Here is a 144,179-nt window from a genome sequence, read left to right on the forward strand (position 1 = left end):
TCTGAGTTCCTGGGTTCAACACTCCCTGGAACTGACACCTTACTGTAGGTAACAGAAACATGCAGAGAGCAGAATGAATAAAGTCTCAGAATGTAAAAACAGCATCTTAGGTTTGCCACCTGACTGCAGTGTTTCCTACTGATGAACTTAGTGTGTTCTCTCAACTCTGAAGCTCAGTTTTCTTGTTTTTAAGTGGGGGAAGAAGAACTTGCCCTACAGGATTTTTTTTTTGCAGCCTGAGATTATCATCTCAACATCATCATTATCTTCATCAGACACTTGGCTTAAGAACTGTCAATTAATTGATGCTGGTGACATGCTGATACATTCCTGGTGTTTTCTGGGGTCTCTGATGACACCTGAATTTTGAGCTTCAGAATGGAACATCTTGTCATCTTTTGCTGAGTCATTCTCTATGCACTGTCTCCAAGGGGCAGTTCTTTGGCTATTGATTTGAAATCATATTGTGAGTCAGGAGGCAGATTTAATAATACAATATTACATTTTAAGTTTCGAACTTCTTATAATGATTTTTTTCCTACAAAAATTCAAGTTCAAGGAAATACCTTTATTTTCTGTATATGTGCCTTAAGATTAATTTAATATTTCACAGGCACAAAGATTTTAGATCTTAAAGTAAAACACTAGTAAACACAATACTGCAATGTTGAGTACTAAGAATGTCAGCCTATCTTTTGATAGACATACTAAAAAGAAGGGCAGTTCTGAGCCAGTTGTGGTAGCAAATAGTTGTAATCTCAGCACATGAGAAGCTGCAGTCAGGAGATTTCACTAGTGTATAGCCAGTTTAGGTCATATAGTGAGGTACCATCATAAAAAGGAAGAAAGAAAAGAAGACAGACAGATGTATAGAAAGAAAGAAAGGAATGGGAGAAGGAAGGGAGGGAGGGAGGAATGTAGGGAAGAGGAAAGAGAAGAAAGAAGCCTAGTGTTTTTCCATGCATCAGGAATCACCAGTGTTTAGCCATGTTTGCTTCTGACTATCAGTGGAACATCATCAATTATAAGAAGTGAAGAACAGTTTTCATTTTAAAACCTCAAGCACTATACATAATACCTTACTTTAGGGCCTTTATTTTCATGGAAACTCAGAGTCTGTGCAGCTAGGAAGCTGCTTAATTAAGGTCTAATTGCCAGTCAAAGTACCTTTGGAAAAGACAGTTGCTACTAACTCTGCAGACAGCAACACTGAGGAAAGTTTTGGGAGCCATTGGGTATGGGAGATAGCAGTGTCTTCCTGGATCTGCTTCAGTGCCCTTTTGTGTTTAGTGGTTCATCGTGATACAGTAAAGCAGGAATTCAAGATTTTCAAATTCTTATCTTTTGTATGGTTGGGAACATTCTAGAATGTTGTGAAAATGTGTCTGACTATACTGCTCTTGGAAGGCTCCTGCTTATCTCCCTGGGAAATGTCAGCTGGATTTCTCTGGGTTCTGTCACTGTCCAGCTGGGCACTGTGGAATGTCCAGCACTGCAGTTTGAGGAGTCCTGCTCTTAATCCCACAAGGCAGAAGCACTGTGGAGAATAAGAAATCAGCCGGAGGAGCTTTTCATGTGGCCCTGGGAAGCTGGCAATATTTAGAACTGAAAGAAAGCCAAAGGAATCCTTCCCTGTTGCTTCTCATCTGTAGATAAGTCAGGCCTGAGAACCTTGCTGAGGTCAGACAGTGGTGGGGGGTGGTTAGGCAAGGATGAATTGTCGATTCCCATCTACAAGCCTTCTTTAGGGAAAAGGAGACAGGAAATGCTCACAAGAAAGTTAATACTTGCATTTCTCAGAATGAACCAAAGTTAAATGCCATTTGTATTAGTCAGCTTTACATCACTGTGACAAAGCATCCAGGATAAACAACTAATGAGGAAGGGACAGTCTATTTTCACTCATGGTTCCAGCCTGAGGCTGGTTGGACTCCTGCGTTTGGTGAGTTGTGGCATGAAGATCATAGTGTGGGCACACAGCAGAGGAGGTTGCTAACTTTGTGGCAGCTGAGAAACAGAGACATGTGTAGGGAGAGAGACGGTATTCCAACACCCACTTTCAGGACGTATGCCCAGCTACCTAACTTCCCCTTGTTAGGCTCCACCTCTGAAATGTTACACTATTTCCCAATTATATTACAGGCTTCAGCACAGGAGCTTTCGGGAGACATTCCCGGTACAAATTTCAGTATATCATTTCCCCTTGAACCTGTGGTGATACAAACCACAGCATGACCCTTCTCACACCAGACGTTGGCAGTCTCAATGTGTATGACAATGCCAACCTTCTGCATTTAGCCCTGCTCTGGTGCCCTGTGACAAGCTTTCTCCCAATAGTGTTGATTCCACAAGTGAAAACAAAATCTGTCTCTAGCACCCAGCACAAAACACAGGCAGATACGGAAATTGAACACTTCAAAAAAGTTATTGCAGATTTTGAAAATCAAATTTTACTTTTCATGTGATTTTAAAAAGTGGGTCAATATATTTGTGATGGTTTATCATTGTTCTGGGGGTCTGGGGAAGCACGCCTGTTTAGTAAGCCCCAGATGTTGTTTTGTTTCTTCAAACTGGTAGTAGGATGAATGCAGTAGGTGTTGCCATTTTCTTCCTTATTGGCTGTCACTTCAGCCTCTGAACCGTTAGAAAGCTAAACCAGGTGTTTCTGCATAGAAGGATGGCTCTGACTATCAGGATCAGGGACTACTATGCATTGGTATCATTTCTTTTCTTTCATTTCCCCCTAAATCTTGCCTTGGAGAAATAACTTTGTACTGCTTTTCACAGAATACCCAACCTGTGGTAGCTGGGGAGGCAAGTCAGATTTTGTTAATTGTTTTGTGGTACTGGGAATGGACCTCAGGGCCTTGTCAATGTTCTACACTTGCCTTGTCACGAAACTGCATTGATGACCCATAGATGCCCAGTAAGCTTCACAGAAAGGGCAAAGATTAAGATCAAGTCCAAGAAATGACCAAAGCCTCAGGAAAGAAAGGTTGCCTGATGCCTCTAAGAAGTCTGTAAGGTAAAGAAGTATTATGATGACGCAAGTGGGTTTGGACACAAGCATAAGATCTCATATTAAGAAGGCAAGTTGTGTGATAGAGAAACATGTGATACTCAAATTAAGAGGGTCCCTTCTTACTTCCGAGGCTCTGAGTTCTAGCCTGACAGCCACAGGAACTGTAGGCACATCATGATCCTCGGAGGGTTCTGAGGGTCAGTGACGTTCATGGTGGAACAAAAGTGCTGGGTAGTAGAGGGCCTGGGGTCCAGATCAGGAAAAGGGATGAGACGGAGGACTTGGTGAAGACCTCAGGTGTCAGACTTGAAAGACCAGATGGATGGTAGGATTGTCTTTGTGGCTGGTACGTTCAGTTGAAAGGCATATTAAGGTAAAGAGCCCTTTGTCTTCTTGAGGTGCTAGCAGGATTCCAGGGGCCTGTGAGGTAACCTCAGACCTCCAGTCCTGAGATAGGTGAGCTCCAGGTAGTCTGGCTGAGAGGTAGACATCAGCAAGAGGAGTCCCTGTGAGGTGTGCGTGCCTTCTTGGGGGCTTCCCTCTGAAACATGAGCTACTTATTGATGATTCGGACTAGAAAGCTATTGTGTTAGCTTGGAGCCTATGTGGAAACAATGAGCACTGTCTGCTTCGTCCCAGGAAAATGGACATACTGGTAGAATCAACTTCAAGGTGTACTGGGAAAAGAGCATGCAAAGTGCTTAGCTGAGACATGTTCTTATCTACTAAGTATGTCCAATTTGTGAGAGCTGCTATCAAGGTTACAATTGTGTATACATGGGAAGGTTCCTTCTGTAGGCCCATTTTGAACCTTCCTTTGAATGGATGTCCTGTGATTAGAGTCCAACTGTCAACCTTGGAAACACATTTGGGTGTGAATGAAGCATGTACTTTTGTTGCATGTGTATTGTGTATGAGTGTGTGGCAAAGAAGGACAAACACCTCTATCTAGTCCCACTTCCTCGTCCCATGCCCTAGTCTCTCTGCCCCATGCCCTCCACTACCCAGTACTTTTGTTCCACCATGCATGTCACTGACCCTAGAAACTGCTGAGCATCACAATATGCCTACAGTTCCTGTGACCTTCAGGATAGAACTCAGAACCTCTGCAATGATAGGCAACCCTCCTCATTTGGGTGCCACATGTTGTGCTGGCAAAGCATACACTTTCTTACCCTGAGATCCCATGTTTCTGTCATGTTTATAGGGCTGTTGCTTTCTCTCCCTTTTCCTCCCGGATTCTAGGAAAGATATTGACACTTTACCACGGGTCCACAAAATAACTGGAAGTCATCTGAGCTATTAGACAAGTCCTTTCTTGACTGTTCTAGAAACATACTTAGCTCTGAGCTGCCAGCACTCATGGCTCCTGGTTCATTAGTGAATATGGGTATTCACTTGGAAGACCCATTTCTCCATTCTTCCCTCACTCAGAGTTGGCATGCCTACCAGATGTGTGGTTCAGAAAGAAATCTTTTTTTCCCCTCTGGAAACAGCCTGACATATGGCACACATTTACACAAAGAATTCACGGAGGAAGCATGAGAAGGAAAGTCTTTCTGGCATTGCCTTTTAATATTTTTGCATATGGTATGTGCAAGTATCCTACTTCTATTCAGATAGCAGAAGGTGATTTTGAATTTTCAATGGCCCCTTTTAATAGTTACAGTTGTAATAAAATGTGTACTCTATACATTGATTAGAAAAAGGGATGTGTTTTGGTACACCTGCAAAGAGAAGAAGAGAAGGGGCAAATAAACTCTGATCAACAAGCCAAACCTTTTCCATTCCCACCCCCAGGGAAATGACTCTATACTGTGACGTCCAAGGCCATTCCCACACATTTTCAGTATCCATTCTTCTTGCAAGTTTCAACTTCTCAATAGATGATCCACAACTTATCCTGGAAATTCTGCAAAAGAAAGGCAAGTGTGGGAGTGAACTTTCAGTGTACTTTGGGGGCTTTTTATGACTGAAATGTACATGAGGTACCATTTAGTGCCAATTCAATTTGATTCTTTCAAACTCCAGAATTCATTAAAAAGTCTAAGAATAACATGGAATGGATGCCTCTGACAAACACCTATGGGCACCAATGCAGTTGAAGCCAGGAAGGGGCTTCCCAGGAATGACAGCTCTGTTGCACTGGAGCCGTCTAGCTGAAGGGCGTGCTTTTGGCATGTCTGCTTCTCTTTTGTATGGAGTCTTCAGGAAAGTGTTTCGACTGCTTCCCTTTCTGGGGAACAGACGCAGTGTACTAGGACTTGTGTTCTAGTGTTTTTATATGAGGAACAAGGACACAGTGTAGATTGTAAGCTCATAAAATAAGAAAGTACTGAGCAGAGCCAGATTGTGGAGATGGGTGTGTAACTGCGCTAACCCCAAGGGAACATTCCAGGATCCGACAGCAATTCCATAGCTGGGGTCCTCCAGGTTGTGAAAGGTTTTGTCCACCATGAATCTTCTCTATGGCCTGAAGGCATGGTGCATAAGTGGGAAAGTGTACCACCAGCTGCAGAGCTATTCCCAGAGGCACCCAAGCAGGTGGTTTGAATTCTACTGACAGGTGTTATCTACTTCCTGTGTCAAGGGCACAGGCTCTTTCCCTCCTGAACACATTCTGGCACCAAAATATTTCTTTTTAAGGAAAACTTTCAAAGCCAAGCAGATTTATTTCTGTCACAATCTGGAGTCAAATTCTCTGTGTGATGTTCATTATGGCCTTAATTACACAATATCCAAAGTGCTAGCTCTGCACCACACAATGTGCCGTGGAGTCACTTGGTTTGTTTTGGCTCAACTCTCCTCACTTGCTCAATAATATGAATCTTGGCAAAGAAAAGAGAGCCAGAGTCCAAGTCCATATGACTCGGAGTTTGCACTGCAGGAAGTGTGGTGGGGTGAGGGAGAAGGGAAGGAGTGCAGAGATCTGCCACTGTTCTGCCAAAAGCTATGGCCATTGGTTTAGAGTCTAAACTGGCCGGCTGTTCTTAACCTTCCTCTATGCTGAAACCCTTGAATATAGTTTCTTGTGTCATGGAGATCCCCAACTATAAAATTATTGTTGTTGCTACTTTGTAACTTTAATTGTGCTACTATTACAAATCATCATGTAAATATCTGATATGCAGGATGGTCTTAGGTGATCCCTGTGAAAAGGTCAATTGACCTCTGAAGGTTCACCACCCAAAGGTTGAGAAGTACTGGGTTAGAGAAAGGTTTACTTTGTGTGTCTTGATCAAAAGGGAGGGAGAAAATGATGAGTGGTAAAATATCTACACTGGCTTGCAAAAAGGGCTGAGTTAGAGTTATAGTGAGAGTAACACCAAGCCTAGGCAGCAGCTGGGGCCTGCAGTTGCCCAGGAAGGGAAAGCAGGACATTAGGAGAAAGCACATATTCCAATGTCCTCATCTCTTGTTATTAGCTTTTAGAAGTCTTTGTCACCCATTGAACTCTACCATGTGAGGTGCTGATAGTAATAGAACTTCCAGTGGCTCTCAATAGGCAGAAGGTCACCGACCTGTACTAAGGGTGATACTCTCTGCTGGGAGATACTCTTTTGAAACCACCATTATTTAAGTTCAGTGACAGTAAGACTCAGACAAGGAGGCTGTACAGTAAAGGTTTGGGTAAGAACTGTTTAGAGCTGAGCAATATTTGCTTTAAAATTTTTGATTCATGTTATTACATTGAAAATATTTACATGTTCCAAAATAGATTGAGAAAAAGAAAACAGCTTTCAAAGAACTGAAATAGAATCACAAGTCACTGCAAGGAAAAGTTATACAGAACATTCATTCTATTTTACCTTATTTTTGCACAAAATTCTTTAAAAAGCCCTATAACAGCTAGTTTTATAGACTGCTTCTGATCACAAAGAAATGAGTATAGAGACATTTAACAGTCTTCATTATTTTGAAATAATTGACATTTTCCATACTTCTAAATATATGCAAAGAGGAAACAATGCACCCCAGAATGATAAAGGGATGTGAAGAGTTATAAAACACTTATAAACAAATAACTACAAGTCAAAGCATAAAGTAAATAAAAAATAAGTATTTGTATTCTGATTTAAGGTTTAGAAATAATTTAACATACAAATAGTCTTTGATGGGAATAAAAGTTGAATGGTAAATGAAGCCCTCTCTCTTTGTGTACCTTGTAGTGCTTGTTTCTTCAGGCACACAGCATTAAAAGTTAGGAAAGGAGGCATAGAAAACTAACAGAAAACCACTTCTCTCCTGATGAAAATGTAATATGCATGATTAACACTCAGGGATATTACTTTTGGTCACCTTCATGCGCAGTTCCACAATAGGGCTCACATCTGCTGCTCATGTTTCCCATTTGCATTATATGGCAAGCATTCTCCACCCACTGGACACTGTTCAAAAGCCATGGCAGGAAGCAGAGATGTGGCCCAGAGCTCTGGGTCTGTAATCAAATGCACTGTATGCTCTACCTCTCTCCACCAGTTACATTCCTTTCATTCTCCAACGTCCGTCCATCAAGTACTGAGGGGAGGAAGGCTTTCTCTTGTTGGCAAGATCAACTGTCTTAAGGAGCTTAAAGGCTTGCTGTATATTAACTGCTTCATCAGATTTTGTATGGTGGCATAGCACTCCACCATGTTCAATGTCTCACCAGTTACTTTTTCTTCTAACTACCTCTCTGTTGTTTGCAGTTTGTTACCTACATCTACACAGATGTTCTGGGTGTTCTCACATGGAAAAGGCTGGGGCCACTTGTCTGTAATGCTCCACTGGGCATGAGCTTTGGAAAGTGGCTGTAATCCGGTTCTACAGCTATTTCAATAGCTCTTCTGTCAACAGCCCATCTGTCAGAATACATTTTCCTAGGAAGTCTTTCCTTTGGCCATTCTTAGGTCAGTTCTGTGACTGTGTCATAGACAGCAGTGGGCCTGTGGCTCAGAGCAGACTTCCAGGTGTTTATCTTTTGTTGTAGAGATGAGTTGAATCGCCACCACTTTCAGTGTAGTAGTTTCTAATATGCCAGTAAAGTGTTCACTTTTAGACACTTAAAAGCGCATCTGTTCAGAAAATCCCCAAAGAGGATGCTCTTTGCCTCCGGGATGCCCACTGCTAGCCCTTGCAAACCTTCTACTATGTCTTCAATGCCTTGCTTCATACCCAATGCCCTGCTTGGTTTCCATGCAGCTCTTTTCACTCTGCAATTGCAACTGGAAACAAGCTTAGGTTGCTCTTTGGCGGCTTCACAATTATTAAATGGGAAGTCACTTGAAAGCCAGGAGGTAACCTATCCTGAAGAAAGGCAGCAACAAGCTGTTCACGTGTCCTATATGTGTTGCAAAACATAGCCCCTCCTTACAGAAATAGTGTAACTATGTATACTTTCAAATATGGAAAAACAGTACAGAGGGAGTTACAGAATACACAGAGCATGCAGCACCAAGTTGTAGAACTATCTGGATATTCTACACCAATATAAGCTATATGGTATTCACTAAATACTCGTTAAAGTTCAGGGACATTTTTCCTCAGTGTATCCAGAAAGTGCATGGAGTTCACAGAAACACATACATACTTTTGGTATTGTCCTGGCTTTCCCTCATGAACATAACGCTTAGGACTTCGTAATTCTAGAGCCTGCCTAAGCACTTACTCTCCCTCTTCATGAGGATAGATGAAGTCAGCCAGATGCAGGGGCCAGTGGGTAAGAGAAGGGATAAAGGGGGTAGTTCTGCTCAACCCAGGAGACAAGAAGCAGCTAAAGAGCTGGAATGGAGAGTAGGAAGGCATAGCCTCCTCAGTATGCAGAGCGTCAGGAAGGGTCTCATATGCACTTGTGCTGGGTCACTGAGACCATCGGGAAGGCCTCACATCTCCTGGAACTATTGCTAGTCAAACAATATTGTTGATCAATAACTTCACAAACAGCCTGCTAGCATGAAAGACTCAATCTCACACATATTAAACAAAGAATCAATTTTCCCCACACCCAGGCAATTCAGTTATCCCTTTCTCTAACACACAACATTCCCAGTACAATGACTTAGCATAGAGTTCTATTGATTATGTCAACCAAGTTCCAACCCACTCATTTCTGTGACCATACCCCACATATTTTTTCTTAAGTGTTTAATGGGAAACTACTACTTTTTCTTTGGATTCCATCTTCAGTTTAGAAAAAGAGGGAAGTTATGTTTTGTTTTGTTTCATTTCATTTTTGCTGTTGTTGTTAACTAATATCAGCCTAGTCTCAATTGGAACTGGAAGGGAACATCTAGACTGAACCTTACATTTTACTGCTAATTGTTAAGATAGCAAAAACTGATGCTTAGCACTGCAGCTCTAAACACAAACTAAGCATGCCAAGAAATGCACACTCTAGCATGGCACTGTTTCTGCTGTACAAATTCAGAAACTTGCAAAAAAATATATCAAAAGAAATGGCAGCCACAATTCTCTGTTGCTAAACTGGGCATTATGGTTTGTCACTACTGTAAATGGGATTTTTGTCAGCTAACATGTCTTTTTTAAGTTTATTCATGAAACATTTTGAAAGTGCCTGCTCTGTCTCAGGTTTTACAATGCATTGTGATATTGGTTTTGTGTACTTTGCATGACAATAATACTCTAGCAGTAGGTTTTGGTTTTGGTTTTGTTTGTTTGGAGACAGAGTTTCTCTGTGTAGCCTTGGCTGTTCTGGACTCCCTTTGTATGTCAGACTGGCCTCAAACTCATAGAGATCTGCTTGTCTCTGCCTCCTTGAGTACTGGGATTATAGCCCTGTGCCACCATGCCTGGCTCTAGTAGAAGTTTTTAGTGAAGAGTGAACAACAAGTGCTTTACAATTTTTATGACTACACATGAACAAATAACTAACAAGCTTAAGGGCTCAGGGAGAATCACTGACACAGAGGAATGTTTGCTAGGTTTTCCTTTGTTGTAGAGTCTGACACAAGCTTTTTTAAAGCATTGAGAGGTAGCCCACACATGTCACAACATCTACTAATAACTTCATATATTAAATGTGGGTTGTCTCTCAAATGCGCATATGCTAGAGGCTTGGTCCCAGAGTAACTGTGTGGGTCTATTTTAATAGGTGGGCATAAGAGAAGGTGATAAGGGTATTGAAAAGTTGTCTCTGAAGAGACTGATGAAATGCTCAAAGGATTCAGTTTCAAGGAGAATGGGTTGTTGTAAGGAATAAGCTTGGCAGAACTCAATTCTGGGAAGAGTAGGCTGATATAAGAAATAATCCTGACCCCTTTTCAGCTCTCTGGATTTCACTGCCATTTTGTGGTTACTTCTTCCAAATGTGACAATGCCCTGCATAGACTTTCACAAGAACATACTTCTTGGGCTTTCAGCTTTAAAATTTGTGAGGAAATAAAATTCTTTTCTTTATAACGTACCAAGCCCCAGGCATTTATATTCAACAGAAAACCTATTAATATGAAACCCATTCAATTATTATTACACATGACCTATTATTCTACCTTCTCTCCTCTATATACAGAGATTATAGGATTGTTTGCCTGAAATCCTATGGTGAGTGACTTTATCCAGAGATGAATCATTGGCCGTTCCAAACCTTATCTCCAATTTGTAAATTTATAGGTTTAAAAAATTTTTTTCTTCCAAAAGCTACCTGATTTCTTCTAGACTGCAGTGTAGAGTTGTGCTATAGAGATTATAGACCACTGTTGCATGTGGCTCCTCACATTTATATTAACCACCATTAAGTGGAACCAATACTTCTTATTTTCAGCCACATGGGCCATATTTTCAGGGCTTATATAATATGTGAGTAAGTGCCTCGACTAAAGAACACAGATTCTGCTGGGTGCAGTGGTGCACGCCTTTAATCCCAGCACTTAGGGAGGCAGAGGCAGGCAGATCCCTGTGAGTTTGAGGACAGTTTGGCCTACAAAGAGAGTCCAGGACAGCCAAGGCTACACAGAAAAACCCTGTCTCACTTGTAAAACCAAAAACCAAAACCAAACCAAACAAACAAAAAAAGCACATAGCCTAAATATCCCATAACAGCAAATCGGGCTGTGTGCCTGCGTGTTTAGTCAGCCACTACTTTAGAGTTTGTGCATAAGTTAGTATAACACTCTGCCAGGTGTGTAAGATTCACAGCACAGAGGCCACACATGCCCAGATATCTACGAATGTGGCCAAACACAAAATTGTTGTTGACTTCCCCATCTCAATAACTTGGTGATTCTCTTGTGCGCTTCTTGAATGTAAATTTGGTGAATAACAATGCTGTGTAATAGTATGAATAGTTCGGACATGCCATTTAGTCTACAACACAAGCATCTTTACCTTTTGTTCATACCACATTTTCCCCCTAAAAGAACACAAACTCACTCAGAAGATAGATTCACTCAGAGTGAGGACGCTTTACAGTTCTCCTCTTCATCTCCTCTGGACTAATCCAATGGAGCGGGCATTGAAAACTTATGGCAGAGAGGACAGAAGGAAGCTGTTGCAAAAACCATGTCTCCAGCATGGGCCAGCACTCTGGGCAGTCAGTGACAGCAGATTCAAGTACTCACTACGTGGAAGGATTTCTCTCACATGGAGATCAGCTCTAGCAAAGAACATCTATGGCAGACATGATAGTTGAGAGAGAGATTGCAGGCCTTGAGCAGAAAGGAGAAAAATCCTTCTGTCAGAAAAGACAGTCTCCAGACAGACATTGATGTTTCCTGTTTTCAAAATCACAAAATCAATCTTCTTCCAAATCTTCATTAAGGAGAAAGAGAAATCGTTGCAGTTTACTGAGGAGCAGAACTAAAGAAAGAAAAAATTTTTAGTGAAAGAAAACATTACTATCTTTAAAAAGTTTCTTCATCCCTGTCTGTTGCTACACTCGCCACAATAGTAAAGTTGAAGAATTAGTCTAGGCATCTGCCAGTAGATGAGTTGCTAAAGAAAATGTGGTGCTTACACATAATAGAGTTTTAGTTAACTGCAAAGAATGAGGAAGTTATCCCATTTTCTAGAAAATAGACACAACTAATGATCATCATAGTAAGTGAAGTAAGCTATGCAAGAAAGACAAATATCAAAACTTCTCTCATTCTTGGATCCTACATTTTTTTTTTTTTACAAAAACATAAGGGAGGCAATAATTTAGCAGGAGAAAGGAGGGGAGGGAAAGAGGGATGGGAAGAGAGGAATAAAGGGAAGGATACAGAAGACATATTTGTTAAATTATATGATATACTTTTAAAAAGCTTTACTAAATTTATCACTGTCTACAAAATAAATGTCAATATAAATTTAATAATAAAATACCGATAAAGAGATAATGTAATAATAAACCTTTTATTGTATATGCTAACTGAAAAAACTAATAATGAAAAAGAAAAATATTTAAATTTGTTTGACAACATTTTGCTTCATGTTCAGCTGTCCAAATCTTCCTACTGCTGTGGAAAAGCAGTGGTGTTCTTGGACTCTTTGTCCAAGATATCTATCTTTAGCCAAACCAAGTCAGCTTATTAAGTTACTCTTACTTCTACAATAGGCAAAAATGTTTAAAAGGGGAGATATTCTAAATTTGATATGCAATGCTTTTAAACAAACAAGATTTTAAGATAAATCTTTTAGTTGGTCAAAAAAATTTATGTCTAAAAGGGGAGATATTCTAAATTTGATATGCAATGCTTTTAAACAAACAAGATTTTAAGATAAATCTTTTTGTTGGTCAAAAAAATTTATGTCGGGTGCTAGAGAGATGGATCAGTGTTTAAGAGTCCACAGTTTTTCCGGAAGACCCAAGCCTATTCCTAGCACCCTTATCAGGTGTCTCGGAACTGCCTGTTACTCCAGCTTGGGAAGAACTTAGAACTTCTTGGCCTCTGTGGGCACCTGTACACAGGTACACCTGTGTCTACACATATAAGTGTGAAGTTAAGTCTTTTAAAAAGGAAAGACTTTATTATTAAAAATATTTTCATAGTGATATATAATTTCTTTCAAAAGGGCACAAGCAGTTAATTGTACATAGTTCTGTCATAGTTCCTGAAAAAAAATTCTAGGTTCTAGTATTCATTTATAGAATGTAAAGGAACATTGAAAGGTTTATATCATCTTTTCTTTAATAGAAGAAAACTTAGTTTTGAAACATGCAAGCCCCATTTTGTCAATTTTGGTAGTTCTGTAAAGCTTTCAATAAAGATTTGTTGAATAACTGAATAGTTTGATAGATCATAGTAGAATTAAGTAAAGTAGTGCATAAACTGAAAACCTTCATGTAGGTCCTGGTGCCAGGGGTCTCTCACACAAGAGCCTTGTTATAGCCTTACCCTATGGCTAACCCAGTGCCTCTCAGTATGGTCACAGAGTCATACAGCTGAAGCCATCCCCAAAGAAGCAGCCACTTGAGACAGTTTTGCCAGTGACTGGGACACTATGAACTCTTAAGAGTGCTGTTGTCAAACAGTGGAAGTGACTAAATTTTAGGACCTAGGAAATACTTAGAATCTACTATCTTCCCTGTGTCTTATGCCAACATGGCATGTTCCAGTCTGGGTGTCTCAGAATTAATCAGCATAGAACAAAGCACCTATAAAGGACAAGATGCCTAGGGACAGTGACAGAGTGGTGAAAGGAGAAGGAGATGCCAGGCATATCTTGACCCAGCTGGAGCCCCAGAAACAATAAAACAAAAACAAAACAAAAGCAAATCAAAACAACCCCTTCCCTTCCCTGGCCAGAACTCCTGGGGCCACCTTGGCTGGATGAAGGTGACTTGGAATTAAATCAAGTTGATGGACCATACCCCTCCTGCTTCCACTGGAACTTCTCAAGATTGGTGGTTGTTGGGTGATAGTCAAGAACTCTGAGGAAATCTAAGACCCTAAGTGCCCTCAGAAATCGAGAGGACCCCGACTCTATCTTCCTGGGTGAATTCTCACTTCCAAAGGCACCTCTGAGAGCCATCTCTGCACACAACTGCAGCAGGGACCGGAGAGGTGGGTTGGGGCGGAACCTAGAGATCAATAGCATAGTTAAAAGACCAAAAAGTATTTATCTTTTGAAGAGAGATAGAGAGCAGAAGCATCAGGTTCATTTGCATGGAAGAACTCTGGCTCGCTATTACTAGTGTTTGTTGGTAACTAGGATTACTCATTGGCTTTATTTAATGACCTAAGATGATGAAACACTCACTTATTCTATTTTTTTTTGGCTCTTGTTTTCATCAGTGACATTGGTGACAGAAATCTGCTCATATCACACACAGAGGCTCATGCAGACAGCTCTGGAGGATGCGTGTCATTCTCAGTGGCTCTCCTGGGTAGCAACACAATGGGCTTTCTGAAAACTGGCCAGAGAGTCAGAATGTGCCAGCAACTATGAGGATAAGGCACACTACTGAGCCTGTGCTGAGGCCCGTAGTCCAGGCCAGGAGTAAGGTTTGAGTTCTAAGATAATCTGCAAATCTATGTCTTCCTACCACAGGAGAGAGAAGAAAAAAAAAATCCTTTTCTGAGTTTTACCAGGCACTGTAAATTAATCCATTGGCAAGAGAATTGAAGAGAAATAACATTAAAAGCAGGCCAGGTGAATGAGTTTGAAATGGAAGACAGAAAAGCTTGCAATCATTGCTCAAACAAGTTCTTCCTTCCTTCCTTCCAAGAAGTGAGGTATGGGGTGTGGAATCCATTGTAGCTAATCATAAACAGGTGCATCTTAAACCTGGATGCCAACCTGCTCCAACATGCTGGGCCCTCAGCTCAGGCTGCAGCTAATTACCTGTGTACTCCTATTGGTGCCGGCCACAGTTGCTCTATAGTCTGCATTCCTGTTGAGGCTTGTGAAAGGCCAGGGGTGGCCCTATGGAGCCTGCACGCCTGTCTCTTTTCACCTACCACAGTCCCATTTGACACCTGAAGACACTGAATCTGGATATGGAAGATTGGCACCAAAATTCTATGAAATTTTAGGTTTCAGAGTTCTTACGCAAACCAAGCATAATGATATCATTTTGGCAGACATCCTCAGATCACCTACATGGATGATTTTTGTATGATGACTAGTTTGCATGAATGTGTTGCCTCTTGTTATAGTCCTTACCCTACACTTTATCCTCAGGTATTTGCTGACAACTTATTCCTTGTTTGTAGATCTTTGAGATTGCCAAGGATAGATTCCTGTAACTTATACTTCCTTTTTCATGAATGTCCAATTTCCTACCTTTGTGAAATATTGCTAAACATAAGAAAGAAATGTGTCTATTTCTTTGTAATATGTAATCTTATGTAAACTTATCCAGAAGTGATTATTTTGAGGCCACCTAAAAACTTCTGATGACACCTCTATAAGGTTCTAAATCTAACACTGGTGTATAATATTTTTGTTTTCAAAATTATGGATTTCTATAACTATATAGATTGGGGGGTCCCTCAAAATCTGCACATGCTCCTGTGCCTACTGATAGCTCTTTAATTAAGAGCATGTACTGATTTTGCCCAGGACCTGAGTTCAGTTCCCATAATCCACATTAGGGAACTTATAATCCTTTGAGCCCAGCTCAAGTCTGATGCCTCTAGATATGAACACTCGTACAGCTACACACACACACGCACACACATACACATGCACATGCACACAGACGTTTAAAATAATAAAAATAAATATAAAACAAGCTCACAGCCTTTTAGAATTTAGAATTTAATACTTATTTTTCTCACAAGTATATTCTGGAAATTGAACAAACTCCTCAAAGCCCTTCATCCCTTTTCTTGCCCCTCCACTTCCTGTTAGTCCCTTTTGTTTCCTTAGACATTTTAGCTTCATGTTTCATGTCATGACTTGACCTAGGAATGGATCAAGACAGAATTGGGATAGTAAAGTAATTAGGTGGATCTTGGAAAACCTAGGGGAGGAGATAAATAGCCAAAATACGTTGTACTACATTCTCAAAGAACTAGTGAAAATGTTAAAAAAGGAATATTGATGCAATTTGACTTGCTTTTCTCTAGTGGCTAATAAGATTGCACATTTTCTCATGTTTACTGTTTGTGATGGATATTCTTGCTTGTCAAAATGATTACATCTAGAAAGAACTAAAATTGAAAAAATGTAAGGGCACACATGGGAGGGAATTTTGCTTAATTTGAAGTAGGAATAGCTACTTCTAATTTTGTACTTCACTTTTAGCCCACCTCTAATGTGGGTCATGCTTTCTGCTCAAAGTACATATAAGGACATGAAAGAAGAACATGTTTGCTCTTTTCCTGTTTGATCCCACTTCCTTAGAAAGTCTACTTACTGGCATTATAGTCTACTTTTTCAGGAGTCCATTGAAGAACAGCTGACATATCCAGCCTCATGGACTGAACACCTAGTGAATTATTGGACCTTCCATTCACAATCAGTCATTGTTGGATTAGCAGCCTGTAAGTCATTCTAATGACTTACACACACACACACACACACACACACACACACACACACACACACACATGTTCATATATGTATGAGAATCATTCTATATATTTTGTTACCTGAAAGAACACTGGTATATTTTGGTACCAGAAGTGTAGTTCTAGAGCAATAGAAGGAGTATTGTGATGACTCTTTTAAGAATCAGGAACAGGGTTTTGAATTTGCAAACAACCACAGTTATTGTAGCCTCTCCAGATACTCAAGATTCTTCTGGGAGCTCAGAGAATACTGAAAGCCTATTTTACAATCTAAAGGACATAAATGCATTTAACTATACTGGTTCACCAATTTTGGGCAGCAATGGTTTTGTGATGCTGTATGTAAAACTTTCAAATGTTTCTGAAAACATGAGCATGATGATACTGGTTGGCTACTCCTAAAATTTCTCGGTAAATTGACAAAGAAAAGGAATGAGCTTCATGATAAAATTGGCCAACTTCCAACATATCAGAGTGCAATAAAGGACAACAATGAATTTAGTGATAAATATTGACGGTCTCCAGGTGTCCATAAACAGTCTAAAAGGTTTCTAAGTGCGCCCAGGAAGAGAATCTTCTCTCCAACAGCCACAGAGCTCAAGTTGCAGACAACCAAGCCAAAGCCCTCATTATAAAGTTGCCTGAACTACTCTAAAATTTAAGCTTCAGAGGGTGTTGGAAGTTAAAGTAAGTTCATTAATTTGTAAATAATGGGACTCTGTAACTTGGAATGGATATATGAGGGACGACCCTACGAAAGCTGAGAATTTTAAAGGCCCAGATTCTCAAGGACTTATCTCATCTGAGGAAGCAGTCTCTCCATCCTTAGCCAAAATGTACTCACAGCCTCATCCCCTGAACTATTGACCTTTCACCTTTGACTTAGGAAATTAATCTTCATTGTTTTTTAAACCAGCAGTTACATTCTCTGAAAAAGATGCCAGGCAAGACAATACAAATGTCCCTGAAGGCCCACCTCCAGATATATAACCAGACTTAAGCCTAAACAGACTCTTAGAGTGGGGGTAGAAAGTGCATAAGGAGGTACATTACACCATGAAATAACTAATGAGTTTCCTAATTCATTCAGGCAGTAATCTTGTGAATATTTGGCAGAAAGGATTTTAAGGATGTGGAATAATGGTGGAAGAAACATAAAACTGGATCAGGCTGAGTTTATTGATATGGACCATCTAAGTAGAAATTCTAGTTTTAATATGGAAGCTCATACAGTTTAAAAAAAGAGGTGCCAACATTTTCTTTTAAATGGTTGGTTGAAGCATTTCCCAAAAGATAGCCTAATGAAAATGAATTGGAGATGCCTGAATAACCTTGATTAGGTGTTGATGAAGAGATTTTAAGGATCAAGGAAATTGCAGTGTGAGAGTGGATGTGTGTGTAAAACCCAGTCCTCCACAATGGAAACCCAAAAGATAGGCCCTTCACTAATCCTATAATACACAAAATGGAGATTTGAGGAGCTTTGTGTAGTCCTTGTTTGTGCAACAATACCTTAGCATTGTAAATGCTGATGCTCAGTTGGATGAATTAAATGCTATGGATTTAATTGGGCCCTGAAGAAGCAGAGGCCAGAGGCAGCACTGAGTTACCAAAGGCAAGGTAATCATTGTTAGTGTAATGGACAGCATAGACAAATCAATGTTCATAATGGCTTGATCTATAATGGGCAACACAGAAAAAGTGACTCTCCTGATGACATATATGGACTTTTCATAGTGGCTAATCAATCATGGTGTTTACAGACATGAAAGAGATAGGAAACCTGGTGAAGTTTTTTTGATTTGTAAAAGAAGAAAAATCCTGACATGTAAGGAAGGGTACATTGAATCCTGGCAAAAAAGAATCTTAGCCCATGAACCGATTTCCAGACTTAAGTCAATTGTCAGCCCAGAATTCCTTGAATGAAAGATGGCTGGGCCCCGCTGAGGAAGGACCTTGATAAAATACCTAAAAGTTTGACTGTTAGCCTTTCCCCATCCTTCTCCGGAAGGACCTATAGCCTTTTGCAAGTGTAACCATTCACTGGGAGAAAGAAACTAATCAGACTTTCAGGAGTTTATTGGATACTGATTCTGAGTTGGGGTTGATTCCGAAAGATCCCTAGAAATATTCTGGCAGTCTAGTCAGAGTAGGGGCTTATAGAGATCGGGTGATTAATGGAGTTTTGGCTGAAGTGTGACTCACAGTAGATCCAGTGCATCCTTAAATGTAGTTATTTTCCTAGTTCCAGAATGTATAATTGGCATAGATATACTTAAAGTTGGCAGATTTCTTACATTATTTCCCTGACCTGTGGAGTGAGGGATGTTATGGTTATAAAAACTAAATAGAAGCCTTTATAGCTGTTTCTGCCAAAGAAAATAGTGAATTCAAATCAATATTGCATCTCAGGAGGAATTTCAGAAGTTAGTGCCACCACTAAGGACCTGAAAGATGCAGAGGTCTTCATTCTCACCACATCTCCCTTTAACTTTCCTATCTGGCCATTACAGAAGACAAATGGACTGTGAAGTATGACAGTTTACTACCAAAAACTTAATCAAGTTTTGCAGTTGCTATATTCTGGTACATGGTATGAAAATATTGATCTGGAAAATATTTTTATTGGTACTTGTTCATAATGAGCAGCAGAAGCTATTTTCTTTCAGTTGGCTAGGCCACCAGTATTTCAGTTTTGGCTCAAGGATTTATTAACTCTTCAGTCCTGTGGAATAACATAGTTGGAAGGAATCTTTATCTTCTGTCTCTTCCACAAAATCTCACATTAGTGCACTATATTGATGACATTGTGCTGATTGGACCTGGGCAGCTGGAGGTAGTAACCACTTTGGATTCATTGGTACCATATACATCCATGAGAAGATAGACAATAAATACTGCCAAAATTCAAGGGCCTTTTATCTTGGTGAAATTCTTAGGAGTACAGTGGTGTATGACATTAAAGATATTCCTTCTCTAATGGATAAGATGTTGCACTTAGCTCCACCATCACAAAGAAAGGAAAAAAGCAGAGTTCATTCCCAGCAACCACATGGTGGCTCACAGCCATCTATAATGTGATCTAAGAACCTCTTCTTGCATGCAGGTGTACATGCAGGCAGAGCACTGTATACATAATAAATAAATAAATCTTTAAAAAAAAATAAAAGTCTTGGAAAAATTAGTGATAGAAGGTACATACCTAAAACACAATAAAGACAATATACAGCAAGCCAACTTTAAATTAAATGGAGAAAAACTAAAAGTGGTTTCACTAAAATCATGACAAAACAGTGCTTTCCACTCTCACCAATATAGTACTCTCTTTAATATAGTACTTGACGTCCTAGCCAGAGCAATAAGACAACTAACGGAGATTAAGGGGATACAAATTGGAAAGGAAGACATCAAAGTATTACTATTAATAGATGATTTGGTAATAAACATAAGCAACCCCAAAAATTCTACCAGAGAACTCTACAGCTGATAAACACCTTCAGGATACAACATTAATTTTTAAAAATTTGGTAGTCCTCCTGTATACAAATGACAAAGAGGCTGAGAAAGAAAGTAGGGAAACTACATCTTTCACAATAGCCATGAATAATATAAATTATCTTGGTGTAAATCTAGCCATGCAAGTCAAGGATCTGAATAAGAATTTCACATCCCTGAAGAAAGAAATTGAAGATGCTATCAGAAGATAGAAAGATCTCCCATGATCATGAATCAGTAGGATAAACATAGTAAAAATGGCCATCTTATCAAAAGCAATATACAGATTCAGTGCAATCACCATCAAAGCACTGACTCATTTCTTTTCAGACGTTGAAAGAACAATTCTAAACTTCAAATGGAAAAAAAGCTCAGAACTAAGACAATCCTATACAATAAAAGAACTTCTGGAGGTATCTCCCTCCATCCCTGACTTCAAGCTGTACAACAGAGCAGTAGTAATAAAAAAAAAAACCTACACGGTACTGGCATATATATAGTCTGGCTGATCAATGGAATCGAATTGAAGACTCAGAAATAAACCCACACACCTTTGGACATTTGACTTTTGACAAAGGAGCCAAAACAATACAATGGAAAAAACCCAGCATCTTCAGCAAATGGTGCTGGTTTAACTGGATGTCTTCATGCAGAAACATGCAAATAGACCTGTATTTATCATCCTGCACAAAACTAAAGTCTAAGTGGATTAAAACCCTCAACATAAAACCAGACACACTAAGTCTATTAGAAGAAATAGTGAAGAAGAACCTTGAACTCGTTGACACAGGGAACAACTTCCTCAATAGAACACTAACAACTCAGGCTCTAAGATCAACAATAAATGGGACCTCATGAAACTGAGAAGCTTCTATAAGGCAAAGTACACTGTCAACAGAGCAAAATGAAAGCCTACAGACTGGGAAAAGATCTTCATCAACCTCACATCTGAGAGAGGTCTAATACCCAAATATACAAAGAACTTAGGAAATTAAACACCAACAAACAAAATAATCCAATTGAAAAATAGGCTATAGAGCTAAACAGAATTCTCAATATAGGAATTTCTAATGGCCAAGAAGACTTAAAGAAATGTTCAACATCCTTAGTCAGCAGGGAAATGCAAATCAAAATGACTCTGAGATCTCACCTAAAACCATCAAAAATAGCTAAAATAAAAAACTCAAGTGGTAGCACATGCTGGTGAGGATGTGGAGAAAGGGGAACACTCCTCCATTGCTGGTGGGAGTGTAAACTTATGCAACCACTTTGGAAATAAATCTGGCATTTTTTCAGAAAATTAAGATTAGTGCTCCCTCCAGACCCAGCTACAGCACTCCTGGGCATATACCCAAAACATGCTCTTGTGTACAGCAACAGCACATGTTCAACTATGTTCATAGCAGCTTTATTCATAACAGACAGAATCTGGATACAACCTGGATGTCCCTCAACAGAAGAATGGATAAAGAAATAGTGGTACATTTATACAATGAAATACTACTCAGCTACTAAGAACAAGGAAATCATTAAATTTTCAGGCAAATGGATGAAACTAGACTGCTATTAACAGAGTTATAGAAGCTGAAGAGGACTCCTAGTGGAGAGAGGGGGACATCAGTCCACAGACAGAAACTTCTACCTCAAAATTTACCCTGCCTCCAGGATGTGCAGGGAGAAAGAGCAGAAATTAAAGGAATGCCCAACCAATGCTTGGCCCAACCTGAGACCCACACTATGGGAGAATCACTGACGCTTTCAATGAAGCTCTGCTGTGCTTGCAAACAGGAGCCTAGCATAGCTGTCCTCTGAGAGGCCACACCCAGCAGCATAGACTGGACCTAGGTCCTCTATACAAATGTAGCAGATGGCAGCTTAGCTTCACGTGGGTTCCTCAGTAAGAGTAGTGGGGGCTGTTTCTGACATGGACTTGGTTACTTGCTTTTTTTTTTTCACTTCCTCCTGGTAGGGCTGCACCACCAGGCCACAGGGGAAGAGGACATGCTAGGCCTGATGCAACTTGGTGAGCAAGGTGGGTGGGGTGTAGGTGAGGCTCCCCTTTTCTACAAATAGGCCAGGTGAGATGGGGGAAGAGGGAGGGACTGGGAGGAGAGGGGAAGGGGCTACAATTGGCATGTAAGGTGAATAAATAAATAAAAATTAAAAATTAAAAAAAGAGAAAGAAACACAGCATTCAGTGGGAATATTTTAATGTTGCAGACAGCATACTTCTCACTTAGGTATGCAGCGTGATTCTGGAGCACTTATACCAAGAGACTTGGAATGCTGCTAGCTTTGAGTGAGGCCTGGAACAGGAGAAGGCTTTTCAACTGGGCCAGGCTGCTGTGCAGGTGATACACTTTGGATCATATGATCCAGCAGAACCAATGGTACTTGAAGAGTCAGTGGCATGTATTTTCGCCAAATTGCATTGTCCCTGTTGAAAGCCTTTGTATTTTCATGTAATTTTCGTGATGGCCTTTTTTTTTCTCTTTGAATGACATTAGAGATTTTTATTGGGCTTGCTATGAATCTGTGGACTGTTATCCTAAGAACCATTTTCACAGTGTTGGTTCTTCCTAAGAAGGGAGTGTGAGGTCTCTCCATCTTCTAGCGTCTGTCTTGATTTCTTCAGTGGTTCAGGGTGTCCATTGGAGAGGATGGGAAGATACTCTGTTTACCTCCTTTTCCTGGAATTCTGCTGGACTAGACATTATTCTGTCATTCCACCTGTATTATATTCAGCCACATTTCACATTACCATTGTTTTCTACTTTTGACTGCTTATTTGCTTCTTCAAATTGCTCCCTCATTAGTCACTGGGAAGCTCTTTGTATCACTCCTTTTATACTTATATTCTAGTGCTAAAGGATGCTTCTGGTTCGTGCTTCAGATTGCTTATCACGCGGTTAGCATCATCTATTTCTCCCGAGTGAACTTTTACTGGATAGTGGAATAAAACCTAAACATCAAATGCACGATGCTATTGAATTGTCATAGCTTCTAAGTCACTTCAGTTGTAGAAGGAAATATAAATGTGCACATTAGTCTGCATCTGTACACATATATGGAATGTTCTATGTAAAACTGTTTGCATCTATGCTGCTCTTAGAATAAGAACAAGTGTATATTAATGTCTTCAGCACTACAATACAGAATATTTTGCCTTCTTTTTCTGACTGTTTTCTTCAGCACAGTAATGGGAATTTCCACAGTCTGCCATGCATTAACTCAGGCATTCCATCTCAGCAAACACATACAGGTGTCAAAATTGCCACCCTGCACCCCTATAGGCACAAGAAAACAGATTTATTAATGAGTGTGCTAGTCTGTAGACATACGTTTGTCCTGTGTGTCATCTTTGCTCATGTTAAAGGTCATGTAAGTAAGCACCACTTTTTCCTTGACACCTTTCCCTGAAGTTGTGTTTGACATTTATCGACCTTATTGCTTTTCTTATGTTGTATTGCAAAGCAACTATCCTTGATTGCCTATACCATTTTTAAAATGCACACATGAATGTTTTTCTATGCTAGAAATATCTATAGTTTTGATAATTGATGCAGCTACCAAGCCACCACTATGTACTTCCATAGAAAACTCTCTCCATCTGCATACAGCCTTGCATTTCATCTCTCAGAACACACCAAAAAAAACTGGGAAATACTAATCTTTTTCTTAACTGGATAGAGAGTCCTTTTCAGAATGTCGTGTAAATAACATCACAAAATTAGCATTTTAGACTGCAATAGTCATTCGGCAACCTGTGCTTCTATTTCAAACCCTTTCTTCGGTGGATTGATTGTGTTTAGTACTTTAGTGCTTTTCCATTTTAAATTGTTTATTTATTTATTGATTGATGAATTTCTAGAATTCTTCATACATTTTGAATACCAGATCCATGTTTTGTAAATATTTTCTGGTCTGTGGCTTGTTTTCTTAACAGTATTTCTCATAGTGAAAATGTTTTAATGTGAATGTTAAGTTTGGCTTAGTAGACTTTTTTCTCATGGGCAATATTGCATTAGTTTTGTGTTATATGATATGTTGTGTGTTGTGCATGTGTGTGTTACAGGTATATAAGTGTGTAGGTATGATGCATGCACCCATGCACATGCATGCAGAGATCAGAGCCGAATAGCAGATGTGTTTCTCTATTGATATACAACTTATTACTGTAAAACAAGAACATAGGGAGAGATGGAAACACACAATCTCAGCTAGGCTGGCTGGCCAGTGAGCTCCTGGGATGCATTTGTCTCTGTCCCACGGGCTGAGGTTATAGGGCCCAGCACCCAATGTCTAGGTTTTACATAAGCTCTGGGTATTTGAACTCTGATCCTCATGCTTGCAGAATAAGTTCTTTTTTTTTTTTGAGAGACTTTATTTTATTTTATTTCTTTTTTCCTTTCTTCCTTTTTTTAAAAATTAATTTATTCTTGTTATATCTCAATGGTTATCCCATCCCTTGTATCCTCCCGTTCTTCCCTCCCTCCCATTTTCCCCTTATTCCCCTCCCCTATCACTGTTCCTGAGGGGGCTTTCCTCCCCCTGTATATGCTCATAGGGTATGTCCCCTGGAGGGGGAGACCTGGTGGCACTCAGAGGAAGGATAGCAGGTTACCAAGAAGAGACTAGAATAAGTTCTTTTATCTAGTGAGCCGTCTCCACAGTGTCTGTACTAGATTTTGCTTTTTGAATTTGTGAAGCTCTTTTACCACGTCTATAAGCATTTAGAGCTGTAGTGTTCTCCTGATGAACTGACTGCCTGGGAACTTCCTTTTCTTAAAAAAAAAAAAAAAAAAAAGACTGCTGGTGCTATGGTGCACGCCTATAATCCCAGAACTCGGGGACCAGAGGCAAGTGGATCTCTCTGAGTTCAAGGCCTGCCTGATCTACAAAGCAAGTCCAGTACAGACAAGGCTACACAGAGAAACCCTGTCTCAAAAAGCAACAAAAAAGTTTCTTATACTGTAAATATTTTCATGATGAGTTCTGTTACTTTCATCTTCATCTTCAATGTTTTTACTGGATATAAATAAATTTCTATACTGACAGTTTGTTAGACCTCTAGTCATTGTCATCTTGCTTACATTGCTTCCAGCTCAAACTTGTCTATAAGACTCAACTTGGTTCTCTGTGAAACACTTTTCTCTTGTTAGAATTTCCTTTGTCTACTTTAAAGATTTTTTCTTTTTCATTTTTAAGCAATTTGATATTGATAATCATTTCTATAGTTTTTTCATAAAGAAAAATATATTTACTTGTAGGTGTTTATATTCTTTAGAGTCTGCATGTATGCTTATAGTTTTAACTAAATCTGGAAATCTGTGGTTGATCTATGCACGTTCTCTGTCCATTTCTCTTCTCCCAGAAGAGTATAGATAGCTGTGCTCTACTTCCACAGATCTTGCTGTTGCTCTGCTGGTTCCTTTTAACTCTTTCCTCTTGCTTTGCTTTGGATCATTTCTATTTCTATTTTCAAGCAGGATAATGCTTTAGGTAGCTATCCCTATTCTGTTGTCACTTTTAGCCAGCTTAACATTCATCTTAGTTACTATAGTTCTCAATTCTAAAACTAAACCAGAGTCTATTTTTTATATTTTATCTTACTTTTATATTTTATGTAATTCTGTTTAACATTTTGTTGTTGTTGTTGTTGCTGTTGTTGTTGTTTGAGACAGGGTTTCTAAGTGTAGCCTTTCCTGTCCTAGACTCACTTTCTAGTCCAGGCTGGCTTTGAACTCACAATGATCTGCCTGCATCTGTCCCCCAGAGTTCTGGGATTAAAGGTGTGTGTCAGCACCCCAGGCTTTCATTTAACAGTTTGAACACATGGGGTATAGTCATTAGTAATTTTCCTGTCCTTGTCCACAAATTTAGCATCCTGTCTGGGCTAGTTGTAATTGTTTTCTCCTTCTCCTGTGTTCTAACCCTCCTTCTTATCTGAGCATTTCTGAGCAGATTGCAGGTGTCACAATGCTCATCTTGTGGATTAACAGTTATTTTTAAATTCTACAAATATTTCTGTTTTTTTCCTGGGGTACAGCACAATCACTTGGAAATGGTTTGGCCCCCAGAGTGCTGCTTCATTAGACTGTGCTCAATGCAGAGTTCTTAGTTCCCCTCTGAGAAGGTGAGCCCATGAGGAGAACATGTGTTGCTGCCAGTTGCTGTAAGAGACAAACCTTCTTTCTCATGTTACTTGTCAAGCCATGAGAGTGATTTCGATTTTCTGAGATGTCTATCCTCTTAAATTTTGCCACTGCTAGCTTTCTGAGTCCCTGTCAAATCATGGCTCCCTTCTCTCAACAAGGTTGACCTCTGTCCAGTCCCCTTCCCTGTGCCAAAGCCAGGAACCTTCTCCAGTGCTTGGCAACTCGGGGTATTCCTGGCTTGTTTCTCATTACTTGGGGCTTGTGAGTCTTTGTTGTATGATTTCTGTGTGCTAACCTTGTTCTTTTATGTACTTTTTGTAGAGTATTGGATCCTGGTAGTTGGTCTTGGAGATGATCAGAAGTCTCATGGTCAGTGCTCCAATACTGTCCTTCTTATTTAATCTTTTAATATTGTTTTGAAATAGAAACTGTCATAATCAGTTTGTAGTAGAGAAAACTGATGCAAAGCCAGAATAAGTAGTTTTTCCTGAAATTACAACTAAAAAAATAGATTCTATTCTGCTATTCAGTGACATATAGAGCTTACAACCATTATAACATTTTAGACACTTATAGATTAACTTTTAAATAAATATTTTATAATTTTGCAAAAAAGATCAAGAAATAGTCAAGAAATTTCTACTATTTGCAATTGATACATTAATGGATGGCTTTAGAGCATAATATTATTGGTGCTTTCTCTTGGGTTTTCCGTGAAGAGTGCCTTGTTTAACCATCAAGTTCAACACCTCACCCTTCAGCCATAACATTATGTTTAGGCTAATGAAGGAAGAAACTCCAGTTGAAAAGCATTTTATGCCAGAGATCAAGAGATTATCATACTGAGACATACAGCTTTTGAAAAGAAAACATTTCTTTGTCATATAGTTTTATTTAAAATACAACTGGAACAATGAAAAGAGTTACTCCTAAGAAGAGAGATACAGGAACTTGGAGCTGGGAGGTGAGATCAGAAGGTGAGTTTTAACTCAGCACCAAGGGGAGGAAAGTGTTGGAGATGTGATGACGTACTAGGGCCACTGTAAGGCTCAGTGCTAAGACAAGCATAAAGTACTAAAGCCACTGTGGGGTGATGCGCTGGAGCCACTGCAAGGTGCTGGACAGGGTAGCCATGGGCTGACCTTTAGGAACATTTTGTTTCCATCTGTTTGCTTGTTTTTGTGTTCCTGAGGGGAGAACTCAGGACCTCTTGGATGCTAGTTAAGTGCTCTGTCATGTGAGCTACAGCCCTGCCACTGGCCTTTGTTCTTGTAATCTTGAAATGACCTGCAATTTCAATAATATATGATGTATGGCACATAAGAAGTACCAGCTGTTTTACTTACAGTTCCATTTTTAACTTAATTCTTTAACCAATGCTCATCCTAAAGCAAATGATGACACTTTTGTTCTGGACATGAGGAGATGGGCCAACAAGAGCTGCACTATCTGCTGTAGTGTGCTTGGGCTATGAATTCACAACCAAATTTTGTGTATTCATAATTTTGTGTTGTTACTCAAGTGGCATCATTAATGTAAGTGGAAGCTCAGTATCATTTATGAGGTCTGAGATTCCTGTTATCATTTTAATAGTGTTGATCTCTGACTCTCTGTCCCCTAGACTGTAACCTACAGTCGTCATTGCTTAGGGAAACTAGTTGTTTTGTGGCTTTGAGAGCAGGAAACATTTTAGATAAGACTAGACTATCTTGTCATTCAAGAAATGAAGGATAGCTTGAGAGTGTCCTGGAGTTGTATCAAAAGGATGTAGGAACCAAACTGAAGGTGATAAAGATAGAATAATTTGTGGGTCATTAAAGATAATAATTGTAGTTGTTGGAAAGAATAAATCAGATATTGTTCAAGGATTCTTCCTTGACTCCTGGAGCTGAGATAAGAAGTCCTATTTGAGAATGTATGTATATATGCATGTATGCATGTATGTATGTATGTATTGTATTTTATCAGTTAAAGTTATATTTAGAATTTGCGATGGCATACAAAATTCAAGCAACTCCATTATTTTTTATGTACACTTCTAGATGGCTTTTCTGTGCACACTTAGGAAAAACAGTTTGGTGTGAATCAGTGAGTAAATATCTATTCAGTCATAATTCACCCATTCCTATTATTTCCTCCACATCTTTCTCAGCTTTTCCATTTCTTTCTCTTTTTATCCTTTGCTTAACTTGATCTTGAAACTTTAACTATGCCTGATAGCTGAGTTTTCCCATATGTATCACTGAAAGTATCTCTCTTAGTCAGTTTGTACTCACAGAGAGTTATCTAGTAGTTGCCATAAACTCTTATGGAAATGCCAGAGAAAAGTAGCTACAATTTGTAACATCCCAGAGACTCAAAGTAGGATCATTTGAAGCTGATGGCCCTTTGGGCATCTGTGCAGCACCACAGCAGCTGGGTTCCTTTGAGTGCATATTTCATTTACATCAAAGGCACATTTAAAGACATAGATCTCTTCTGGAATAGATAGTTGTATTTTGATAAGAACATGTGTGATATGTCTGAAACTTCTGGGTTTATGATCTTGACCAGCATAAAGACAATGTCATGAGAATTTCAAAGTGGTTTTCAATAGACAAGTTACTCTGGAACTTTACAGGAAAAAATTAAAATTAGAACAACTCTGTAGTACTCATCACCACTGAACTCAATAAGTGTGTTAGATCATCATTTACTATCAGCAATGGAAAATGAGTCTCCTTAAGCAAATAAATTACTTAAAATTAGCTTTGTCCATTTCATTACCTTCACTTTGCTTTGTTTCTGTGTTACAGTGTCAACTTCTGAGTATTTCTAGGAAAATATAAAAGGTAGAAGTTCAGTGAGCTGGAGGGTAAAACCGAGTAAGATGAGGAGGATGAATCTGAGTTGCTCTTGCACAAAGAAAAAAGAATATGAAATTGAAAAAGCAGGCAACCTATTCAAGACTGACTTGGTTCTTAGAAGTCAGGCTTAGCATCTACATCAAATATACAAATAATAGTACACTTTTAAAATGGATGCTTCCATGCCCTGTTGCATAGCAGTGGGTTAGACTCTTGGAAATGTTTTGAGCTGGCAGACTCAGTTTTGAATAAAATGAAGATGTCCACAATTTAGTGGAGTCTTTTTGGCTAAAGTTGAAGATCTATTTGTTACATCAGACATACAGTGACCCAGCTTTGCCAAGGATAAATCCCTCTCTCATATGTATTCCATACACATATATGCAATAAATATAGCAAAAGAGCTAGCTTCTTTTTAAACTTACTTTTCATTTATATATTCACTTTACATCCCAATAATAGACCCCCTCCTTCCACTCCTCTCAGTCCTTCCCTCCTCCCCTCCTTCCCCTGTCCCTCTCCTTCTCCTCATAAAAGGGGAGCCCTCCTACCAACCCACCCCAGCACATCAAGTCATATCAAATCTGAGCTCATCCTCATCCACTGAGGCCAGGCAAGGCAGCCCCATTAGGATGAAGTGATTGAAAGCAAACAACAAGATGCTGTGGCCTGATAGCAACCCTTAAAAAAAAAGAAAGCAGGCACCAACAGAGTCCATATTATAGACAGCATCTGCTCAACTTACTAGGAGACTCAAATGAAGATCAAACTGCCCGTTGGTTACATATGTGTAGAGGGCTTAGGTCTAGTCCATGCATGCTCTTTGATTGGTACTCCTGTCTTTGTAAGTCTCAGTGGGTCTGTGTTAGTTGACTCTGATGGTCTTCAGCATTCTTGTCCCCTCTGGGTCCTTCTATCCTTCCCTCCTATTCTTCCACAGGACTCCCTAAGCTATGCCCAATGTTTAGCTGTGAGTCTCAGCATCTGAATAAATCAGCTGCTGGGTGGGGGCCTCTTAGAGAATGGTTAAATTAAGCTCCTGTCTGTAAACATAGCAGTCTATCCTTCATAGTGTCGGGGATTGGCTCTTCCATGGGGAGGGTCTCAGGTTGGGGCAGACATTGTTTGGTCATTCTCCCTCTCTATCTCTGCACATTTTGTAAGCAGGGTAAATTTTGGTTTGAAGGCTTTGAATGTGTATTGGTGTTCCCCTCCCACCACGATAGGTCCTGCCTAGCTAGAAAGTGGCCTCCTCAGTCTCCTGTCCTCATTGCTAGAAGGCTCAGGTAGAGACATCCCCATTGCTTCCCTGTAGCCTACCCTGTCCACAGGTCTCCAGCTTGTCTCAGTGATGCTACCACCTTTGGTTTCCCATTTTCCTCCAGGCACTCAAACCTCCCCCCACTTTCCTCACATCTGATTCCCCTATCATTTCCATCCCCACATCCTCTCCAGGTGCCTCTACACTTCCCCTTCTACTGTCTATTCTATTTCTCCATCTGAGTGAGATTCAAGGAATCTCCCTTGAGCCCTTCTTGTTACTTAATTTCTTTGGGTCCCTGATTTGTAGTATAGTTATCTTGTAATATATGGCTAAGATATGCTTAAAAGTGAGTACCTACCATGTGTATATTTCTGTGTCCGGGTTACCTCTCTCAAGATGATTTTTTTTGTTCCATCCATTTGTCTGCAAATTTCATGATTTCCTTTTTTTAATGTCTGAGTACTATTCCATTTTGTAAATGTACCACACTTTTATCCATTTTCCGGTAGAGGGGCATCTAGGTTGTTTCCAGAGTCTGACTATTATGAATAAAGCAGCTATGAACATAGCTGAATAAATGTCCTTGTGGAATGGTGGAGCATCTTTCTGGTATGTGCTCAGGAGTAGTATGCCTGGGTCTAGTGAATGTAAACATGTTTTTGTTTTGATCTCAAGTATGGGATATGAAAATGCCTTGTAAGAGGATGCATTATGTTTATCTGCTAGAAAGGGAACTGCCTCATGTGGGGGCATGGTTTTGCCAGTTGAAAAGCATTCCGAATGGACTATGCGAGGCTATTAATAGACCCTCTCCCCAAACAAACCAACCAACCAACAAACAAAAAGCAAAGAGAGACTGCTTTTGCTTTGTTTCACATAACTTGTCCTCTTCTTATCTCCTTTCTTTGAGATGCTTCTAGAGAAAGATGCTCCAGAGAACACTTTGTGTTTGTTGACATTGCTGTTTGATTTGAGTCCCATAATCCTGACAATAAAGAGTGGAACCGCTCCAAGGAACTAAGTCTTAAAGAGGCCTATATCTTCTGTCCCTATTAACATTCTTTCTCTTGTACCTAGGGTTGGTTGGTTGGAAGGGATGTAGATGCATTAAGGAACCCTAAATAACATAGAATTTAAAAAGATCAAAACCCACAGCTGGGTGTTGAGGTAGCACTAGTTCCAATTTTCTGAGAAAGTACCAGATTGATTTTCAAAGAGGTTGTACAAGTTTGCACTCCAACCAGAAATGAAAGAGTCGTCCCCTTTTTCCACCAGGGGGAAAATCTCACCAGCAAGTGCTGTCACTTGAGTTTTTGATATTAGCCGTTCTGTAGGGTGTAAGATGGAATCTCAGAGTTGTTTTGATTTGCATTTCCCTTATGACTAAAGATGTTTCTTTAAGTGCTTCTCGGATTCCTCTGTTGAGAATTCTCTATTGAGCCTTGCATCCCAATTTTTTAATTGGATTATTTGGTTTGACGGTGTTTAATTTCTTGAGTTCTTTATGTATTTTGGATATTAGCTCTTTGTCACATGTAGGGTTGGTGAACATCTTTTCCCAATCTGGAGGCTGTCATTTTTTTCTGTTGACAGTGTTCTTTGCCTTAGAGAAGAAAAGCTAGCACCTTCAGAGTGGAAAGGCATGGGTAGAATTTGAGAGAGAGAGAGAGAGAAAAGATAAGGAGAGAGAGAAACTTGGGAGGGCTTGGTAAAAGGGGGAAATAGTAATTCTATTTTAATCAAAACATTTAAAATAATGAATAAAATGAAAGAGTACATATCATTCTATAACTAACTGCTATAAATCTGTTTCATGTCATAAGCAGTTACAGTAATGCCCAGCGTCATTACTACGAAGTGGAAGATGGTTTAGTGCAGTGCTATAACCTTATACTTAGATTTCTTTGGAAACAGAACATTTCATTTGTGAATGTAAAAGGACAATGAAGTTATTTATGATCTAGCAGGACATTTGGAATTGGGAAAAGGAAAAAGTAGGAGAAGCAGGTAAAAAGCTGAAACTCTTGTTGACTTATGTTCTGTGCCATGCTGCTCTCTATAGTGTGCAACTCAGGCTTGAAGGGATACAGTGGGATGTGGACTGGGGTACACAGCTGGGTTCAGATTTGTATTTCTCTATATTATGCATTACTTTGTATCTATATATAATATAGGAAAATATATTGTATATAATTTTATATATCCTACCTCCTAATAGTATCCATATCTCTTCATGATGAACAAGTTTGGCCAGCTCAAATAGGTGATACTTATTTTTTCCTTTTCCTTAAGCAGTCAACGCAAATATGCAGAGAGAGAGAAGTACTACTAGGTTTTGCTGCCTGAATGCTGAGCGTTTGCTTAGTCTCACTTTGACTCTCATCGTGGATGCCCCATCACACCCTTGGCATTTTTTTCTAGCTTCCTGGGGCTCCTTTTGGCAGGTGAGGTAGATTTCCATCTTCTGTGTCCCTGATCTCACTGGATCCAGAGTTTATTTTCCTTCCCTTCCCCCAATTTTCATTCTCTGACTACAGGCTTTTAAAGAAAAACTTTGTGATTAATGGTGTCAGAGATTAGGCACATAATGTCCAAACACTGAGTTGTTTGTTTGTTTAAGAGAGTTGTTTTCAGGCTGTTTCTTAACCAGTCACATACCACTTACACAGTCTTAGTTCTGCTGCTGGCTGGAAGAATAAGTCTGAGTCAGGCTTGAAGGAGAATCTCAATTTTCTAAGTCCCATTCGCCCTCCTAGTCACAGGCTCTGCATCAGAGATTCAGTCCATCACAGATAAAAAACATTATAAAAATTATTTTTACCCTGATGAGCATTTACAGAGGATATTCCCAAACAACAAAGCATATCAATTATTTCCTTAACAACACAGTATATTAATTATTACATTGCAATAGTTATTTTAAGTCATCTGTAGAGATCCTTTAACATTATAGATGAATGTGTGCAGATTCTACTTGTTGTTATTCTCATGGAGTTCTGAAATCTGTGAGTACTAAAGGATGCCTGTGTTACAGTTTGTATGCTGAATGTTGCCCAATGCATGTGTGTTAAACTCTTGGCCCCAGTGTAGTGTTGTTGAGAGAATGATAGAAACTTCAAGAAGCTCACTGGACAGTCATTAGATTATGGAGAGTGTGTCTTGAAAAGGATTGTGAAACCTCACCGTTTACCTGTTCCATCTCTCTGTCAATGAGGTAGGCTGTTTTGCTTTTCCCATACTTTAAAAACTGTGAGCCAGATAAACAATTCCTTGTTTTAAGTCTTTGATGTCACATCGTGTTTTGTTTTGTTGTAGTTACCGAAAGCTAATTAACCCAGACCATAATTCCTTTCTGTTTTCATGATAATTTTTTTTAGAAGAGGGAGATGCATTTTATGTGAAGTTCACATTAAGTACAGCATACTCTCAGAACTGAAATCTGATGTTGTTGGGTCAGGGAGGGTGGCTTAATAAAACTAATAGTACGTGAGTATAACCATATTTTTAAAGGGAATGTTGGAGCACTGCGGGTTTACATTTTATTTTGTGTCCCAGTGGACATTCCTTATATCAGATCTCTGTACATTCCCTCAGTGGACTCTATATACTTCTCTAGAGTGTGATTTAAGATTAAGAGGTAACAGAAGAAAAGTTTCTTTTTCAAGAGTTACCCAGCAGTAGTCACCTGCCTTGACTGCCTATGCTACAATTAAAGGTTTGGCTCTCCGCCCAGGGGATCATTGGTTGGTGTAGAATCTTTAGGACATCAGGCCTAATGGAGGAAGTCAGATCGTTGTGCTTACTCATTTGAAAGGAGGTAATAGCTGTCTGGCCCTTTTTTCTCTTATCTATCAGCTGGTTGCTATGAGGTAAAGTAAGCATTTCCTTCTACCAAATGCTTTCACTTCTGTGGGCTGCCAAATCATAGGCCCAAAATCTAGGGCCAAGTGACCATGAATTGAAACCTCCTAAGTGGAACTCAGACAGCCCCTTTCCCTTTTTATATTTAGTGTCTCAGGAATTTTGTTACAGCCATAGAAAGATGATTATAGAGCTATAAAGATTTTCACCAGCTCTGGTGGAATCAGGTCACTGTCTTAATTATTCACTTAGCTCAGGTAAAAAGTCTGTGTTCTGTGTGTTTGGATTGGATACCAACACATATAAAGCAGACAGTATTTCGCATAATATTTTTCTTTAGTGTGTGACTCTGCCTTGTCCTGGGGAGGTGGGAGCTTCAGCCCCCGTAACAGGAATCTGTCCATTCAGAAGCCTCCTTTGGCCATCCCTAGACTCCGTTAGAAAATGCATGCTCATGTTTTGTGGGAGAAAGCTAGGTGAAAGTTTTCTTCTGCATATTCATATTGGCACTTTTTTCTCTTCTATTTTCAAAAATGCTCCTTTCTGTCTGCCCTTTATGGTAAGTTTGTTAAATTGGAAAATGGTGATTGTTTTATGGTGTTGCCTTTCTGCCAAGAAGAACAAATTATTATTATTTTTTCATTGCCAGCTTTGAATCTTTAAGCTGTCCACTGTTTTTGCTATAGCAAAATATGATGGATAACAGAGAAAAATAGTTTTAACATAGAATTTGTGAGTTTTGTTATTCTTCATGGGTTGCCAAATAGTTCTGTAAAATTATAGCACTAGCTTCTCATTTTCAAGATCTATTTAAAGTTAGTCATTTAAATATAGTCTGTAAAATGGCTTCAATTTGGGGTAAGGTGGGGAGGGAATATTTTTGAGTACAGCTAGAGTACAAATACAGTCCATATCTGTGGCAAGGCCCCTGTTCCAACAAGCATCCACTGACAGTGATGGATAGGTATATATGTCCATGGGTCCTACAGCCCTTTCTCTGCAGGTATCACTCAAATTCTGTTGATGGTCATATACCTCCTGCTGATGTCTAAGACAATTCCAGAAAGACAATGATGGCTTCACAGCTTTGTTCAAGTACAGATAAAAATTGATGCTCCTTGCATGCATGTGTTTTTCTGTCACTATCTCCTTGGGACCACACATCTTCATAACTCTTTTCCCCACATCATGATTTCTTATGAGCCTCAGAAGGACATCTCTGTCTTATGACTTTTCCTCAGAAATGGCAAAGGCATATTTTGTTCCCACTAAGAGCCCTGGTAATTGATAAAAAATTATAACTAACTTAGTCTAATATTAAAGAAAATTGCTAAAAAAGAAACAGTCATACAGAGCAGATACTTAGCCGGGAGACTCAGTGAATAATATTTCCTGACACTGTTATACAGCAATCTTCCAGACACTGTTGTACAGCAACCCTCTAGCTCGTGAGTTTTCCTCAATACTGAAACCACTGATGTCCTTCTGATGTTACTGGTCTCATCATCCTCAAATCCTCATCAAAGACTTTTTTTCATTGATCATTAGGCACAGGCCATACTTCTTGCCAACAGTGGCCACTATAAGATGTTGCTGGTGACTGAAAGCTATTCTCGCACTTTCATGAGAAGATTGTTTCTGGTTGGTTTTCCAAGCTGCAGTGATTGACTTTAAGGACAAAGTGCACTGTGTTGTTTCTCTGCATATGATACCAGAGATCTTATTTCCTTGGAATAACATCAGATGCAAAGTGATGAATGTAATCTGTTTTTCATTAGAGATAGAATTTTAGTGAACTACTTTGCTGCGTTCAGGTTGCCTGAATACCTTCGCCCATGTTCTGTTAGCTTTAGTCAACTTGACACAAACTATAGACACCAGAGAAGAAGGAGCCCAATTGAGAAATTGAGATTGGTCCCTGGGCATTTGTGCAACATTGTTTGAATTAATGGTTAATGTATGAGGGCCTTTCCCACAGTGGGTGGTGCCACACTTGAGTAAATGCTTTTAGAATGTATAAATAAGCAAGCCGAGTAAGCCACAAGGAACAAACCGCTAAGCAGCATTTTTTCCAAGGTGCCTTCTTTAGTTCCTGCCTCCAGGTTCCTGACTTGGCTTCCTTCCATGATGGACTATTACCTGTAAGATGTAAACATTTTCCTTCCTGAGTTGCTTTTGGTCATGGTGTTTCACCACAGCAACAGAAACCCTAACTCAAATACCTTTGAAGAATGCTTGTTGAACAAAATAATTACTCTGTGTTCTTATATGCTCCATACGGTTCAGGTTTATCATGTGATCCTTCAGCATTGGAATTTATCATCTGGCTTTTCAAAGATGATGCAGATGGGTGTGCTTATAACATGATGCATGTCATTTTGCTGTGTGTCTATATGGTATGTGTTCATTCAGAGCTTTGTCCCAGAACTAGCTATGCCCCTGGAGTGCTGCAGACTTGATGATTGGCTCAGTGGTATAGCTCTCTACTGACTCTTAAGAGTTCAGAATATAGAAATTAAATTATTCCCACAGTTTTCACTTTCCACCATCTTTGGCCATGCTGCACGTGTCTACATCAACATTCTGAAGCCTGGGCCACTAACTGACCTTGGCCAGCCTAGAAAAAATTTGAACTCACATTTCCCCTCTGCATGAAGTAGGATATCTGATGATCCCAATCACCATGAGGATAGCTTCTTTTGTCAGTCTCCTCAGCTGCAGGCCATGACTATGACTATAGCTCAGCATTTATGCATCTCAGGCCGACTTTGGTGCAGACATCCAATTGTCATGAGTTTGGCACAGAAGGGCTAGGAAATCCTTGTCATTCCTCATCAGTATTAAGCAATCAACTTCCCTGGAATCCTACTTATGTTTAACCAGATAAGCTGTCAGCACTCTGAGTGGCCTTTCACTGACATGAGGTGCCTGGTCCCATTTACTTAAAACCTGCCTGATGGTTAGAATCTGTCAGAGTCAGTGGGTTCATGCCTTTTTTCCTTCATACCAGCCAGTCTTCCTTCAGAGCTCTAATAGAAAGAAAGAACTAGAGGCAAACATTGCAAGGTATGCACACTGACCAGTACTGACAGTGAGACAAGCAGGAGAAGCCTGTATGCTACTGGATACTGTATGGTGGGACAGGTTTTGTCACTGAGCCCTGAGGCTGGCTTTCTTCTGACAGATGGAGATGGAGAGCAATTAGAGTTTAGAAGTATAAGCAGACCAATCTGTTTTGTTTATACAAAGAGTTTTCCCCAGAAGTGAGGCAAAAGCAGAGACATAAGTAATGAGCACATGTGTTTGGAAAGAGTATAAGGTACTTATAAATATTATGGTGGCGTCACTATAGTTAAAAGTCTGGCGGCCTTTCCATTGCAGAATCTCATTGGCGGGGGGGGGGGGGTGTTAAAATTTAGCTATAAACATTCCAGGCTGCAACTTGACAGCTCAGGGCGTGCCTGGGAATAAAGCAGTATTCCTTGCTGCCATGAAAGTCTCTCTTGGGGTTCCCATGTATCATGCTCCTCCCTCTGCCCCATAGTCCTGTTTGGATCTGCCACAACAGAAGAGATGGATCTCAGACATTCTTCTTTGGTTATTGGGAAGCTATAGGAGAAGAAACCACTGATGTATCAACCTCTATTCCTAGATCTAGAAACAACTTTTCCCCAGATGTCAGTGGCTCCTACGATCACAGCCACCAATGACCAGATGTGACTGGACTTGCATTTGGCTTAGAAAAAGGCAGCAAAGATCATAATGTTAAGGCAAGTATTCTTATATGAACTGCCTCCTGAGGGTCCACCAAACCTCTATGAGTGGAATCTCACCAAGGTTGGTTTCTCAAGATATTATGCTCCAGGAAGTGGATGCAGTACTTTATCTATGATTTGCAATATAATTTTGAAAAGAAAAAGGACAAAACACTTTGGCAAAAGGTACCATAAAGGCAGTGAACATAGAAATAAAGAGGTACAAAATTAAACACATAGAAATAAAGAGGTTCAGAATTAATCAGGTCCAGAATTAATCAGATGAAAACTGTCAGGTTAACAGAGCAAAATTTTAACAATAGAATCCATTTTTCCCCTCACTGGCTGATGAGAACAACTTGGGAATTTACATTAGAAAATGTTCTGTGTTGGGTGACACCAAACTTAAGGTCAGCATGCACAACTAGCCCCTCCATTTCCAGGTTGTTGAGAGATAGTGCTCACATTGTTCTCAATCAAGGTGACACAGTCTGCTGAAATTATGCACAGTCCACCTTGCCCTGGCAGAAGACTGGAGGTCAGCTTCCATCGTGACTCTGTCTCATCTAGTCCCAGCCTCCTCTGTCATCAGTACATTGGGTCCTTCTATTTTACATCCCCATATAGCTTTAAAAGAATGTCTTTATTATTGGATTGATATGTGCTGTGTTCCAAGACACATTTTAAACTGCTAAGGATGCAGGTTCTTAAGATAGTACATCAAGAATCTTTATTAAGTATAAAAGAGAGGCCAATAAATATACAGAGATTAGAAATACTCAATAGAAAAAGTAAAGAATCAAGACAAATTGAAGTTCACATCAAACCTGACACATGTTCTTTGGGAGAGCTTAAAATCCTCTCATGTGCTCATTTGCCATCATAAGAAACCAAGTGCTTTAAGCAGTGTCCCTTGGGTTCTTCTTGTTACTTATCTTCTTTGGGTCTGTGAACTGTAGTATGTTTATCCTGTACTATGTGGCTAAAATCTGCTCATAAATGACATACCATGTGTGTCTTTCTCACTCAGAAGGGGAAATGAAATAGAGAAAGTGGTTGAAGAGAAGGAACAAGGTAGGAGAGAGAACACAGAGAATAATGAGGGTAGAAATCAGACTTAGGGAGAGCAGGAGGCGCAGGAGGACAGAAGGCCTACAGAGAGAAGAGAAACAGTGGTCAGAGTCATCTCTGGGACAAGCTGGAGACCTAAGATAGAGTGGCTTCAAGGAGGATAGGAGGATGACTCTGGCTGAAACTCCTAGTAGTGGGCATCATCAAGATTGAAGATGTCACACTCTAACTTGACACAGGTACTAGTGAAAGGAGGGGAACGTTAACCCACCCACAAAAACTTCAACCCAAAATGTACTCTGCCTACAAGATGGACAGGGATAAAGATAGAGTAGAGAATGAGGGAATGTCCAGTCGATGCCTGGCCCAACCAGAGACTAATCTGATGAGAGAAAGCCAACCCCTGACAGTATTTAAAATACTCTGCTATGCTCACAGACAGGAACCTAGCATAGCTGTCCTCTTAGTGGGTTTAGCAAGTGGTAGATGAAAACATATGCTTAGACCCATAGCTAAACATTGGATGAAGTACAGTGAGTCTTATGGAAAAATGGGGAGAGGGGATAGAAGGACCTGGAGGTGACAGGATCTCTACAAGAATACAAACAGAGCTAATTAACGAGGGCCTAGAAGGCTTGTGAAGACTGAAGCACCAACTAAGTACCATTCATAGACTGAAGCTAGGCCCCCTACACAGATGTAACCAATAGGCAGCTCAGGCTTCATGTGGGTCCCATAGTAGGAGAGAAGGAGCTGTCTCTGACATGGACTCTGTTGCCTGCTTTTTGATCACTTCCTCTGGTGGAGCTGCCTCACCAGGCCACAGGGGAAGAGGATATGCTCAGTCCTGATGACTTGATGAACTGGGGTGGGTGTGTAAGGGGCTCCCTTTTCTGAGGAACAGGGAAGGGGGACAGAAGAGGAGGTATGGAGTATTGGAACAGGAGAGCAATGAGGAGGCTGCAATCAGGATGTAAAGTGAATAAATCAAGTACTACTTGCAGAGTTGAGAGAACATCTTTTCTCTGTTCTCAGTCATGACATTGTGTTCAACAAGAAGCTAAGTTCCTCTCTGAATCTTCCTATCATGCCCACATAGACAGAATGCTTTTATCTTCAGCAAAGAGATGCTTACCAGCCATCAATAATTGCTGGTCATGCAATTTTGAAAAAACTTAGATTTAAGTGATATACAGTAAACTTACTTAAATGTATAAGAGAGAAGTCATTGCTAAAACTGAACTTCAGTTACAGCTGAGTCTCTGGTATAAGAAGATAAGGATGGAAATAAATTGGGAAAGGGATACATGGCCTCATTTGGATTTGCAAGCTTGCTCTTGAGAACCAGGCCTAGCTGAGATCCTGTAATGGATAAAAACTTCTATATCCTGCATAATGATGCCATGATGGAAGTCTGGCGAATTCTGTCAGTCAGTCAGAAGTCAAACTAAGAGTTCCTTTCTGAGCAAGCAATAACGTAAGCATTTTAAGAGACAATTCTTCTCAAAGTGGCCCTATACCTTCCTAGCTGACACTGTGGTATGGCTTAGTTTGGGGGACAAGTTTCAGTTCCATGACATTTGCCTTGTTCAAGAGCGTCTTTTCTTTTATCTTTTCTTCCTTATCTCTTCTCATTATCATTTCTAAAGATATTGAACATTTATTATTGTTTATATTTGTACCACAGTAATGTGTTCATTACCCATTCCATTCCATACATTTGTACAGTTCTATAATCAAATTGAGGTGGTGAGTAGAGCCATCATTTCAAATATTTGTCATTTCTTGTTTTTGTAATACCTAAATTCTCTCTAGTAGCTATTTTGAAATGTATCATTAGTTATATATTATATTATTATAATTAAAAATAATTGTTGATTGAAGTTCCCATGTTAACCACGGTTTCCATAGGATACTACAGAACAATAGGAGTTACTTCTTTTGCTCACTTTATCTCTGTATCCACTATCATACTTTTTTCCACCTGGTTCCCAGCTTCTAATAATTGCTGTTCTATGTCTCTACTTGTGAAGTCAACCATTTAAACTTCCACATTTGAGAAAGAACACCCTGATTTTCTTCATCCTAGTGTCTTAATATTGTTATAAATATTCCATATTATGATTTCTAAGTACCCAGGACAGAAGCATTTAAACAATGCCCAACAGAATACCCCAGGAAGTTCTCTAGCGTTTTTCTCTCTACAAAGTGAAGCCCAGTGAAATGTTGCATGGTGAATCAATGCAAAAGTATCGTCTCCCTGTATGTGGGGTTCTATTTATATTCTTTTAAACACCATGCATCCTCTCATGTGTCTGTTTTCAGCAAAAGATCACATGCCCTCTCACAAGATAATTTCCAGAAAAATATCAGATGACACACTGAGTTTTTAAAGAAATCAGAAACTTCCACTTCACCCAGGTATACAGCTCTTGTGCATATGCTCAAAGGATGCCTAATCCTAGCACTAACTAGGACACTTGCTCAACCATGTTCGCTGATGTTCTATTCATAATAGCCAGAAATTGGAAACAACCTAGATTGTCCTCAACCAAAGAATATATAAATCAAATGTGGTACATTTATACAATGGAGTATTGCTCAGTTGTTAAAAACAATTACGTCAAGAAATGTGCAGGCAGATGGATGGAACTAAAAACAAAAACAAAGAATTAAGCAAAAAACCAAAACAACAACAACAACACCATCCTGAGTGAGGTAATCCAGACCCAGAAAGATAAATATGGTATGTACCCATTTATCAGTAGATATTATCTGTTAAGCAGATGATAATCATGCTACAATCCACTTACCCAGAGATGCTGGGTAACAAAGAAGGCTCAAGGGGTCATGGATCTTCTTGGTAAAAGGAAATAGAATAGATTTTGTGGGTGGACTGCAGGTGAGTGAGTATGAAAACAGAATGGTCCAGGTGGAAGTGGTGTTTAGGGAGGTGAAAAGAGAGAGCAGTAGAGAGATGACTGGAATCAGGGGGCCTTCGGGGTCGTATGTAGAAACCTAGTACCATGTAAACTCCCTGGACTCTATGACAGTCACCCTAATGAAGTCTCCTAGTAATGAGGGTAAATAGAGCTGGACTTGGCCATCTTCTATACCCAGGCAAGCCTCTCAGCAGTAATATTGGAACATCAACCAGCCACAAAATCTTTGACTTACAATATGTCCTGCCTGCAAGATGTTCTAGGATAAGAGTGGTGCACAACTCGTGGCAGTGGCCAACAAATGACTGGTCCAATTTGAGGTCCACACCATGAGAAGGAGCCTATGTTTAACACTGTGTGGGTAGCCAGGAAACCAGAGACTCAGCAGCCCAGAGACCCAAGATAGAACAAAACATGGCTGGAAAAAAGTCAGTGAAATTATTTCTAATGATATTGTGCTATACTCATACATTAGTGCCTAGTCCAGTTGTCATCAGAGAAGCATTGTCCAGCAATGCTTCTGATAGGAACAGATACAAAAATCCACAATCAAAAATTAGTGGAAGCCAGGGGAAACCAACAGAAGAGAGGCAGAAAGGATTCTAGGAACCAGAGAGGTCAAGGACACCATGAGACCATCACCCACAGAATCAACTCACCAGGGCTCATAGTGGTTCATAGAGACTGAAGTAACAGTCAGAGATCCAGTGTGAACCTGAGCTAAACCTTCTGCATATGTTATGATTGTGTAGCTCGGTGTTCTTGTCAAACTCCTAACAGTGGGAGTGGGTAAAACTTGTGCCTGTACTTGGGACCCATTTCCTCTTACTGTGTTAACTTGTCCAGCCTTTATATAAGGGCTGTGTCTAGTCTTATTGCATCTTGTTATGTCTTTTTTTAAAAGGGTAATGTAGGAAGAGTGGAACTGGGGAAGAGATAATGTTGGTGCCAGGAAAGGTAGGGGAAAACTGTGCTCAGGATATAATGTATGCAAAGAATAAAAATAAAAATAAACTTTGAAGTAAATAGAAACATCACACACCAAATTTGAACAGTCCTAAAGTCTACACATCTCAGTGTGTTTTTTATAATTAATAATTGCTTTAAGAATTTTTTTATTCTTAATGTATGCTTAATCAATAAGGGCACTAGAAGCCTCTCATTTCAAACTTGAGTTTCCAAATTTATAATAGTTTCTAACAGCCAGTAACTTCATCCTGTATTAAATAAGATGAACACTCTCTCCTTTTCAGAGTAGATATAGATTTTTTCTTATGGTCCAAAAGATGAATGCAGCCCTCAAATAATTCCTTTTGGTACTAGCAATTTAGCCTGGGGCTTCTTGCATGCTGAACAAAGCATTCTATAATTATTTTGGAAACTCTTTCCCCAGTAAGACATAAACAAATGCCCACCCACTATTCATATGCCACCAGGGTCAAAACAAAGTACTGTTTCACCAAAGTCCATCTTGGGGACCCAATAAGTTTATTGATCTTACCTAAAGAACATGGGTGAAGAGTTACTTACAAGGACACGGGTAACCACATGGCAGCATTAATGGAGTTTCTCTTGCAGTGAACCTTCCACATGCATTACCTGTACAGCACCTTCCATGATGCTACATGTAATTAAGTGAAATTATATACAGCTGGCTTGATGATATAGAAGGGGTTGAACCTCAGCAAAAGGTTCAATGATCCTCTTCTTTTCAATGTGGGAGCATCAGCAGTCTGAGCTTGAACATTCCTTGCAAGTGATTACAGCAGCTCTGATACAAATGGCACCTACTGTGTTTGGGGGACAGCATTCCACAGCTGTCAAATAATTCCTGGACTTCTACTCTTTAGCGCTTATTGAAGTAGTTGATTTAAAATACTAAACTTGGGCTCATGAGATGGTTCATTGCATAAAACCTGATAACCTGGAAGAAGAGAACTGATTTCTGAAAGTTTTCCTCTGACTTCCATAAGTAACACACATTCACCCACATACACACACACACATATAATCACACTCACATATATATATACACACACTCTCAAACACATATATACATATACACACCTGCATGTACACACAAACACATATCATACACACATGTACACATATACACATACATACACACTTACCTGCTGAATACACACATGTACATACTCTCAAATACATGCATATGCAAACACATACACATACCACATACATACACACACATACATGCTCATACACACATATGTCCACAAACATACACCAACAGACACATACATGTATACACATGCACACACATTCACAAAAACACACATTCATAACTCTCATGCACATAGACATATATGTTTACACCACACACACACACACACTCACACACACACTCACACATATACAGCACATACACAAAACACACGTATTCACACCACACACACTCACACACTCAAAGTAAATAAAATAAAAAATAATTTTATGTGCTCAACTTTCAGTTGTACTTTGTTTCTTTACTGAACCTTTTAAAGTGTCCTGACACCTCAAGCCATCACCGTGGAAAGTCCACTTAAGACTGTATCCAAATGCTGTATTTTTTCATAGTGAACAACCCAGTGCAACACAGGTCTGGTAGAATATCACTGGGTAAAATTTCAGAAGTTGTATACTCCCTGTGGTTCTGAGTATATACCTTCATGTTAGCTAGTGTCATATGTATTGGAGGGGACATTTTTTAGGCTTTCACTTGAACTCACCCACTTCAGAAGTCAACAGATCTGTACAAGCTCACATGGCAAAGGAGTAAAAGGAAAATGTCTGTCCTCAAGAAAAACAAGAAATGTTGGTAAGGATGCTGGTGTGTGCGAGTGTGTGTGTTTGTGTGTAAGTGTAAGTGTGTGCGTTTGTGTGTATGTGTGTCCCACACTGTTGTTGAGAGTGTAAATCAGTGCAGTCATTATGGAAAATGAGTATAGAGTTTCCTCAAAAAAACGTTAGAATAGCCATATCACTTTCGGGCTCGACCAGAAGGGTCACATAAGTTTCTTTTCCTAAAACCAATCCTAGTTTTCTTATATCAGGCCTAAGAAAGACTGAAGGGGTGATTGAGTTCAGCTGTTTGACAGGGAAAAATGTCACTTCACTCTGCTACATACAATTTCACAATAAATGGTTTGCATTCCAGATATTGAATTTAAGTATTCTTCTGGACATGATAAATATAGTTAGGGAAATCATCTGATGCCTTAAATGGTTGGTATCAGAAATGTTTGGATTTTACAATAAGTGTGTGTGTGTGTCTGTGTATAAAACTCACTTCTGTTTCATATAGACCTTATAAATACAACCCAAAGGTAAATTTATATAACATATTCTTTGTGAAATAGTGTCTCACTATGTGGTCCTGGATCGCCCAAAACTCATTTTGTAGACCAGGCTGGGCTCAAACTCATGGAGATCCCCTTACCCATGCATACTGAGTGCAAAGATTAAAGACATGTGTCACCATGGCCAGCCTATACAAACACACACACACACACACACACACACACACACACACACACACAGAAAATTGTGTTACTTACATACTTTTAAAAACTTTTCTTTGATTCTTTTTAAGTTCCACATCATGCACCCCAGTCCCACTCATCTCCCTGTTCCCTTGTATCTGCCCTTCATCCTTGCAATCTCCCCCAAAATAATACACAGACACACACACAGACACACACACACAGACAGACAGACAGAAAAGCCCACGCAAGTGCGTGCACACACACACACACACACACACACACACACACACACACACACCCCACCATCACCACCACCACCAACCACAAAAAGAAACAAAGCATAAAAAAGATCTCATTGTGGAAGCTGTAAGTATGTCACAGTATGCCCATAGTATATTCCTCTCTTCATAGTCTTCTCTTGCCAATGTTCATTGCAATGAGTCATTGGTCTGGTTTGAGATCTCTGGCTTCTGTGATACAATCAGTATAGGATTCTCATGAGGACGCTTCACAGTTATCATCTTTTCCTACAGCCTTGGAACAGCAAGACCAGCCCCTTCACATGTCCCAACCATTCGCAGATGATATAGAGTTTAGGATAGGCCAATTCAGAGGCCCAGATCTGGGCCTGGGTGGTGGCTGAGCTGGTAAGCCCACTGGCTCTCCCTTATCCACACCACCAGGGTGAGATCTACAGTACTCTATGGCTAGGCCACCATAAGAAGGAGGCTGGGTCAGTTCTCCTGCCCTCATGCCATTGGGACAGCTCACTTGCAAATACACCTTCACTGTGCTACCCAGTCAAGGCGTGTGCGCCACTCTCTCAGTGCTGCAGCCTTTGATGGCCTGGTTCAACTCCTCTGCTCTAACACTGTCAGGACTGACTCACCTTTACCTTTGCCATCAGGGCCAGCTCCACTGTGTTGACGAGGAGAGGTACAGGGCCAGCTCTCCTGAGTGCTATAGTTGGTGATGGGTAGGGATAGCTCTCTTATTCTCATGATCCCTTGGCCACCTCTCCAGGCTACTGCAGGTGGCAAAGGAGTGGAGGGGAAGGGCATCAATGCTGTACCCATGCCACCTCAGAACATAGGAGTAGCAAGGACAGCTCTCCTATGTTTTCACCCTCATGACTGGATCACCCAAGCCCCCTCTACCAGGGCCAACACTATTGTGCTTCCCAGTTGAGGTACAGAGCCAGTGAGGGCAGGGCCAGCTCACTCACTCTCATGACCCAAGGGCCAGTTCTTCAGAATGCTGGAGGTGGTGAGGATCGAGGAGGAGGAGGGCATCACCACCACACCCATGCCACCTCAGGCCAGATGAGAAGCTCCACTTCTCTTTCTCTTCCATCTGACGACTACATACATGTATATTGTAATGGCTTCCATGGGTCCACTGGATGACTTACTCCATCTGTGCTGCATGGCATGGTACCAAGTGGGTGTCTATGGCCCACCTGTGCAGTGTACTTGAAGACAAGTTTGTGGGTGGCATCATGGCTCTTAGGTCTCTGTCTGTCTTCCTCCTCTGCACTGCATTGCATGGATTTGATATAGTTTTATTACATTTTTATAAATCCTAGGCATAAGACAACTTTGGCCAACAAGCCAATCATCGAGCTATGATGAACAAAAGACAGCTGTCTGCTCTGCCCTGGACTGATATAAGAACACCATGAACAAGATATCTCTTTGCCCATTCCTAGGAGTGTGAGGAATGTGTTAAATATACTTTTAGTTGAAATAGAATTATGTCACTTTCTGCCCTCCCATTTCTCACTCCAGTGCCGCCCAGCTACACTCCCTTAAGTCTTTCCTGTTATCTCTTTTCTCAAGTTGATGGCTTCTGTGACAAACACACAAATGTACACAAGCGAACACAAGCATGCACATGCCAATGAGTGTAAATATATATAAAAACAATCTTCTGAGTCTGTTTTTGTTGCTTGTGTTCATGTGGCTTTGGGGATAGTCACTCTGCAGTCCAATAAAGGGGTTCATCTCTGGGGTGGTCTAACTCTCCTTCTAGTAGTCATCAGTTGAAACTGTTTTATGTGTAATCCATCATGTGAGGTCACATGTAAAATTTTCCACTAGTGGTATTATTTACACTCGTTTCAATTTTCAGAATATTTTTTATTTCAGACATTTGGATTAGTAATGTTCAATCTGTTTGATATTTACTGAAACAGTAAAAAATCAATAAAGTTAATAATGCCAATCAAACAGAGTTTAGAACTTTTGCATGGACTTTATTTATCTAATTTTTTTGTGAGAAATGAAATGGATCCTTTTTCTTGGTACAGACTGTGTTGAGTTAATCTCTTGCCAAAATTGAGCTTGGCATGACAGATGTGCAACACTGTTTTCTACATAAAGCATACAATTTGCAATCACTGGTCAACCTGACATTCTGTATCAATTGTAATTCTGTTTCCTCCAAAGTATTTTTCTAATACTATAGTCAATTCTATTTCTCCAAAGAGTTGCTGTGGAACATTTTTAGTTCCTTCTTAGAATAGGATTGTAGTATAAGTCTTCAAATTTGGTAAGTCCTGTAGAAAGTCTTAGGGAAGTCTTGAGAAAAGGTTAAGGTAAATTGAATATTTTAACCAGGAACAAATAGAGCTAATGTAATTATTTTTATCCAAAGAAGAAAAGGCTGTTCGACTTCAAATATGTGGATAATGAAATAACTAATATTAAAAAAACAGACAAAAATACATAGAAGAACTTATGGATAATTAAAGTGAGTCTAGGGGACACTGCTCAGTGGTAGAGCACTTGCTTAGCATGTATGAGGGCCTGGATATAATTCCTATCTTGGCATACACTCACTCACACTCATGCACAGGTACACACACATGCTCACTCTCATGCTCAGGCATGCATATATGCACACACTAAAATATGAAAACAGATTGTGGTAAAACCTTTGAGGATTTCTGGAGGTTAAAAACAAAACTGTGTCATAGCTTGTCCTTGTAAGGAAGTCTTGCCGAGGTATGTTCCTGTACTAGGGCTTTAAGACAGCTTTTCTCCAAAAGAACAGACACAGTCTTCCTATGATGGGTCACACAGGAGTTCATAGCCATCTAGCAGATTTAAGACAATAAGCACTGTCACATGAGTAAACGTCAACTAGCGTACCCTTTTTACAAAAATCATAACCTTTGGAAAACATCCAATAGCCTGATGCCTGAGAGGGGAAGCCTGCCCAAGTAGCTCACTTCCTCCCACTTGTGCTGTTTCTACAGAAATAGAATGTGACTCTGCCCTCAGTACCCTCTGGATCTGGGAAGGATCCTGGCCCAAAGCAGGAACAGGCCTGAGATGAAGGACTGTTTGCAGGTCCTTCCTCCCCACGGAATGACCAGACGCCAGAAGGCAGCCTGAGCACTAGGGTTACGCTGGAGTCACTCAGGTAATTAATGTGTATGAACTACAATGCTCTGAGCACTGTGACCGATGCCAAGAAAATAAATTCTTATTTCCCATATTTTGAGAACTGAGAACAAACCAATAACAAAATACTTTACAGTGTGTGTGTGCCATGTGTGCGTGTATATGTGTGGTATCTGGGGTTACTGAGGGGTATGTGGGGGCGAAGCAGAATCGGTCATGGCAGCAGTGGAGGAAGACGACAGGGGGCCCTGAAGGGCCAAACTGCGACCTTCTAATGTAATATATGTCTGGAGACTGCTGTGGTCAGTCAGCATGTATGACCACCTGTATTTTGGGCCCCTGTCTTCATCAGTGGCTGGAGACACGGCCAGACCAATAACTGTGTAAATCTGGCATCATCTGGGAGAAGATTGTCCCTCTTTATGGGGGAGGGAACCTGAAGCGCCAGGACCCTAGATTGAAAACTCACCCTGCCCTCAGGGCCAGTGACCAGCTACAGAGAGCAGAGGTTGGTTCCAGCCATTCTGTGATATGGGGGCCTTTCATTCCTCTCCTGAAGTTGTTGCTTTCCCCTTTAACTTTTTCAGCATCGTGTTCAATGTCAGTGAGCCTTCCCAAAGGGGAGCAGGCATGGATCTGAGCCAGCTGGCAAGATTCCCTCTTTCTTTTTCTCGCCATCTTCTTTATCTGGCTGCTCAGTATTTGAGCTGTGTCTCCTTCCTGCCCACATCTAGTTAGAAGAGAATCAGTATTGGCATTCCCTGCTGCCCCTTCCATGCTTTTGGACCACCCCCTCACTTCCATGACCCATCTCTGTTTGCTCAGGCCTCCTTCAGGAGGCTGTAGGGAGGCGTGGCCAGTCTGCTTAAGACAGGAGGGTCTGCTTCTCTGTCCTGTTGGCCTAGTAGCAGGGTCACTACCCGTCCTGGAGGAGGACAGACTTGATCAGTGTCCAGTTCTCTTTTCTCCAATCCTTTGCTTTCTCCCAGATTTCTTGATTTGATGTTTAAAGGTGGGTTCTCCCCCAACTCCTCCAATTGTTTATTTAATTTTATTTTTCTTTCTCCACTCTCTTGAGTTCTGATTCAAGTATCTCCTTTCTCTGTCCCTCAATACTTCCTTCATTACAAATTCAAATAATGGGAAAGTGAAAAAATAATTAGTTTACAACATGAAAAAGAAGAAGAAGAAGAAGAAGAAGAAGAAGAAGAAGAAGAAGAAGAAGAAGAAGAAGAAGAAGAAGCACCATCTCATAGTAGTATATTCAATGGAAGTTATAAAACTTGGAAATGAAAGATATTAAGAAATATCTCAATACTAGACTATGGCAGATAATGCAAATTTAGGCAAAGTTCCACAGGAACCTCTTAGTATGGACATATGGTATGGACATAGAGTACCATGTGGCTGGCCTCCAGGGGGCATGCTGCCTAGCCTTGGACATTATGAGGATAGACCTCATAATGTAAATTTCTTCATCTTCAACCTTCTTTTATTTCTCTGCTTATGGTCATTGAATGTTAACATATGTACACTTTACTTGTCTTTGAATTTTGTGGAATTATAGTAAACATGTCTGCTCATCTGACACATTCCCACTTAGGATGATAGTTACTGGATTGTCACTTATTTTCTCTATCAGGCAGGATCTATCTATCTATCTATCTATCTATCTATCTATCTATCTACCTATCTATCTATCTTCATCATCATTATCTATCTATCTATCTACCTATCTATCTTCATCATCATTATTATCTATCTATCTACCTATCTATCTATCTATCTATCTATCTATCTATCTATCATATGTATCATATATTAGGGTTTTATTGTTTAAGGCTAACCTTAAACTTGTGATCCTCCTGCCTTAGCCTTCCAACTTCTAGAACCAAAGGTGTACATCATCTTCATGCCTTGTTACCTCTTGTAGTATGTGTACACAGGCCTGTTTTAACTTAGAGATATAGAAATCTGGTCTTCTAAAAGGTTGCACAATACTAATTAAAATCAATGGCAGAATGATAAAACTAATTAAAATCTTGACTACATAAGGGAAACATTTCCTGCTCTTTTTCAGAGCAGTAGAGTATGTTTTCTAGTGCCAAGCCTGCTACCTACATGTTTTATAGGTCTGTGGGTAGCAACAGTGAAGAAAGCACAAGCAAGCTGGCAAACTGCCTACCCTTTTAGCTCCTTCTACAAAATTCTGATTGGTTAATCATGTAATTCACACAGTACTGCTTAAACACTCTGTGAACATCGTTATTGAAACTGCTAAAGATCTTTTTAAAAAGTTCTAACCTGTTAGAGGACCTTGCATGTGTTCTAGATAAGTGTCTGGGGGAATAGCCTCCTTCTCCTCCCACAATCTGGAGGAGCCTGGTCTGGTTACTTATTTTATTACCCAACAGAATCCTGCGGCCCACTGGAATGGCTCATCCCAGGAGTTAGTTACTTCACCAGTAGTTGTAGCATTCCTCTTTCGTCTTCCACATGGGGAGAGTGGAAAAGCTAGACTTAATCTTAGGATGCAAATGGTAACAGAGATCCAACAGATGCACTGAAAAAAAGAAAGAAAGAAAGAAAGAAAGAATGAAAGAAAGAAAGAAAGAACAGTATTGGAGAATGAGCTTGGTGTTAGTTCCTATGGTGCAAAGGCTGCAATTCTTCAGTGAAGACTTGGAAATGTGTCAAAAGGAGAGAGGCGAATGGAAAGGATGGGGATGAGAGCAAAAGAAGTGTAAAGTCCAAAGTTTAAAAAAGGCTTGCATAACTACTTTTAATTTTTATGGTATTTTGTACCCTACTATTTATTTATGAATATAACATCAGATATTCTAATGCTAAGAGACACACATTCTGGCCTGTTAGTATGTGTCTGTGCTTTGGAGAGTGTGTGAATAAATGTTCTAACATGTTTAGAAACTCAACAAAGATAATGAAATAGTACGCCTATGCGCAGGGTCTATGGCTTAAATTATGTAGCTCTATGGCCAGCAGAGGTTGGTTCTACAAAGGCTGATGCATAATTGAGGTCATTATTAACTCTCAAATTAGAAGGCTTACCTGGAAAAACAAATATAGGCTCCTTTCCAGCATGCATCTGCATGTCTACACCTGCCACAAGACAGAAAGCTGTCTCTGGCCATGGAAGAATCTCTGGGGTCAAAGCACCTGGTGCTGCCTTGGTAGTTACTAAAATTGCCAGTTCAGCCAGATGGTTGGGTAGGTATGCAAAAGACATGATGCCCTTCCTTCTCAGATTATGTAGCCTCTGGATATTATTTGAAACAATCATGTTATTTTGGAACCTATTTACATGTTTATTTTATTTATTCATTCTTCATAATAATTTCATGATTTTTTTCACACAAGCACAAATAAATGTAATTTTAAATTATTTATTTATTTATTCACTTTACATTCCAAATGCCACCTGATCTCTCCTCTCTTCCTGGTTCCACCCTCCCCAACCTCTTCCTCCTTACCCCCTTCCTTTTCTTCTCAAAAAAGGGAAGGTCTCCGCTAATCAACCCACCTCAGCACATCAAGTCACATCAGGACTGAGCACATCATCTTACAGTTAAGACAGGCAAGGCAGCACCACTAAAAAGCAGGCGACAAAGTCCATGTTAGAAACATCCCCTGCTCCACTTGCTAGGGGGCCCAGATAAAGACCAAGCTGTCCATCAGTTACGTATGTGTGTGAGGCATAGGTCCAGACCACGCATGGTCTTTGGTTGGTGGTTCAGTCTCTGTAAGCCCCAATGGGCCTAGGTTAGTTGACTTTGTTTGTCTTTTTGTGTCCCCCTGCAGGTCCTTCTATCCTTCCTTCCACACTTCCATAAAACTCCCCAAACTCTGCTCATGTTTGACTATGATTCATAGTATCTGTTTCAATCCACTGCTGTGTATAGCCTCTTAGAGAACAGTTATGCATAGTTAAGTATAGCAGAATATCATTAATAGTGTCAGGCATTGGCTGTCTACCATGGGGTAAATATCAGGTTGGGCCAGTCATTGGTTGGACATTCCCTCAATCCATCCTTCTTTGTCCCTGCACATCTTGTAGGCAGGGAAAATTTTGGGTTGATGGTTTTGTGGGTGGATTGGTGTTATCCTCTTTCTATTCAGAGTCCTGCCTGGCTAGAAGGTGGTCATTTCCGTCTCCATGTCCCCTGCTGATAGGAGTCTCAGCTAGCTCTACTCCTCTATCTTCCCAGGAGCCTACTCTGTTGCAGGTATCCAGCTTGTCTCAAAGATTCGTTTCCCTTCTCTCTCCTATCCCTCTCATCTCCCAAACCCAATCTCCACATCTGATCCCCACCCTTGATTCCTTCCCCACATCATCTCTTACCCAGTTTTCTCTCTTCATCCACTTCTATGGTCTGTTCTGTTTCCCCTCTGAGTGAGATTTGATCAACTTCTTTGTTACTTAAATTCTTTGGGTCTGTGGAATATAGTATGATTATTCTGTACTATATGGATAATATTTGCTTATAAACACGTGCCTAGTTTCTTTATCTATTCTTTGGCTGAGAGACATACAGGTCGTTTGCACTGTTATGAATAAAGTTGCTACAAACATAGTTGAGCAAGTGTCCTTGTATGATGGGATGTCTTTTGGGTATATACTCAGGATGGTATACCTGGGTCTTGAAGTAGACCTATTCTCAATTTTATGAGAAAGCACCAGATTGTATTCCAAAGTGGTTTTACAAGTTTGCACTCCCACCAGCAGTGGAAGAGTGTTGCCCTTTCTCCACATCCTTGCCAGCGTGTACCATCACTTGAGTTCTGATCTTAGCCTTTCTGCATGGAGTAAGATGGCATCTCAGAGTCATTTTGATTTGCATTTCCTTGATGACTAAGGACACTGAGCATTTCTTTAAGTGCTTCTCGGCGATTCGCTATTTCTCTGCTGAAAATTTGTTTAGCTCTGTATCCCATTTTTCAATTGGGTTATTTTGTTTGCTGCGGTTTCATGTTTTGAGTTATTTCTATATTGTGTATATAGTGTTGAATGTAGGATTGCTAAAAAACTTTTCCCACTCTGTAGATTGTCATTTTGTTCTATTAGCAGTGCTCGGGCCCTATAGAAACTATAGTACATTTACACAGTGGAATACTACTCAGCTATTAAAAACAAAGAAATCATGACATTTGCAGGCAAATGGATGGAACTAGAAAAGAGGAGGCAACTCAGATCTGGATCAAAGACACATGACAGGAGCCTGGCAGAGATGTCTTCTGAGAAGATCCACCCAGCAGCACCTAGAGACAGATGCTGAGACTCACAGCCAAACATTGGGTTATGCGTATGGAGCCTTGTGGAAAAGAGGAGAAGGAATAAAGGTTCTGGAGGTGACAGTCTGTTAGTTTCATTATTTCTCTGTTTAGTTTCTGTCTGGATTACCTGTCCATTGGTGAGAGACGGATGTTGAAGTCTCCTACTATTAGTGTGTGGGTTTTGATGTGTGATTTAAGCTTTAGTAATGTTTTCTTTATGAATGTGAGTGCACTTGGATTTGGGACCTATATGTACAGAATGGAGATGTAATCTTGGTATATTTTTCCTTTGCTTAATATAAACTGCCCTTCCCTATCTCCTTTGATTAATTTTAATTGAAATTCTACTTTATTAGAAATTAGAATAGTGATTCCCATTTCCTTCTTTTGTCTATTTGCTTGGAAACCCCTCTTCCATCCCTTTACTCTGAGGTAATGTTTATCTTTTTTGCTGAGGAGTGTTTCTTATATGTAGCAGGATGATGGATCCTGTATTCACAACCATTGTTAGCTATTCGTTGTTAGCCACAACCACTGAGGCCATTGATGTTGAGAGATACTAATGACCAAAGACTGTTAGTTTCTATTTTTTGATGTTGGATGTGTGTGTGTGTGTGTGTGTGTGTGTGTGTGTGTGTGTGTGTGTGCGTGTGTTTGTGTGTGCTTCCCTTTTTACTCTGGGGTGGAATTATTTATTTCTTATATTATCTTAGATATAGCTACCCTTGTTGGGATGGAGTTTTCCTTCTAGTATTTTAAGTAGGGTTGGATTTGTGGATAGATATTGTTTAAATTTGGAATACCTTGTTTCTCCATCTATAGTGATTGAGAGCTTTGCTGGGTGTAGTATTCTGGGCTGACATTTGTGGTCTTTTAGGCTCTATAAGACATCTGCCCAGGTCCTTCTGGCTTTTAGAGTCTCTGATGAGAATTCAGGTATAATTCTGATAGATCTGTCTTTATAGGTTATTTGGCCCTTTCCCCTTGATGCCTTTTTTTCCTGACAGGATTTTTTTCTGTGTAGCCCTGGCTGTCCTGGAACTCGTTTTGTAGACCAGACTGGCCTCGAACTCACAGAGATCCATCATTTCTGCCGCCCTAGTGCTTGGAATAAAGGTGTGTGCCACCACCGCCTGGCCCCCTTGAAGCTTTTTATATTCTTTCTTTGTTCTGTAGATTTAGTGTTTTATTATTATGTGGTGGAAGGATTTTCTTTTCTTGACCAGTCTAACTGGTGTTCTGTATGGTTCTTGTATGAATATAGCCATCTTTTTCTTTAGGTTAGGGATATTTACTTCTATGATTTTGCTGAAAATATTTTCTGGTTCTTGGAGCTGGGAGTCTTTACCTTCCTCTATTCCAATTATTTTTTGGTTAGGTCTTTTCATAGTGTACCAGATTTCCTGGATATTTTGTGTCACTAATTATTTTTTAGATTTAACATTTTCTTTGACCAATATATCACTTTTAAAATCATATTTCCTATGCCTGAGATCCTTTCTTCCATCTCTTCTGTTCTATTGGTTATGCCTGTGTCAGGGGGAGGTAATCCCCCTCAGGAACAGTCATAGGGGAGGGGAACGAGGGGAAAATGGGAGGGAGGGAAGAATGGGAGGATACAAGGCATGGGATAACCATTGAGATGTAACAAGAATAAATTAATAAAAGAAAAAAATCTTCAGTTCAGAAATGTCAAAAAAAAAAGTGTGGCTCACCTTTTTTTGGGAGTGTTTTAGGTGGATCAGCTGACCCTAAAACATTTGGGGACGTCTTAGCTGGTGATCCCTGATGGCCCCAAGCCTCTGGGAATGCAGGTATGTCTGTGATCTGGGAGACAGATTGGGAAAGAGAGGAGGGTATCATGTACTGCTGCTATGCTTCTCCAGGGGCCCTGTGCAGCTAGTGGGTTGGCATGTAGAGGTCTTTCCAGTCTGTTCCAGCTAGCTGCCATATGCCTTTAGAGATGAGGTCTACACTCTGGGCCATGAATCTTCATGATTTTTTCTTAAGAAGTACAAATTTGTTTCCTTCTTTTAGGCTTTTTTTTCCCAGAGTTCTGATTTGGTGCCTTTCTTTTTTAGCTTAAAGATGAATATTTCACTAATTTTAAAAAGTTAATATGAGCCTACAGACTGGGAAAAGATCTTCACCAACCCTACATCTGACAAAGGTCTAATATCCAAAATATATAAAGAACTCAAGAAATTAAACACCATCAAACCAAATAACCCAATAGAGAAATGAGGCTCAGAACTAAACAGAGAATTCTCAAGAGAGGAATATCGGATGGCTGAGAAACATTTAAAGAACTGCTCAGCATCTTTAGTCATCAGAAAATGCAAATCAAAATGACTCTGAGATTCCATCTTACACCTATTAGAATGGCTAAGATCAAAAATTCAAGTGACACCACATGCTGGTGAGGATGTGGAGAAAGGGGAACACTCCTTCATTGCTGGAGAGAATGCAAACTTGTACAACCACTTTGGAAATATATCTGGTGCTATCTCAGAAAACTGGGAATAAGGCAAGACCCAGCTATTCCACTCTTTGGAATATACCCAGAAGATGCTCCACCACACAACAAAAAAATTTGCTCAACCATGTTCATAGCAGCCTTATAATAGCCAGATCATGGAAACAGCCTAAGTGTCCCTCAGTTGAAGAACGGATAAAGAAACTGTGGTACATTTGCACTATGGAATACTACTCAGCTATTAAAAATAAGGAAATCTTGAAATTTGTGGAGAAATGGATGGGACTAGAGATGGTCATACTGAGTGAGTTAACCCAGAAGCAGAAAGACTCACATGGTATATATTCACTTATAATTGGGCACTAGCTCAAAAGGCATGTTCCACAAAAATCTTCACTTACCCGGAGATTGGGATAGATGTGAGGACATCCTACTGAGACTCCAGGTAAGAGAAATATAGGAGATAGGGAAATAGAAGGACTCAGAGGGTCCTAGAAACCTACAAGACGAACATCATGATGGGTGGATTGGGGCCCAGGAGGGTTTGCTCAAACTACTGCACTAACCAAGAACAATACAATAGTAAACATTGACCCCCTACTCTGATCTATCCAATGGACAGGATACTCTCCACAGTTATGTGGAGAGCGGGGACTGACTCTGACATGAACTCTAGTGCTCCATATTTGACCACCTCCCCCTGGGGGGAGGCCTGGTGACACTCAAAGAAAGAATAAGCAGGCTATCAAGATGAAACAATAGCCTATGACCATATAGTGGGGGAGGAGGTCCTCCTCAGTCATAGACCTCTGACAAGAGAATAGAGTGAAAGCAGGAGAGAGGGAGGAATGGGAGGATACAAGTGATGGGATGGCAATTGAATTATAATCTGAATAAATTAATAAAAAATTTTAAAAAGTTAATATGAGCCTAGCTCCCAGTGAAAGCTCAAAATTTAAGTGCTCATAAAAATCTGAATGTGGGGCTAGAGAGATGGCTCAGTGGTTAAGAACACTGTCTGCTCTTTCAGAGGTCCTGAGTTCAATTCCCTGCAACCACATGGTGGCTCACACCCATCTATAATGTGATCAGATGCCCTCTTCTGGCAGCAGGTGTACATGCAGATAGCACACCCATAAGTACATAAATACATTTATAGATTTAAAAAATTTAATTAAAAGAAATCTGAACCCCTTCAATAACTCCAAATCCCTGTATGCAGAGGAAAACAATTCACATTTTTTTTTGTGGCAATGAAATTTGTTAGCATGTCTGCCTGTGCTGCCTGCCAAGCCTTGTCCATACTAATGAGGCTTTGGAAGAAAAGGGTTAAGTTAGGCTTGAAATGTCACAATCAAAATTGTGAACATAAGAAATATAACCCCAGGGCCAAATATCAACAATAAAAAGAAATCTTCAGGGTTGTGTAAATACTGTACTTGGTAGGCAAGGAGGCGAAAAAGGAAAAACATGGAGGAAGGAGATAGGCGGCTTGTTAAAGAGCTGGGGCAGTTATGCTGAGAGAAGGAAGGCTGGGCTGGCACCATTGTGTATTGTGTTAGGAATAGGCAGGTGCTCTCCTGGTCAGACGGAGGCATTATTGCCTAAAGATTTGCTTCCTCCTGATTGGATAACTTTCTCTGGTCTTTTTTTCCTACGAAACTTTTCAGTTTATTACATCTTCAGTATAAAAGTAGTTTCCTCTCCTTCAGTGCTGGGCCCTTCTTCCATTTTACAAGCTCTTAGAACAGTTTTTCTTATCCCCAGGCATGGTGTCATTGGCAAGGGTTTAACCTGGAGCAAGTGTTGTGAGCTCTGAGATTAGGTTGCCTTTATCAGGCCTGAGTGGTCAATCATTCCTCATTGGAGGCTTGGGATCATGCAGGCACATCTGTAACTCCTAGGAAGCCAATCCTAATAACTGATCCTGGAAATGGCAGCAGTGGATTGCCACTTAGAAGAAGGCATAAAGTTAATTAAACTCATGAGTGCATGAATGCTATGGAATTTAGAACCACTGAGAACTACTGATAAAAAAAAAAGTCTTCTCAAGTGGTGGGCACAGTGCTGTGGATCATGTTCCCACAGTCTCCTGGTTCGGGAAATTTCTAGAAAGAAGCATGACCTAAGTGGAGGCCAATGAAGCTAGAAAAGAAATTTCATCCTCAAGTCTCCATAGTTTCTATAAGCTTCTGGTAAAGACACTTCAATTGCATCAAGTTTTTCTAGGGACACAGATATAACTTTAACATCATATATTAGATTGAACTTTAAGGCCTTGAAGAGCCCATTATAAATACATGACCTAATGTCAATTGGAGCTGTACAGCTGTTTTGTTTTTTGTTTTTTTTTTTTTTGTTTCTTTGCTTGTTTTGCATTTATTCTCAGGGAATTGATGCATTGAAATAAACACAAAACTGGGACAGAAATACCCTGAGTGATTTGGGAAAGTGATTAATAGGTACAAATAAATTTGTATTTAGACTTAATTATTTTTATAAAATATCTTCCTTGTTAAGATGCCTAAACAAATACAGCAGGTTCTCTTTGTCAATTAGTCACCTAAATTAAAAATTAATTTAGATATTTGGACATTTTAGTGGTCTGAATGATAATGGCCTCCATAGGCGATTATATTTGAATATTTGATCATTAGGGAGTGGCACTACTTGGGAAGGGTTGGGAGGCGTGGCCTTGTTGGAAGAAGGTGTGTCACTTGGGTATGTGCTTTGAGTTTTCAAAAGCCCAAGACAAGCTCAATGCCTCTTTCTGTCTTTTTGGTGCTTGTGGGTCCAAAAGTAGAACTCTCAGTTCCTTCTCCAGCACCATGTCTGCCTGCACTGTGCCATGCTTCCAACCATGACAATAATAGACTAAACCTCAAAACAATAAGCAAGCCCCAATTATATGCTTTCTTTTTAAAGAATTGCCATGGTGATCATTTCTTCATAGCAATAGAACACTGACTAATATAGGCATAGATGATTTGTGTTTTCTCCAATTCATGGTTCCCTAAAATCTAAATCCCTCAATCAGATGTTACAAATAATTTTTTTTCAAAATGACTATCAGAGAAAGAGAAAAATTATAGCATGGAAACTTTTCAGAAAAAAATATAACCTCTCCAAAACACACACACAGCACACATACACACTCATGCACGCATGCATGCACGCGCTCGAACACACGCGCGCGTGCACACACACACTCACACACACACTCACACACACACACACACACACACACACACATGCACTTGTAAACAAAGGGCTTAATTAGATAAATGATTTAAACAGAAGATGAAACACAGGCTTAGCCACTTTCCCAGCAATATTAATGTAGTGTTAATGCCTGTATCACCCTCTTCTAGTATGACTTCATCAATGACATTTTGTTTCTCATAAGTTATCCATTTTGTTTCTGATCTTAAATTAAGCTTTATTGTGTATTAAGTGATTTTTAAAATTTATTACTCTAATCCTGTTTCCATGGCAATACAAGTTTTTTGAAGCATCATTATTTCTGGTAGCATTGTCAGTTGCATACTCTGAGAACAATTATACTTACTGTTTCAGGAGATAACCTTGAAGTTTACTGCATCAATCCTAACCAGGAAACTTTCAAATTTGTTACATAATTTAGATTCTACTTTCTGAAAACATAACTTGAAACAGTGACCTGTAATTGAACTTTGGTGAGATTGTATTACCTATCAAAAGGGGAAGGCTTGAGAAAGCTTCCCAGAGAAAGAGAATCATGAAAAGACAACGAATGGCCAGGGAATTTCTGATTGGTTAGTGACAAAGACTCTGGGCATTTGAACTAACAAGGCACGTTTTTATGCCACTCGTCATAGTCAAAATTCTATTGCTGTGAAAAGACACCACGGCTGTGACAACACTTAGCAAAGAAAGCATTTAATTGGGACTGGCTTATATTTCAGAGATTTAGTGCATTGTCATCATGGTGGGGAGCGTGACAGCATGCGTATGGACATGGTGCTGGAGAAGGAGCTGAGAGTTCCACAGCTGGATCCACAGGCAGCAGAAAGAGAGACAGAGACACTGGGACTGCCTCAGCGTTTTGAAAACTTAATGTCCACCCCTCAGTGACACACTTCCTCCGGCAAGGTTACACCTCCTAATACCTGTCACGTAGCACTGATGACTAAGCTTTCAAATATATGAGCCTCGGGCTGGCACTCCTATTCAACCCACCTCACCACTATTGCTAAAAGTGACTCGACAAAGAGAGAAGGAAGTGGGCCCAGAAGCTGATCAAATGTGTTAGTTCAAAAGCAGGTGCATGGATAACTTCACTATCTACTTTCCTCTATTCCTGTGACAACACACGGTGTTTATCTTATGCAATGATCATGAAGCATGCACTAAAAAGGTGGTGTTGGGAAGTTTTGGGTACGCACAAGTAGCAAACAAGGAAGAACAGGAATTGGGGCAGTGAACAAACTAATTTTAGGTAAAGCTGATTATTCTGGGTCTCACTGACCTTGGCAGTGCTCAGAGGGTCATATTTTATGTGGATGAGCTGTTTTTGCTTTCTCTTGCATCTCTGGAGTGGGGAGATAATTTTTTCTGTTATCTCAACAGTTTTTATGTTCCTCACTATTTCTTTAAATTAATATGTGGGCTTGCATGGGTTTATTTGAACCAATATGAGCATTATATATTGTTTTCACCATTAGAGAGCAATGGTCTTTTTTCATTTCTTTGTTTGTTTTGGACTGACTTTTTGACCTTCTGGTCACTTGTATACTAGAATTTTCTTGAATATTTCTCAGCTCCGCTATAATGTGGGTATAAAATATCATAGTAAAGTTTACAGATCATATAACGTGGTGATTCTTATCAAATACAGCTTGTCAAATACCATAGTTCATTGTGATGTTTCCTAATCCAAGTGATTCTATCTGTGGATTTGTGTTTGGGAAGGCCATCCTGGTAAAGTTATCCTATATTTGTACTAGGAAAACATTTCACATGGCCCCATTTTCCTACCCTCATCCTCTATTTTGTTGTACTTGAGAGTTTTGGTAACATAGAGAAATAATTTGGGGTTAAAGATAAAGCAAGGAGGTAAAAACATTTCTGTTTTATACTTCTCTCAAACAATCTAATGAATGGGGAGACAGTGTGCTTGGAGCTCTGCCTGTGACAGCTGCACTGGCCCTGGACCTGGGGATGAGTCATTTTCAATGCCCAAGAGATCTGATTTTACCTTCATGCTGCATGTGGTCATGGCACTTTGTGCCTTAGAAATGTATTAGTTGGACTACTCAGGTTTTTCTATAAGATTGTAATGCTGGTCTAGATATCTCTGACGTATGCACAAAACTTAAGAGATTCATGAAGCTGTAAAAGAAAAGTCTAACCACAGAGAGTGTGGCCCCGCTTTCACTCTCCTACACCCCCTGTTCCAACCACAGGTACTATGGAATTCTTACCTCAAGATATTTGTTCATATGGCATAGTGAAGAAGTCCTAAACTGTCTACCAGATTTCTTGTACACAATCTTAGTGAGTCCCTCAAGATTCATAATGAGCCACTGCCCAAGTGGCTCATGGAACACAGCCACTTGACCTTTTTATGCAAACATCTGGCAACATCTATATCCATGCTGTGCTGAAGTGGCATCCAATATACTAAGCATAAAGTTAGAGCCACATAAATAAAGTGTAGGAACACATTCTTATACCACAGTTATGTAAACTAACAGTGTACAGGTAAGACAGTAAAATGAATCCAAGCAATAATCCATTTATACTGTCTCAGAAGGTAATATTCACAGCCATTTTCATCATTCTTCTGTATAATTATTATTTAATAAAATCCTGCATAGCTTGAAAAGATGTATGCTATCATAAAAAGTAGCCCTGAAACAGACCACGTGTCAGGTTTGATTCAGCAGCTCCTGAGCTCTTTTTACAATACCCTCTACTATATCCTATACTGTCCTCTGTTTCAGCTCTGAGGAAAGATGGGGGACAAACAGGACCTAGGAGCTGCCACTGTGCAAAGCTATCTGGTGGAATACAGAACCATATGTATATGATGGTGTCTTCCCACGTTGAAGTTTAATGCAGGGTGGCCACGTGGGTTCCAGTTTTTGCTTTCCTCTCCTTGGCTATGTCTGACTGTGCTCATGGCCCCATATCCTACTTCTGGCTTTGAAGTTGGGAAAACCTAGTATCTATTTCTTCTACAACCTGTTTCAAGGTGCTGGGTGCTTTGGTGCCACATATTTCAGCTTTTCTGAAACACCATGAAACTTTGAAACCTGCTCAGATCTTACCAATAGGTCTTGAGGGAGAGTGTGGGAAGTCCTGAAATGTTTAGAAGAGCCTGCTATTCCATTCCAGACATTTGGGCTGTTCCCATCCACCCTGCATAGAGGTTTGTCTATAACAAGAGTCAATGGCCAAAATAGAAAACCATATATATTGTACCTTTATTCCTGTCTACACCTGAGCAGAAGCCCGTCAAGGCATTCTGTCTTTACACCTATTCTGAGACAGTGAACCCTACCTATATCAAAGGTGCAAAGCTATTACAGAACATAATCTGTCTTGTAAAGACTTCTTCTTTGGGTGTCCCTTGCCCTGTCATGTGCTGAGTGTGGGTACCTTCCTCAGGCTTGTGGTCATATCCTGTACCGGACATGGAATGTCACTAATTATAGACATCTACTTTTTTTTTGACAACTAGAATTTCTGAACAGAAGAGATATTTTGTTTATTGCCAATAAAATAGAGAAGTCATTTAGTAAATGTCAATTGGACAGGTTACTTATTCAATCACTCTACCCCCATGCAATCATATTTAAATAAAAAGAAAATTCCAGAAGAATTCTTCCTACTATTGATTCCTGAAGGCAGAAATTAGTGGAAATTTTCTCCAACAGGCCAAAGTAAATATTTAGGGTTTTCAGACATACACCTTTACCACAGCTATTCAGACTCACAGTTCCAGTGCAAAAGCAGACATGGACACATGGAAGGAAACAAACATGGCTATGTTCCAGAAAACCCCAATTTACAGGAACAGAGGGTGGCTGGACTAGCAGCTGAGGCTAGGTCTGCCTCCATCTTCCTGAATGGTCAGAATAGATCTTAGTGCTTCAAACTCGGTACCAAAGGTACATTTTCATTTGATTTTCCTCCCAAAGCTTTCATGCTTTTGGGCAGCTGGGAGCAGGCTCAGCAATTATTCCTTAATTCAAATTAGTTCACATACTCTTGCATGATATTGTTCTTTCTTAAAGTAAAACTCTTTTCCAAACAGACGTTCTAGAAATTCAGTCCACTCTCATAATTGGTTGGCTCCAGAGAAGTGCTTTGCTTAGTATTTTACTCTAGTTGTCTTCTCTGCCGTCTAGATATTTTTGGAACAGTGTTCCATCAGTAGCTTGCTAGTTTGGCTTATCTTCATTTCATTCTGATTTAGTTTTTTCTTGTCTTGGTGATTCTGTTCATGGTGTCTGGGTGAATTTGTTTTTGAAGATGCGTTTGTGCTTTCTTGGGTATGCCAAAGCAGAAATGGGATCATGTTATTTCCCCAGTCCTTGTGGATTAAAGGCTCAGTTTGAGTCTGAGGAAAGAAGCTGGACACCAACTATGTTGAAATATTTCCTCTCTCTTCTGAAAAAAAAGTGTACTGTTTGTAGTTGTTCCTATGTGCACTTTAAAGTTTAAAACAATGTAAGATTGTGGGATAACACTTATTCAACAGCAGCCATGGTTAGTATCAAACACTACTACATACACTGCATTTATCCTATGCCTATAGATCTCATACACTTCAGAGTATAGATCACTCACAGGAAGGGTTTAACAAAATTTAACAATAAAACACTGTCTACCAGGGAAATGGAGACAAGAAATAAGGTATACAAAAGTCTCATGCAATAGCCAATTTTATTAGGAGCATCAGATAATTTATACTCTGAGGGTTAAGAGTCACCTGAGCAAAGTGTATAATCATAAGGACAAGCCACATGTGGCAAAACCATTTCCAAAGAGGTCTATGAATGACCACAGCTGAGGTACACTTAGTCCTACCCACTACACCACGGAAGAGCATGAAAACACGTTCCAACAACAATTTTGTGTTTTGAAAAAATGGAGGTCACAAGACTCTTGTTTTCTTGGAGAGTTCTCAAAAGCACTCAGCATTCTCACAGGAGTCCATCCTTAAAACTATGTTCTGTTAAAGCATATTTTTTGAAGTGCTTTGTACTCCGGCAAACACTCTGCTGATAACCCACATCCCCAGCCCAAGTCCCCAGCACTGTTTATTGAGAAGCATTATTTTCCAGAACGTCTCCCTAATATGTTCATCAAAAACCATTAGTCTATAGATGTATAGGTCTTCTCCTCAGTACTCCCTTCTCTTCTACAGCTATGTGTGTGTTTCTATGCACTACTGGTACACAGCACAGTAACTTCTGTGTTGTTCCTTCTGTAAAACTCCAATCTCTCTCTCTCTCTCTCATTGTATGTGTTTATGCATAACATTTTGAATTAAATTCCACAGTTCTGTGAAGAAATTTTTTAAAGAAACAACTTTTTTTTTTTGTAAATATGTTAGTGAATGCCAAGCATGTGAGGGTGCCTGAGCAGCCCAGGAGGGGACATCAGATCCCCTGGATCTGGAGTTCCAAGAAACTATGAGTCACTGTGTAGGAGCTGGGAACTGAACTCAGGTCCTTAGTCACTGAACCAGCTTGACAGCCTGGAGGATGCCATGGTATTTTAATAAGCACTGGATTCAGTCTTTAAGTCACTTTGGTTAGTGTGGACATTGTAATGATATGGATTCGTCCAATCAGAGAATAGATATGGCTTTCAGTTTTGTTCCCTGTGTCAACTTCTTTCACTGATATTTGATAGGTTTTAGTATAGAGCACTTCCATCTTTTTGGTTAAACTACATAGTTTATTTTGGTAATTACTATAAATGAGATTCTTGCCTTGATTTCTGTTTCAGGCCATTTTGATTGTTAATTGGATAGAGAATTGACTAGGAGGGTCAATAAAATATATTTCTGGGTATATCTGCAAGGATATTTTTCAGACAGGAGTAATGCATCAGCACCTGTCTCCCAATTCCCACCCTGTTCTGACTTCCTTTGATGATGAACAGTGATGTGAAAGTATAAGCCAAATAAACCTTTTCTTCCCTATGTTGCTTTAGTCATCATTGTGTTAAATCACAGCAATAGAAGCTCTAACTAAGATGGAAGTTGGTACCAGGAGTTGTGTATTGCTATGGCATACCTGAACATCTTGTTTTGAAGAGGGTTGTAGGACATTAGAACTTGGAAAAGCCACTGGGTGTTGAGAGTTCGGTGACCTGTTCTGTGGGAGCTTGGAAGATAAGAAAATTGAGAGCAATGCAGGCAGTAGAACTCTGACTTGTGAAGTTTCAAAAGGAAGCAAAGGCTCTACATGGCCATTTGTGTGACAAATCTTTGGTGGTTGCTCAGCTGGAGCTGAAGAATCAGCTGTGATTAACAACAGCCCAGAACTACTAAAATAAAACCTTTGCTTTTGCTGGAATAATGGATGCTGGTCAACTGGGGCTGAAGAGTCATCTGTGATTAAGAAGAAATTACCAATAGGAAGTCTTCCCCTCTGTCCCACTTTCCTGGTAAGTGAAGACTTTCATGGGACATGCCCCTTGGGCTAGTGTCCAGATATATGTGAGTATATACCATTTGACTCTTTCTGCTTCTGGATTAACTCACTCATTATGATCATTTCTAGTCCAATCCATTTGTCCACAAATTTTGGGAATTATTTGTTTTTAACAGCTGAGTAGTATTCCATAGTGTAAATGTACCCCAGTTTCTTTATCCATTCTTCTACTGAGGGACCCTTAGGCTGTTTCCATTTTCTGCCTATTATGAATAAGGCTGCAATAAACATGGTTGAGCAAATTTTCTTGTTGTGTGCTGTAACATCTTCTGGGTATATTCCAAGGAGTGGAATAGCTGAGTCATGAGGAAGACTTATTCCCAGTTTTCTGAGATAGCACCAGATAGAATCCAAAGTGGTTGTACAAGTTTGCATTCCCACCAGCAATGAAGGAGTGTTTCTTTCTTTCTATATCCTCGCCAGCATGTGGTATCACTTGAGTTTTGATCTTAGCCATTCTGTTGGATGTAAGATGCAATCTCAGAGTTGTTTTGATTTGCATTTCACTGATGATTAAAGACATTGAGCATTTCTTTAACTGTTTCTCAGAAGACTTCCTATTGGGACTCTTGGTGAGAGAAGCAAGGGAGAATGGGGGAAATAGAAGGATCCAGAGGGTCCTAGAAACCTACAATAAGAACATTATGATGGGCAGATCTCGGCCCAGGGGTCTTGCTCAAACTATGGCACCAGTGAAGGACAATACGTGCAGAAAACTTCGAACCCCTACACAGATCTAGCCAATGGACAGGACATTCTCCACAGTTGAGTGGAGGGTGGGGCTGACTTTCACATGAACTCTGGTGCCCCATATTTGACCACGTCCCCTGGATGGGGAGGCCTGGAGGCACTCAAAGGAAGGATAGCAGGCTACCAAGAAGAGACTTGATACCCTATGAGCATATATGGGGGGAGGAGGTCCCCCTCAGTCACAGTCATAGGGGAGGGAAGTAAGGGGAAAATAGGAGGAAGGGAGGGAAGAATGGGAGGATAACAATTGAGATGTAATATGAGTAAATTAATGAAATATATTTTAAAAAGAAGAAACCACATCATTGGGGAGTGTTTCCTTAGGGTCAGCACATAGAAGCTATGGTCCAGAGATGGCCAAGGTCATACCTTGTGCTGGCAGCTGAACTTGGTAGTGTATGAGTCACCCAAAGGGTGTGGGTTTTGTAGGCATGACATGGTCACAGAGAGAAACTAAGTTTTGTCACTGTGTGTGAAGGCTGGAATCCCTGAAAAGAGCCCAGGAGAGGCCATTGATGAAAGTGCAGCCCAGTTGTAGCCAGAGACTCCAGCATTTTGGAGATGCCAGTACCATGAGAAGACCATCAGGAACAGCAGTGGCAGTGGGGTAGGACTAGCCGGGGCCTAGAGGATAAGCTCTGTGTGCTACATTGGGAAGGAACTGGGAAGTTGACGCATCAAGAACAGCAGTGGCAGTGGGGTAGGACTAGCCAGGGCCTAGAGGATAAGCTCTGTGTGCTACATCGGGAAGGAACTGGGAAGTTGACGCAGGCATTATGGAAAACCACATAAAATCATGAGTGGATCCCAGACATCGGACACTGTGGTATGTCCACAAAGGGAGTTTGGCTTTGCTTCAATCTGATTGTGATTGTGCCCTGGTTCTTTCCTCTTGGAATAAAACAGTATTTAACTTATTTTTTTTTTAATTTTGTAAGAGCCAGCAGTTGAGAGGCTTTGAATTTTAAAAGAGACTGACGTTTTAAAGTGTTTGAATTTGTAAGACTTGTGAGACTTTTAAAGTTTGAAAATGTTCTGTATTGTGATTTCAATATTAGTGTCTGATCTTGGGAATGAACAACAAAGGACAGGTTGTGGCTTAACAGTGAGGTGTTTATGTGTCAAATCGACTTGGGTCTGTTGTGTTGGCTAGTTTTATGTCAACTTGACCCAAGCTAAAGTCATCTGAGAGGAGGAAACCACAGTTAAAAATGCCTCCATGATTGGGCTGTAGGCAACCTGTAGTGTATTTTCTTAATTACTGATTGGTGTTGGAGGGCGGGCATAGTCCATAGTGGATTGTACCATGCCTGGTCTGAGGGAGGGCACAGTCCATAGAGGATTGTACCATGCCTGGTCTGAGGTCCTGGGTTCTATAGGAAAGGAAGCTGAGCAAGCCATAGGGAGAAGACCAGTAAGCAATACTCCACCAGGGCCTCTGTGTCAGCTTCTGCTTATTGGTTCCTGCCTTGTTTGAGTTATTGCCCTGACTTCCTTTGATGATGAGTGGTGATGTAGAAGTATAAGCCAAATAAACCCTTTTCTTCCCAAGTTGGCAATGGCATTTCATCATAACAACAGCCACTTTAACTAAGATAGCTAAGGGAGAAAATCAGTGTGGACATCAGTCCCTTCATCTTGCTTCCTCTTCTATCTGAGGTAAATGAACCTTCTTTTCTCCACCATAAATATGAGGAAACTACAACCATCAGACACTAAATCCTCAAGGTCCACCTCACCTGCTTCCCTGCTAGAGCTCAGACTTGGGTCTCACACAAGGATTCGGGGTCCTGAATCACAAAAAATAGTCTGAAGAATAACAGCTGTAGGCTGTTAACTTCATATGACCCCACATGGAGTTAATGCCTGTCAATAGAGAGAGAATCCCTTCCTCCTACTCTTCTCTTGACCATGGGATGGCCCTACTGTCTTTACCAGACAGATGAGAGAAACTCTGTAACTAAGAGATGTTACAGATATCCTTTGTAAAAGGATAAATCTTTCCTCCCTTCCTTGTTTTCTTCAGATATTTGTCACAGCAAAGAAAAGTCTAAAACTAAGACCACTTTAGCATTTTTTACATTGTCCTCTTTCATTTATAATTTTCAATATGTTACGCATCCAGTGTAGGGTAATTTAGCTGCTAGCCACATATTCTTATTTAAATGAAAGAACTAAATTAAAATTTCATAGTCTCATTAGCAACATTTTTCTGATACTGAATTTTTATTTATCCTTTATATTATTGTTTGAAATTTTCATACATGCTGATAATCTGTTTTGATAAAATCTCACTCCCATTCACTCTCATCTAGTTTTTTCCCTCTTCCACCACTTTTATCCACTAGTCTTGTGTTTCCTTTTTGTATTAAGCCCATTGCATCCACTTAGTACTGCCTGTATGTGAGGAGGTACAGGACTGGAGGATGGGTAGCTTCTCAGTCCCACATGAAAAAACTGACTTCATCGCCTCTTCCTCCTGAAATAGCCATTAATTCTCATAGCTCCTCAGATAGAAGTGGTTCTTAATGACATCCATACCATCCTTGCTGGGATTTTGGCTGGCTTCATCTTGTAGAGTCATAGAACCTGTGAATTCCTGTGTGAAATGGTCTTGCTAGTACTGTTTCACTTACGACATACCCTCCCTATGGCTCCTATAATGCTTATGCCCTCTCCTACAATATGATTCTTAAACACTGGGGAAGTAATATTGACATCACATTTATATGTGAACACTTGATAGCCTCTCATTCTCAGCAAGTTGACCAGTTGCGCATCTCTGTGTTAAGCCCCATCTAGAAGCCCCCACAGAGCCTCATTTCAGCAAAGTTAATTGAATGTGGCCACAATAAAAAGAAAATTAGGGCCCAGGTGCTGTGTGAGCCATGGGTTACCATGCAGACATGGCCTAGTTCAAGAACCACACCACACACACAGTCCTGAAAATGGCACCGAAATGGTATAAAGAAACTCCGGCCATAAAGATACGAATCTCTGAAGGGGATTGACCCTAAGTTCCTGAGGACATGCACTTTGCCAGGAAGCACAACAAGAAAGGCTTGAAGAAGATGCAGGCAAACAACTCAAAGGCAATGAGTGCATGTGCAGAGGTCATTAAGACCCTTGTGAAGCCCAAGGCCATTAAGCCCAAGATGCCAAAGGGCCCCAGCAGCAAACCCAGCCAGCTTGCTTTCATCGCCCATCCCATGCTTGGGAAGAGGATTTGAAGCTACATGGCCAAGGGTTGTAGGCTCTGCCAACCAAAGCCTAAGGTTCAAACCAAGGCACAGGCTTTAGGCCCAGCTCAGCCTCCCAGAGGTGCCCAGGCCCTGTGAAGGCCCCATAGAAAAGGCTTCTGCCAATGTGTAGGCAGATGGACTCGTGTGACACACCTACCTACACACATTTACAGATGAGCAATGTCCTATGCTGTCTTTTACAAATAAACCCGAGACAAGCTCTGTTAAAAAAGAAAGAAAGAAAGAAAGAAAGAAAGAAAGAAAGAAAATTAAGTAATTTAAGTTAAAGACAAGTACAACAATTAACTGCTTTCCTATAAAATGCATTATGAACACATGGAAATATTGTACCCAGCAGCGGTAAGAAAATGTTTTTAAGAAGTAACATACTTGGGTTGGGAAGATACCTCAGTGATCAGGAGCACTCTGGTTGTTCTTCCAGAGGATGCAGGTTCAATTCCTAGTACCCACACAGCAGCCTACAACTATCTGCAACTCCAGTTCCAAGGTATTCAATGCCCTTTCCGGCCTCTCTGCAGGCACTAAACAAGCACATGGTGTACAGACATACATGCAGGCAAAATACTCATACATGTAAAAATAAATGTAAATTTGAAAAAGAAATAACACACTAAGAAAATTAAGGGTGGTACATATAAGTAACTGTATAGTATATAACACAGGTAAATTGTTCCTTTATTCTTCAGACTATTTTTTGTGATTCAGGACCCCGAATCCTTGTGTGAGACCCAAGTCTGAGCTCTAGCAGGGAAGCAGGTGAGGTGGACCTTGAGGATTTAGTGTCTGATGGTTGTAGTTTCCTCATATTTATGGTGGAGAAAAGAAGGGTCATTTACCTCAGATAGAAGAGGAAGCAAGATGAAGGGACTGCTAGACTCCACTTGAGCAACACTTTGAGTCTTAGACAGCAGTGGAGGGAATGCAAGGAAGCTGGTGTTCAGATGTAGGGGTGGAAGTTTTACAGGGAAGGGAGATCTAAGTATTTCCACAAATAGTGTGGAGTGTGCCACTCAGTAGCAGCAGGAAGAGGTATATAAAAGAACACCTGAAAGCAAAGTAGCCTGTGCAAGATTTCAGAGCAGTGGCTTTGTGAAGGGCTGGACTGCCACTCTGCTTGTGAGGTGCTGCATCTATCTCCGTTCCCCTGGGCCGCTCTTGAGGGCTGTAGGCTACTTTCAGGAGGGAAGGGACACAGTGCATTTGTGCCTTAGGGCTGAACAAATGTTCCTGCAGTGTAAAAAAATAAGTAATAAGAAAGGTACAGCATCTGAGCTGTAGTTAGCACAATTACATTTGTAAAATCAATAGTATAAAGGAAACCTTACCCAGTCTTTTATCTCTTTCACTCTTTCCCTTCTTTTGGAAACCTGACTTTTGAAGAAATGAACAATTTATTCTCTTACCTGGGAACTCTCAAATGAAATGTTATCTCCATTTAACAACTTCCCCCAAAAGAAGTGACATGTTTGCTACTTAAACCGCTCAGACTTGTCTTTGAGACTACTAACACCCTTTCTTTGACCAGGACCTGAGATATTGCACAGGGTTTTCTTGGGGTGCGTGAAGAAGCAGGATTCTTGACCTTCAAGCACAGAGTGATGCCATCATCCTCTGCAGCATCAGGTGGACATGTGGGATGGTGATGGGAGGCAATGGATTCAGGGAGAAGCTCCTTGCCAAGTCTGCATAAGGTAGTTAGGAGGGTCACTTAGAACAGGGCTGTTCATGCACTGAGAGCTGCTAATAAGTGGACAGAGAAGCTGAAAAGTGCTGTTATAAACTGAAGGGGAATGGCTGCTTTGAAGGAACAGAGCAAGGAAGTCTAGAGGATCTCAGACTCTAGAGCGCCAGTCTTTGATCTAGCGATCTCTGTGGTACTGGCAGGAGGCCAATAGCCACAGTGAGAAGTGTCAGGTGGGTCCGCGTAGGGTACTAGGGTCATAACTTTTACGGCCGGAGTGCTGGGTTGCTGAAGTTAGCTGTAGGATGCAGGGTGTAGGTGCTGCTTGGCTCCTTGGCTCCTGTACAGCGCCTATGTCTGGGTCTGTGATTACCTGTGGCAGCTCTCAGCAGGCCAGGACTCGCTTGTGTACATAGCTGAGGGTAATGACAACATCCTCACCGTGCAGGTGCCTGCTGGGGATGAGGGCCTTGCAGAAGCAGGTGAGCAATGCTTCAGTCTGGTGAGGGTAAGTCTTCCTGAGTCCATGTGCTAACAGGCTTCTAGGTACCCCTGAAATGTTTTATGTGAACAGGAGCAATGGCCACTGGACACCTCTATGAAGACACACACACCACTAAAGCTCAGTCATTGAGGGCAAGGCATGGTGGCACATGTCCTGGCACTGGAGAGGTCATGCTAGCCTTGCCAAATAGTGATGCCTGTTTTGTCTGAAAACAAAACAAAACAAAACAAACAAACAAAAATCCCAAAACAAAACAAAACAAAACAAACCCCTGTCACTGAGGGAATCACTTTTAGGTTATTTGTAATTTTCTAAGAAGGTACTGATGTCTTTTATTAGAAAATCTGGTCAAAGTTTTATGAAAATATTATTATACAGTGATGTCTTTGCATGTGAAAGCTACTGCTTTGATTGAATGTTCAGTCTGTCCCGTAATGTCACTCAGAATACAAGCAGTTAAGTGACCTGTATTTATTGCCCAGAGGCTTTTGGTCATTTCAGTTGGATTCTTCATGGAACCAGATGTCTTTTAGCACAGTGATTTCCAAGTAGCCTGTGATGGTCTGAGTACCAAGGTGCATCTCACAATGCCTTCCCCTCCCCCAAGTCTACATTCTTGCCCTTCTTAGGGAGTTTGTAATCATTGAGTGTTTGGCTGCAATTAGTACAGTAGGGCTGGTTTCCTCTAATGCATTTATTTTTGACACTGGTTTTAAAATAGATTTATAGGAAACACAGAAGCTAATCAGTTTACACCCAGACAGGCCACAAGCCCCCAAACAGTCCCCTGGAAGAGTTGCCAGAAGCTTCCCTTGACCTGTCTCCCCTCAGGTCATTCCCTGGGTCCCCAGAACCCCTCTTAAACACATCTCCTGGAACCACACATAAGGTCTGTGTTACCACTCAGCTAGTCTCAAGGTTGCCTAGTGAAAATAGTCACTGTGGAAATATTTCCTAGTGAAAATACTCACAGTGGAAAATATTCCCTTATGCAGAGGATTTTCCTGCCTGCAGGTGTGTAGGCTTGGCCTTTGGTTCCCGTAAGCACCGAAGGCCACACTTTTGGGGGAGTGGTTTCGAGATAGGGTTTCTCTATGTAGCCTTGACTGTCCCAGACTCACTTTGTAGACCAGGCTAGCCTAGAACTCACAGTGATCCACCTGCCTCTGCCTCCCGAGTGCTGGGATTAAAGGCATGTGCCACCACGACTGGCTAAGGCCACACTTCTTAAGATGAACATTCAGGAAGACAAGAGGTTGGAACTCACACAGCCAGCCTTGGGGGGCTATGGAAGATGGAAGGATCCTCTTTACTCTCTCTGCTCAGGACTATGCCTTTGCAGGTAGACGCCAGGACTATCTTGGCTTTGCTCTGCTATGTTCCATGGTGAAAAAGAAAAGATACATTCAATTTTTGAAAAAGATAACGTAAGAAAACTAAGATGGTTGGTTATTCAGTTAGCATTAGGGATTTGACTAAACTTCAGAAGACTGATGAATGAGGGAGGAAGAGATGGGTTTGTGGGGAGAGCGTTATAGATATGAACCAAGCAAGACTCAGTTCCTGAACTCCATCTCCTTTGTGCAGAAGATGCTATTTCCCAGAGCTGTTTTACTGTGCCTATAACAGTGCTGCTTCTGCAGGCAACAAGCATGTGTGGGACCTGGGTGTGCGCTGGTCTCTACCTGAAGATTCTAGATTCTTCATTCCTCAGCCTCAGTCCTTATCTGTAGGCTGGGAAGAAAAAAACCTGGCTCTACTTCCTTTTCAGTCCGGCACCCAGCAGCTCTCTAGTTTCAGGGCCTAGGAACTATGGAACTCTGTGTAACTTGCATACAAAGCCAACTTTTGATTTATAAAGGCTTCAGCCCCTCCATGACCTAACATCGAAGGGCAATTATGAAGGATTTAGGTGCCATTTCAGGTCTTTGCCAGACATGGGGAGTCTTCCTGTTCTTAGACAGGGACCCTGCTCCTTGATATTTCTCATTGCGACCATTCTGACTATATTTAATTAAGTTTAATTCACTAGTCAATTTCACTGCATGGTACCTTAGAGTCAACATACTTGGAAAGCTTTCTTGATCTCTGCTGTTTTTCTGAAGCTCAAGTTCTCCTAAGAAGCAAGCACTCACCGTTTATCCTTGCATGTTTGATTTTACATCTGCAATGGAATAACAACACTGAGCTGGGCATTCCTCACCAGTAGGACTTGTCAGTGCTGTGTGGAGGGCTATGCTGCTGTCCACTTCCCTTTGCAGTGTGTGTGTGCCTCAGGTCAGCATTACGTGGTATTATTAATACCATATCCTGGATGCCAGGATGAGACATGCTTTCTCATTATTATATCTGATCTGTTTTCTAGTCCCTCCCTCCAGGCTTTCCTAAGTACTGGTGATCAAACTCAGAATGTTCTGAAAGTACTTTACCACTGAGCAGCATTATAAGCCCTTCCATGCTTTTCTTTTTACAAGCAGAACCCTTCACTCTGCAGTTTTCAGACAAATAGACACTCCTTCTATCATTGGTGGACTCAGAAGAATCCAGAGGGAAATCCAAAACAAGACACGAACAAACTTTTTTTTTTTTTTGGGAGAAATCTCCAGAATCTTTTCTACTTTTGCTTTTAGTTTTCCAGCTTCTATGAAAGATGTACATTACACACACACACACATACACACACACACACACACACACACACACACACACACACACACACACAGAGAGAGAGAGAGAGAGAGAGAGAGAGAGAGAGAGAGAGAGAGAGAGAGAGAGAGAGAGAGAATATGTGAATGTGTGAATTGTGTAAGAGTGAGTGTGTGGAGTGTTTTTGAGAGTATGCATGCACATTGTGTGTGTGTTTATGTGAGTGTAAGTATGTTCAAGTGTACATTCGTGTGAGTATGAATGTATTTGAGTATGTGAGTGTATATCTGTGTGTGTGTGTGTGTGTGTGTGTGTGTGTGTGTGTGTGTGTATAATGCACACACAGGGGAAAAAAAGAAGTCTTTGAGAGACTCACTTCTAGGAAATTTTCTTGTTGTAATTGGTGCAAAGAAACCCCCTTGGTCTCCTCTCAAAGTAAATTTTTTATTTGTTTTAGTTTATAGAAGTGGATGTATTGGGAAGTTTGGTGGTGATAATGATGCAGCCACTTAAAAAATTCTTTGAACTTTTAAAAGCCCTTTGTGTTTTCCTAACAGTTACTCACTGAAGGGCTGGGATAGGAAAAATGCAGGCAGGCTGGTGCCTGCTTTTGAGTGCTCAGGTTTAAGCAATACTGTGCCTACAATTTAGCGAGCTACCTTTTTTCCCTCCTGGTAGTGGCAGCAAGAAGTTGGACAGGTTTCTGAGTTCTTAGTACATTTTGTCCTCTGATAAAATGGATGTTTTGTCTTCTCCCTTGTGTGTATTTGAAATGGGTCCCTGTGCCCTGGTGGAAGTTGTTTGTCTGAAAACTGTAAGTAGGACACAGTAGGTGCCAGGTAGTTAAGGCTATTCCATTCTAACTAGCCCAGCTACCCCTGGTTAAGTAGGAAGCTGCTGAACGAGTAACATTCACTGCCACATCTGTTCTTTTTTCTGTAGATGTCACTGGTCACCTGTGGACTACAGTGTCCTAGGATATGTGGTAGATGTTTCTGTAAGAGCTGCACTTGTGTTTGAAGAGTCTTAGAAGCTGAGCCTGGTGGGCGAGTGGCCAAGAGATGGTATCTTTATAGCATCTGCCGTCATCTTTGCTGTGTGGGAACTAATGGCTGTGTTTGAATAATTAGGTCTTTGCAGCATAGCACAACAAAAGCAGGTATTGCTCCATTAAAGCCAACTTAATTACTGTAGCTCACTTAGTTAAAGCTCCTTTCATCCCTCCAGGACCTGAAGTATTTGGGAAGATCTGTACTCCAGTGTCTCTGGCCCTGGCTGCTTAGGGTCAGGCCCCTCTCCACAGAAGCAGTTATGCCATCAGAGATTACTCTATTTCTCTGATATCTACAAGCACCGGCTAGAGAGCCACATGTGAGTCAGCACTTAGGATACACAAGCCTCTATTTGGTCATGTGTGAAACCAGCTCCTCCTACCAAACTGTGAGTGCAGACTTTGCCACATTTGCTTCTCTTTTATAGACTCTAAAGCTATGGTTTTCTGAGCTCTCTAGACCTAGGTCCACTCCTCTGTTAGTCACCACATCTGCTCCATCTCGCTCCAGGCAGACTATAAAGATCAAATGAAGTCATGGATATAAAGTGATTTATAAAGTATTAAAAATCACACACAAATAATAGAAACACTGCAGTTACCTGAGGTGAGGCATGGGTACTCTAACCTTGTCAGCTTTGGATGTACAGTGAATCCCTATAGCCATTACTTTTAGGAAATTAGATTGTGTGATGACCAAGATAATCCTACAAGATAACTGTCCTTCTTAACAGAAATTCCAGGTTTCAGAATTACATTAGTATATTACTACTACTGCTACTGCCGCTGCTGCCACTGCTGCCACTGCTGCCACTGCTGCCGCTGCTACTACTATTACTAGTACTACTACTGGATGTATTTCCTTTATAACAGTAAACAATGAGTTCTTCTCCCCAATCAATGTAACAATATTCTGGGAACACCTGTTGCGTGGTGTTAGTCATTCTGCAGTAGTCAGTGCCTAATCCTGTGAATGTACAGAGGCATTGAGGCATACACTCTTTGCAGTTCCGTAAAATCTGATAGAATTATGCCACCTTGGTGGTAAAGACACAGAAGGCCCAGAATTCAAAATAGGAAGGGAGATTCCTATATTTTTTCCTTCATATTCAATCTAGGATTGAAGAAGTGTTAATAGAAGAAATGGGACACACATTCAAGGATGGATTAAACCAGTCTATGGAGGAAAGAAGGATGTATTAAGAATTGTAGTGATAGCCATCATTTAAAATGTGCCTGGAGATGCCCAGTCTTTGACTGTTTTCCTAGATGTCAACTTACTATACTGGGTCTGAGTCCCCTGCAGTCTAGGTGAAAAGCCTTGGTATAGGCCAACAGTGGTAGGGAAACCCTCTTAAGTCTTAGCAATGTTTCTAGAGCACTCCCATTTCTCAAGGCAGTAGGCTACTTTATATATTCTGCTGAGTGTTCAGTTCTACCAAGCTTATCTAACAGAATCTTAACAGGGTGAAAGATAATGACAGGTATTTCTGTGGAGAGGGTACATAAATCATATTGATTCTGTGATCTGAAAAGTTAATGTTTTTGTAGAGAGTAAAGACACTCATAGGACAGGTCCTGTGGAGGACTAGGCACAGCACTGCATGACAGGAGTGCATGCTAACAGAACAGGAACACAGAGCACTTGAGAAATCTTTGGGATTTCTGTGCGTGAATAAGTTACTCAAAGGAACAAAAGGGCAAAGAGTGCCAAAAAGACAGGAGGAGGAATGCTGGGACCCTGGAAATGAGAGTATGACAAGAAGAAAATGGCAAGGGAGCCTGAGTTTGAGACAGAATCCAAGAAATCCTGATCAAAGTTTAAAAAGCTGAGACTGACATAAAAGGAAATGCCTTCAGTAAGGTCAGATCCCTAGCGTGCCATGATAGCTGTGTAATATGCACTATAAAGCTAGCACACAACAGCTTATCCGTAGGGATGTTTATTTCTTATAAGGTAAGGGGGCTGAAATCCAGGAGTGTCCTGGAGCATTTCAGAGCCCCTAAAGTCTATGAGTTTGGTTGGAGAATGCTCATTGTATTGATCTATTCTTTAAATGGTGATTGTTATACACTAGACAAGACATGGAGGTGATTGTGTCTGGGGCCTCAGGAATACTCATATAAGTAAGTAGTACAAAGCCTTCTGATGTGGATGAAATGCTTGGACATCGGACTTGGGAGTACCTTGACTTCTTAGCAGAGATCAAGATGGTATTATAAAAGAGGAGAAATTTGATGGGCAGAAGGAAGCTCATTCTAAGGAGATGTAAGATGTGGGAATATGCATTGAGGGTAATTGTTCAAACCTAATGGCTTAAGTGGCTCAAAGAATTGGAAACCCAGGGGCTTCTCAGAATGTCATGGGTGGTGGTAGCCAGGCACCTTTCAGAAGCACCAGCCTGCCTTGACCCCCTTTCCTAGAATGGCAATCCTGTCTGTATCTAAAATGTAGTGATCTTCTGTAGAAGCAAAAATTGTCTCTGCCTAAAGTCACTTTCTTCATGTAAATTTACACCCTGCTGACTTGAGCACTAACACTCGGTGTACCTGGGAATGGGATCAGCAGCAAGTTTTGAGACCCTCACTGTTGTGCTATGCTAAGAACGCAGTGAATCAGCTCATCCTCACTCGACCCTCTGTTAGGTCTGTAAAGCACTAATCAGAGAAACCCAGAAGTCTTAGCTCACACGGTTACTTCTTAGCTGACTGTTGCAGCTTGTGGCATTATATCTGGTACATGCTTGCAAACAGACTAAACTTCATGTAGCTTGGGGTCTGTCTGTTCAGGTGTCTTCCCTTCAGAAAGCTGGGCTCACTTAGATGAACTTACCCAGACAGTGCTCAAAGACAAGCATCAACTTGGTTCTTCCTCCAGGACAAGCAATGCATATTCCAGTTTTAGATATAAAAAAAAAAGTCCATGGTTGACCTCCTTTGTTTTTCCAGGGACATTTTACATTTTTCTTGATGTCCAAAATGAACAGGACACTATTTCTACCTATGTAGTTACGAATGAAATAAAAACACTGATTCTTTTTCTTGATTCCATGTACTAGGCCACAGGCCTTCATGGATATGTGGGTTAGAGGAACAGATCTGACCTCTTGATTTATATTGTGTTCAAAGTAGTGTCACATCAGCTTTCCTGAGAAGCAAAATGGCTTGAGCATAAGAACTCAACTGAGATCTCATTCCAAGATCTCCATCCCAAGATGCCTTGGGACCCAAGCCTGCTCTGCTCCTTCAAAAAAATACAGGCTATCGGCTGTGTGTCACATCATGGGAAACAACTGTGAATAGGACTGGTGATGCTTGTATATTCACAGATTTATTTTCTGAGAGAAGTAAAATATGAGAAGCAAATATAAAATAAAGCACAGAGTGCCCACAAGATGAAACAGAGCTTTGCACATCCCCTTGTACAAAATGATCACACGCCATGGTCCTTCTCTCTTCTGTACTGTTGAAATATTCTAAACAAGAAGCCACCCTGATGAGGTTGTTCAGTTTTACATTTTCTTTTGAAAGCTTTGCTTGCATTGCCGTTTTCCACTTTCTCACCAAGCAAGTGGGAAACATATTAGAAACTGGCTTAGGATCAAAGCCCTCTTTGGAAGGTAAGAAGGCTGGCCAGGGTATTCACTGTCACCCCCTTCCTCAACACATTTATCTAAGACATACTCACCCTCAGACCACCAGGCTGTTCCACCCCCTCAGCAACCCCCAACTTCTGCAGCAGCCTGTGTGTCATCAGAGCTGCCAGAACTGGAGACTCCACCAAGCCACTCCTCTCTTGCATCTCCTCCCACTGCAAACCATAATCTTGCAGACAGACAATGAGGGATAGGGCAACTATTCAGAAAAATCGCGTGGCTGGGGAGGCTCAGGGCATGTCCTGACTGCACCTGCAGGTTTTCCTTTCCTGAGGCTGCTGGGCACTGGCTGTGCTGCACCTGCTGCGGGCCAGCGCCTGCCTTCAGCACATTCCTGGGACTTGGTACAGGCCCTAGCCTGCTCCACATCCTGCTGCCCTATTCTACCTCCTGTGCCCTGCTCCACAGCCTTAAGAGGCCAGCTTGTCGCACCAGCCACCTGATGCTCTCTAATCGTGTACCCACGGAAGGAACAGAAACGCAGCAGGTCTTTATGCCTCTTTCTTACTGCCAAAGGCATGGTAGGACACTGCTTGCCATGGCTCCGTTTGCTTCAGTCAGTGTTCTCATGATTATGGGATGGTGCTTGCTTATATTGGACAGATCTGGAAAAGTGATAAGCCAAATGTATAGTGATATACAGCTTCATAAGTCTCTTTTGAGTAGATCATAATTGTTCCTTAGTAAAAGCAGTATGCCAATTTCTAATAAAAACACAGGGTATTGTAGTTCGAGCTTAAAGGGCTTGTTTTTGTTCTTAGTTGTTTGCAAGCTCCAACTGATGTCTATAGGTATATTTATTCAGAGATGGGGAAATGCTAAGAAATGAGGTACAGGGTATCAGAGGGGACAGAGGACATACTGGTTCTGGTCCTTGGGGCTTTTCCATCACTGTCTGAATCATCAATGAGGCTGGCTTTAAATGGCATGTGGCGATTTTGTTTCTTTGATTTATCAGTCCACATTCAGCAATGAGAACAATGCCATGGATGACAAGATAACTTTCACTAACTTCCCTGTCCAACACAGGAATGTACACATTATGATTATTTTTATGGCAGTGACCTAGAGTCCTTTTGAACCTTGCCTGGTGGGCATCCATATTTCACCAGAAGTCTGCACAGGTGATTGGGTTTAGTCATCCATGTCAATGAAGTTTGGTGTTGCCAAGAGGGAAGCTAGCAAGCCTACAACTGGGTTAAGGGCAGGGAGTGGGCTGTATCTGTCCCCCATATCTAAATGCCAGTTCACCTAACAGGCTCTTGAGCAGGGGACTCTGTGTCAGTGGCTGGGGCCATCTATTTGGGGCAGAATGGGGTAAGCAGAGCAAGAAGGCAGCAGAATAAATAAAAGGCAAGTGTGAGTTAGGGGGAGGAAAATCTTCCTGATGGATTAAATGACAGCCTGAGGTACACAGCAAGCCACAAATTACTGAGCCAGCGAGGGTTTTTCTGTTCTTTACCTACTGGCTGCAGGCAAATGCACGCAGATGTAATGACATGTTGAGGGGATTAGTGCATGTCTTGGGCATTCCCTGCTATAGCTCCCAAGATTTCTAGGTAGACTTCCACAATTAGGAATGTATGTATGCGGCAGTAAGAGGTAGTACAGGACTTCTATACACCTGATGGACACATTGTGTCCAATTCAATAGTTCTCAACCTTCCTCATGATGTGAGCCTTTAATACAATTCCTCATGGTGTGGTCACCCAAACCAGAAAAGTATTTTGTTGCTACTTCAAAAACTGTAATTGCTGCTATTATGAATTGTAATGTAAATATCTGATATTTCCAGTGGCTGTGTAGCAGGGTGTCTTGTATTCTCACTAGGAAACTGCAGGGCTGCCAGTCACCAAGGTGTTCTTCCTGATCATGGTCCACTAAATTGTCTCCACCAACAATAAAGACCAATTCCCCTTTTCCAAGGTTTATTTGGGTATGTATAAATTTAGGTTAGCATCTGCCTTTAAACCACTCCCAATTGTTGTGAGCCTGATTGTTCTTCTTTAAGAACTTGATACAAGTAAGTTAGTCCTTCACTTGCATTCTTCTCTGTGAAATAATGATTCTTTTTGTGATTTGTCATATCATTATCAAAATTGAAGTCCTGCTTTGGAGGTCTCCAGAGTTTCCACATCTGAGCTTCTTACATGTCCATGTGAGTTTGCAATGAACTACCTTCAGCTTTCTGGATCCACGCATGTTCACCATCCGCTGGAGCCTACATCAGACATGCTCATGGTCCCTAAAGTCACAGCCCCCACTGAAGTTCATAGTGTCTGCTCTGTGCTTAGCTGCTACTCACTCAGCTCCACCAGCCACTTGCTAATTGAGGGTCATCTGAAAGGAGGTGATGCTCCAAAGCAACTGCTCCACTTGCTGCCCTTCTGGAGAATGGAGCTTGGTTATGTACCACAGAGACAGAGCACACATGAACACTGCTGTGATCTAGAGGCCCCTGCCTGCTCCCTGCCAAGTTGGTAGTCTGATTTGATTTTCCTGGCACTTGTGCTTAGCTGTTCCCTCCCTGCCATCAGAAGTGTGGTTACCTCAAGGAAACCTCATTGTGCTCTTTACTGTGGGCCTAGCAATACCTCGACAAGGCAGATTCATATTTTCCTCTTTTCTTAGTCTTGAGTGACCTTTCTCATTGTTGCTTGCCCTCTCTCCTACTCACAGTCATTTATCTCGACTGTATCTATGAAAGCAAAATTTTATATAGGGATTAGCCTTGTGGTCCCACAACAGCTCTCCTTCTACAAAAATTTGCAACAGCCAATTTAGCATGACTGTGGAAGGTTTATATGACCTAGAACAGGACTTCCCTTCTCATTCACAATTCTTTTTCATCGGGGGAATTTTTATGTGGCCTAGACATATAGGTGTGTAAAATATGTATAGAATCAAATAGTTACTGATAAATCATAAATTTATTTTAAAATAGTTTTTGGCACGTATATAGTTTTGCCCTTTATAAAAGATGTAAACAACTGTATTTACTACTGAGATGGATATGCTTATTTGTTTTTATATAAGGAATTGTAGCTGGATATTTTCACAGTTTTAAGAGTTGGCCTATGGCTTCATTTTTACAATCACCAATGCCAAGAATACCTCTTTTCATACATACATGCATTCACAAATACATAGTATAAAAGATGTCAGAAGCATATTTAAGGCCATTTCAGAATTTGTTGAAAACTCTGTCCTAATTCCAACCCCAAGTTCATTTGATAATATTTTTATGAAATTCAAATCAACAATGAAAATAGAAGTTTTTAAATGGAATGTTCTAACACAATACTTTTCAAAGATATCCTAAGTTGATACCTATACACTGAGGAATGGTGTGAAAAGTATTCAATGTCTTTACCATAAAGAAACTTCTCTATGGTATGCTTCTCTATGCTTCTCTAAAAGCTGAGATGTTTGTGTATATAGTAAAAAAAAAAAAACAACTTTGCAATCTCTTAACACTTAATGGTCTCCAGACTGAGATGAGATGGTTCAAGAAATATTCAGGGGCATTGTTCTACAGAGTAATCATACTGGGTGAGGAAGAATGGCAGCAAGGGTGGCAGTTGGGGTCTGTGACATAAAGCTGAGCCCTTTCTGAAAGGCCTGGACACACTGCATGTTTCAGTTGACTAATAAATTTTGACTGTCACTAAATTTTTAGTAACCAACCATGTGACACCAAATTTAAACAGCTGTGGCCTAATAGATTTAGGTCTCACATTCCCATCCTGGATCTACATGGTGTTCACCAGCTTTCCTGCCACACTCATAAATGGAAATAGGGTGTTCATGAAGGAATTCCCCATTCAGTGTAGCTTGTAGTAAAAAAGGACGCAGTCAAGCCTAGACACTTTTATGCCATTCTTGTTCTCCAGACGGGGGCCAGTTCATATTATCTGGCTTCCACATAGGGTCAGTTTGCCCATTTCCTTCCATGAGATGTTGAGAAAGACCAACAAGATGTTTAAAAAGACCACACGAATAAATCTGTCTTCATGTGCAAGACATGGAAGCAGTTGTAGTAACAGATGGAACCAAGTGCACTGAAGTCTCAGAGGAGAGGGGCTCACTGAATATAAATGTGGGTTTGCTGTTTCTGTGCACATCACACGTATCACAGACATATGTGACACACATATGTGTGTACATCACAAATATGACAGACACATACACACAGGGGGGATGTGGGAAAAGAAGAAGTGGGGAACATTCACAGCTTAAATTAACACCAGATATTAAAATGCTCAAAATCTTACACAGCCTTTTAGCTAAGTACCTAGTAACAGAAGAAAAAAAGATTTTTTTCACAACAGCCTGTGTGTGCCTGGGACATTATTTTCACAAAGTCTGGATACTTGAAAGGGATATTGAATTGTTCTGGAGTCAGAATACTGATAGTGGAGCATTATGTTCTGAGTTGAGTACATTTGTAGGGAAGATATTTGTTCAACATTTAATAAGGAATGTCTTAATCACCTATTCAAGAAAGCCAAACTCCACCTGTCTTGGCTCCCTCCAGGCATACCCAAGGAAGGTGCTGATTCTTGGATGGATTTCAGTTCTGTTCAGGAGCTTAAGATTGGCCAGTAGCTGGTGGCCCTCTGCTGTTGGAGAGTTCTAGGAGATGACCAAGCTAGTTGCTGAAATCATAGCCATTCTTGGTAATATGACACTGAATAGGGAGATACGTCAAAACCGTGAAATATGCCAAAGCATACATACTTTTACATGAGAAATATCTACACATAATAATCATGGAAGCTAGTGTTTACAGAGCATCTTGTATGTACCAGGCCCCTTTTAAAGCATTTTTAATCTAATCACTTAAAACTTCCCTACCATGACTATATTTTGATGACTGCCCCAATTCCATACCAAACACTACACTTGTATAAAGCAAGGCATTAAGTGCACAAGGCACTTTGGTGCTATGGTCTCCTCTGGTTGCTGAAGCCATGCACCAAGGCTGTAGGTTGGGATAAGTTTGGTGAGGTAGGGTTAGAAGAGGAACTCAGCTCCTAGAGTGATGTTATGAGGTATTATTTAGATCTAGTCTTGAGGGTGGTGTTCAAAGCGTGGTGCAAAATTCAAGCTCCCAGCAAGAAGCTGTGGCCTAATAGATTTAGGTCCGACATTCCCACCCTGGATCTCCATGATGTTCACAGCTTTCCAGCTGGAAGGGAACTAAAGGTGTCTTATACCTAGCACCTGCAGTTTAGGACAGTTTTTCCATCTTTGGTTTCTTGTGACCAGATTATGTTATTTCTCCACATTCCTCTTTTCTCCCCCCCATCCCTCCCTCCACCCCACTCTCTTTGTCTCTATCACTATCTGTCTGTGTTTCTGTCTCTGTCTGTCTGTCGTTGTCTTTTTCATCTGACTCTCTCCTCTCTCTCTCTCTCTCTCTCTCTCTCTCTCTCTCTCTCTCTCTCTCTCTTGCTCTGTCCTGCTATCCCTTTCTCCCTCCATCCCTCCTCCTGCATCATGTGGTCAGCCCTTTATCTGTCATTCTTCTTGTTCATCTTCCCAGTATGAAGATGTTTACTTCGCAGTATATCATACTCTTACATTCTTCCCAGAAGCAACAGGCCCACGTAGGTTGCACTGTGTGCTCTTTCAGTCATCTGAGGCATCCAGGAAGGTATGCAGAGGGACGAAGGGAAGCCCAGGGGAAAAGGAATGAGTCTAAGGGAATTCTGGACTTCTCACACAGCCACTGATGTCCTGAAGCTCTCCTGGTATTTCCTAGATGTCAAATGTCACTGGTGACCCTTGTAATCGGCCTGCCAATGTATGGAGGACTCCCGTGCATGCCTCTTTCTGTAACATCTGCACCAGTAGGATTTGGGGATTAGGTTCTCTGTTTTCATCTCTGGGTCCCATTTCACTACTTCTTCTAACATGTAGCACCTGTGTAGTTTAATTTTCTCCTCCCTAGTGCTTTCTTAGCCACTTGTTCCCTTCTGGACCTCCAGGCTGTTTCTTTTGGGGTTTTCAGTATCTGTCTTGTTCTTTTAGGCATCATTTTAAAAGAACCTACTTGTTCACTGTTTTCTCTGACCTTTGATCCAAAACTTGCTTTTTGGCCTAAAACTTTCTTTTCTATATCCCCACCCCAACACATACGTACCGCAGCTCCAGCCTTCAGACAGAAGGCAGGGGACATCAGTAATAGTCTGTTCTTTCCACCACTTCGAGATGGTCATATCAGTGCTACAGCAATGATTAAGTTGAATTTCTCCTTCCTGGATTCTTTGTAGGCCAGACTGGCCTCAAACTCACAGAAATTCCTCTGTCTTTGCCTTCCCAAGTGTTGAGATTACAGGTGTGTACCACCATGCCTGGAGAGTTGAGTTTCTCTTTCTTTTCTTTTCTTTTCTTTTCTTTTCTTTTCTTTTCTTTCTTTCTTTCTTTCTTTCTTTCTTTCTTTCTCTTTCTTTTGTTCTTGTTTATGTCATACAGCTTTCTTCTTTTTATTAATCAAACATTTTTTATTTTTACATGCACATTTATATTATTACACACACACACACACACACACACACACACACACACACACACACACACGACTACCTATAGCAAGAAGAACCATGACACAGGAATTATATAAATGTTACATTCTTAGTGTTTTGGCTATTTGTATTTGACAGCCTTGAAGAAAATATCTTTCCTATCTTGGTGTGTCTAAAATTCTGAATGGAAATTAATATCCATCGCATCTTGTCTTTATCAGCTTAAAACATCTATCTAGACCTAAAAACATCTTAACCCGTAAACAACTGAACTTCATTAAAACTAAGCTAACTGGCCTTCAACTCCATCAGAGACTTGAGAAGGAATAAACTTCTAAAAACATAAAACGCCCTGTCTCAGTCCTCAGAACCCTTTTTCACATCAAGTAGATTTAAACAGGAAAGAAAGGGAGCTAGGCAAAGACCCATAGCTCCATATGCACACCTTTTCTCAGCTGGAAAAAAAAAAGACTGCTTATTTGTAAAACCACTTCTGATTGCAGGTCACAAGAAAGACTGAGAAGTAGCTTAACAAAATGCTGAGCAGCTAGATCTGATTCTTCACTGGATATACAGAGAGAGTTTGTGAAGCCACAGGAAACTCTCAGTGTTGTGTACACTGGGTTAGGGTTGCGAGACAGACTCTTAGGTACGGAAGGCAGTAGTAGCACCTGAATGAGAGGAAGATGGCATTCTATCTCCTGTCTCACAGCTATGAGTTAATGACAGGGGTTGTATTATGTGGGAGATAGCAAGCGCACCTCAATTGGCATGGTCTCAGCCTTGCCAACTTGTCAAAGACTCTGAGGCTGTTCCACCCCCTCAGCAACCCCCAACTTCTGCAGCAGCCTGTGTGTCATCAGAGCTGCCAGAACTGGAGACTCCACCAAGCCACTCCTCTCTTGCATCTCCTCCCACTGCAAACCATAATCTTGCTGACAGACAATGAGGGATAGGGCAACTATTCAGAAAAATCGCGTGGCTGGGGAGGCTCAGGGCATGTCCTGACTGCACCTGCAGGTTTTCCTTTCCTGAGGCTGCTGGGCACTGGCTGTGCTGCACCTGCTGCAGGCCAGCGCCTGCCTTCAGCACATTCCTGGGACTTGGTACAGGCCCTAGCCTGCTCCACATCCTGCTGCCCTATTCTACCTCCTGTGCCCTGCTCCACAGCCTTAAGAGGCCAGCTTGTCGCACCAGCCACCTGATGCTCTCTAATCGTGTACCCACGGAAGGGACAGAAATCAGCAGCCTTAGGTCTTCTGCTTTTCTCTCCCACTGATCCTTAGAAGATAAGTCATATAAGAAACCCACGTCTTTTGCTTAGCTAATTTTTCTTCTACCCTATCTCATCATTGTTTGCTTTCTCTTTTTCCATTGTTATCTTTATTTTCCCTCCTTTTACAAGACAACCACCACTGTGATTTCCTGCAGTCCAATCTTCAAAAGGAGGAAGAAATCTTTTTACACATGCCTTTTACATTTAGTACTGTCTGCAGTTGCAATGGCAGAAGTGAATACACATCATGTGTGAATTCAGACAAAACTTCAGGGACCTGAAAATAGGGAGTCTGTCGACTTCCTGGTGTATAACAATGTTCCAGGGCTACTGGGATCTCTTCTACATTTAAATGCCTAAAATACAACATCAAGCAATTAGACATCCACAGAGTGCAATGGTTTTCATTTCACTTGATCAAATAATCTAGACTACAGCAAGGAGACTACAGTATAAGTTTGAAACATTGTCATTCACTAACTTGTGTACATGTCCATATTTATTCTGTGGGGTTTTAGGTTTACTTTGCTTTCATACAAATCATACAATGTATTTATTTTTTCTGTAATATACACTGGAAAGCCAGTGTAAAAAGCACATTTAATGTTTTTTGTCCTGTTTTGATTTTGTGGTAGTTAGAATTAAATCCAAGGCCTTCTACATGCTAGGGAAGTGCTCTACTTCCGAGCTACATTCTCAGTGACACACTAAAGTGTGAATCTGGCTTTTTAAACTGTATTAATTAGTAGTACCTTTGGCTTCTTAGTGGCATATAGTAAACACCCTACCATAGTTTCTTGTTTTTTGCAGTTTGTTCACTGGCCTCTAGTTTTTAGCATCTCCAAACAGACTCCCAATGATTGGTCATAAAGGCATATTCTTCCTCCTTCAATAGAGCAGTCCAGTTTCTCTATTCTTTTCACAATCCAGTCATGGACCACCTACCTCATCTTCTCTTTTTGTGATCTGTTATCTGGCCTTGTATTCACCAAGGTGGTGACAGCCTGGCGACCAATTCGTAGAATTTATAACCCTTGGAAACTTGGTAAGTCACAGCCCCAGCTTCATGTGTAGGTTCATAGTAGGAAATCTCAAGATGTGCTAAGATAAGGAGAGGTGATGACTCCAGCTGAATATGTATTTTAATGCAGCAGCAAACAGCATCCTTGAGGGTACATCTGACGATTCCTCAGGAAGATAGAATACTCAGTGATCACAGCTAGGAAACATGAGGCTACAGGAGCATCCTGCTTCTGAGAACTCTTTAGTGTTGGTAAACACCAGCAAACCCAACAATCCAATTAAAAATGGGGTACAGAGCTAAACAGAGACTTCTCAATGGAAGAACAGCAAATGACTGAGAAGCACTTAGAGAAATGTTCAACATCCTTAGCCATGGGATAATGCAAATCAAAACATTTCTGAGATTCCGTATTACATCTATCAGAATCAGATTTAAAAAAAAAGTCAAGAGACAGCACCTGCTGGTGAGGATGTGGAGACAGGTGAACATTCCTCCATTGCTGGTTATATACAACAACTTTGGAAATCAATCTGACACTTTCTCAGAAAACTGGGAACAATTCTCCCTCAAGACGCTGCTGTACTACCCCTGGGAATATACTGAAAAGATGCTTTACCATGCAAAAAGGAAATTTGATCAAAGATGTTCATAGCGAAATTATTCAGAATAGTCAGAAACTTGAAACAACCCAGATGTTCCTCAACCAAAGAACAGATAAAGAAACTGTGGTAAATCTATACAACGGAATACTACTCAGCTATCAAAAACAAGGCCATCATAAAATTTGCAGGCAAATGGATGGATCTGGAAAGATCATCCTGAGTGAAGTAACCCAGAACACGAAGGACACACACGGTATATATTCACTTATAAGCAGCTATTAGCCATATAATACAGAATAACAATATTACAATCTACACGACTTAAAGAAGCTAAGTAACAAGGAGGCCCCTAGGGAGGATTCTTAATTCTCATTCAGATGGGCAAATAGAATAGACACTAAAAGCAGTTGAAGAGAGGGAACAAGATGGGAGCTATACTATAGTTGTCCTCTGAAAGCCTCCATTCAGCAAGGGATCAAAGCAGAAACTGAGTCTCACAGCCAAATTTTGGGCAGAGCACAGGGAGTCCTATTGGTGAATGGGGGGATAGAAGGACCCAGAGGGGACAAGAGACAACAAATCTGGGCTTGGGTCTGCTGGTGGAGACTGATGCAACAAACAAGGACTATGCATGTAGAGGACCTATGCTCTCCACTCAGATGTAGCCAATAGGCAGGTCAGTCTCCAAATGGGTCTCCTATTCAGGGGATCAGGGGCTGTCCCTGCCATGGACTTTGTTGCCTGCACTTTGATTGCTTTCCCCTGGTGGGGTGCCTTACCAAGCCCAAAGGAAGAGGATGCAGATGGTTCTGATGAGACTTGATAGCCTGGGGTCAGGTAGTAGGGGAGAAGGGCTCGCCCCCCTCTGGTGAGTAGGGGAGGAGGCTGGGGGGAGGGGAAGGGAGGAGGCTATGATTGAGATGTAAAGTGAATTAAAAAAATAGACGAAGTCTAAATCTTGGCTATGTTTGTTGCCAGTTGTGGCCAAATATCAAATTTCTAGTCTATCTTAAATCCAGTTACCTCACTCTGTGCATGAAAACAATCAATAATGATAATACTTACCTGCTAGTTGTGAGAAACTGATGAGATAGCGTGGAGTATTTAACCCCAAATTTCTAATTGCATCTTTATAGAAAGCACAGTTGAGGCTATGATCTGTGAGTCTGCCTGCCTAGAGCCACATATGGGCAGTGTGGAATTGAGCAGGTAGGAGGAAAATAAAAGTAAACAAGATGATGTATGTGTCTTAGGGGGATAATATTCTTTTTGACAAACTAGGAAGGAGGCAAGAGATAAACAAAAAGCTGTACATTATCAACTGTTGCTCAAGGGTAATGCCACACTGGCCAAACCACTTCAATGTGATGGCCTTCAGATCTCTCATGAGATGAGCATTGTTTCTTGAAATGTACACAATTGTGTTGGTAACTGAGTGATAACACAGGCTGGAAAATCTTACCAGTGACTAACTGCCTAGCTCAAACTGGAAAGGAGTCATGACACCATAAGCCATAGGTTTTCAAACTGTAATAATACACTGGTGGTCCATATCTGTGGGTCTTTTATACTTTCCTCCTCCTCCTCCTCTTCCTCCTCTTTTGTCTCCTCTGTCTCTCTCTCTCTCTCTCTCTCTCTCTCTCTCTCTCTCTCTCTCTCTCTCTCTCTCTCTCTCTGTCTCTGTCTGCAGTGCAATTCCCAAACTTGTTTTGGTCAAACTTGGTGAGAACTGATCATTAAATGCTCTGGCTAGAGCTGCCATGATTTCTGAACTAAGACTTCAGATGTGAAACTTCATTGCCAGGCTTATGTCATATTTGATTTTAGTTTCTCTTATCAACATTTGGTTTAGACAGATACACCTGTACGTGTTGAAGGAGAGTGGTTGTCATCATGAATCCATGACAGGCAATGACACAGCCAATGCCTGGTATGAGATCATCATCTAAACAAAAGATGAGCGGCCAGACAACTGATTTAGACCACATCAACCCTCACTGTATCACACAAAGTGTAAGCTAATGAATGTTGGATGACTTCATGATGTGAGCAATTACAGCCCTCATTTCTTACAAGTACTGTCTTGTACACAGAGATATCTGTGAGGAAGAATGCAGGGCTACCAGTTTTTGGTGGTGATTTTCAAATCCTGTAGGTACCTAGAAGTGCTCTTCTAAACGGAATCTCTGTACTGCTTGCAAGGCACTGCATATTTATTCTAGAGGGGCCTAGGGTGGCTTTTTTCTGGTTCTGGAGACCAGAGCAGAAATGGGAAAGCAAAATCTTTAAGGAGCCCATAGAAAGAATGATAATCCAACCTGTCCAGTTGTAAATACTTTCCATTATCCCAGCTCAGTCACCACAGGACAGGCAGGGGACTAGGTTGCATGCTGGCTGTGCTTTAGTAGACGGTCAAGCCAAGCTAAGCAGCAGTGAATAATAGCTCAGAATAGGCCGGAAGGGAGAAAGATGGTCTTTCAAAGAACTCTGTGTGCTTAGATATGCTTGGCATCAAGTGAGGAGATACTTGTTGAAATCACTGGAGTTGCCACAGCAACAAAATTAAGAAAATCCAGTAACTTTGACATAGTAACAGAAAAAAAATTTTGTTACATCCTTTGCTCACAACACAAAGAGGTTGTGCTCGCATGCATACTGGGAATCTAATGGACAAGCATATATGCTCTTTGAATTGTGTGCGAGCGTCAACTGAAGGTGTGCTGACCTTAGGGTGTTTTATTCACATTTTTAAGACTTAAATAATGTTATGTAATAAGGAGGGTTAGTCATATGGAACACAATATAGAGTCAATAAAAATTTTAGATGCAGTATGCTATTTAGGTTTTTATCTACTTGATACAAACTAGTATCATCCGGAAAGAGGGAACTGGGATTAGGAAAATGCTTCCATACCATGGGCTTGCAGGCAAGACTGTGGGACTGTGCTTGATTAATGATTATGTGGGAGAGCCCAGTCCTCAGTGAGTAATGCTGCCACTGGAATGAATTTCAGGGTGATATAAGAAAGCAGGCTGAGCTAGGCATCAGGAGCAAGACAGTAGGCAGCATTCCTCTGTGGCTTCTGCTTCAGTTCTTGCCTCCAGTTTCCTGCCCTGCTTGACTCCTTGCTGTGACTTCCCTCAGTGATAGATGGTTACCTGGAAATGTAATGTGAAATAAATCCGTTCTTTCCCCAGTTGATTTTAGTTATGGTCTTTATCACAAGAGTAGGAAGCAAGCTAGGGCATTCAAAGAAAAGTTATAGTAATAAAAACAAAACAAATCCTCCATGGTTCGGGAGGAGGTGGAAAGACTGCTGTTATCAGTGATGGGAGTAGTGGTCTCAAAAACCAGCAGCATCTCTGTGAGAACTGGAAGAACACACATGACCTCAACAACAATTTACTTCTCAACGGATTCCAAAAGAGTCCATGTGAGATAAGCTTCCAGGGTGCTCACCATTAGTCACTGTAGTTGCAAACACTAGACTACACTACATTAGTGTACACAATGATCAGTGGCCTGATGCTGCCCATAGTGCTGCCACACAGAAGGAAGACCAGCCAGGCTGAGGACAAACATTGGCCAACAAGGTGCATCTGGAAGAGGCGCTGTTTCAGCACACTCACATGTAAAGCTGCACTTGTGGAGGGGCCAACATAAACAGGCCACTAAAAACTGAAGGAATTCCTCAGAATATTAATCAATACTTTAGTTTTTTAGCTTTGTAGTTTCTTATGCTTCTGAAATACTTTTTTTCCCAGTGAATGAAAATGACACTAGAAGATATGATTCAAACTGAGTCAACTTTGTGTTTGGCAAATATATACAAATGACAAACACTTTATTTAAAAAAATGTGTTCAATGTTGCCACACTAAGGAGGTATCGGTCTAAACTATTATATGGTGTCGCCTTCCCTAATTTTAGTGGCCAATGCTAAAAAGACACACACAAAAAAACACAAGCTAGTGGTTTATGTACATCATCATGGGAAAGAGTATAACAAAGTGGAAATAAAGCTAGTAAACAACACTAAACTATGACACAGAGAGACACCAGAACCTTGTATTCATTTCACAGAAATCACATGATACAGATAAGTGTGATACAGATATAATCTGTCTATTATTAGACAACTAGAAACAAAGCAATATGATAATTATCTACATGTATATGTTTTATATACATTTGCAGCTTTTAAAATCGGATTTTATATCATTTGTAACACTGGGTAAACTGGACATTATGAAAGCACAAAATTTCCTATCCAGAAGATAACAGTGCTGCAGAATCTCATTTTTAATGTGAATTTAAAGCCGAGAACCTAACAGTTGCAGAAAGTAGGGTGGTGGGTGGCTATGACCATCAGTGAACAGAAAGGAGGGGCTGTTAGTCAAGGTGTACTGGGTTTCAGTTACTCAACAGAAGATACAGTGGTTCTACTGGAAGCTTACCATGAGGGCAGACTGCACTCAAGCCAGACAGATATGTGTTGACAGATATGTTACTTAACTATAGTAATAATTATTTAGTCATATATACATATACATATACATATACATATACATATACATATACATATTGGGTACACCTTAATTACACATCATTTGGTGACATTTATCAAAGAAGCTATAAATTTGGAGGACATTGTGTTCTATTATTTGTAACTGTCATAAAAAGAACAGTTATTTAAAATTCCTTGTATTAGTACAGTTAATTTCATAGAGTTGCTTGTTCCATTTATTAGTAACAGCCAATTGTTGTATACAATATAACCTTTGCATAAACCTAATAATGCATATAACACAAGTAAGGAGATTTGCTTTTTTCACATGTTCTTTAGAGCTTGTACACATCAGTGGTGGGTACCACATTGTTAACCCTCTTACTCTGAGTACCAAGAGAAAGAAGGGAGTTCATAGAGATCATTTGGGTGAGGTTCTTTTAGTGTCACATGATGCCAATGACCCATGGTGCCACAGCTGGCAGGGACTATTATTATACAATATGATATGATGCACGATAATGCGTTATGTACTGGACACTCATGCAATGTGGAACCAGGACACAGCATTGCATATGGTGGTGGTAAAGTAACTACAGCAAAGTTAGAGTGGTGTGACACTAGAAGCCAGAGCAGAGAGGGCCTCAGCATCTGACTGCAATGCAGATGTCAGATATGCCTCAGAGGTGAACTGAAAGCTGGCCTCATGGAACAGAGAAGACTTCTCTCTGCTTATGGACAGGGGGTAATTGTATGGCACTTCTCTGTTTTTCATCCAATTTGAAATATTTATTGAGGGCCTATTACATGAAGAAGGCTAACTGCTATGGTGGCTATGAAGATGTGTGTAACAAAGTCTTTGCTTTCCCATGCTTATGAGCTAGTGAAGTAAACCTCACACAACAGAAGAAAACATAGTAAATCAGCTTCATGTGCCCTTCATCTTGCTGGCTCCCAGTGACAGTCATGTTCTTATTCTTTTGGTACCATCTCCATCACATATTGCTATGAAGGAAAGTCTGGGGTTTCAATAATATTTCAGTGTGTACTCAAAATCTTTCTGACAAGAAGATTGTATCCATAAGTGATGGCCACATAACTTGTTCATTGATTTGATTAATATGGAGAGTCATGACATGTATGTGTCTTAAAGTCCATGTGGTAAAATAGCATTAGTAACGTCAACCTCTCTTGCCAAACCTAGCATCTATGAGGATGCCCTGAATGAAAATATATACAAATGAACTGAATGTTACCACAGCATCTTCTGATCTGAGAGGAACAGATGAACTTAATTGGCTCCTTTTGTATATACTCAACACAATGCATTTAGGAGTTCACACGTCATTAAAATCATGAGGATCTTTGAATACTTGTGCTTCAAATTCCATCTGGCTCTGTAAGATAAATGTTCTAAACTTAGTATAGTCTTAAAAAAAAGAGGTGGAACAAAACTAAATGCTCTGAGTACCTCCCTAAGGTCTGCAGAAAGAAGGTCAAGGGGAAGGTGGGTGTGGTGGCTCATCTTGATTACTAACTTGATCACATCTGGAATTAACTAAAACCCACACTTCTGGGTGAGATATTTTTCTTGATTGGATCATTTATGGTGGAAAAATCCACCTTAAATCTGGGCCACACATTCTGATGGCAGCCTATATAACAGACACAGAAGGAAGCATTTGCTCTTAGCCTGTTTGCCCTCAGTTTCCGTGGCCAGTAGATTCCTTTACTGGGATCAGAACCTACTTATTTGGGATTCCAATGAGTACTGAAGACCAGAAGAGATATCCAGGCTTGGACTTTCCATTAGGGAACAGTCATTATTAGAATAGTTAGACCACAGGATGTAAGCTTTCCTAATGCTGGGACCCTTTAGTAAGACAGTTCATTATATTGTGGTAACTCTCAACCATAAACTTATTCCTGTTGCTATGTTATAACTGTAATTTTGCTACTTCTATGAACCATAATGTAAATATCTGTGCTTTGTAGTGGTCAGAGGTGACTCCTGTGAAAGAGTCATTGAAACCCCAAAGGGCTGAGCACACAGGCTGAGAATCTCTCACAAGGGAATTCCAACCAGTACAATAGGCATTGAGAACTTCTTCGTGTGTTTTTGACTCTCATATTGCTTTTCAGTAGCCTCCAACCTAGTGGAGGCAGGAACAGGGAGTATAGTCCTGATATAAGGAAGGTTTCAGTGGAGATCAACAACAGTGAACTCTGCACATACAGGGACTCACGCACAGGCGAGGACCCAAGGGCATTCATAAGACTTATCAACTGGATATGGGGAGAGACTGGGTGATCTCAGCGACAAGATTGTAGGAGATGATGAGTGTCTCCAGACATGTAGCTGTACAAATAGAAGTGGCTATGGAACTCATGCGAACACATACCCTCTCTCCTTCCTTTTATCCCATCCTTTCCATTTGCTTTTAAAAGATTTATTTTTAATTTTGTGTGTTACATGTTTCTACATGGGATATATGTGCATGAGTGCCTGCAAAGATCAGAGGCATCAAATCTCCTTAGAGCATGAGTCCCAGGCATATGTGCATACTCAGAACCCAACTGGAATCACCTATAAGAGAAACACATCCTCTGACCTCTTAAGCCGCTTCTAATGCTTTTTGTCTGGTTTTTTAAGATGAGAAAAATGAAAAGCCTTTAGAGTTTAAAACTTTTAGAATGCTAGCAGGCAGGTTTTAAAAGCTTTGGAATAACTTGAGAATGTTGGGAGGGTACAAAAGAATGACTAACCAGTTCCCGAATATGGGAGACAGACCGAGGACTTTCTCCCAAGGTATCTCAGAGGCTATCCATTCATCTCCATCCATCTATCAACATTTTTCTAGGCATCTACTCAGTGCAGTCAATCCATAGGTTGTGTGAAAACAGTGTAAAAGAAATCCTTTTCCTGACTTCAGGAACTTCACATTTATGTAATAAGACAGTATGCAGACAAATAAATATTGTGTAAGAAATAGTGCAAAGGAAAAAAAAAGCAAGTTTGGGCACAGAGATGAAGGGGTAAAGGTGCAAATGTTACCTATAAGGTTGCAGTACGTCCTGTGAGATTGGGTGACTTAGGGCACTGAGGCATGTGAACGGTTGGGGAAGAGATGGGAAGGACAGGCCAGGTAGAAGAGTAGGGAGAGAAGAGTATAGACTTGGCTGGCCACACTGCAATGACCTGAGAGAGTGTGGAAGCGAAGAGATGTTACTGGAAAGACAGGATACGGACTTGGCATCTGGAGACTTCACTGGAGAGTGTGTGGACAAAGGTGGGACATGATGCCACCTGCATTTTCAACTAGAGTGTATGCTGCAGGGGGAAGTCAGTGGGGAGAAGATGGAGAGAGTAAGGAAGCTAACTATTTTGACAGGACAGAGGATGGCTGCAACTGGCATGAAAGAAGTTGCTCAGAGTGCCAGGAGAACCAAACATGGCTGCCAGGTTACTGAGGTTGCTGCAAACAGGGCACCATTTGATGCCACAAGGGGAAACAAGACAGATGTAACTTGACTGTAGCTGAAGATACAAACAAGACATTGAGCCTCATTAATTCTTTATAACAAGGATTAATGCAGTTAAGAATTAGGAAAATGTAGCAGTGAGATGCGACAGAACCCTGAGACAAACTGTCACTTCTGTTATGCTCACATTCTTCCGGCTACGATATACAAAGCTGAGAAGTCCTAGGCTGGCTGCTCCAAATTATGCTTTGGTTCAACAAAAGCAGTATTGTTACCTTTGGATCAGGCAGGCATGGTCCAAAGGCTTCCAGCAGGAGAGTCTCTTCTCTCACAGACTTCTCATAGTCTGCAAAGGACAGTTTCCCGTCATGGTCCTGGTCCTGCGATGTGAGAAGCCAGGGTCAGTCATCATATGTCACTCTTGCTGCAAATGCAGTCTTTTTCACCATCAGGTGTTAGCAGGAGAATGAGAGATGAGGTTGGGAAGTTGAAAAGTAACTTTCCTAGTGTGTGTGTGGCTGGGTGGGGTGTTGCTGAGCATGGAATCGAGAGTCTCTGGCATGCTAGGCAAGTGCTCTGTCACTTGTAGCCCAAGGCAGATATTGTACTAACAACTGAACGTTATCTCTTATTTAACTAAACAGGATACTGAAAATCACCATAACTTAATTTTTACTTCTATCCCATGCTTTGCCTCCAAGTTTCAATAGAAAGCCTTCTAAATTACTCATGGTTACCATTTTCTTAAGCGTAATTTCAACCAAATCTTTAATCCCTTCGTCAGGGTCCTCCTCTGAGGGCTGCTTAAGAAGGCTGTTCTTCAGCATGTGGAACATTTCTTCTTTCGAAATGAAGCCATCACCATTCAGATCAAACACTTCAAAGCAATCTAAAGAGAATTATATATAATATATTATATGTAAGTTCAATTTTCTTAACAAATAAATTTTATTGCGAACTTATTAACCGAGAATACGTCACTGATAACCGAACTAACTGAAATGATAGGAAAAGAGGATTAAAGTATACAATAACAAAACTGTAAGGATATCAGTTCCAAGGAACGATTCTCCTGGTGTAGTCAGCAAGATTTCTTCTGCTGGAACCTGGAGTAACCAGAACTTGGAACCTCAGCAGGAGTCCAGAGCCCTGAAACCTTCCCTCGAGTGGTTCTCTCTAGGAGCATCTTGAAGTGAAGCGATGAACAGCCAAATTTTATATGTATATATTACATATACATGTACACACATATATTTATACTTGAGATTATCAATAATGTGAAATTTCCTTTGACAAAGTATTCAGGGCAAAGGCACACTTCACTGCTGCATTATGTGGTTACACTCTTGATGCTAGTTGGCTTTCATGGCAATGTCAGTTATACTAGGAAAATATTTCCATTCCTCCTTACATGTTTCTTCAACTGACTATGAAAACACACATCTAACAGGACTGATATACTCATTACTGACTGGAAATATAGAAAAAGCAATTGCATGCTTAGGTTAATTTATTAAATGAGGTATAACTCCATTAATTGAGAATTATTTAAGAACCAGAAAACTTGTATTTTTTTGGTTTAATGTTTGCTATTAAGCAATGTGACTACTTAGTATAGGAATGTATTGGTGCATAGTTAGAGTGTAAGGTCACAACCTGTGCTGTTTCTTTTCATGTTACTCACTTCTTAAATGGCTTGATGTTTTTCAATTAATATACTCCCATCCTTTACTGACTTAAATTTGTTCCCTAGAAAGGCCAATGAAGACTCATAAGCCAACCAACCAACCAACCAACCAACCAAAAACTTTAGTGGATTGGAAAACAGTGGTTTAAAAGTCTTTTCTATGTTTATCATAATGTATAAACTTCAGACTTACATTTCATTTTTTCTTCTAAAGTGCCCCTAAGAAACAGTGATAATCCCTGAATCCATTCTGATACACTGACACAGCCATCATTGTCTCTATCAAAACCTCGAAATACTAAAAAAAAAAAAAGATACAATGTAACATTTGTGTTAGATTTTAAAACTCCATAAAATTTATCAAGTCTCACCTCACTCTCCTTTTCACAGCTGTGTTTTTTTATAAAATTTTATTTTATTATAATTTATTTAGATTATACCCTGATTGTTATGTCCCGACTTGTATCTTCCTGTTCCCGCCCTCCCCTCTCCCTCTTATACCCTACTTCCTTTCCCTAGACCTCTGATAGAAAGGGACCACCTCCCCCACCGTATGACCACAGCCTGTCACAACACATCTGGGTAGCCTGCTTCCCTTTTCTCTGTGAGCCAGCCAGGCCTCCCCACCAAAAGGAAGTGATCAAATATAGGGTGCCAGAGTTCATGTCAAAGACAGTCCCTGTTCCCCCAACAACCATGGAGAATGAGCTGTCCATTGGCTATATCTGAACAGGGGATCTAGTTTCACTGCATGCATTGTCGTTGGCTGGTGCAACGGTTTGTACAGGACCTCTGTGTCTAGAACCACCAGCCTTGATAGCCTCCTTGTGAGTCTGCTGAACCCTCTGGGACCTTCCATCCCCCCATTCTTCCATACCACCCTCAGGGCTCTGCCCAGTGTCCAGCAGAGAGTCCCAGCATCTGTCCTCATCCCTCGCTCAGTATAGTCTCTCAGAAGACATTTATGTTGGGCTAACATCTACTTATAAGTGAGTATATACCATGCATGTCTTTCTGGGTCTAGGTTTGCTTACTCACAATGACCATTTCTAGTTCCACCCATTTGCCTGCAAATTTCAAGATTTCTTTGATTTTAATAGTTGAGTACTATTCCATTGTATAAATGTACCACCGTTTCGTTTCTTTATCTATTCTTCAAATGAGGAACATCTAGGTTGTTTCCAGATTCTGACTACTAGCAATAAAGCTGCTATGAACATAGTTGAGCAAATAAATGTCCTGGTTGTATGATGGAACATCTTTCAAGTATATTCTCAGGAGTGACATAGCTAGGTGTTGAGGTAGCACTATTCCCAACTTTCTGAGAAAGCACCAGATTGATTTCCAAAGTGACTGTACAAGTTTGCACTCCCACCAACAATGGAAGAGTGTTCCCCCCTTTCTCCACACCCTTGCCATCATGTTCTGTCACTTGAGTTTTTTTTAATCTTAGCCATTCTGGTAGGTGTAAGATGGAATCTTAGAGTCATTTTGAGTGCATTTCCCTGCACTTCAGCTGAGGACGTTGAACATTTCTTTAAGGTGTTTCTTGGACATTTGATGTTCCTCTGCTGAGAATTTTCTGTTTAGCTCTGTACCTCATTTTTTCAATTGGATAATTTGGTTTGGTGGTGTTAAGGCCCAATGTCCCATGACCTCAATTTACAAAAGGAACTGAGATTCATAACCTTTTAATTACATATTAAATTTATTACATAGAAAACTCTTTTAATTACATATTTAATTTCCTCTTCATATGTTGTGGGAATAAATAATGATCTTAATATATAAAATATGAATAAAATAATAAAAATAAACATTCTAAGTCATTAGATATTTAAGCTGCTTAATAAAAACAATAATGTTTTTACTCTTCTGGACAAGTAGTACTGTTACATGGTGGGAGAACATCTTACCTGTTATTGAGCTATTTTCTTGTATGTAAGGAAATTTAAATAGAAGCAGATAACTATGGAACTTTTTGTATAAACTATGAAACTCAGCTACCCAACACAATTTTGTTCTTTTTCTAAATAGCAAAAGGAAGAGGAGATTGCTTCCTTCACACATTTTGGAAGATTAAAATATATTGAAATGAAATTGAGAGTGTAGAACAAAAGATTCTTCCCAAGAGCATGACCAAACTTAAACCTTTGGTAATTATAGGTGTATTTGTCAGTTTAAGTGGTATGTGTATCTTACCTCTGTCCATAATCATGTCATCTGTCATTCTAAATGTCACATGCAAGATGTTCCGAAATGCATTACGATCTAGTCCAATGACTACCCCTTGCTTCTCTGCTACGTCTCCCACCAAGTTATAGAAAAGTGTGATAAGGCAGCTCACTTCAAATTTATTAACTGTAAAAGATCAAAATGAATAAAAATACATTTAAATTTTTTAAGTTCAAATTCAAATATTGCATTAATGAGCTTACGTGTTCAAAATCAAAGACATCTAATACTTGGTTGCCACTTTCAAGACTCCCACATTCTGAGTCATAGCTTTAGAGTTAAAGAAGATGATGCCAAAGTCATCTGAGATACCCACTAACAGAGAGTAAATTCTTCCTGTTGGAGCCAAATGCTAAGTAAAATTGGGTCCCATTGCATTTAGGATGAAAGAAAGTATCAGTCACATGACCCAAATGTCTGTGCTGCCAAATTCTGGAGTTCACAGTGCAGGCAGAGGGAAAGTCACAGTAGAGTTGTTTTAGACTGTTAGAAACAGCCAGCTTTTGATGGAGGTGCTTATGATAGCTACAAACAATAGTTTCTCTGGAAATTTAGGCTGCCAAATATCTGTGTAATCATTTTCACTTCAGTTTAGGCTTAATGAATTTATAAGGCATAGTTTTGAAATAAAATCAGAATTATTTTTAATAAAGAAATTTTAAGCCAAGAAGCATGTTTTTTTTCTCAAAGTTGTGTGAACATTAACAAGAAACTATTCAAGATTACTTCTGGAGAAGGAGTTTTTCTTATTTAAAACACACACACACACTCACACACACACACACACAAAGAAAGAGGAAGGAGAGACAGAGAGGTGAGAGATATGAGAGAGTGAATAAGAGAGTATGAGAATGAATATGTACTGGCATTAAGAACATTAGTGAAATGTGGTTAAGAAAGAAAGACAAACTAAAAACCAAACAACAAAATAAAGCCAAGCATTTGCCTCGCCATGGAGGTCTGGTGACCTGAGTTTGATACCATTTACACACATGCACACGCACACGCACACACACACACACACACACACACACACACACACACACACTCCATTAGCACCACCACCATCAGCAACAACAAATAAAACATTTTAAAATACAGTTTACCAAACAGAACATAAGTGAATTTAAACATGAAAAATTAGTGAGAGATGAAAAATCCTTATTTAAAACTAAAAAAATTATAGTTGTATGCTTTCATACATAAGAACAAAGTCTGCGTGTACTAGAAAATAGAGAAATGGCACCCTATCCTACATGCCAGAAAAGACTCAGGGTGTGGTTCCTGGTTTTAAGAATCACATTTTAAGAGAAAAACATTAAACATTGGAATAGGAAAAAAAAGTAAGTAAATAGTAGAAAATAATATAATGGTTAAGACTTTAGGCTGTGGAAACAGCATGCCAGTTTCTAAAAATAAACACAGTGTGATCCAGTGAGTCTGCTTCAGCACAGCACTAAAGAGTGAGAGGAGGAACTCAGCCATTCCCCTGTATATTAGTGCTCACAGTGGCATCATTCGGAAGAGTCAGAAGGAGCACCCCAATTGTTGTGTGATGCATGAGTGGCTAAACAAAAACTGTGATGCTCATAGGGTATCAAGTCTCTTTTTGGTATACAGGGGGAGGAAATCCCCCTCAGGCACAGTCATAGGGGAGGGGAGTAAGGGGAAAATGGGAGGGAGGGAAGAATGGGAGGATACAAGGGATGGGATAACCATTGAGATGTAACAAGAATAAATTAGTAAAAAAAAAACTGTGATGTAGTCAAGACATGAAATCCTGGCTTTTAAAGGTTGTTACAAGATGCATGGGCATTCAGATAAGTGGGAAAACAGAAGGAAAATATAGCCATGCCCTCATGCTGATGCCACAGTGATGGAGAAAATAGGGTAAACAAAACTACTTCTGCCCCTCCCTTCACCCTTCTGCCCCTTCCTTTCACTTACAAAATGAACAATGTCTTTAACAGGAATGCAGGAGTCAGAGCTTGAAGTTGACTTTCAAAGAAAAGACACAATTCACTCCTGTCCTACATATAGCACAAAGACAGAGCAAGCAGACTTGGACCTAGCACAGAGAGAGATGGACTAAGCAAGAGAGAGATGGGTTGAGCACAGAGATGGACCCAGGGACAAAGAACTCTCACTTCCAGAACAAAACCCCTGAGATGCCTTTATGGTTTTTTTTCTTCTAGAACTGAATAAGTGTGTATCTCTGTAACAGAGGACAGAAACAATAGAACAACACGGCCTAGGTCCTCTTCCACCCCAAGAAAGGACCTGTCTCTCAGATATGCTTATATATGACCTGAACTCTCTCCAGGTTTTCTACAAACTGAAAGCCTCCCACAGGCATGGTGGGAGTAAAGCGAGATACCCTCCCCCAACTCGTCCAAGCAGTAAATAAATCCTTTTTTCTTTTACCAATTTGTATTTTCCCATGACTGTGGAAATGCAGGGAACGTGAAGCAGCATGTTTATGGACTAAGTGGGTGGTAGCGAGAAGAGAAAACATGGTTCCACTTACATGATGTATCCACTCTTCTCAAATTCACTGTGGCAGAATCTGGTGGCTTCCAGTGGTTGTGGTGGTAGGAAAGGGAATTAATTTTTTTGGTACAGACTTTAATTGGGAAAGATGAAAGTTCTGGAGATGGATGATCATGAAAGTGGCACGACACTGTGATCTACACTGTCCCCTCCTGCGTGAAGTTTCGCTTCACCTATTATAGTGCAAGATTAATGGATGCAATCTAAACACATTGACTTTTCTACAGCATGTTGTTGTAACTATTTTTATTTTATTGTTTATAACTAACCTAACTTCTAAGTGGGCCTCATTTATGACTTCAAATATATCAGGTATATGTGCAGTGGAAAAAACATTGAATACATAGTGTTCAACATCTCTAATAGTAGGCATCTTAAACTCTACCCCCAACTCCATGGATAAAAGAAGACTTCTGAATTTAATGCCAAAACCATACATATAAAACAGTTAAAGTGTTAAATAGAATGATATAAAAACACACATATGTAAGCAAGCAAAGCTCTAAAAATGAAGAACTGCTAGTGGCTGGGGATTGAGCAACATATGCTGTTTCAGTCTCAACAGAAATGTCACTTAAGTGACATTAGCTTAATTTATTACTGAGATTGAAAGTCATTTTAAAGAAAAAACGTGTCTTGCTGATTTTTAAAACCTTTTTACTGCTTCACATGTGAGCACGGCATCTAAATCACCTTTGTCTCTCACTCTTATGACCTTTTCTCTCTATTGTACACACACACACACACACACACACACAAATGCACGCACATACATGCATACAGTAATGGACTTAGATGTATTTGGGTCTAGAGCCAACCTCTTGGGATTGGACAGCCTATGCAATTGTTTGTCCCTGGATAAAACTGATTCTCCTCTCAGCAGCCATTGAATATCTATAGTTATAGATATATAGGAGTCAGACTCATTTCCTCTGTACACACTGATCTTGGTCACAAAACGATATTGTTGGGATTTTGTGGCTTTATTCTTCCTGGCTATGCCTAATGATACTATTTAGTAGCAAGTATCCTGGTCTTCTTGCTCTTAAAAGTCTTCTTCTTCTTCTTCTTCTTCTTCTTCTTCTTCTTCTTCTTCTTCTTCTTCTTCTTCTTCTTCTTCTTCTTCTTCTTCTTCTTCTTCTGTGATTTTCCCTGATCCTTAGGGATAAGGGTTACATTGTATACGTATTAGTTAGGCTTAGGCACCTCATAGGCACTTATTCTTTGCTTTATGACAGGCTGTGGGTCTCTAAAATTTTCTCCATCTGTTGAAAACAGAGACTTACTTAATGCAGAGTGAGAGCCACACTTATATGTGGCTAGAAGAATAATTACTTAGAATACAGTTAGAGATTATACTGGTTTAGGAAAATGGCAATTATAGATTCTCCTCTAGGGTTCATGATCCCTGCAGCCATGGTTAGTTGGCTAGGTTTACAGTACAAGACATGAATTCCTGCCTATTCAGTGGATCTTACGTTCAGTTAAACATCTAGTGGTTGCCCCCAAGATAAAAGTTCCCACCATTGCAACATGTCAATCTTTCGAGTCGTTGTTCTGGCTTACAGGCTTTCCTCTGGGTAGGACTACTGATTGGTCCTCTCCCTTGGCAGATTGGACACATTTTAAAATAGGGGTTAAGAGCACCAGCCAGACAGTGGTGGTGCACACCTTTAATCCCAGCACTCGGGAGGCAGAGGCAGGTGGATCTCTGTGAGTTGGAGGCCAGCCTGGTCTACAAAGTGAGTCCAGGACAGCCAAGGCTACACAAAGAAACCCTATTTCAGAAAACAAAACAAAACAAAACAAAACAAAAAACCTAACCAAACAAAAAAGCACTGGCTGTTCTTCCAAAGGTACTGAGTTCAATTCCCAGCAACCACATGGTGGCCCATAACCATTTATAATGATATCTGATGGCCTTTATCGGTGTGTAGGCATTCATGCAGGCAGAATACTGTATAAATAATAATTTTTAAAAATTGTGTAAGAGTTAGTCCTCAGTGAGGACGCTTCCAGTGTAGCTTCAGTTTAATATCTATGAATGTGTTTGAACTATATGGCATCTTCAGAATACAGTCAGACTTTCAAGTTTTAGAAGACAATAAAAGGCAAAGGCAGTGGCCGATATTGTCTTGGGAATCCTTTATATTACCTTACCAATAAATTGAGGGGAGATTTCCCAAGCCTGGCACTGAATTTTGTGTTGGATAGTATGTGGCTCTTGGATACTTGGATATAGGGAGAACAGCCTCACCTCATGTAGCATGACTCTCTCTCTCTCTCTCTCTCTCTCTCTCTCTCTCTCTCTCTATATATATATATATATATATATATATATATATATATATATGTGTGTGTGTGTGTGTGTGTGTGTGTGTGTGTGTGTGTGTATGGTATACATATATATTAATGAATATTTAAGTAATAAAAGTGTTTTCCTGTGCCTTTTTCAAACATTCTTGGTGTTATTTATCTTTTCTCCCTTCCTTTCCCCTGTATTACTGTTCTGTCCCCTGAGTTCTCAACATATTACATGAAGTTAAGAGCAATCTCAGATTGGTTTTTCACTTTACAGAGTCTCTACATGTGTCCAGAAGGTTGCATCAGTAGCTAGATTAACTAGCTTCCCACCTAAGACCTTTTCTTCTTTGGTTCAGCACAATGCATCCCAATTCATTCACTGTGCCATCGTCTGCTATTTAAGGACATTTCAATGTTCACATGCTGTTTGAACAGAACAGTCCACTCACTTTTCACTAATAACCACTTTTACTTAAGAACAAAAGTCAAGTGGTTTTTTTTCATTGATAATTTAAAATATAGACAGAAGAGAATATAGGATTTAGCTCAGTGGTGGATTGCTTGTAAAGCATGTTCAATCTTTAGTACCACAAACAAAAAAAACAAAAGAAAAACCACTTATTTTTTAATCATTCTCAGTGTTTTTGTTAGTGAAGAGTTGTGAACTTATGAAACAGACTCAATCAAATGAGCATTATGTGCAGAAGTTATTAATCTGTTGTATTTATCAGATATGTTTGTACTCATTTTAGAAATATCAGGTACTCTTCCAGAGATGGAAGCATCCATTACAAGAAAACAACAGAAGAACAAAATCTCTGTCAAATTTATAAACACCTTAAATGACAGGATGCCCTTTTCTGAGAATTTTAAGATGCTCACAGTATAACACTATATCACAATTTTCAGTTCAGGCACTACCCTCATGACGTCAATTCTCACACATTCTATCAGACAATAATGATGTTGAAAGAACTAGGCCTGAAACCTCCAGAGCTACATTAGACATTCATTTCTTTTTTTAAAATTTTTTTATTTTATTAATTTATTCATATTACATCTCAATGGTTATCCCATTCCTTGTATCCTCCCATTCCTCCCTCCTTCCCATTTTCCCCTTACTCCTCTCCCCTATGACTGTGACTGAGGGGGACTTCCTCCCCCTTTATATGCTCATAGGGTATCAAGTCTCTTCTTTGTAGCCTGCTATCCTTCCTTTGAGTGCCACCAGAGAAGTTCATTTCTACACCTTCATATAACAGAGATGGGTTGAAGAGCCTCTCCTGTTTCATCAAGCGACCAGTAGATTTCCAACAATCAAACAACTTCTAAATTCACACATCAAATACTGCCCTTATCTCAACCACATCCATACATGGTTTATTAGCCCAAGGACAGCTGGTTTTTTGGTTTGAGTATAACAGTAGGATCTCCTTTACATTTGGAAATTGACTGTCTGAAACCTGGGACAGATTCCTTACTATCTAGGATTTGCTAAGCAATGCAGTTTTCAAATAAAGTACATCTCCCTAAGACAGTGCCTACAGTACATCTCCCTAAGACAGTGTTCAGGAATGGATGGCTGTTTTCCCTTAGAGATATCTTAGTAAACCTCCACAGTTTATACCACACAGGTTCTTTTGCTCTACAAAGAGCTAGAAAGTAGATTAAGGTGCTGTACATAGGTCGGCTACTTTCTTAATTCTGGCAGTTTCTAGAATTTCTTTTTCAACTTGTCTAAAGCTAAAACCCCAGAAAGGGACTGAGTAGAAAGGAGATCATGGGTCCTCCGCACTCGGTTCTTACTTACAATGCTTGCAACTTTTAGTTAAGGTGTCCGTCAACTTCTGTAGCTTCTTTCGGTTCATGGTGGGTGTTCTTAAAATTAGGTCTCAGAGCGTCATCAGGAGCCTAGTGCCAGGACGCTCGCGAGCCCCAGGTGGAGGGAGCTTGGTGCAGCCAGCTTGGCTTTGTGCACTTGCGGCCCTAACAGACAGTGTAACCATGGCAACGCTTCAGCAGGCCACCAATTGCCTCCAGGAATGAGGTCCCTATACACAGAGGAACCATGGCAACGGCCTAGGCGGGCTACCGATTGGCTCCTGCCCTGGAGGCAAACTGGTCGACCCAGTAAGACCTGCCAGTTCTGGCTACCCAGCCAACTGTACTTACATTTAGACTCAGTTGCAGCGTTCTAGCCTGGCACTTTGCGGACTGTGCTGTTTGTTACGTTGGAGTTCTCCCCACCCCCACCTTTGGGTTTTTTTTCAACTTTTTTGTTTTTGTTTGTTTATTTCTTCCCACCCCACCCCCACCCCACCCCACCCCCGCCCGTGCCAGATAGGGTCTCTCTGTGTTAGCCTTGGTGTCCTGCACTCGCTTTGTAGACCAGGCTGGCCTCGAACTCACAACAATCGCCTGTCTCTGCCTCCTTGAGTACTGAGATAAAAGACATTCACCACCATGCCTGGCTCCATGTTGGAGATTTTAATTTTCACTTATCACACTCTCTTTTCGGGTAACAGTCCCTCAAAACTGCATAAAATCAAAAGTCTAAGAGTAAGATGTGCACACTGGACAGATGTTTTGGGTGATGAGCTTAGGGTTTTCAAGGAGATCTGTGGAGGCGCTGGAGGGAAATAGGTGTGCCATCCAGTCAGTTGTCATGTGTGGCTTCTTGCCCAAGTATGAGGAGCTTTTTCTTCAGGACTAATTGACTTACTTACCTACCACTTCGTCAGTCTTCATTAGTTACCACCGGAAGGGAAGGGACTCTGAACAATTACGGTTTGAACTGTGCGCTCTCTCTCTCTCTCTCTCTCTCTCTCTCTCTCTCTCTCTCTCTCTTTCTCTCTCTCTCTTTCTCTCTCTCTCTCTCTCTTTCTCTCTCTCCCTCCCTCCCTCCCTCTCTCTCCTTCATCTTCTATCTCACTCTTTGGAGGTGGAGGATGTCAGTCAGATTTGCAAAAGGCCACTGTCAAATTTTAAGTTTGTTAATTAAAGTTACATCCTCTTATATGAAGAGAGGTCCCCATTTCAGTGAGGGCTATAACTCAAGCTTGCTTTTTAAAAAACATAACCCATTAAAATTGATCTTTTGCTTATTTGAAAGATACCTACTGGGTTTTCTTAAAAGAAAAAAAAAATGATTACACATCCATAGTGCTGCAATTCTTTCTGTCTTGCTCAATAATAGATAGGATGCTCTGTTTGAATTTAGACCCAAATGAATGGGCTAGCTCAGCAGAACCAGTAGTTGATTGTAAACATAATGTCCTTTTCAACCTGAAAATAGATAAATACTGCCAAGAATAAGGAACAACCCAAAATTAAATAGTACCAGTGTTGAAGTGCCTGGTTTTCTTTTACTGTTTTATTTGTAGAAATAATTGCAATGCTGTTTGAAACCAGAACCAAGAACCTTGGAAGCCCTAGGGACTGTTCCTCCCTAAAGAAAATTGAGAACGTTTAAGCAACACGATTGCCAGTGTCCGCAGTCTGGAAGCTGAGAAACTCTGGGTTTTAAAAGCAAGCGAGAACTGGGTACTTCCCAGAAACATAAAACAAAGAAGTTGTTCCCTACAGTACAGAGTTGAGGTTGTGAAAGCCAGGGAGCAGGTGTGGCTTTCAGTAGTTAATGACAAAATCATGGACATATGGAAGGGAATATGGCCCATAGGATCTGGTGAAATAAGCAATTATCTCATCAATATGTGCCTCCCATAGGCATCCAATGTGTGCTGTCTCCAAGGATGCCTGAGCACACTCACTATGTGTTCATCATCAGTAGAAAACTGCTCCTCAAGACATACCTGGTTTGTCAGCTTAAAGTGAAAAGAAATGTTGGGACAGTGTTGGAGACTGTTGAGATTGAAAGAGGCAAGTGCTTACAGCAGACAAAAATGTCTTAGCCATGCAGCAACGTTTGATAGAAACCTCCTCTGCTTCCTGAAGTACCATTGAGTTACAGAGATCTGCATGAGTTTTGTGCAGCTCATTTCTTTGAGTTGTGAAGACAACTTCAACAAATCTTTGCCAAGGTAATTATATTTATTTGAAATATGTTTTTGACAAATCAAATGTGTATACTTTAGGTCACCCACTGCATTTTATAAAAATATCAAATTCATTTTTCGCACTTTAGCATAAAGTTGTGGACCTCTAATCACATTTTAAGGCAAAATAAAAATTTGTATGTGAACTTTTTAGTTGCTTAATATGAACACACTCGTGACTGCCTTCCCATAGGGAATTCTAAGAGTAAGTCAATCAAGGATGAGTGCTTACCTTTGATCAAATCAGTTGATAACACAATAGTACAATATTTGTGTTATACACCAATTTTACTGTGCATGAAGTGAGCATAGAACTCTCTAAAAGTCAAGAAACCTTAAGATAATATTTTTCTAAATATGAAAGTATATTTAAGTGATTATTAATGCTATAATGTTTCCTTTAATTTTGGGTTACCTTGACTTGCTTCTCTTTGGAATGTTGCCATGATAAATAGTTTGGATGTGGACTTGATGAAAAGTGTTTTTCTTAACACAGACCTTTTATGATGAAGGCTCTTGGACATTCATTAGGAAATGATCCCATGGAATCAATGTCCAACTAGGGTATATTATATGTATATTATGAAATTGCTTCAGAAAAAGAAACAGAGTTTGGTTGTCTGCATCATTTAAATTCAACTTTACTAATTATTTCATAGAGATAATGATACAAATTTGAAGTTAAGGTTAACCAGTTGTTTGAGTTGAATATTCACTATTTCTGGTCATTTTGTCCTTTGCAGTGATGGTCTTATTACTGAGCATTCTACTCTCAGGACTTCTGTATATATTTCATCTCTATCCAATAAAAACTACAGTACTTCAATAGGTCTTCTGGTGCTTCTATGAAATCCTCCTTAGTTATCATCTTGCAGAGGAGCATTAACTTTCTAACATTCACCACTAGACTGTAAATCACCTGCTGCTGTGCATTCTCTATACTTAAACATGAATTTATTTTAATCAGTATGTCCTTATGTGCACTTGTCTAGCCTTGGTCTGTACTTCTGAAGTTTAACAAGACCCATTGGGTTAGTATTAACAGAAGTGAGAGGTAATAATGTGCAAACCTAGTTCTCTAACATATCTGTATACGGAGCCCCATAGATGCTGTGTGGGGCACATTAGAGGGAGCGTTTACTACTTTAAGAGGAGTCCTTAAAGGGAGTAGTGCATTAAGGAAATGCTTTTTTCAAACTGACCTTTCCCCATAGTACACATCCAGTACTTACTGGTGTTAATAGAGTCAAGAAAATTTTTTTGCCATAATAAAGTGGTCAATGGGTAAAATTGATTACTAAACTTTACCAAGGTAGGATTCTTACAACTCACATGTAATCTGGAAAGTTGTAAATAAAAATGTGGCCTGAAGTAAGTAGCTATCAGATGACCATAATTTCAGCAGTATGAGTAAAGACATTGGTTCCCTTAAAACTGTTCAAACCAGCTTAAAAATCTAATAGGATTTGTGGGACTGAAACCTACACAGGCTGTACCACAACCTTCTGTGACAAGGCTTGTGATAACTGTGTTGTTTCTATAGCAACCACAGGGATAGTAGATACTCTCCATTTCTAGATAGAATTCTGATATGCTGTAACCTCCCAATTGTACAAGAAAAGTGTTCACACACCTCCTCTGTAGCTTTTAAATACACCATTTAAAAGTGGTGTCCAAGATTTTACCACCGCCAGGCATGCCAGGCTATTCTCTGGCTGACTTATGAGTACTTCAAGGCTGAGTGTCAGTTTTCTGTCCATCAGAGTCTTTATGAAAAGTCCTTCTGAAGTAGACTATTAACTATTACAAACCTAGACATGTTGGAAAAACACAATGCTGGTATGTAAGACACCATTAGTTTTCCTCCTATTGTGTATTGCACTTCTAAGCCTAACAACATCAGCTGGAAACAGCAGAAATGAATTCTGACCAACAGAATATTGGCCAAATCCTTTGCTCCCTCCCTCCTTTCCTCTTTCCCTTTCTCCCTTTCTCCCTCCCTTCGTCCTTCCCTTCCTTCTATCCTTCCCCTCTGTCCTTCCTCCCCTCTTTTCCTTTTTTCCTTCCTTCCCTCTTTTTTCTTTTTTATAATTCTATTGTTTTTGTTTGAGATAGTCTCACTATGTAGTCCAAATTGAACTCAACTTTACAACAATTCTCCTGCCACATTCCCCCACTGTTGTACGGATTACAGATCTGTGCATCATCTCAGGCATCTTTGAAATGTGTTTATCAGGGATCAGATGTGGAGTGAGTAGGGGGGGGTGAGGTTAGTGGGCTTGGAAAGAAATGGGAAACTGAGGGCCGGCCGTGCATCTCTGAGACAAGCAGGAGACCTGATAAAGGGTAGGCTTCAGGGAGGATATAGGGATGATTCTAGCAGTAGGGCACATGGGGACAGAGGACTCCACCTTCTATCCAGGCAAGAATTAGAATGCTGGGAGAGGAACACCAACCCACCTCTAAAACATTTGACCCAAAGTTTACCCTGCCTACAACATGTACAGAGATAAAGATAGAGACTGAGGGAATGCCCAACCAATGCCTGGCCCAATCTGAGACCAACTTTATGGGAGAGAGTAAACCCCTGACATTGTTAATAGCACTCTGCTGTGCTTACAGATAGGAGCCTGGCAGAACCATCCTCTGAGCAGCTCCATCCATCAGGAATCGTAACAGATGCTGAAACTCACAGCCAAATATTAGATAGAGCTCTCTGTGTCTGATGGAAGAATTGGAAGAAGGATACAGAGGGGACAAGAACTCCACAAGTAGACCAAAAATGTCAACTATCATAGAACCATGGGGGCCTCCAGAGACTGAAGCACCAACCAAAGAGCATGCATGAACTGGACTTAGGCCCCCCCACCCATATGTAACCAATGGTCAGGTTGATCTTCATGTAGGCCACCTAGTAAATGGTGTGGAGTGCTGTTTATGACATGGACCCTGTTGTCTGCGTTTTGATCACTTCCCTCTAGTGAGACTGCCTTGCCTGGTCTCAGATGATGAGGAGCTGAGTTCTGATGCTACTTGATATGCTGGGGTTTGTTGGTGGGTTGGAGCTCCTCTTCTCTGTGCAGAAGAGGACTTGAGATAGGGGAAGGGATGGGAGGGTGAGACTGGGAGGAAAAGAGGGTGGGGGGGCTATGACTGGGATGTAAAATGAATAAATGAATGAATGAATGAATGAATAAATGTAAAAAACATATTTATCACAGATCTGTGTTTTGGTTGTCCATCATCTTACAGACTGAGTGATTGTCATTGACCGTGCTGTCTACTAAGAGCAGGGAACACCCGTATAGTCAGAAAGCAGGGGGTGCATTCTCTTTTATTCCAGGTTTCTGTAAAGGGCTGACTTTAGTTTGTTCTTTTTGTCAGGGTTGATTTAACCAACGTCCAGCTAACTTAATTGATAAATGCACTTAACCACTCATGCACTAAGTGACATAGCCACTATGATATCCTGAAACCAAACAATCCAAGGGAGGCTCCACTACTGCTTCTTCCACTTCTAGAAAGGCTTACATTTTAAGAAAATTCTGGACTGAATATTTGAAGCCCCAGGAATTCATAAACTCAAATTCAAAATAAACCCATAAACTCATAAATTTAAAGTACTCTGTTAGGAGGGCTAGGAAGAAAGAGGGCTTCAAGGGCATTTAGATAATGAAGGTAATGCCACTATTAAAACTAAATTAAAACCTTCACAAGTCTCGAGGGAGCCCCTTTCTCTTGTGGTACTTGTTGACAGAACCAGATAATGGCTTTGTCATATGATGAATCTTCCTTGTCATTATCCTGGACTTCCAAGCCTCTAGAACAGTGAGCAATAGAAGGTTATGAAATTTGCCCAGCTAATGATCTTTTGCTAGAACAGCATAAGTGAATTACTGCTTTGCAAGCTCAAAAAGGGTAAGAGATATGCCTTGTAATATCCTCTTGACACTCCCCCAATGTCTTCTAACTCAATAACTTCCTTTCAGCGATCTGTGACCACTTTTTGCCTCTTTTGTTTGCTTCTCACCACACCCTGCACATTCCTGAGCACAAGTTCCCCCTCCTAACCTTCAAATAGGTAAATTCATCGTACACAGTTCTCCTAAATCTTTACTTTTGCCCTCCCTAGCCTGAAAAGATCATAGTGAACCTTCCTTTCTGCCACATAAGAAATATGTTCTCCTTGATTGCTGTAGTTTGAGTGTGGAATGGTCTCTATAGGCCCAAAGAAACTGTTAGTCCCTATCTTAGAGCAACTGTGAAGTGTGGAAGCTTCAGATAGTGTGGCCTAGAGGGAGATTTTGTATAAGTGAGGCATTCCCTCTAAAGGAGTAGAGATATGTCAGTCCTTTCTCTGCCTGTCCTTCTGTTCTGTCAGGATGAGCAGATTTGCCTCACCACAGGCTCCTGCCATGACATGCTACCATGCCAGAGACCAGAAACAGTGTGACTGGTTAGTTATAAGCAACAGCTAATAACTCTTTTTTCCCCTTAATATATTGATCATGTGGAGGAATGCTGTGTGTAGATGTGGCAGTTGTTAAAGTGCTGTTTAGCCAATCAGCTGGGCAGAAGGCAGGAAATGGAAGGCAGGCTTCCAGGAGAGGAGGAAGAGCTGGAGTTGTCAGTTGAAGTAGACAGTTGACAGAGGGTGTTGGTGGAGAAAAAGCTGCCCAAGGACCATCAGATTGGTGAGTGCTTGGGATATAGTAGGTTATGAGGACATAGGATTAGATTAGTTTAGTTTTAGTATACTAGTACATTAGTAGCAGTCTAGATTCTGCCCAGCATAGTGCTTGCAACTTTGAGTTACATTTCAGTCTCATTGTATCAGTTATTGGCTTCCTAGGCTGTACACAGATACAATTAACTGCAACAGGACATGTACCTAAGACATTTGTTTTAGTGACAGAAAGGTAATATGTTTGTAAAAGTTATGTAAATGTCTGTTCAATGTTGCAGCTTATGTTCAAGTACACACTTGAATATAGCCTTGAAACTTTATGAATCAGTGTTTGATTCCCCCTCCCCCCCATTTTGTATTGCATTTGAACATGTAGCTGACTTTAGCTGTACTGAATTTTTGGGGTGAAATAATGTCAAAGAATGCAATATTCAACCAGAAGCTATTAAATTAATATCATGTGACAAGTCAAGGTTGAGTTTGAACATTGAAGATAATTGGTTTCTTAGAATTAAGAGTTCAGACTTGAGATACTGGGCTTTCATTTTCTCTTACATTCCAGGCTGAATTTACATTTAGCCATGTAGTTTATCTACACTTGAAGATTTAATGTCAAACCTTTTAAAATAAAATATCCAAATTTACAGGCTACATGACCGGGGAGGAAACACATACATTTTCCTTCTTCATCAACCCTAGTGAAATAAGTCCTTAATGAGATCAAGGTTTCTGTTTGGAAAATCTACAAGCTTCTTGTGAAAATTTGATTGCATGACATGACTGTTCAGTGCCCACAGTAGGCAAGAGATCATAGCACATAGGCTGCTGCTTCTGCATTTTTCTCTCAAAATATCTGACATGGAAAATATATATAGCTCTATACCAACGGAACTTCATAACTGATGAATCTTTGGAGGCTCTCAAATAGTACCAATCAATCCAGAAGTGTGGTTCTATGCAACAAAGTATGACTCATCCTGCCTTACAGTGCATGGTTAGGAAGATGTGGTTTTAGAATCACAGAGTCATTAAATGGTTAATACCTGTAGAGGGTATTCAGGAGCTGGGGAAGATGTCTGTGAAGGGAGGGAAGTGTTTATTGCTAGCTTTAGGATCTGTTGTGGAATTAGCAGTTAACCAGAACATTAGAAAACAGTAGTCTAAGAAGCAAAGTGATTTTATTTGTTGTCTATTTGAAGGCTGTCAATGGATCATAATTTTTTGAAAAAAAAATGTTATTACATTTATTTTTTAACATATGCATTTATATTACTACACATTAGTAAAATAAACTACATATAGCAGGAAGAACTATGAGACAATCAGGAATTATACAAATGTTACAGTCATAGTGATTTGGCCATTAGTATTTGGCAAACTTGAAGTAAACATCTTTCCTATCTTGTTGGGTCTAAATTTCTGAATAGAGATTAATACCTATCATATCTCATCTATGTTAACTTAAAACATCTATTTGATCTAAAAACATGTTAACCCCTAACCTACTAAGCTTAAATTGAAAGACTAAACTATCTGGTCTTCAGAACCATCAGAGACTTGAGAAGGGATAAAACTTAAATACCTGAGTAAACCTGGAGTGCGGGTTAGTAATTTCCAAAAACGAAAAAATGACTGAGACAGTTTACTGCGTGAACAGTCACCCAACACTCTCTATAACATTGGAGCATCATCTTCAGCCTTCTGGCCCAATATATCTGACAGACATATTTGTAAGGCAGGAACTATTGTAGACTTGCTTACCCTGTCTTGGCAGAGTGTGGCCATCGACTCTGCCTGCATCTAAACTTGCCCATTTTTAGTCAGAATTCTGTCTGTGGCAGAAATGAGGACGTTTTTCCCAGTGGCTTGTTTGCCACATTTCAAGCAATGGCTCGAAATTAATGAAAGTTTCTGAACTGGACTGGACTGCGAGCAGCTAACTGCGGAGTATCCTTCCTTCAACTTCAAATAATTTAAAGCTTTTCTACTTGTGGGCCCATCCTCACTTACAGCAGCTTCCATCCCTCAGCAGTTCTTATTATATATGTAAAGTTTTATTTTTAAGATATTTTTATCATTTTAAAATAATGTTTGTATGTGGTTGTGTATGAGTATGTGTGCAAGAGTACCCACTGGGGCCAGAGACAAGATTCCTCTGTAGTGAGAGTTGCAGACAGTTGTTCGTCATACATTGAGGAGAAATCTTCTGAGAAGTCCTTCCTCATGGTTCCCACAAATATCTATGGTCCAGAAGGAGTACAGGTTGTGTATTAAGCCAACTTTGGTAATGTGTATGGATCTCCCATGTGTTACTGGTTTTAGCTGCATGTGACTGGCAGGTTTGCAGGGGTCATGGAAAGAAGTTGGTACTTGAACTAATGACAGGCCATTGTTGAAGGTGCAGCCTCAGTGAGGATGGAAAATCCAGGTGTGAAAAGGCCATAAGGAGAAGCTGAAGTGTGGCAGCATGTGAGGGGACTGGTGAATGTGTAGCCAAGTGGCAATGAAAACCCCAGCATGCTGGTTATGTCAGAGCCATGGGATGTCTGTGCTGACAATGGCAGGTGTGATGCATAGTGAGCCTGGGTCTGTGAGGCAGTCTGTGTAGAGCTGGGGAAGTAGAACTGCCCAATCCCTTTGGAGCCCAAAATATCAGGAGTGGGTCCCAGCTGCAGAATATTGGGCAACAGGGTGTTGGATATAGGTCTTGATTTGATCTTATTGTGACTGTGCCCTGGATCTTCCTGCTTAAGAAAGTAATTATCTAGATTTTTTTCATTTACAGGAATCCCTAGTTGAGAGGCTTTATACTTTTAAAGTGACATAGGGTTTTAAAAGAGAATTTGGACCTTAAATGCCTTGAAACTTTTTAAAAATTGTGGCATTTAAAAAAGTTAAAAAGTGTTTTATATCCTGATATTGACATAAAATCTTGGTGATAAACAAGAAAGAAAAGATTATAATTTAATAGTCATATGATCATGAGTCAGGTTAACAAAGGGGCAGCTATATTGGTTAGTTTTGTCAGCTTGACATAAACTAGAGCCATCTGGGGAAAGGGAACATTACTGAGGAATTATGCTGGTTTAGTCAAGTGGTGGTTATGGATTCTCCTCCAAGATCCACAACTTCCTTAGCCCTAGGTAACTGGCTAGTTTTCTGGTATCAGACGTTGTTTTTTCTCTTCCTGAGTAGACTTCAAGTCCACTGGGAGTCATCGGTTACCACTAAGATATGGATGCTACTACTGTACACTTAGGCTATCACACCATGCTGCTTGTTGTTATGGTTCATAGTCATCAAAGCTTGATAAGACTATTGGTTGTTTCCCTTCCTTGGAAGATTTCATGGTGGCTTTTACTACTATGAAAACTAGTTTTCAGGGAGGAAACTTTCAGGTCAGACCCAGCCTACATGCTCTGAGTTCTATGTCTGAATTGCACAGTCTCTTTAGCCATAAGCACTTAACTTTCATTTCTGGGTGACAACCCAGGTTAATAACAATAATCTATAAAGTTTTGAAAGTTTATTGAGAAGGGGGGTCTTTCTCATGATTGGTGTTGGGATTTTGTTAGATGCTTTGTGTTGGGGGCAGCATTGCCAGTCAAGATGGAAAATTTTCATTTGAAATATATATGTATATATGAATTATATTTAATTTTAAGTAAACAGTGATTTCTTATAACTTTTTTCAGACATCATTGCTTTTATTTTATCCTCTTCTCATTTTCTTCCATAGTTATCTTCCTCTTTTCCCCAATTAAATCCCCTTCCTGTTTTTTTCCACCCCTCTTTCAAATCACTTGTACCTGCTGCTCCTCTCTCTATTGCTCCTCTTCATACTTTGTATTAAAAAACAACCTGCCTTTGGTGAATGCCATATGCTAAGCATCGTTGTCTGTACAATATTTAACCATGTAGTCTTTGTAATGCCAACCCTATTAAGTATATACTACTCAATATTTTTTGTGTTCTACATTTATAAATCAAAGCTAAGAGACTGAGAGGTTCCAGAACTTGCTCAGTGTTAGAAACTAAAGAAGGATAGAACTCAATAACCAAGAGGAGGCTCTTCTCCATTCTAAGTGCTGATGATGCTTCCTCGTCCATGCATAGTACTGATGTGCCTGCAAGTGTGTGTGTGTGTGTGTGTGTGTGTGTGTGTGTGTGTGTGCGTGCGTGCGTGCATGGGTGTGTTTTGGAAGGCATGCTTTCGCCTACATACCTCCCCAGTTTCCTAGCCTTTTTATTCTTAGGGGCCATTTGTATTTTAGCATGAGAGCTCTGTTTATCACTTGCCATTTCTTATCAGCCTGCAGTCCCTAGAAAGCTGTTTCCCTTGAAAGATGGATGTGGACAGTGCTTTTGAGTTCAAGAAAGTATTCTATTTCCAAATGCTCCATTGCTGAGTGTTTTCAACAGGCATGAATATATACTGTCATTTGAGAGCTAGGCCTTGCTCAATTCTGGCTTGTAGGCTTTTATTTCTTGGCTTAGGTACAGCTTTGGCTTCCATTATTATTTGTATTAAAAAGCAGGCTTTCTTCTGCAAAGAGATGCTCAAGTGAACATCAGAGTCTTGTCATCTGAAAGCAGCCATGTATTTATGCATGTGAGGCTGCCTGAGCACATTTGCTTACTTTGTGTGTTTTACCACATTGTATATAATGTACTGGATGTGGCCTCATTGGTATCAAGAAGTGAGGCAGATCAGATATTTATCTGTGCTTATAGAAGAACTTCTGCCTTCATTGTTCAAAGTCTGAGAGTGGGATGTCTAGGCATTGTTCACTGTTATATCAACTGCTTGGGCTACCACCACAGAAGGCCAACTGGATTGAAGGTAGAAATCTATTTTTTTTAGTCCAAGATGGAAGTTTTGGCAAAGCTGATGCAACCTGAGTCTTCTCTCCTGGACTTGCATATGGCCATCTTCTCATGTCTCTGTGTTGCACACGATGCTTCCTGCTTTGTGTCTTCAAGGGCATGTTGACATATCCAGTCATATTGACTTAGACCCCCCTTAATGACCTCATTTACCACAATTATGTCATTAAAGGTTATCTTTAAATATAGCCACCAGATTAAGGTTATGGTTTAGACTGTATTGTTCTAAGGGATATTACATAGTATGCTTGGGGCCTCTGTAAACGTATGGGTTTGTAAGCAGGTGACATACCACCCACAAGAAGCACAGCTGCAGCACTTGCTTGTCTGCTTTGTACTCAGAAAATGCAACTGGACCCCAGCTGTGTGTTTTAGCAGAGGCAGAGGTTTGCTGCTGTCCAGAAGGTTAGGCCAAGCTACAGCAAGAAACAGCTTCTAAGCTAGAAAGGGCCTCCTAAACTTTGTTGTGCAATATCTTTCTCTAAACAAATAAGACACTTGCACATTACACATCGGAGACCAAGTCCTGGGAAGTGTCTCCTTGTGCATTCCAGAGAGTCACATGCTTACAAGTAGTCATAGTTGTTAACATTATTGATGGGGTTTCTCTGTTTTTCACACAAAATTGGTCCTCATATTTTAATGAAATAGAAAGAAAGAATACACTTCAGTTTATTCTTCTGTTACACATTCATGTGTCCTGAGGGGTTGCTTTAGCTCTTGGTTTGTTTGTGCTCTACACGTAATAAAACAAGTGAATTTAGATTTAGTAACTGGAAGGCTCTGGTGAACCAAAGCTCCATGAATCAGCTGCCTTTTCTCTTTCTGTTTTTGTTCCCTACCTCAAGTCCACGTACATTGCTTAATGGATTAAAAAGCCAGTGAAATCACAGAATAAGAAAAAAATAGTAATATAAAAGAGCTCTTTCCAAACATGCTTAGCAAATGCCTTCTTATTTTAATCTTTCATTTTGATTTATTGAGTATTCAAAGTTGGTCCCAGAGATCCATCCCAACAACTCCAGCCTGAGGAGATAAATATCCTTGCTGACTTTTAGCTGCATTTGGCAATCTACTCATGGCTAGTTTTTAACTGCACCCCTAAGGAAATAGGATCACTGTGTATTCTAGGGAAAAAAAACACCCCTTTCAAACCATCCCTCCTTCTGCGGCCTCCAGAGCACGCCACTTGGGCACCTCAGTGTTTGGGAACAGAGGGGCTTTCTGTAGAGCTGGCGAGCTCATCCCCAGCAGCCGACTTGCTGTCTGTGTGGGGAATTCCTGCTCCAGACCCAAACCCACAGGCCTCCTTGTGAAGGCCACAGCACACACACTCTTTCTTTTGCCTGGATAATGATCTCTGCCTTGGATACTCACACAGAAGAGGGGAAGAAGGGAAGGAGAGGAGAAGAGAGGGAGAGAAGAAAAGAGGGAAAAGAATTTCACCTACATCCCTGATTGCAAAACATGTTCTTTGTGAAACAGCCTTTTAAAAATCTTTCTATTTTGGCCCAGAAACAAATTTAATAAAGTGAAACAAAAGTATTCCTTCCAGCCCCTGATTTCTTGAGTTGTAGCTGGTAACAGGCAACATACTTCATCCCCAAGGATACAGCCACACACCATGCTACACATATCTCCTCTTCCCAAGGTCTCTCTTGAGTAGCTTAGGATTCGCTGCTGGCCCACTTACCAGAGTTGTGGCTGCAAGAACCTGACACTTCATATTTAAGTCAGCCGCCAGGGACACAGTTTAGTTTTTAGAGCTGGAGTTTGCCACAGGCATCACTGGAGTCCTAACTTTGGACAGGACCACAGGCTTACATTTTCATACTACCTGAGGCTTCAAAGTGAGGTCCCACTATACTCCAGGTGAATATTCTGGAAATCCTTACAGGTTATTTGTGTAACTGGCCAGGCACCCTAGAGAAAATAAGTTGGAGTTTAGAGGCAGCTTCTGCTCCATGGTGTGAGACAAGCCCAGGAAGCGTGGGGAAATGAGTGGAACCTTTGTCCTCTAGCTCATCGCAGCACCCAAGAGAGATTTTGAAAATTAAAGGTCTTCAATCCCAGCCCTAGAAGAGTCTGGTTCATAAGGGTTCTGGGGAAGGGCCCAGGAATGTGCTCCTTAAAAGCAACAGAACTGGTTCTGACTTCTGGGATAATTAGAATCCATTTATTTATTTATTTATTTATTTATTTATTTATTTATTTACTTAAAAGGTCTGACTTCCTTTGTGGCTCTGAGGAACAGCAGATTGGGAAGGGAAGTTCTGGAAAAGGAATCTTGTTTAGCTCAGAACAGCACTGTAGTACCTCTTCCTGTGTGAAATATACTACTGGTGTATCAGTGGCACCGTTCATGATAAGACACCAAGTAGCCACAGAGTTCATCATTTCTTTGGCTAAAGAGGGCCCAGGAGTAAAGAGGTCCTTGCAAAGCAAACTCACACTTTGCACCACAGAAGAGTTGGTGACACTCCTACTCCACTACAGTGTTCCTTGAAGAACCATCTTGCTGGCTTCAATACTTAATATTTAAAACTTGATCTTATAAGATGTTGTGAGTATAAGCTTCTTTGTCTATTGAGTATATGTCCCAATCTGTTCATGTGTACTTTGGAGATACAACTATGTAAGGGTGCAGCTTTGTGTTAAAAGGAATTACTGATAATATTATAATGAAGAGTGGTATTATATAAGACAGAAGTAGAAGAAAGGGCACATACTAGACACATTGCCTTGAGCCTCATGACTTCATTGACAGACTATATACATTAAATTTTAACTTATTAGTTATATTGATTTTCTATATAACTTATGTATAATTTATGATATGTGAATGTATTATTAGGAAAATACTCTTATTTATTTATTTGTTTGTTTTATGATAGCTTCGTTCAGTTAAATCATTTTGCCTTTACATTTTAGAATCATCACAATGAGCCAAAAAAAAAAGAAAAGAAAAGAAAAAGAAAAGAAAAGAAAAGAAAAAAAAGAAAAGAAAAAAACAAACCAAACAAAACAAAACAAAAAACTGACAACAACAACAATCTAGAATAATCAAAGAAAAAGGAAAGGAAAGCCCAGAAATGTATTCCTGTGCCTGCGTGGGGCGAGTGTGGCCTGGTAGCAGCGAGCAAGTCCTGAGACTAGCTGTGTTATCTCTTTTAGATATGCTATGGTCTAAATGAGGTCGAAACACAAGAATGGCGCTCTGTACCCTGGAGATAAGACGTGTTTTGGAGAGTACACAATAAGTATAAGGAAATCCTTAGAGGTGGAGCCAAGGCCACAGATGAGCTTGAAGCCTCAGAGCCTAAGGAAACTGTGGCAAGTTCGTGGGTGCTGAGGTCCAATTATCCATGCTCCCAATATGTTGAAAGCCACTCCTCAACGTGGAAGAGTTTCACAATGCGACTTTGTGAAGTGATTTGGTTACATTATAGAACCTTCAGGCCTGGGTTTTGTGCCATGATTAAAGGGACCCCAGGGAAGTTCCCTTCCTTTTCTCCATGTGGGAGTGCAGCAAGAAAACAGCTGGTGGTAAATGGGAAGCTAGCTCTTCTCAGACACTGCATCTACCATTACGTTGGTTGTGGACTTCTGAACTTTTAAAAATCAATAGAAGGATCCAGAGGGTCCTAGAAACCTACAAGAAGAACATTATGATAGGCAGATTTGGGCCCAGGGGTCCCACTCAAGCTATGGCACCAGCCAAGGACAATACAGGCTATAAACTTCAAACCCCTACCCCAATCTAGCCAATGGACAAGACATTCTCCACAGTGGAGTGAAGAGTGGGGTATGACGTTCACACGTACTTTGGTGCCTCATATTTAAACATGTCCCCTGGATGGGGAGACCTGGTAGCACTCAGAGGAAGGATAGCAGGCTACCAAGAAGAGACAATACCCTATGAGCGTATAAAGGGGGAGGAAGTCCCCCTCAGCCACAGTCATAGGGGAGGGGAATAAGGGGAAAATGGGAGGGAGGGAGGAATGGGAGGATACAAAGGATGGGATAATCACTGAAATGTAATATGAATAAATTAATTAAAAAATCAATTTCTGTTTTTTATAAGCCACTCTAATTTATGTTGTTTTCTTAATATGACAGCCCGGAAAAACAGAGAAGAGTTGGTTTTGAGATTCAGGGTACAACTGCAACAAATATCCTCAATTGTCATACCCCAGTTTTAGAACTGGGTAATGAGTAAAGGCTTGGAGAGTTTTGAGGTTCATGCTTGGGATAAGCTTCCTAGACCCACCAACAATCATTCTCAGTAATAAAAAGGCATGAACATAAGCAACACTTTATATAAATCCCCAGACAAGTCTGCTGAGGGACGGAAAGGGCAAACTCTCACAGTTACTCACTACAGTTCCTTCTGTAGAACATGACAGAAAACAAATGTGTTTTTGCCAAGATCTAAGGATGGGAACAGAGAAGAGAGCATGGGTCCTTTCATCAAACTGGAATAGGAGAAAAGGTCTTGCTAATGTAAATGTCACGAATATGCTAAGGGAGAGGCACCATGCTCCCTTCACTTTATCTTTTCCCAAGTACCAGTTAATCTTCCTTTATCTGCTTACCCACTATTCCTGGCTATTTACCATCCCCGAGGCAGAGAAGTATCCACCATTAAACTGTGAGGCAGAACACAAGACATGCTGACTGCTAAGAGGGAGCCTGCAAACCACTGAGGGGGGTTGGCCGTTTTATAGAGGACAAGGAAATCCACAGTAGTTAATGTATACTTCACGACACTAGGAAGAAGTCTCCCAGATGAAATATCATAAACAGGACCCTGTGTTTTCTTAGAAGAGCCTGATTTCTTCCCTTCTTTTCCCTTCCCTTCCCTTCCTTCCTTCCCCACTCCCTCCCTCCTTCCCCTCCTTTTCTTTCTTTTTTGAGACAGGCCCCACATTTTTTAGACAAGTTCTGCTGGGTTATAACTCACTATGTAGACTAATCTAGTCTTGAGTCCAGAGAGATCTACCTGCCTCTGCCTCTGCAGTGCTGAACTTAAAAGCATCCCTCACCATGCCCATCAACTTAGATTTATACTAAATATTGTTAAAAAAAAATTGCAGTCTTTAACTCTGTTATTATTAACTATTTTAGGGCTTTTGGAGACAGGAATGGGAAATGGTAAATGATGTAATTATATTAAAATCTCAACAAATTAATTATAATAATATACAATTCCTGCCATTATGGATGCTGGCTCTGGGTGTGGGCCCATAGCACTGTTTAATCATTGCAGTCATTGTCAAATGTGGGCCTGTCCTTTCTAAGCAGCATTGGCTGAAGGTGGAGGGAGGCAGGACATGGATATCATACTGGCTCACAGTGTAATCTCTGGAGCAGGAACCTCCATGGTTTTCCACTTCTCCTCTGGGTGCTAGATAAGTGTTGCTTTCAGTTTCAGTATTTGCATCTGTTACTACTTTTGAAATTTATACACTAAGGCACTGACCATCCTGCACCAGAGTTCCTTGCTGAGTAAATAACTAGAGTCACAAATTTGTAAAATTTCTGTGTCATGTTATATAGTTGCTTTTATTAAGAAGATGAATTTAAGGCACAAAATGCATAAAACCCCCCATTTTATACTGTCATTTTTAAACACAGGCAACACTTTCCATTTTGTTGCAACTAGGATTTTAATCATTGACTCAGAGACTCCAAGGCATTGCTGCCTGTCTCTGTAAGAGGTGGTATAGGGCAAGTGCTGTGTGCAGACTCACTTTTAGTGGGTCTGAGATATTTCCCATGGGTATTATAAGAGTTCTTATCTTGCTTTTATAAGATTAATAAATGTAAATACTGTAGATTACTGTGTATTTTAAAGCAGAAAACCCCAATGTTAACCTAGTTTCCCTGCCACTGCACTCTTAAAGCATGTTGGCCCAGCCCTGGCATCTATTGGAGAAGATTTTGAAATTCCCTCATCTTCAGTTGGAAGGCAATATCACCATTCTCAATGAGATCTCTGGTGCCATAGTCCTGATTATATGCAAGACATGCATCAGAGGTGGGAAGGAAAATGAAACGAGAGAGACTTTTCAATTCACATCCGTATTTAAATACATTTGAAAATTTAATACCAAAGACCTTCAGTATAAGATAGTGTATACGCAGCACTCCCCAGCCATTTCCTTGTTGCTTTGACATGCTTGTTTTGAGATGGAGCAGGACGGGGTTTTTGCTGATGCATTTGGGTAGCCTGTCTCCTGTATGACAAGTGAGTGCATAGCTTTCATCTGCCCCACTCCAGCAGACCAGACCATGCCGTACTTCATTGCAGCTCTACCCTTCCTTCTCTGCTCAAGAAAGGGCCTGAGTGAGGGGTGGAAAGTGGCTTTGTTAGGGCTGTGGAATTGCTACAACTTCTCAAGTAACACTGGTGCTCCTCTCAGATTCGCTTATGCACAGTGGTCAGTGATCACAGTGTTCTATGTGGAGGATGGGGATGCAGAGCTCCCGGGGTCGGCAGAGGCCAGAGAAGCCCCTTAGTGAGCAGTTTGGAGTTTTCTGATACCACCAAAACTTCCATTTTCTCATTTCTAAAGTGGAAAGTAGATATTTCCTACATTATCCAATTAGAATTGATGAAATCATAGTATAGCATTTTTAGCTCAGTGCCCAGAACATTTGAGTGCATTGGTATAGCCTATTTCCACCCTTTGCTCACCTTCCCAAAAATGATGCTTTCTTTAAGACATGGCTTATCACAGACATCAGAAAGCTTCATACCTCAAATGACCCCAAATTTCTTAGCAGAAAAATCAGTATAAAAAAATATAAAATTTAAAGATAACAATTTGTATGTCATTTTAGTAGTGTTTTGAAGATCAATATTTGTAATAGTTGATGTTGTACACAGAGATAAGTCAGTTTCACAGGTATTTTGTGGGTCCCATAATTGTTGCATTTTTCCTGATATACTTTTCACCTGCATTTAACATTGTTGTCTATTTATTGATGATATTTTAAAACTTAATGCAAATCCTTAAAATTATGTCTGCTATAGCTTTTGTGTTAAAAGTTCTGCAAAATACTAAACATTTGTGTTTGTAATTGTATAAAATAAAAAAGAGGAAGGAATCTATATTTTCCCAGTTTGAATTTGACTGAAATAAGTTACATGCTTGTAAACTTTGAGGTGACTCATCAGGCACTACATATTTTTATAATTAATATTACCAGAAAGATGAATATGATGGTACCTGCAGTGCTCTAGGCTGGTTGTGTAGCACAAGTTTGGATAGTGCCTGATTAATGATGCTTCCTGAGTAACTACATAGAAAACTACTGAGACAGCCCAGAGACAGAATTTTTAAAACAGGTTTAGATTTCTCATATATTTCAATAATCTTCATCCAGTCTTCACACAAAGAGAAAGCATCTTTCCTCGTTTTTCATTTGCTTTGCTTCAAATGCCCCAGGCAGGGTTGAAAAGGACTGTATTTAAAATTTTGCAAGTTTTGTGTACATTGTTTAAAGGCTTGAGCAATTTCTTCTCATATTTGGATAGTTTTCACCACTGTTTCCTTCCACCTAAGTTAGGTTTGGGCTATAGCTATGAATATATTATAGCCAGTGGTGACTTTTAAGCACTGAAAGAGTCTTGAAAGTGACTTTTCTGTCTTGGATACTTTTGATAGCTTATTATTTTGTTCATGTGATTATTCCCTAAATGCCCACCCAGAGTGATATAGAACTGTCCATACTAGAAAGGTCATGCTCCCCGGATTCTCTATCACTGCCTATAGAAGTTTCTTTTCATCTGTGGAGGGCCTTGTTTGTACTTCTTCTGAAGAAGTTCAAGAGTTCTGTTAATGTGTTCTAGCTAGATGCCCTCTGCTTTCAATTAGTGCTTACACATATGTGATATGATACGAATGTCTCATGTTCTCTAGTTCCTGGTAAATCAGCTGCCCAGTGGCAACCAGTCTGTGAGCAGTAACTTGTACCATCTCATTATCTCTAGACAGCTCTCCCATGGCTAGACTCTGTGAAGAGTGTGGTCTAACAGGAGCAGCTGCAGATACCAGGTCCCAAGATCCAGAGAGGAAGGGGTTAGCATAGACCAGAAAGCAGGGCCATACCCTGTCAAACTTGTCTTTCTGTAAAATGTAAATGCCTCTTTGGAATAATCAGTATACTTTTCTTCTGTAATTAGAAACCATTTCATGTATCTTTTTTGTAAAAGTTTTATTTTCCAGGGAATTATGAGAAAGAATAGGAACTGACAAGCTTGGTCAGTTTGGTAAGGTGGCAGATTCAGTTGACAACTCTAAGTGTTCTCTCACAGTGTAAGAGTGTGCAAAAGGTACAGCAACCCCAGGGAGATGTTTGGGAGAGAAACTTGTGTTTGAAATGTCCCTTTGGATCTTGTGACCAGTGTGGGTCCTGTGCCTGATCATTTTCAATCTCACACTCCTGCAGATATAGCCCATGTGAGTATCAGCTACTGTGGTCTGCATTGGACTGATCTGTCCCCAACCCATGGAGTTTGTTTTTCCAAGGCTAAATTAGAAAGAGAATCTGTGCATAGAATAGAATGCAACACTACAGTGTGAACAGCATGGGATCCAACAGTCTTGCCAACATCAAGAAGAAACAGCAGCTCAACAGGAAATGTCCAACGGACGACTTCCCATTCAAGACTGCTACAGAGGAGCAGCAAATTTATTTCATGCTCATTGTTTCTTCTTTCACAATAATAACGTGGAATTGCAATATTTCCTTAGTATGCCAAGAATGAGAATTGGACATGCATATGAACACTATTACATGGTGATATACACTGGATTCCAGATTTCTCACTTGACGCTCACTTCTAAAAGTTTCTAAAAGTTCTTTACGTTTCCCACAAAGTGTTTCCGAAAATTTCTGAAATAGTAGCTACTTTACTTTAGTCTGAGGCAACTGATTTTCATGGAAGATCCGAATTTATGTGGTCTCTACTTACTTATGAGATGTGGGTATCATGTATGGAGCACACTAGTTCTTGAGACTGGCTTTCTCCATAGCCTTGTTGGGGCCTTATGTCTAAGAAACCCTGCATGCCTTGTGTGCTGGCTCATTTCCAGTCACCATTGCTTTCCACCATCCGTTCTGTTCTCCTGATTTTAAGCAGCATCATTTTTAACAATGTGCTTAAAAATTTAAACAGCATTGGGCATGTACAAAACATTCGGAGCTGGTGTGGTATGGATGCCTCTGATGAGGTCATTTGTTATGAAGACAGTGACAGGAAAATAGTGTGCATGCAGCATTGAAACTGGAAACTGATGGATTTGACACATGCTAAACCTCAGTTTCTTAGGAATAGAGCTGATACTATGTTTGGTGGTTTGAATAGGTATGGCCCCCCTAAATGCATGTGTATGAATGCTTGTCCCATAGGGAGTGACACTATTAGGGGGTATGGCCTTATTGTAGGAAATATGTCACTGTAGGGGTGGACTTTGAGGTCTCCTATGCACAAGCTACACCCAGTGTGACACACAGTCTACTGCCTTGAGATCAAGATGAAGAACTGGCAGCTCCTCTATCACCTTGTCTGCCTGCAGGCTGTAATGCTTCTTACTGTGATGACAATGGACTAAACCTCTGAAACTTTACAGCCCAATTAAATGTTTTCCTTTATAAGCGTTACTGTGGTCATCTTGCCTGCTACAGTATCTTAACTCATATTTCACACACAGGCATATATGCTTTTTTTTTTTCATTTGCCAGCTCCCTCAAATGGGTTTATATAGGTGGATATCTAAAAGAAGAGAATAATCTCCTTTATTACTGAAAGAAACTGTCACCAAGGGACTTCTGGCACTATATTCTTATATAACAGAGATCACAACACACAGCTAAGACTAGTTTCCCCCCTTTACCACCAATTTGTTCATAAAGTGATTAGTTATGATCTGATAGATTCACAGATGTCCAACTGTTCTTGGCTTCGTGGAACCACAAGAGAACTGATGCATCTTCAGTGTGCTTCATTTCGAAGCACTGGCTTTGGCTTTAGGTTGGCTTCTGAAAAGGAATGCAGAGTGGCAGCACCGCTGCGTCTTTACTGCCTGTCCTGGCACAACCTCTAACACATTTAGATTTATGCAGCTGATTTTCAAGAGCAGTCAATTGTAATGCTTTTCAAACTCTCATTTGCATACTTTTTTCAGTCTTAGCCTACTTTATCTGTGATATATCTGTCCTGCCATAGACAGACAATCAGAGAGGGCAAGGCCCATCTGTAAACCTGACTACTGTCAGTGTGTTCTGTTCCTACTCAGAATACAGCTCTTATCTCTTGTCTACTCAAAAATCTAAAAATCCTCCAGTTTGAATAGAATTGTCTGGGAAGATAGTCCCTGATTTTTTTTTTTTAAAAAAAGAACTTTCAGTAAATATTTTGCATCCAATAATCTCTAAAGTTCCCTGATACTTTGCTGGGCGATCTGTCTCTGAAGTCATACAAGCTCCTCACAACTTCTCTAAACAAAACAGCACTTTAATAATTATGGCAAAAGACTTGTGCTCAGGACTCTGAAGGGACAGTTAATAAAAGGTTTAACTGCTCGAGTCTAGTGCTCTGGTCATACCATGGAATCTAACAGGGAGGTCTGATTTGTTCCATGTGTTCACTTGGTCTTTTTACCCACTGCCGTCCATGTTATTTGGTTCTGTTCACTTGATAATATCATTTCTCATTGCACCACATGCGTCTAGAAAGTAGCTGTACTTATTTCAGAGCAGGTGTAGGCAATCTCAGGAAACTGGCTGCTTATATTCACTGATAGTAAATACTGCTTACTGGTTCTTGCTAGACTATCCTTTCGGATGAAACCACAGAAAAGATACACACATAATGTACCCTCTGATGGTAACTGAGAAACTGAGAGCTGCTTCTGGAATCCAACAGTGGAAATGGATACCAAGTTTGTGCTTATACCTTTTCCCACACATAGAACCATTGAATACAAGCTAAGAGAAAAATGTATTCAGAGTTTACTATTATCTGTAGTAGTTTGTCTTTTTTATATATTGTGGATATTATTCAGAAGCCATATTTTAACTTATTATTTAACAGATACCATATATGTATTCTATATTAATGTTAAGTAGATTATATATAATATAAATATTACATATATGTTAAAGCCCAGATTTCTGCTCCATAGAAGCCCTTCATAGAACATACACGAACATACATATACAAACATATAATTCAGATGCATATTAATTATGCATATAATCACATAATGCTATAATCACACAAAAGAAAAATGATCTAATGTTATTTGTAAACTGAAGGCAGTAAGATAAAATAATTAAGCTAAGTTACCAGAGAGGGATGGGCTTACAGGAGAGGGAGTGGGTAAGGAGCAGATTCAGTCATAGGTGGGTGTAGGACAAAACAAACACTTCTATGGTGTTTATTTGATAATGCAGAAATGATTCATACTAGAACAAACATCCAAAGGGTATATATATGAGGAAAGAGAAAAAAATATTGGACTTTTCCAAGTGATTTTTTTTTAAGGATCTGAACTTTTATAGAATTTCCCACAGGATTAAAAAGCAGAAACTGTTGCTCAGTATCCTCTGAGTTATTCAAGTGTTGAGTGGCCTCTTGATGTTAGAACAAATTATAAAGCCCCATATTGACACTACTTAGAAACTGTTGGCCTCCATTTCAGTAAGTGTTCAACAGTAATAACCGATGTTTGAACTCTTCTGAGCCTTTGCCTTTTACAAAGGAAATGTGCATGGCACATATTGGGCCTTTGATGCTTTGTGACAATACCAGAGCTCATTTTATTGCCGAAATCCTTGGAAAACATGTCCCCAAATCTCCGTAAATCCTATTTTGGCTTTGTCTTTCCTTTCTTCTTTCACTCATGGAGATATCTTATATATCCTTCATTTCTTAAGTCAAATAAGGTACATGATTAAGTTTATGGTCAAACAGCTGCTTTACAGAAGTTTTTAAAATTAAATTTCATGCCTATTTGTGGAACGATATTGAATATTTATAGCCTTGGTATGCACAATATCAAACAAATTTTAAAAACTGTCTGTTGCTATCCTTCATAACCTCTTCACCGCGTCAGGATAAGTTTGCTAACTGACCTAGGTGATGAATAGAGCCCTCCTGTCATCCATAAATCAATCCACATAAGCAGACCTAAGGAGAGAACCTACAGGCCAACCATGGAGAGCCATCTTCTCTCCTGTGGCCATCTCCACCATGCCTCAGCATTAGCTTATGGGTTTCAGTGCTGGAGGTACAACAAGGCATCATTTGGGCTGGAGGGGATATGCTGAGTTATTGATAGGTTGATTTATTCTAAGGGAAATGTGTACTTCTCCATTGCTTATAGAGAGACTGAGGTTTTGCGCCAAAAAAGATCATGGGTAGCTTATTGTTTAGAAATTTACGACTGTGTTCCAGAAACACGGTTGAGTTTCTAGGTCTCACTAGATGAGTTAATGTCTTTTTATAATTTAAATATTTTGGGAATACGAGATGAAACACTTTATGATGTCAAATTTCTGAGTTATTTAACTGAAATAGATTTTCTAATACTTTGTAGATGTTAATTTTCAAAACTCCTTGAATATAGTTTAATACTGAAATTTCCTGTTCTGCTAATGACAGAGAAAAAATACAGATCAATTTTTATAAGTATAATATTTCTAAATAAAATATTAGAACATGTATCTAACAATACACAGACCTAATATTGTATTATGGACAAGCAGGCTTTGTAGAAATAATGAGTTAATTTATTATTTATATATTTATGTATTTTAATTTGTTCACTTTACATCCTGATTGTAGTCCCTACCTCTTCTCCTCCCAGTCCCATCCTCCATCTTCATCTCCCCTCCTCGTTCCCTGGTCCTCAAAAAGGGAGTGTCCTCCTTCCCTACCATCTGACCTCAGCCTTTCAAGTCTTATCTGGACTGCTTGAGTCCTCTTCCTAAGTGGCCTGGCAAAGCTGCCCAGTATATACCATGCATGTCTTTCTGTGTCTAGGTTACCTCATTCAGAATGATTGTTTCTAGTACCATCCATATGCCTGCCAATTTCAAGATTTTCTTGTTTTTAATAGCTCAATAGTATTCCGTTGTATAAATGTACCACAGTTTCTTATTCATTCTTTGGTTAAGGAATATTTAGGTTGTTTCTACATTCTGGCTATTATGAATAAAGATGCTATGCACGTAGTTGAGCAAATATCCTTGTGTGGTGGAGCATCTTTTGGTTATATGCCCAGGAGTGGTATATCTGGGTCTTGAGGCAGAGCTACTCAGAAAGCACCAGACTGATTTCCAAAGTTGTTGTACAAGTTTGTACTCCCTACAGCAGTGGAGGTGTGTTTACCTTTCTCCACATGCTACCAGCATGTGCTGTCACTTTAGGTTTTGCTTTTAGCCATTCTGATAGGGTGTAAGATGGAATCTCAGAGTTGCTTTGATTTGCATTTCCCTGATGACTAGGGACATTGAGCATTTCTTTAAGTGTTTCTCAGCCATTCGATGTTTCTCTGTTGAGAATTCTGTTTAGCACTGTAGCCCATTTTTAATTGGATTGTTTGGCTTGGTGGTGTTTAATTTCTTGTGTTCTTTATATATATTAGAAAGTGGCTCTCTGTCAGATGTAGGGTTAGTGAAGATCTCTTCCCAGTCTATAGGTTGTCATTTTGTTCTGTTGACAGTGCCCTTTGCTTTACAGAAGCTTTTCAGTTTCATGAAATCACACTTCTTAGTTGTTAATCTTAGAATCTGAGCTATTTGTGTTTGTTCAGGAAGTTGTTTCCTGTTCCAATGGTTTCAAGGTTCTTCCCCACTTTTTCTTCTAACAGAATTAGTGTGTCTGGTTTTATGTTGAGGTCTTTACTCCGCTTGGACTTTAGTTTTGTACAGGGTGATAAGTAAGAGTCTATTTGCATTTTTCTACATGTAGACATCCAGCAGCATTTGTTGCAGATTCTATCTTCCACTGTATGGTTTTGGCTTCTTCATCAAAAATCAAGTGTCCATGTATATTTCTGGATTTCTTATTTGATTCATTTATCTATCTGCCTGCTTCTCTGCCAGTACCATGCAATTTTTATTACTGTTGCTCTAAAGTACAGCTTGTGATTTGGGATGGAGATACCTCCAGAAGAGCTTTTATTTTATAAGATTGTCTTAGCTACTTGGGTTTTTTTTTTCCATATGAAGTTGAGATTGTTCTTTCAAGATCTGTAAATATTTATGTTAACATTTTGATGGGAATTGCATTAAATCTGTAGATTGCTTTTGTTAAGAAGGCTATTTTTCAAGCAGGATATTAAGATAAGACTTGATAGCCTATGACCATATAGTGGGAGAGGAGGTCCCCCTCGGTCATAGACCTAGGGAAGGGGAATAGGATGAAAGCGGGAGGGAGAGAGGAATGGGAGGGTACAAGTGATGGAATAATTGAGTTGTATCTGAATAAATTAATAAGATTTAAAAAATTTAAAAAGAAGGCTATTTTTCTATGTTAATTGTACTGATGCATGAGCATAGGAGATCTTTCCATCTTATGATATATTCTTCAATTTCTTTCTTTGGAGACTTGAATACAGTAGATACAGAAGCTTCCAGTGCATCTCTGTAAGTTTAGTAGTAAAGAGTTACATCCACGTAGCACACAGCAAAATCAAACAATGAAAAACAGAGTCAGGATAAAACTTGTACAGCCACCATGTTAGACCAATCAAACCCTACTGACCCAAACAAACCAGCACATACAGATGAAGAGTAGCAAATACACTTACAGATGGGAGGAGATGATTTACTTACTAGTATGGATTTTTTCCTACTCAAATTGTTCTATTGATTCACCACAATGTCAACCAAAATCTCAATAGATTTTAAAAATCATTGATTTTAAAACGTTATTAGTCATAATGGTGCATTATTGATCCAAGGAAAGACAAACAGATCAAAGGAAGAGAATATAAAGCACAGAATCAGATCTAACTACATACATACAACCAACTTTCGGCAGGAGACCAAGGCTTCTCAACGGGAATATAAAAACTTGTCACTGGAATATGTTAAACATCTTCCCAGATGTGTAAAAATTGTACAAGGAGCCCAAATATAATGTGTGCCTGCCATCCAAGCCATTAAGAGGCAGAGACAAGAGGATCATGAAAATCTTTAAAAAATTAAGGATCCCGAAGTAATCCTAGAGAAACAGAGGTAGATGAATCTTTTACAGATCTGTAATGGGCTGTCCAGTTTGTGAACACCTACAGTTACCAAAGCCTCTCCAGTTACTAAAGCCTCTCCTGGGAACTTGGAGAGTACTAAGTAAATGAAATGGGCTATTTTACAAATTTAAGGAAATAAATGCATTGGATTATCCTGGGTCACCAACTGTGAGAGGCAACAGACTTGGTGATTCTGTATATAAACTTTTGACAGTTTGTGAAAAAAATAAGAAAATGATAATGCTGGTCAGTTGCTCCTAGCTTCTCTAGATGAACTGAAAAGGGAAAGGAACGAGCTCTGTGATTAAAATTAACAAACTATAGCATCTCAGAATATGGTGAAGGACTACAATTAACATAGTGATAAAATTTACTGACTACTGGTGGGCATAAACAATCTAAAGGTTTCTAAGTGTGTCTTAGAAGAGACAATTTTTTCCAGCAGTTGTGTAAAATCAAAATGAAGCCCTCATTATAAAATTGCCTGAAGTCTTAACCTCGGAAAGTATCTGCAGTTAAAGTAAGTACATTAATTGGTAAAGAATGGAATTTTGTAATTTGGCCTAGGGATGTGTGGGAGGACCCTATTGAAACTGAGAACCTGGAACCCTCAGATTTTCAAGGGTTTATCTCACACACAGAAGTAGTCTCTCCTCCCTCAGTAGAAGATGTAACTCACACCCCCACCTCCTGAAATATTGCTTTTTTAAAAAACCTTTGACTAAGGAAAATTAATTCATCTATTACTCCAGCCAATAAACCAAGTTACTGGGAAAGCTGCTGAGAAGGCTTTTCAACAGGTCTAGGCTGTGGTGTGGGCTGCTCTACCCCTTGGACCACAAGGTCCAGTAGACCTGCTGATACTTGATGTGTCATTGGCAAATAGGGCCATTTGCAAGCTCCTATAGGTAAATCACAAAAGAGACCTTTGGAATTTTATAGCAAAGTTGTACCATAATCTTCAGACAACTATTCTACCCTCGAAAGACAACTCTTGGCTTGTTATTGGGCTTTTAGTAGAACCTGAACATTTGATAATGGGCCACCAAGTTACCATGCAACTTTCACTATCCATCATAAGCTGGATGTTATCTGTCCTTCTGAGTCATAAAGTAGGACATGCACAGCAGCAATCCATTATCAAATGAAAGTGAGATGTATGAGATCAGATTTCAGCAGGTCCTGACAGCACAAGATAATTACACGAAGAAATTACCCAAATGCCTATGGTTTCTACTCTTATTACAATGCCATTGCCTGCCAAGCACACCTATAGCCTCATGGGGGTATTCCCTACAATCGGTTGACCGAAACAAGGGACTAGGGCCTGGATTACAGATGTTCCTGCACATTTTGCAGGCACCACCCATGAATGGACAGCTGTAGAATTACAACGCTGAATGATAGCTGTGAAGGGAAATCTTCACAGTGGGCAGAACATTAAGCAACGCACATGGTTGAATATTCCATTTGGAAGGAGATTTGGCCAGATGTGTGGCCAATGGATTGGCTGGATAGTCAGGGACTTGGATAAAGGACAAATGGAAAATTGGTGAGAAAGTCATCTGCAGAAGTGGTGTGTGGATAGATTTCACTAAATAGGTGAAAAATGAGAAGACATTTGTATTGTTTGAATAAAATGACCCCCATAGGCCCATAGGCATTGGCACTATTAGGAGGTGTAGCCTTTTTAGAATAGGTGTGGCTTTGTCTAGCATAGAACTTCAGATAGGATATGGTGTAATGCTGAGGGCAGGGCGTGCTCAGATGTATGCATTTACCAGAATGTCAAATTGTAGTCTGTAACTTATTGGATCTACTGTGTGTACCATGTTTGTTAAACTCACTTAATCTGAATATAAGACTTGCTTTATTTCCTGCCATGCCTCCACACTGAGGTTGGTGGCTGTGGAAAGAACACACTCAGCTTCTTCACATACTCAGTTTATTCCTTTGCCATGCTCACTCTGTATAATGTCTTTGTACACTGTCTTGGACCACACAGGGTTGACTGTATTTCCCATTGTTATCACATTACAAGGTGTACTGGCTGTCTACAAGCATCCTGAGAATTGGCTGAAAATTTGTTATTTATGTTGGAAAGGCATAGTGTAACTATTCTACCAATTTCCATTAAGAAAATAGGGGAGAAGGGAAAGGAAAATGAAAGGAAGAAGGGAGAAGGACGAGGCGACAGGGAGAAATTGCTTTTCTTTTTTTGATGTGTGGTTTAGACTTGAAGGCATACAATAGGAAATATTTACATATTTATTGTGGTTCTAGGAATTCTCAGGGCATGTACTTGCTATCTGGCCTCTCCTTCCTGAACCTCAAGGTCCTGTCTTTGCTCTCACCTAGTTGTTTGCTGTGGAGAAGGGGGACATAGGAGTTGGGAGGATCCAGAGGGTGAGGCTCAATTAAAATATGTCCCTGAGTCACTCTGCTGCAGATGAAGATGGAATGTGCCTGGGATGTCTCCTTGATGCCTGTCCAAGGCAAAGGTAGACAACTGTCTGACGGACAGGCCTAGTCCCAACAGGTTACAGTGAATAGCATCACCCTGAACACTGGGCAATTCTCTTTATGAGTTACTTTTCAGCTAGAATGAGTCATATTCCACTTTTTTAGCCTTTACCTTATTGACTTGATGATTTGGTAGGCAAATGGGTGGGGGCAAGTTTTTCTCTGATGATGCACAGTCGGATAGTACATAGCTTGTCCCCAACCACATGATTCTTTTTTGTTTTGTTTTGTGTTTTTGGTTTTTTAAAAAATATTTTATTAATTTATTTCTATTACATCTCAATTGTTAGCCCATCCCTTGTATCCTCCCATTCCTCCCTCCCTCCCACTTTCCCCCTATTCCCCTCCCCTATGTCTGTGACTGAGGTAGACCTCCTCCCCCTGTATACACTCATAGGGTATCAAGTCTCTTCTTGGTAGCCTGTTATCCTTCTTCTGAGTGCCACCAGGCCTCCCCATCAAGGGAATGGACCACATGATTCTTTAAGGACCTTGTGTGGGCAGTTACAGATCCCTCATGAGCCAGAGGCAGACACCTTACCTAGAGAATGGAGCTTGAATGAGTCCATTTGTTGTGTAAGAAGGCATTTTCTTTTTCGTGTATGTTTTACTCCTAACTTTACAAAGTGAAAAGCTTATGTCCTCACCACACCTCTCCGAATGGCTAAGATAAAAAATTCAAGTGATAACAAATGCTGATGAGGATATGGAGAAAGAGGCACACTCCTCCATTGCTGGTGGAAGTGCAAACTTGTACAACCACTTTGGAAATCAATCTGGCACTATCTCAGGGAATTGTGAATATGTCTACTTTAAGACCCAGCTATACCACTCCTGGGCATATACCCTAAAGAGGGTCCACCATACAACAAGGACTTTTGCTCAACTATGTTCAGAGCAGCTTTGTTTATAATAGCTAGAATCTGGAAACAACTCAAATATCCCTCCACTGAAGAATGGATAAAGAAACTACGGTTCATTTACACAATGGAATACTATTCAGCTATCAAAAACAAAGAAATCTTGAAATTTGCAGGCATCCTGAGTGAGGTAACTCAGACTCAGAAAGACACACATGGCGTATTCTCACTCATAAGCAGATGTTAGCCACTTAATTCATGTTAACCACATTACAGCACAGAGACTGATGGTCCAACCAAGGTCCATGTGGGATGTCCACCTGGACATCTTGTTCAGATGTAGTAGATAGGCAGCACAGTCTCCTTGTGGGTCCCACAATATCGGGAGTAGGGACTACTTCTGACATGGACTCAGGCCTCTTAATGTTGTTCACTTCACCCCTAGGAGGGTGGCCTTGCCAGGCCACAGAGGAGGAGGTTAGAGATAGTACAGAGGACACTATATAAGCTGACGACAGATGTTAGGGGAGGGGGGCTTCCCTTTCTAAGGACTAGGGGAGGGAGGGAAATGAGATGAGGGAGGGAATGGGCTCAGGAGGTGATGAGAGAGGGGATGGGATTGGGAGGTGATGAGGGAGGGGCTGCAATCGAGATGTAAAGAGTTTAAACTGCAGAACAGGCAGGTAATTTATATTGCTAATCCCTCTACATGGGAAAAGCTCTGAGATTGAGTTATGAATGTCTATGCATAGACAAGGCTTCATGTTGGTCACAGATTCTCTGTGATTTATTATTTGAGGCCGTTCTTAGTATAGCCCGAAGGAAATTTGCACATTTCTTACTTCTGCTCATACTATGAACAGAGAACCAACCTTAATTGTTCTTTGCATTCCGCACATCTCATGCAATTATGTTAGAACTGTATAATGCTTGTGAGAAATTATGTTTTCAGAACAAAAGAACTGCATACTGACACTGGATCAAAGCTGACAGGATTCATTCCTCTCAGCATGCTGGATGCTGACATCCTACATCCTCCGTGTTCCAGCCCTAGGCACCTCAGTTGCTATTATCCATCAGAACAGAACAGCTTCCAGGACAGCACTGTTGAAAGCTTCTGATCCCAACTGGTATTTCAGGCTGTCCCACATAGGATTCCTAGTAAGCCTAAAATTCCTCAACATTTAGAAAATGGACCACAAATGCCATCCCTGGCTTGCTTAACCATTTTCCTCATTTTTTTTTTTTTGGTGGGGGAGGACCTTCTAAGTTACTATTCGTCCTACACCAGCCTGAAGAAACTTTAAGAAAATGACATACCATTTCCTTTAAGGAGTTGTGGGGGTATATGTTTCTGTTGTTGGTTATAAGTTATTATTGGCCTTATACAGAGAGAAAACTAGATTGGGCTCAGGGTCAGCTCTCTTTTCCTTTATCTTTCTTTTGCTTTCTTTTGTAGATGAGGAGCTAGGAGATGAAAAGAAAGGAAGGATATAGAAATATAGAGGGAAGATAGAACAAAAGATAGATTATTGAATTACTCTTCAACTTAAGGCCTTAATTGTTATTCACAAATAAGATTATTTTTAATTCATTGGTACTAGTCATATTTTATCACAAGAATATATATTCTAGGTCTAATATATAGATTATATTCTATAGCTATATAAGGTAAAATAGTTAAATAAGGTCATCAAAAGCCTCAGAGACCTACAGAATATGACATTTAAAGATTTTTATTTTACCAGGTCGCTTAGTTTTACAACGAAGATTAGTTGTTTAGGGGTTTTTCGGTTTAGATAGATGTTTTAAGTTGATAGAGATGAGATATGATAGATATTGATATCCATTCAGAATTTTAGACTCACCAAGATAGGAAAGATGTGTTCTTCAAGGTTGCCAAATACAAATAGCCAAAACACTATGAATGTAACATATAATTCTTGATTGTATCATGGTTCTTCTTGCTATAGGTAGTTTATTGGATGTATGTATAATAATATAAATGTATAAGTAAAATAAAAATGTTTAACTAACAAAAAATTAAGATTTTTTTTATTATTCTAAAGATATTTTGACAGCAAGACAAGTTAACTCCTGGCAACACCCAGCCTGTCTCAAAGAAGATGATGAGCATCAAAGAACTCCTTACGGAATTGGCTTCAAATGTGGCAAACTAGCCACTGAAAAAAATATCCTCATTTCTGCCTGAGATGGAATTCTGCCTAACAATGGGCAAGCTTAGATGCAGGCAGAGTCGATGGCTGAACTCTGCCAAGACAGGATAAACAAGTCCTCAATAGTTCCTGCTTTGCAAATATATCTGTCAGATATATTGGGCTAGAAGGCCAAACATGATGCTCCAGTGTTACAGAGAGTGTTGGCTGACTGTTCAGGCAGTAAACTGTCTCAGTCATTTTTGTTTTCATTTTGGAAGCTGTTAACCGATATTTCTGGTTCACTCAGGTATTTAAGTATTATTCCTTCCCACTCTCTGATGGGCTTGAAGACCAAGTAGTTTATTCTTACAGTTAGGCTTAGTTGGTTAGGGGTTAAGATGTTTTCCGCTCAAGATAGATGTTTTAAGTTAATAGAGATGAGATATGATACACATCGATTTTTATTCAGATGTTAAAACCAAACAACGTAAGAAAGATGTTTACTTCAAGTTTGCCAAATACAAATAGCCAAATCACTATGAATGTAACATTTATATAATTCCTGATTGTCTCATCATTCTCCCTGCTGTATTTAGTTTATTTTATTCATGTGTAATAATGTAAATGTATATGTTGAAAAGAAACCCATTTTAAAAAAAGAAGAAAAAATTCATGACAGTCATAACTTTATTCATATGAGATAGCTCTACTAACTCATGAATATTATTGCAAGAAGAATGCTTTGTCTTTGCATATCAATTATAGTCAACTTCCTTAGCTGAAGATTTCTCATCCTCATATGTAATTAACAGGAGCAGATATTTTTAATTGTGTTTTATTGAGTATATATCCTTTTTCTTATTATTACCCTAATAATACATACAACTATTTACCTAGCAGTGACATTGAAGTAGCTATTAGAAGTATTACACAGATGACTAAAAGTAAATAGAATTGTATAAATATATGAAAAATACTACAGAGCTCTACCTGAGGTCTTGGCATTTGATAGGTGGCCCTATGACCAATATCCCACTGTAGATGAAAATAAATACAATGTTTCAGCTGTAAAAACAAAAAACACACAATAAATTGATCGTGTTAGGATAGCTCCTTTCATCAGGACATCCCTGGGGCTCAAAAGACATATGAGAGGGATGCCTTTGTCACGTAGGTGTCACCTTCCAACCCCAGCATGATAGACAACTGTCAGGTCAGATGTGGCTATACAATCTGCCTAACCTATCTTATCTTGATCCGCAGGGTCTTCTCACAGAGCAGAACAGATGCTGAGGTATTGACTGTGTGTGTGGGGGGGGGGAGGTGGAGGGAGGGAGGGAGAGAGAGAGAGAGAGAGAGAGAGAGAGAGAGAGAGAGAGAGAGGGAGTGGGAGAGAGAGAGAGAGAGAGAGAGAGAGAGAGAGAGAGAGAGAGAGAGAGAGAGAGAGAGAGAGAGAGAGAGAGAAAGGGGAGAGTTCAGGGCTCCAGAGGAAGAGTTCTTACAGCTATGTATTTGAACCTTGTTTGACATAAACTTTATCTGTGCCTTGTTGAAGCTGTCTTTTGCAGAGGACATCTACCTTTCTAAGCCCTGTCAACTTATGGGAGAGATGTCAGAAAACTACCAACAGACCAGCACCTAAGAACTGTCAGTACTGTCAAAGATGAAATCTGGGAGCTGTCACAATCCAGGAGAACTCTAGGTATAAATTGTTTCCAAAATAGGCTCATGAAGCAAAGAAGGGTCTTATAAGAAAACTCCGAACATAGCAGTTCATCAACACCACTTTGTAAGAGGAACAGTGGAAAGGCCAGACAGTGTGCTTGTTTGTATTGTTTTATTCAGAATAAAATGTAGGCAAGGGCTGAGAGTCCATTCTAACAAAGTGATTGTTACTTTTTACTCACAAAACAAAGTCTAGCCCCAGTCCTCCCACTGCACAGTATCCTTATCCAAACTCTGCTTCACACACAAACACACAAAATAAGAATTAACACTCCAAATCAGAGTCTAGCAACAGCAGTTACCTGATGTGTATATACGTGCAGCAAATTAAAAAGAATACAATATGAGGGCTTATGTTTTGGGGGTACAGTGACAGATGGTATCTAGTCAATGATGTAGCAAAGGACAGAAAGACCATAGACATTTTATAAAGTAAAAGGCATTTTGAAACATTTCTTTCAATTTTTTTCTTCTTCTCAAGTATATGTATGTGTGGTATGCATGGTTATAAATATTTCCATGGGCAAGTGCAAATGTGTGTTCATGTGTGTTTATGCTCTCAAAACCTGAAGTTGATGAAGAAAGTCTTCCTTTACTGCTCTTCTACCTTATCCTCTGAGGCAGGGTCTTTTAATCAAACCCATCTTCCAGCTCTCAGCTCTGGGGAATCATCTCAGTCTTCCATACACTGGAATTAGAAGAGAGCTGCCATGCCTATTTTGCATTCTTATAGGCTTTGGGCCTCTTTCTTGCAAAGCAAGCACTTTAATAGCTGAGCTAATACTTACCAAAGGCTTAGCTTATTAACCATTAATTTTCACTCAAGTACACACATATTTTACACAAGAACCTGGTGTTCCTGCTAACATTTCAAAATTGTCTTTTGATTTTCTATACTTTTTTGAGTATGAAGTGTTGCATCATCTGTTTTGTGTTCCAGTGCCCTGCTATCCTTGTCCAACTTCTCATTCCTCAACTATATCCTGTGGTTCCTCTAGTCCTATTCATAGTTAGTAAGAGGTCGAGAACAACTGCTCCTACTGGAAACTGTGCTACATGGTGACCTTGGCTTCATTCATTACCCTTTGGCTTTAGGTTCAACTACTCACATATTACACCTTTCCAAAGAGATAAGGGAACCATCTGGTCATGTGCTTTGTTAAAATCCAGACCTGTCTCCCTGATTTCACAGCTGGCAACAAAGGCAAAACAGGCAAAAAATAACCAAACCAAAGCAAACCAAACCAACAAAGAAATCTCTGACACAATTTGCTTTCTGTAAAGCCATGGTGACTTGCTTGCCTGCTTGCTTGGTTTCTTTGTAAAATTCTTCATTGAGCTGTTAAGGCCACTGTTGTACTTGAAACTATGCTGTCCTTGTCCAGCTTTTCTTCTTCACATTGCTCTTCTCAGCATTCGTTTTCTCTGTCTTTCCCACCTTCTCGGCTCTAAGAGCAGACCCTGGGCTGGAGTCACTCATATAGGCAGCCTACTTAAGCATCACTTCATTTTGTTCAAAAGAGTCAGGCTCTTCTGAGGAAAAAGTAGAAGCAAATAAAATCATTAATTTTAACCTTCTTGGATTTTGGTTTCTTAAAAGTATTTATTATGCTCTTCTATCCCAAATGGTTTGGTTTAGTGGTAAAAAGTAAGTTAATCACAGTTAAGTGTTGGTTTCTGTTTATGATTCTTCAGTTTTCACCAAGGACCTCTGGCAACAGAACTATCATTTTCAAGCTCTGAGATTCTCTAGTACTAGATTGTAATAGTTAATGGATAAGGAGGTGGCTTTGAAGTATGCACCTGTGCAGGATGACCACTGACCTTGAGCATCTGACCTGCATCTCTATCCGTCCAGCTTCTGCCCTAAGATATGTGGGTACAGTGCAAACTGTAGGCTGCTACAAAGCATTAAAACACCTTGTCTGAGGTAGGTATCCATTAGGTCATAAGTCATAGCTTGAATTTTTACCACACATGTTTACATTTCTTCAGTGTTGTTTGCTTTGTGTTCTCATGTTTTCAACCTGATTGCATGTC

The 144,179-nt window shown here is 40.2% G+C and overlaps 1 protein-coding gene across 3 annotated transcripts; it reads right to left on the minus strand.

Moving 5' to 3' along the window:
* Positions 1-4,850: 4,850 nt before the first annotated feature.
* Positions 4,851-108,265, minus strand: CLXN (calaxin). 3 transcript variants are annotated; one of them, XR_014782906.1, is made up of 7 exons: positions 107,785-108,265; positions 101,088-101,246; positions 99,079-99,183; positions 97,936-98,087; positions 97,474-97,578; positions 94,972-95,112; positions 92,123-92,367 (listed from the first exon to the last, which is right to left on the minus strand). XR_014782906.1 is itself a non-coding variant. In XM_084800713.1 (6 exons), the coding sequence occupies exons 1-6, from the start codon at positions 107,840-107,842 to the stop codon at positions 4,902-4,904; spliced, it is 612 nt and encodes a 203-aa protein (XP_084656839.1). In that variant the 5' UTR covers positions 107,843-108,265; the 3' UTR covers positions 4,851-4,901. The 3 variants fall into 3 exon arrangements, 2 of the variants coding, with proteins under 2 accessions (XP_084656839.1, XP_084656838.1); XM_084800713.1 differs by lacking the exons at positions 92,123-92,367; positions 94,972-95,112 and adding an exon at positions 4,851-4,934; XM_084800712.1 differs by lacking the exon at positions 92,123-92,367 and having other exon boundaries at positions 93,263-95,112.
* Between the last annotated feature and the right edge of the window lie 35,914 nt (positions 108,266-144,179).

Source organism: Acomys minous (assembly GCF_964271855.1).
Source record: "Acomys minous genome assembly, chromosome: 11".
NCBI lineage: Eukaryota > Metazoa > Chordata > Mammalia > Rodentia > Muridae > Acomys > Acomys minous.

Bases quoted from the DNA above. Each gene is read 5' to 3' on its own strand.
- CLXN (XM_084800712.1), bottom strand. From the start codon at position 107,842: ATGAACCGAAAGAAGCTACAGAAGTTGACGGACACCTTAACTAAAAGT. The intron at 101,247-107,784 runs GTAAGTAAGAAC...GATCTTTTACAG, and splicing joins AACTAAAAGTTGCAAGCATT to TTAATAAATTTGAAGTGAGC. The intron at 99,184-101,087 runs GTAAGATACACA...TTTTTTTTTTAG, and splicing joins TGACATGATTATGGACAGAG to TATTTCGAGGTTTTGATAGA.